This window comes from Ammospiza caudacuta, chromosome 8 (assembly GCF_027887145.1).
Source record: "Ammospiza caudacuta isolate bAmmCau1 chromosome 8, bAmmCau1.pri, whole genome shotgun sequence".
Taxonomy (NCBI): domain Eukaryota; kingdom Metazoa; phylum Chordata; class Aves; order Passeriformes; family Passerellidae; genus Ammospiza; species Ammospiza caudacuta.
The window spans coordinates 18,518,527-18,662,705 of record NC_080600.1 but is presented as its reverse complement, the minus strand read 5'-3'; the positions used below and the strand labels follow the sequence as shown (position 1 = coordinate 18,662,705).

The following is a 144,179-nucleotide window of genomic DNA, read 5'->3' as shown; positions in this document are numbered from 1 at the left end:
AGGTGAAACTTGCTCAATGGAGACAATTGCTGTTTATATGACGACAAAACTTCACTAGTTATAGATTTGAAACACCACCACTAATAGCTTTTAAATATGAAGACCTTAAAAAGAAGGAATATATAGGTCAGCACTTACAATGGCAGATTGTACAATCTCACATGCATTTACAAGTTCTTAAAATTTGAGCTTTTTGTGTTTTATTCTAAATATTTTAATTCTGGGCCTTACATATATATATATGCTTAGCAGTATATTTAATGTATGTTTTGAAAGGGCGTATAATTTTAGTTTGTTGATTATGTCAGGTAAGTATTTACATGTTTATTTTTTCATTAACAGTTTGCCTGTTCAGTTAATACTTGAATTACATTAATTGGCCAATTCATTAATGCTCAAATTTTAAAAGTTCTCTTTATTTATCATGTGCATGTTTCAAAAGTGATAAGAGGATCAGTGTGTTAAATTTTTCTCTGTAGATGAAGGAAAATCCATTAAACCTCATTTGTAGTGTTTTGAAAGGCAGACAAAAAGCCCAGTTTGATTCCAGTACAGTACAATGTTTCTCAATATGCAACTCTGCCATGTGTCTTGACAAATAAGCAGAAGGGTGTTTTGTCTGAAAGCACTCATTGGTATTATCAGGGATATGCCAGAACTAACTAATATGCATGTCTATGCCAGACTAGCCCAGGATATGATGTACACATCACTACAAGTAAATAAATTGTCCTCCCATCTTAAATAAACAGATTTTATCACACTATCAAGAACATTCAGCATTTTTTGCTGTGGATAAAATACAGGATTCACTTTAAGTCAGGCTTCTCTGGAGGTGTTACTAATACAAGGTTTGATGAACAAAACCTACTAACAAGGAAAAACAATCTACCCAGGTTCCTCTAAGTTGCTGGTAGAAGGAATAGAGTGAGAAAAATAATATACAAAATCTAGATTAAGTTGGAGGAAGGAGTGGTAAGTAATCGCAAATCTAGACAGAGTTTGGAGGAAGTAAAGCAAAGATGGCAAAGAAAGCATGAATAGATTTATGCTGTGGTCCTGCTCTGAAAAGAAAGTTATGGTCTTAACTGACACTTGAGGTAAGATTTTGATTCTCTTCTTTCTCATGTTAAAACACTTGGGTTTTTATACAGTTTCACAAGTTCTTTAAATACCTGTTTTTGCTGTTTAGCCGAATTCATAAAAGGGATCTTTATGTGTAATTTTAAAAGATTATGGAAATATTTGTAAGACTTGATTTGTTTTACAGAACCAGTATACCTAGTAGTTATGTGGAGAAAGGAAAAATTCACCAGAGCTTTGCCTTATACTGAATTTCAAAGGATATTGTTGTTCTCCCCCAGTAAAAAAACAAAACAAAACCAAACACCCACAAACCATCAAATAATTTCTTCCTCCAAACACTTGGTATGTAAGTTTTTTACCTAAGGAAATAGTATTGAGCATTTTAGAAAGTAAATCTTCATTCTGCTTAAGGGGGTAATTTGTAGCAAAACTGTTAAAAGTTCCTAACTACATAAAACTCTTGTTCTGTTCTCTTCCCCCAGGGACATTTGCTTAAAAGTAATTTTTGAGAAGTGCTTGTAGGCTGTAAACTGAGCTAGAGACCTAGGAGTTTGTTATAGTTTCTCCATATGAAAATCTATCTAATTTTATATTCAGTCTTTCAGCAAGGTCCAGGTGCCAGGATGCAAAGATGTTTTGCACAAAGATGGAAGAGCCCTGATGTTAGGAAGTTAAAAGATTAATTCTGTTGCATCTGGCATTCCCTTTAGGTCCTATTTCAGAGCTTAGGTCACCAAGAATTCATGCTAGGGCAAAGCAGCATTTCAGATGATAGGCATTGTTTGATCATCTGATGTATTTGATTACTTTGCATTCATATAGTAATAATTCTTTTTAAATGTTTCATTATATGAGATTTCTCTTGCTTACTCAGTCCTCTATGCCTTAACTGTATGTAGTCTCAGTTATATAACCAAGGAAATTACTGTACTGTGACTATAAAATTTGTTCACAGTACTTCTTTTAGCTGATGTCTGCCATGTATTAAAGTAAGCATCCATTTGGGTCTCACAAGATGGTTATAATTTTTGAGTGAAACATAATATTCTCTTCTTCAGTTATATTTACATATTTTAAAAATTGTTTCCATTGAATTTGCCTGGCTGCTACACACTGGCTGCCTTGTGGGTTTCTGTGTTGCATAGGAAAAATAGTTCATATCTGCTAGCTGTGTTGATTCTGGAAGACACAAACCCTTGTGTTTGAGGCAGTCTTAAAGACAGAACTGCCACTTACAGAATATATAAAAAAATCTGTTGTCACAGCAAGGCTGAACAATCCTAACTTGGCTTCTTGCAGGAGTGAGTCAGAAGCTGTGGTGTCTGTGAGAAACAGTAAACATGGAATTCCGTGGCCACATGTGCAGAGTTCCTATCAGGCAGCCATGTTTTGTAGGGAAAAGGGCATTTATACTCAACAATGGTTTTATGCTGTGTCCTATTATTATGTTCCATTTATTATGTTCCATTTCTCTACAAAGCTCAATTTTAAGTAATGATAGTATGATCAGTGAAATCACCTCTATGAAAGTTTAAAGGCTTAGCACTTCAAACAAAGGAAATATCCAGATATCTTTACTTTTTCTGCTGTGCTGTATTTATAAAATTATTGTAATCTATGTTTGGCCATTCTTAATTGATGATTGCGTAAAGAGGGGGCTAAACTAATGCCCAAATTGTTATCTTTAGCTTTGTGGAGCATTTTCCCCTCCATAATTTAAAAAAATTGAATATCTCTGAGATACATAGAACAACTGTAGTTATTTCAGTTTGTTCATTAAAGGTGATGCAGTCTAGGTAATGACTCATAAAAAACCCCCACACTGCTGTTGTTTGAACCATTTTTAGCATATTTACAGTATTTATCTAAACTGGTTTTTCTTCCCTCCCCTTTAGACCAACCTATGATGACATGCCATTCCCCGTCACTCTGGAGCCTCCTAGGATTTCTTGCCTGTCCTCAGAAGAAATGCAGAAAAAGAAGAATAGTGAGAAACAGGAGATTTCCAGCAAAGACCAGGAGTCTGTTCATGATATAGGCTCTTCTGTTCCATGCCTGTCTCATGAGGGCACAAAGAAAACTTCTGTTATGCAAGCAGGTTTTCAAAAACTTCAAAGAGGCCAGGAACGTGTTCCAGGGATATCCCAGCAGCCTGCTGGCATTTGTAGTGATAAGAAATGGGTAAATCTGAAACATGCCCGAATTGCAGGTCATAGCCATGAAGGTCAGTCTACAGCTGTGAGCCCTGTACCTCAGCAGTTTTCTCTCAGTCCTACAAGCCACAGTTCCTCTGTTAATCCTAGAACAGGAAAAAATGTTAGGGATTTGGCAGCATCAAATCTGTTTCTGCGAAGAGGATGTGATGAAAGAGCAGTGGAGGTCTGCAGTAGGGATGTGTTATTGAACCCACGCTTGAATCCTGCTCCAGCACTGGTTCACCCAAAATGCCCTTCAGTTTCTCATCAGAATCCTACACACAGCCACAGCAATTCTTCCTTTATTACCTCAGGTCAATCTCTCTCAAAGCGAGATAGTTTACGAACTCAGGATGAAACTTTGGTGTCTGATCTCCATCTCAGGGATACTGTGGGTATCAGCATCTCCCTAGATCCTGGGACATCCCCACAGCTAGCAAGATGCAAAAACATAAAGACAAACAGACAGGATGAAAGTTCAGTGGATGAAACTATTGAAGATGTAATTGTGAAATACTGCCATGAAACTACATCTGAAGAAATTTGTTTCAAAAAAGAGAATAATCCCAGTGTACCTTTTTCATCACTTCTGGACCATACTAATTTAGAGGGCTCTGAAATGAGTTTTGACTGTGATGCACCAATCCAGGTAGGAACAGATTTACCCAAGGCAGCTATAAAAGATATAGAATTCCTGAAAGAGGTCCAAGTATGTTTGCAAGATAAGGACTATGGAACACAGCTCTCTTCTGTTTTAAAAACTGAGTCATTAGAGAAAATAGAAGCAGTGCAAAAGGACGTTGTAGTTCATACCGAAGAACCAGTTCTTCCAGCCCTGCCTCATGTGCCTCCTTCTTTTGTGGGAAAAACTTGGTCTCAAATAATGTATGAAGATGATATAAAAATTGAAGAACTTGTGCGTGATTTCAGGGAAGGTCGTTTTCGCTGCTACTTTAACAGTGAATCCTCAGCTAATTGTACAGGGAAGAGAATGAAGAAAAAAAAGCAGAAGGATGAAAAAAGGATCAATATTATTGAGGGTAATAGAACAGAAAGTGCACCAGTTAAAGCACTGCCAGAATTTAATGATGCTTTAAGTGGTGGCTCTGATTTTGATAACCCGTCTTTAGCCTCAGATACACTATGCAACCCACAAATTGTAAAAATGCCTAGGAAAAGGACATGGCGCCTGGCTTCAAGGTGTCAGGTGGTTAAAGTCAGCCATGGCACCCAAACAAGTCTGCTGAACTACCCTGTGGCAAAAAGGAAAATGTCTAGAAGGGAATCTGATCCAGCTGATCAGCAAGCAAGCATTGCATGTCTGGAGAATGAAAAAACTCCAAACATGAAAACTAGACTATGTGCCCTTAAACTTCCAGAGTCCTATAGCAAGATCATGAGTCCTGTACAGCCCAAGACAGTGGTGTATGTACTCTCATGCCCAGAGGTAAAACAGTGCAAAGGTAAACCTATAGATATTCCCAAAATGAGGAAAAACCATCACTCCACAGATAGCAAGGACTCTGTAAGATATAAATACAAACAATGTTCTCTCAAATATTATGACCCACTGACAAATAGAATTCTGAAAACACCTCCTAAGAGTACAGTTAGAGAAAAGGCCAAAAAGCCCTCTCATGTTCGACAGCTTTTCAGAAGTCTCAGCTTTGATGCAAACATGAAGAAACTAGCTGATACACAGAGAGAAAGCACACCATCAAAGTCACTCAATCGGTCAGACTTCTGTAGTTCTTCTTCAGCATCTTTCCTGCCAGATCGAGATAAAGGGAATGATGCAGCCTCAAGTCAAAAGGCAGATGGACCATCTGTTGCCACAGAAAAAACAGATTGTCTTGTATCTGAGAACTCTTTTAAACACCTAATCATTTCACCTTTGAACTCTGTGATAGAAGGAGATTGTAGATTAATTCCATTTAATAGAATTACCAAAACTCCTCTGACCTCCATCAGGAGTGAGTGGTCAGAGAGGGAGACTCCAAAAGCAATATGGAAGAGAAAAGAAGGCACTAACAAAGAACCAGTTTTTTCCAGAAAGGCTGCAGGATCTAAGTCTGTCAGATGTACTCTTGAGAGGAGAGGAAACAGAGTAACCACAGGCAAACAAACGTCCAGAACTAAAAAACAGCAGAAAGAGGGTATGAGAAGACAACTTCAGCCTTGTGCCCAGAAATCTGCTTTCTCCATCCAGAGGTACCAGACAAGGAAAACTACAGTGGGAAAGCACCCTAAGAAAGAGAAGCCAGATGCTAAAAAATTAAAGGTGAGGAGGAAACCAAAAAGGGCCTTTCTGAACTCAACAGTTGTAACAGGGATTCCTGAAAAAAGGCAGAAAGTCACATCAGAATCTTTTCCCAAGAAACCAGAGCAAGCTTCCTCCAAAGTCAGGAGCTGGGAAGTCAGTGGAGATCGGGGTCATCCTGGCACTGTGAACCGGCCCTCTAGAAGAACCTCTGCTGTACCATTACTTCGAAACTGTCTTGTTCTACCAGGTGAGAGCTAGCTACCAAAAGAACTTTTTGTTTCTTTTTTTTTTTATAGCCAGCACCTGGAAGAAGGAAGGAGGAAGAAAGAAGGCCATAGACAATGCAGTTGAAGTGCTAGAGATCCAGAAAGTGCAAAGCCAGTCTAATGTGAAATAAATACAACTGTAAACTCAGCTCTTGTTCCTGGAATATGGGGACACAATGTATTGCACTGTTCTACTGTGTAAAGCTGCAGAAGTTGTGGATTTGATTTAAAAGCACTTATAATCATATTTACTAGTCTTCACCTGTACATCAGCAAAATGACCTTGAATGGTATCATATTGTTATTAGGGTATTATCAGTGCGTGACAGTGCACTATAATAAGGTAATTTAGAAGCTGTGTTAATTAATTGTGCCTATTTAAATTTTTTTTCACGTAATTCTAAAGTGCAGAAGATGACTCACTTGCTATGCTAGAAATTTAATGAAGATAACACATCAATCAGGGCTGAATTCTGTGTATGTATTTTGTGTTTGTGTATACGTGCACCTAATTCAACACATAATATATACTTGCCTGTGGAATGGCATTAAAATGAATACAGTATGATACAATTCAGATCAATTGAATGGTTTCTTGAAATGAAATATAATTTTACACATTTTTGTATTGACTTCTTTGTTCCTGAAATCATGTCCAAAGCTTTTTTTTTTTTTGACTGAAAGTCACTGTGGGCTCTCATCAAGCAATAATGGACCATGCTGGTAAGGAAAAATGTCTCCTTAGGGGACTGTTCAGATGGTGGTAGCTGAAGTGAAATCTTGAATTCTAAAAGAAGTACAGGGTTATGTTTGAGGGCTTTTATTTTTGTTTTTAATAACTTGTTGATTAAGTTTGTAGGTGAATTTCACATTCCTTAGCGAGGGGGATGGAAAAGTTATAATGCAAACAAATAGCAGCAAGTTGTTTCAGAATGTCAGCCTTGAGTTTGGGGTACTGTGCTTTTCTGGCTTTATTTGGTGTAGTGTTGGTTAAATTTTTATGGACTAGAGTTCAAACTTTCTAAATTTTCAGTAAAATATTTAAATAAACCTAACACAGCATCCATCTAAATGTATTAGAGTTCAAATATTTGGTTAAAAAACCTGATTGACTAAAAATTGTATTCCACAGAGATTCAAGTTTGGCTCCTGATGTTCCATTTACTATAGTTTTATGGAAAAAAACCCCAAACCCATGGTGTTTTAGCTTATTTTTAATAGTTGTTAGGATGACAGTTTATTTGGTGTGGTTAGGAGACATAAAGCCAGTCTCACAGATGTTTCTGTGCTTTAAAACCTAAGATTAATGGTTCATTTCCAGTAAATTAAGCACGCAGTTAAACATCATCATAATCCAGGATTTGGTTTTCAAATCTTCAGTTTGATATATTATATAATCTATTTTACCTTGAAGGTCTTCATAAATTCTCTAGTGGTACAGTATATTTTTCAGAACACAAGAAAAACATAGAAAAGAGTAGACCCTGCTGTCTTTGGCATTGAACATATCTGTGCATTTTCCCCCAGAAAATAAAACCATTCTTGATTCTTCATTCACTTCTTTCTGAAATGCCAAGGGTCACAGATTTGGGCTGAGATAAAGGTGGACCTGGAAATGGTTTAATATACAGTATCTGAAGGAAATATAAAAGCTGTCATCATGAACCACATGTTCAGAGAATATTTTGAGGATGTTTTTAATGTATATGCATATTTCCTAAGATAAATAAAAGATGTGCATGTGTCAGCTGGAAAGTAAGTTCCTTTACAAGTCAAATATGGTCTGACAGATTTTTTTATTTGTTTTGTTTTAATTTATTTTATTTTTTATATAAGAGTTGATTTCTTTGGACAAATTTTCCTATGGTTGTCAGTAGACACAGAATCTTATGACTGTATTGCAAGTCACTGGAAAATGAAGGGCTGTAATATAAATTTTTAAAGCCCTCAACTAATTGTGCCTGTATAATTTAATATTTTGTCTAATATAAAACTGATGTTTTTAAAGCAAAGTTTTAAAGGAATGGTTTTTATAGAAAGGCTAATTTTTAGATAAAGAAAAAGAAGATTTTTAAATAAAGTTTGTTTTAAAGCAAAGCTTTAACTATAGATAAGTCCCATTCTAACATATTTTTATGATACAAGAATGTTTTCCTATCTAACTTCTTCCATCTTATTTTTCACAGTATTTCACACGTGAAGAGCATGAATTATTCTGTGTGTGAATAAGTTTTAATGCACATTGTACTTTAAGAACACTAGTGTGTATTTGTTTAGAGTCAAAATACTGTTCTCCATACTCATTCAGTGTACATTTGTCTTATTCCAGTGCACAACTTTTCCTTGAAATCTTGAGTAATAAAGATGTGTTGAGGACTATAAAATTACTAATATTTTTAGACTGTAATGTCTTTTGTTTTTGGTAATAGACCCTCTTATCAGGGTGGGATTTTTAGAAGAAAAATGTTATATTTAAATAAGAGTATAAGTACCTATATATTTTCCTTAAAAAAAAAGAAAAATGAAAAAAAAAAGTATGTAAGAATTTATTAGAAGAATAAGACTTGAGGTACAAGTCTGGAAACATTTGTGTGGTTGACATTGTCAAAATAAGGTTTACTGTAGGCTTGGATGTTAATCTGTGCCTCACTTCCAAATATTCAGAAACCTCTTCTGTGCATGCTCGATGACCACTAGGAAAAAGAGGCAAGACTGTGATATGAGAAGCAAAAGCAGAAACTGCTTTGGAATGAGAATTATGAGCATTTTGCAAAACAAAATATTGAAAAGATACTTAATATCATGTGCAAGAAGGAGAAAATTCTGGGGTCTTGAGAAATAGGCAAGCACTTTCCTGTTAGATAAGTAATGGAATTTCTGCCCTTATGGAATAGAACATTGTTTCATTAGCAGCATGACCAATACTTCAAAACATGGTTGTGAAGTCCACAGCAATGGCAAACTTGAGAACTGAAATACTTTCTCTCCAAAATTGGTGGGTGTGTTGGTTGTTTTTGGGTCATATATCTTGTTTCTATTTTTGCTTGTGGGTTTTTTTTTGGCTGGGGGGGGACTGGGTTCTTTTAATGTTAGTAGACAAAGAGGTTTTGTCAGTATGTTTGCATCTCTTAACATAGAGAAGCGAGAAAAGAGCTGGAGTGGAGAGGAATAAGCTCATGCTTTTTGAATTAAATTGGCAGCAGTTAGAACCAGTACCTTCTTTAATAGTTGAGAAAAATATTACCATTTCTTCTTCAGTACATATGCAATTTTGATGTGTAAGTTTGTAGTTTTTATTATACGTTTCATAATTTTTAAAAAGTCTCTCTCCACATAAAGTACTCATTCAACATTTCAAAACAGTCTTATTCTAAGCAGATAGATGTTTATTATTCATTAGGGTTGTGAACCATAAGTGTGACTCTGTCATATTGTGCCAGGGGCTAACCAAACATAAAATAGCAGTCCCCCATAACTTCAGATATCTGACACTTGCACCTTGCAGTTCTTCAGTTAATTTTCTGATTGGATTTTTTGCTCTCTTGTTCTTTCTGACACATTTGTATCCAATGTTCACAGATAATTGTGTTATGAAAGTACCCTTCTCTGGGACTCAGATAAATGAGGTTATTTCTGTTTATAATGAGCCTATAGCTACATCTGAAATTGTGTTTTAAGTTTCATGCTGAATTTGTGCCCAAATGAGAATGTGTTTTGTGGTTTTCATGTTGTTGTTATTGATAATATATTTTGCAATAATTTTGCTTGATGTTGTAATTTTTTATCTGCTTCTTTGTCTCTTTTGTCTGTGGTCATTTGACACAATATGGGTTTGTAAGGATACAGCAATACTACAGACTGGTTCGGTGGTGTTGCTGGATGTTCTTTCTCTGTATCTTCTGCTCATTTTATTTCAGATTTGTTGTTTCCATTGTTTTTCTGAGTCATGTATTTGGATTTCTTTTTTTATGTTGTAAAGAGCTAAATTTCAGGGCAGTACATTCTGTGTAGAAGTCAATCAGTGACAGGTGACAGAAGAGGATGTTGTCCCAGTCTGAAGTGCAGAGGGCAGGTTGGCACAGGTGCTCCTGTGCTTGGGAGTCTGCTTTACCTCACTAAATGGTGTGAAACAGGAGTGGGATGCTGATTCTTGATTCCTTTGTTGGTTTTCCTTTCTTCTTCCTTTGGGGTCATTCTGCCTGAGAACAAAGTAATCTGAACTCATACTGAAATAAGGGGTTTTCAGCTTTTGGTGTTTTGGGGACAGATAGGAAAAGTAAAATGTGTCTCTTTCACTAATGTAACTAAAATCACTGAATTTTTGCCTTTATTATTTTACCTGCTGAATTACACCATTCCTGATAATATTTTTCAGAAAAATTTGTAATAGCATAGTTCTGAGCATGCCCAGAAGCAAAGGTTTTGTTCCTTGTTTTTTTGCAGTTATAAATTCATTCATTCCTTCAGCAGAACAAATCTTGTTTTAATAAAATAAAGACTGAATATGTGCTTTTGGAGTTTATTTATTCTTGGAGTTTACCTTGAAGCTATTTGCTATAATTTGTTGTGGAAAGAACACAAACAGAATGCTATGGAGTAAGCTACTACTATGAAGGCAGACAGTCATAATTGAAACAACTGTTCACAATGGTGTGATATCTTGACTCAGTGAAGGCAAGATTCATCCCATTCTCTGCCAGCTGAAGCAATGACACCCTAGGATGGCATTGAAAAGATGACAGATGCATTTAAAATGTCTAACTTCATTTGGCAGCATGAAACCAAGAAGCCCCAACCACATGGCAAGCCAGATGCCTGCAGCACTTACTCATTAAGAGTTTTTTGAGAATCTGCACTTACTATATGAGGGCAGGGGCTGGAAATACAGTCTTAAGCAGCTTTCTACTTTATGCAAAACAGTTTGGCATCTGTAATCATAGACCAAATAAAGGCAGGCAGAACTCTCTTCAAAACTGTGTGCAATAATGCTTTTAAGAGTATGGTAAGCACATTACTGGAATACCTTGCACAGTATAGTACCTTGTTCTATAAATTTGTTAGTGATTTGCTCTTTGTAGCAGTGCCTGTTTAAACCAGTGTGATTTTTTTACAGGAGCAACACACAGAGATGTGTCAGATCAGTAAATGGCTGAGAAGCAGAGACATGTGGTTTCCTGAGGCCTTAGTAAGTCATAAAATTTCAGGACATGCTTGAAAATATCCATGTATTATGTAGTTGGCTGAAAGAAGTCAATACTGTGCTTTAATAGTGATTAATTAAAGAAACAATTGTTCAGCCATCTAAACATATGGAGTTACAACTATGATACTATAACCAAAGTTTAAGTCAGGTGCTTGCTCTTTCATGGGAAATAAAAGCAATTAACAATATGCTTATAGAGCGTAGAAGGGAGATCCAGTCCAAATTGGTGTGTTTGAGAATTATGATGGAATTAATAGCACAGTTTTAGTTGGATTGGGATTCACTGGAGTAATTAGTGTTATAATTATTGTGTTTTGATGGTTCTGGAAGTCATAATTATTTATTGGAGTGCAGAAGCATTTTTCATGAAACGTACGAACACATCATCATTGCAGTTTGTGATTTAACAGTTTCAGCATTTCTAAACTTAGGTTCTTTTTTTGTCACTGTTCTACCCTTAAGGAAACTGAAAAATAGCTTTTCCCAAATGCTGGGAATCATAAACAGGTTTTTCAGTATCACACATCCTCAAATATAGTTGTACTTTAATGTTTTAAAGCTGGTCAGCTTCTCATATTTGATGTGTCATACTGCATTAATGTTGGCACTGGTGCATCTGAAAATGTTGGTTGTAGCCTACTGCCCTATGATTAATATTGCACAAAAAAGTTGCAGAATCAGAATCCACCCTTGCTAGCTCATGCAGAGAGCTTAAACACTGCTGGCCTGGACGTTGTGCTGTAAGAATGAACAGAGAAGCTGAAGCTGTGGATGCAAGGCATGTGTATGTCTTGCTTTTTATTGCACTGAAATTTTAATATGAAGAGGGAGGTATAAGTGATGCATAAGACTTAAATATGTATTTTAGATTGGAACTAGATCAATGAATATTTAGCTTTGGAGGGGTTGTTTTGTTTTGTTTTTTTAATGTTTATTTTATCTGAACCTTGGCAAACAGTTGTCAAAATCCATCTACTCCTATAGTGGTGCAGCTCAGAATCTGTCACTCACTCTTCTAGTATGTTACTTTTATTTGCTTAACGTATGGATAATATTTCTCTTTACTGCTGCATGTTTCATACTTTCAGTAAGAGGGGAGAAATGTTTATAACAAAGGTTGTGCACGTACATCCTTTTGAAGGCTAAAGAGAAAACTTGTAAGGCAATACATGGCTACAAACAGATTTCTCCACATGCCAAAAGGAGCTTTGTTAAAATTCAGGTCTAATGATGAGTAATAAATCAGTTGCCCAAATGGTGATAGAAACACTTTTAATTTTATTGGCATTAGTTGCGATCTGCATATAATTAAAAGTAAACATACTGACTTTTTGGTGACAGCTATTTTATAGATTTCTAAATGTATCTAGTGCTTTAACTTTTCGATCTGTTCTAGCAAAATGTCATTTCCTGAGTTACTGCCAACACACTCTAGTTCTGACTGAATCTGGAGTCAGGGTAATAATGGAGTCAAAGTCAGCATATTTTTACCTACCACAATTAGTTACTGTTCATGCAGCACTTTCTGTGGATGTAAAGAACTCTTAAGTGTTTAATAGTATCAAGAATTATCTTTTGTAGTATTCTTATTTTAGACATTAGTGTTAAGTTTATTTTTAAAAATGCATAGATACATTTATATTTTTGTGAATAGAAATGTGTTTGTCATTGATAAGCACAATATTTTTTATTTTTAGAGCTCAAAGGAGAGCACTAATGAAACAGTATTTTACGTATTTTTATTTCCAATTATACAGAGACTAATTAACTTTTTCTGTGCTTAGCAAATTTCTGTTTTCCTCCCTCACACTCCACCATTTTAAAATAAGAATTCATCTGCAATGCAGAGTTCTCCATCTTTATTTTCTCATAGTAGGGTGTGATGAGTGTCATTCAGCTGTATCACGAAGATGGTTTTATGTAATTATGTAGTTATTGCATATGCCTTCATAACTACCTTTGCCTTTTCATGGAAGCTGTAAAGGGGAGCCAAGGATCTCTGTCTGGCCCTTGTCCTTTTGTCTTGTTTTATTGCTCACCCCATCCTTCTCGAGCTCCCTATGCAGCCAGTGGGTCAGCTCCACTTTTAACCTTTATTTCATTGAGTTCTACAGTATGTTGGAAAACAACCATTTCTAATTCGCAGGAAAAAAATTAATTTAAACTATTTTCAACCAGTTTTTCCTGTAATACTCACATTCTAGTGCATATATGGGGAAACAACAAAATTCTGACTTCTATTTTGGCAAGCCTTGTGTTCCCACCATCTCCCCATAGCTCCCAGAAGCGCAGGCAGGGCTGAGGTTGGCAGGCACCTCTGGTGACCATCTGCTCCAATCCCTGCTCCCTGCAGGCTCAGCTGGAGCAGGCTGCTCAGGGCCAGCCACATCCCACGGATTCTGAGCATCTCCAAGCAAAGACATTCCACAGCCTTTCTGGGCAACCTGTTCTAGCACCTGGCCACCCACACCCTCGTCGTTAAAAGGTTTTTATCTCTGTGTTTGAACAGATGTGTTTCAGTTTGTGCTCACTAGGTCTTGTCCTTTCCCCACCCAAGCTCTGCATGTTTGTTCCCTGGGTGGCAGCTGGACCAGTGCTCATGCTGTGTGTCCCTCGGGGTGCTGGCACTGTCCACAGGGGCTGTGGGGAACAGCTGGCACCAACACCCTTGCCCAGCTGTTCCAGGGGAGGTTTTCTTCAAGTGGGGAGCCCAGCTGATAAAGGTGCAGGTGCCAGTGAGGGCCCATGTGAGGTTTGGTTTTCCTGGGTTTACCTGGCTTCTGTGGCAAATTGAGTCCTCTAAGCCAACTTTCTAAAGCTTGATCCTTCTTTTTATCGTACAGGAGTTGGGGTGTTTGCGTTTTTGGGGTTTTTTTTCTTTTCCCCCCCACTAGATGTTTCCTTTATTCTCTTGAGTATTTGAAGTTATATGGGTTTGCTGACTGAAAATCTAAAACTTCATACTTATGTGCTACAATTATAATTTTTTTACAAGTCTCTACACTTCTTATGTATTTTCTCTCAATGCCTTTTTTTTCCCTGTTTGCTTTTAGCTCCATTTGCTCTTGGTTGAGACTTCTGTATTGGTTTACACTGAGTCCAAGATTTTTCTCTAACTGGCTTAGTATTAATTTGGTTTTATAAATATTTTACAAACATGGCATTCAGGATTACTTGCTGTGGTTTATTTTGTTACAGCTTTTTTACACTATAAGTTTCTTATTATTTGTTTTGCTTCTTTCTTTTTTCATAGACTTTCTTGTCTGTGTTCATAAAGAGCTTCTGTTTGGTTTCCTACTGCTGATAATTAAGTAGCTTTTAATGAGGAGGGCTGGAGGAAGGGGATTAAAAGAGCCCTCTCTTGCTGTCTTGTGCTGCCATTGCCTTCTCCAAAGCAGGCTAGTGGCATTGTGCAAAAACTCAGGCTTTTATCACTTTGTCACTTTATCTCCTTTATTAAGGATAAGGGATGTCAACTCTGTAAAAATATAGGTATGTATATTAAAAATCTTGTAGAACAGCTAGAATAGTAACATTAGATTAGCACATTTTGCCACTGCGCTCTCTCCTAAATTTGCTGCGAACAAAACCTTGAAAAATTTGTGTCAGATACCACATGATGTTGCAAACATTCCCGATGTGAGAACTTGTGATATTTGTCCCTCCTTTTAGGCTTAGATTTCGCTTTAAGAGGGCATTTTGTTTTCATTTTCTTTTTATGTGAATACTGTGCCATGTCTCTGTCATCAGTCTTAAGTTCTTTTAGTCTATCGTAGATAGAATGACACTGCTGTATCTTTTCTTTGTTAAAATACTTATTTCTCTTTTCAAGAGGAAATAATTAATATTTGTCAAAAAGTGACTTGTAAATCTGAGCTCCCCATGATCAGTTTGTATGAAACTTAGTAAATTCTTTCATTGCATCTGAAGACGTGGGGAAGGCATGAGTCTGCAACCCACTCTTAAATTTTATGTGAAATACTTAAATTGTGTTGGGTTTGAGTTCTTTTTCTCCTTTCTCTTTCTTCAGCACTGTTTTAAGGAGCTACTTTGTGCTTTTAGCAATGTCTTGGCAGTCAAATCTAGTCCTTTAACTAGATTTGAAAGGACTGAATAGTAAAATTCAAGCACAAGTTGATTTGATTTTAACTTTCATTTTCATGTTTTTAATACTTAGAAGTGAAGAGGACTACCATTTGTATCACAGTCTCAGCTTTGTACTTTTGAGGAAGAAAAATTTTCTTTCTAAATGATGAATTACGAAGGTATTTGTATGCTAAGTTGGCTGCTTGGTTGAGGAAAGGTTGTGGTAGTTTTTATTTTTATTTAAAGTAAATCTTAAAACTTAATGGACTTGATGCAAGCAAAGATCATGAAGCATCTCAGATATCATTTTTGTTAGCAGCCTATAGGAGGATACTTGCTCTTTTTCAGCCTCTTGGTATTATGCCACTTAAGGCACATAGAATTTCTCTTGCAATTGCAAAATACATGTCTACAACACTAAAAATTAATGTTGAAAGAAGAATTAATAGGCTGGAAACACTCTTCTTGATTAAAAAAATTGTTGCATGTAGCATGAAAGGCCTTTATGATGGCATTCACTATGTGATGTCAAGGTTTTATGCATTCATATTTGTGCATGTACTGGGCTTATTTGTCAGCCAGGAAGACTCCAATTGAAGGATGGATTTGTAAGTAACTGAGATAAGTAACTGAGATTTTGGAAAGTCTGGATGTGGATCTTAATTTTGCAGTTTGAATATGTGAATTTAATAAGTACAAAAGAAACTTCAGTGTTGCTGTATCTGTTCCAGTTGAGGGAGGGCAATAGGACATTAATCCAGTAAGTCACAGCCCAGATCATCTAGGAGCTCACTTCTGAGTTCAGCAAGCTTCTGTCAGTTCAAGGGGACCTGCTTCTGAGCTGCATCTGAAGTCTGTAACATTTTGTGCTGATTCAGAGCCGGAGCACTGCAGGTATAGCAGAATATTCCTCGTGTGGTGGGGCTGAAATCACCTGGTGTCAACGCAAGGATCTTCAGCGCCAGCCAGGAGCCCGGGTCAGGTCCCAAGCATGATGTGCCATTCCCTGAGGTATCCAGTTCACTATTCCTACTCCAAGAATATTTGTTCAAGTTACTTAAATATATGAATTATTTTGATGCACAGTTATCAGTAGAGGAAAAACTTTACAACTATAGCACGCAGTAATTTCACCATGAGTTTACCTGCCTATCCCAAGAAGTTATGTTAGTTTCTTACCTGCTGCTTCCAATTAAGGATTTATTTAGCTTGCCTTTCTTCAGTGGCTTACATGTTGCGTGGTGTAGAATCAAAGACCACTTCCTATCTCCCTGCCTCGAGCCAAAATGCTAATTCTTCCTGTGTTCTTAACTGGTGCTTTGATAGTATGTATCACAACACAGGGGACTGCACAGCCGGGCTGCCAGTGCATGTTCTCCTCCCAGCTGTGCAGCTGCTCCAGGCAAGCTAACTATAGCTTAGTTTTTGTGAGTGGCATGTCAAAGCCATCTATTTATAAGCCAAATTAGAAAATGCCTTGGAACTGTAATTTTTCTTTCAGGCTTCACTTACAGCTATCCAGAAGCTCAGTATTCCATATACATAGATTTGGCTATAAAATTTGAACTAGTCTAAAAAGTAAAAAATAATATATTGGAAAAGCCAAAACAAAAACCCCTGTTAAATTATTAAATTTTGGAATATAGATATCAGTCAAAAGCCATTAAAAATATTTTTATATTTTTATATTTATATTTACTTTACCTGTAAGATGAATCAGGAAGAATGTGCAGAGGCACTAATAAAATTATTCATATTTATTTTTTCCATTTTCCTTAACTTCCATAACTTGTTTATTTTGAAAGTATTTCTTACTAAGAAACCCGTATTGTACATGTTTATGTAAGGTAAAATGCTTGAGAGAAACATTTTAAATGTGCTCACTAGTTTTGACCTCCTTCAGTTTCAAATCAAAATGCATGCTGACTAATGCTAGAAGTTTGTAATGGTCTAGATGCTGGTCCAAGTATTTGCTTGATTGTTATGAGGATCAGGCTCTAGGGAACCTGAAATGAATATCAATAAAAATGGCATTCAACATAAATGGAGATCCTACATCATATGGGGTTAAGGAACCTTCCCAAATCCACAAAAGAAACACAAACCTTCCAATTCTTTCTGATTTATAGATCAGTATATCAGTATTGGGAGGACTCAGCTTTTCTTACTACTTTGTAGGGGCCTGGTAAAGTTGTGGAATTTAGATCTGGATTACATAGGCTGAACTACACTACGGCCAGTGGATAATATTTCAGTCTGACAGCAGCCAGCCTTTTTCTCTGCAGAGCCATTCTCTGAATGTGAGGGTAGGAGCATGGGGAGCCAGCAGACTGTGGTTACCCACATGGGTAGGTGATGTTAGCAGACTATGCAAATTGTTCTGGGAGGGTTTTCTGCATTAAATAATAGACTTCTCTCGCAGATTAATCTCCTATAACTGAGCATTTTCTTTTAAATATAAACAGCTCTGTGCCACTTTTAGAACACTTGGATTACTTTGTTAAATTATTAACCAGTTTTTATCATCGGTAGGGGAGTTTTTATAGAAATGAGAGCAGGATCTTACTCACTAGTTATTTTTAAAATGTGCCAATGTGAAGGCTTGTACTTGTGACAAGACTCATGAAGCCTAACAGAGCTGTTGTACTGATTTTAAAGGAATTACAAAGATTAGAGATAGAAAGCATTCTTTTCAGGCATAAAACTCCATCCAGGTTTGGTGTTTACAGTGTATTTGATATTCTGCTTCTGAAACCAGTGGATGTTGATGCTGTTTAGTAGCTCTTGGTAAGTTTTTATTATATTTCAGGATATGGCTAGTAGGCTGTGAATACTGAAGCAAGGGGAAAACTGGTATTTAAATCTTCATTTACTGATAAGTATTTTCTGCCCTGACACATGATATGGGTTGGAAGTAGGCTGTATGTAATCTTCTTTCTCTTCTGCTTTTTCTATCCCTTGAAATAGAGGCTGCAGGTAGAGAAGCACTGAGATCTTGTTTTGCTTGAAGGCCTGGCAGGAGAAAAGTCCAGCGGTAGGGCCACAGCTAAGTGGATTACTGTCAACTAAGTATTTGGAAGTCCTTACTCCCAAGTTCTCCATGATTTACCTGGAGGATACCAATGTATCTGTTATCCATAAATTCCAAATTCTGGGCTAGTGGAGTGTGGTCAGGCAAGAAGTCTCTGTAATGATGTCTGCCAGATTCTGAGCAGCTCAGCTTCTGGACAGGAAAGACATAGGCTCTTCCAGAGATGTAGCTCCATCCTCTTTGGTGGGCAACTGAAAACAAAACAGGTCTGTTTTACTCCAAACTGTAATGAAATATAATGCAAGAATATATCAAAATCCACCAGAAAATTGAATTACCTTTCTGCAGAGTGCAACTTGTCTGTAACTGAAAATATTTTGGTGAAGGACGATGTAACGATTTAGAGTTGAGAGAACGTGGGTGTCTCTTCCTCCAAGGCCCTACCACATTACTTTTTCCAGATAAATTTAGAAATCCCTGTTTTACATTTCACATGCCTGTTCCAATTCTCCTATTCAAAAGGTTAATCATGAAAATATGTTGAACAAGTATAGATGTCATGAAGGTGGTTTGTGAAATCTCTGAGAATTTGCATTACATGGCCATTTTTAACTAGTGTCAGTGTGCCCAAAATTAAAATTTAAGATTCAATAACATCACTTTCAGTGTCTCATTACGCTGTGTTGTATTTCCACTTTTCCTCTTTGCACTGTGCAAAAACAGATTTTATTTTCAATGGAAAATTACTAAATTTCAAAATTGTGTATGGATATATGCTTTGTGCTGTTTATATAGCAAAATGCTCTTCTGACATTGGCAAGGCATATTCAGCAGATGGCTGGAGAGAGTCTAATCCTCTCCCTCCTGGCACAAGGAATGCTAATTACTATGTGCCTTGAGCAAAGAGCCTTCTAGATAGTCAGCTGCCTTTCCTATTGGGGCAGGAATGTCTGCTGGAGAATGTAATGGAAAGATCTCCATGAAAATTCCTTGAGGACATCTTTACTGTGAAAATTAAAAAAAAAATAAAATTAAGAAATCTCTACTATCTCCAAATGCCAGTTGGAAAAGAAATAGGCCTTGCTGGCAGCCTAATGCAGATCATACCAAGGATTCATGCTGGGTGGAGCTTGGGTTTGGCAGGATAAGTGGGAAGAGATTACAACTGCTTTCATCAAAACAGAATCAGTTTTCAGGAGAGGCAGCAAAGGATATCTCTGTCTCCTCCTGACACAGCCATCTCAGACCTGTGAAAGATGTGGTGGGAGGGCTACCAGATGAGCATTTGGCACTTCTTGTCTCATTATTTGCAGTTTCATTGAATTGACAGTGAAGCATTGCAGCAAAGGAGCCAGAAAGAGGTCAGAAAAAACTGCTTGCCCAGCATGGGAAAATCACTCAATGAAACCGGAGACGTTACACTATGAAAGTAACCCAGAGAGCTCAGGTCCTTCCAGAGCTGTACAAATAGGGAAGGCACCCCTAGTGCTGATCCAAGGTCCTTGTTTGCAGCTGCCTCATTTCCAGCAGTGACATGACAGGAAGCCAAAGGATGAGAAAGACAAAAGGAACAGCACTTGCCCTAGCACCTGCTGAGACCTGGCTGTCCTTGCCCAGCTCCTGCTTTCACTGAGCCCTTACCTGCTCCTGCCCCAGCACTCAGCATGGCAGTGAGTGTGAAAGGTGACCTGGCCACAACAGCAATTCTGCTGTGGGGCTGCTCCTGCCTGATCTGGCCAAGAGCAGGGAAATTCAGAGAGGTGCTCACTGGCATCTTCACTGGAGGTGAGATATCCTCCAAAGAAGAGCCTGAACATGGCCATGGGCCACAGAAGGAGCTCAGTGCCTGACCCATGTACCCACCTGTGAGTTGTGGTGGGGAGCCCTCTGGGCTGGTGGGAGGGAGCCAATCACCCAAGGTCTCCTTTGTCTTTTTGTATTTCCAGCAAAGGCCTTCAGACCCAAACCATGCAGGTCTTGGGTGTGGTGTTTAGCACTTTTTCCTGTGCATCCTCAGAGTCTGTTACCCGGGAATTTACTCTGCTAAACTGATTCTTACAAAAAAAAGAATGCCCTGCCCAAGGGCATTCTTTTTTGGTAAGAATCAGTTTAGCAGAGTAAGTTCCTGGGTAAAAGTGGCTTACTGCCAAAGCCTGTCCCTAGAAGGTTGATGGCACTTGTCAGTCTGGAGCTCCTCTGTGGCAATAGGCCTGCTGGGAGAATCACCCTGCTCACAGTTTACGTGGCCAATACCGACATGGTCAGGCTGGTATGGTGGCATCAGCCAAAAGAAACCCCAAAGGAAGATTATCATTTATCCAATATACATGCCTTTTAGAAATTTAAGTTGTTACCACCTGCTATTTACCATCTTAATACTCTAACATACCAGCTGCTAAAGCTTCTGTGCCGACTCTTTTCACTTGCCCCTCAAGACCTCATTTCTGCTCACAGCAGTGCCTGGGTAGCTCCTGGGCTTAGGGTCATTGCTCCTGGCCTGTGTCACTGCTGCTGGGAGCCCTGCAGGGCCCAGGGCCAGAACTGCACTGGGAGCAGCTGAGAGGCAAATGGGGCAGGCCAAGCTGTGGTAACAAGCTGGCAAATATGCTAGCTGCACACCCCTGCTATGTGAGCATGTTATTTCCTCAGTGACCTAGTTTTATGAATAAAAAAGTCTTCCCTCTTCATAACCACAGTAACAGAGAGTTTTATTAATGTTTGCCGCTACAAAGAAAAGGTTACTGTGTCTTAATTTTACTAGGTTGCTTTAAAACCAGTAAGATTTTCTGGAAGCTGGGAGATGGCTTGTGATCAGCTGTCAGTTCTATGTGCACGCTTCTTCAAGAAATGAGTCTGTAGGGATGACTCAGGCTTGGCAACAAAAGATGTTCCCTCTGTTAAACGGTTACCTCTGGAAATGTAAGGCTGTTTCTTCATTGCTCTCTTGGAGAAGGGAGGGGATGATAAGATTGCTAGGATTATGATTATGAATATTTTAAATTTGAGCTCTCAGTTCAGCTGCATGACAGCTCATATCAGCCAAATAACATTTTCTACCCTGACTGGATAAGCACATTAGTGCTTCCAGAACAGATTCTAGTTTTGGCTCTACAACTGATTGCCTTAACACATTTGTCTGTGACCAAAAAGGGTTCCAGAAACCTGCATTTAAATGTTGCTGGAAAACTATTTGTATCTCATCTAAGACCAGACTGAGGGCTGTTACCATATGCCCATATCTGTAAGGGCTGTTCTCAAAATAGAAATAACTAAATTCACTTGAAAACCAGAGAGAGGGAGGTTTCAGGCATGGTACTTCCTAGGAGGTAACCTGTGCTCTTTTACACTGGTCTGGCTGCTGGGCTGCAGTGTAGATAGGTAAAGTCAGGTTTAAAATAATTAGGCTGAAGAAAATAAAGTCATTCTTTAGCTGGCATTAAACAGTCTGACATTTTGAATGGAATTATTGAGAAGCCAGACTTCCTGAAGCAGAAAAATAATTGCATGAGTTTCTTGTGACTGTTACTTAGCAAAACAATGCAAAATAAATACATTGGATCACATTGGTTTTGATCTAGGAATTGTTTCATTATTTTATTGCAGTGATACTCCTTGTCTGCATCCATTCATCTACTGTTATTTCCCTCTTAGAGTTTGTAGGTGATATAATGTTGTGATATACTTTTGTGTTGCCAAAACAGAGCCTGAATCAATGGATGGTAAAGGCTGTTTAAAAGCAGTTTTCTCTTGTACAAGAAAAGTCAATTTATCCATAAGCAGAATGAACAAAAAGAGATATTTTGTGTTCAGCGGGATGTCTTTGGTAAATGGAGGTTTCATGGATTATGCAACTATATTGGAGAGCACTATAAATTTTGAGATGGGGCTGAAACAATATTTTTTAAAAACCCAAAAACAGCAGGAAAACACTGTCCAGTGAGAAAGGGTTTGAAATGCCTTTGGCCAGCAGAGGTCAGACTGTCCTTCAGACTGTGTAGTTAATCTGCTTTGTACCTTTGGGCATGTTCCCCTGCTGTTTAATGCTCCAATCCACCAAGCTCTGCCAGCTGAAGCATATTAGTTTATTTCTTTAAGAAATTCTTTTGCAATCCAAGCTCCACATGCAGTATCAGCACATGAGAACTGTAATAAAAATTAAGGATAACTCAAGTTTCTCTGGGTAAATACTTTATTTTGCAGCCCTATGATCCAAGTTTTGTGTATGCATTTGATATGGGAATACTACTTGGTCCGAAATCCAATTTCATCAGAAGTGAGATTTTTTTTTAAAGTTTGGTTTTTGTTTAGGTACTTGATGCTTGCAATGTTTTGATGATCAGCAAACTGATCCTTTTCAGCTACAAGTAGGAACAGCTAATTTTCTGGAGCTGCTTGCAGTAAGCAAACATATTCTGCTGCAAGTTAATGCATTCCTATGGTTTTCGTAGTATTTATGTGAAATTCTTTAGCTGTGATACTGTAGATGGTGCAACTAAACCTGAATTATGGGTATGGACTGCTTTTGGTGATGCCTGTCTCCAAGCAGTAGCTGGCACCTGTGTGCACAGAGAGCTGTGCCATGTCCCTTGTGCTCATCTGCACCAAGAAATTGTTCTGGCATCATTGTACATTGATGCCTTTGGTTTCTCAAGGCAACAACCTTGAGAAAAGAAGCAACCTTCTTCTTTATTTATGGGGCTTCTGGTATCCACAGGTAAAAAATGGGATGAAGAGAAACTGAAAGGCAGTTAATGTTGGAGAATTTCTTAGTCATAAATATGGGTGGAATTTAAGAGAGAAGAGTAAATTAATTAATTCCTCAGAACTGAGAAGCAGTATTATAAGTAGTAATAGAAAAAGTTGGTTTTGAGCTATAGGTTTTGAATAATAAACCTGTTCTTGATAGTGAGTGGTATAGGAAAAGTAGCACTTTTTCAATCATGTATGCTACAAAGATACTCCATGCAGGATAAAATAGTGCTGCTTTAATTTCCAAGGATGTCTTAAAAAACATGCTACATTTCCATAGTAACAACAAATAATAATGTGTGTTTAAACTTGTGGTTAACTAGTGGGATAAGCAATTCCAGAAAACCATGGGGAACATATGCTTATAGAGAAATAATGAGATCTTTGAAGGGTGACTAAGCATGAGTTCATGTGGGTGAAAGGAAAAATGAAAGCAGCGGGGTAAAGGACATAATTTCACATCCCCCAGGTGTGGGTTCTTGACATGACAATCCACATGGGAGGGCTGTGTGTGGTTCCTGTGGGTGTGAAAGAGGAGTATCCTCTTTCATGGTTGTGAGGACTTCAGTTTTTTTTGTGCTCCAAAGATTTGTGGCTGAGATTTTTGTCCAGAAAATTAACATGAAGCCTGAGGGGTTCATACTCCATTGGGGAAAGGTTTTTTGGATCTTATTTGCATTTGTACCAAGAAGACAAAGCAGAAGAAGTAAGTCCCTGAACTATCTGCTGTATTATGGCACCAGCAGCTTGAGTCTGGTAAAGCAGTAAAATATTGTTGGGTCGTGATCTTTTCTGTGCTTTGAGAGATTGAAAATTTACTCGAGCTTCCTTAGGAAGCAAGAAATTAATAGCAGAAATTATGCAAAACATTCACTGGGATCTGTGCATAATTTCAATGCAATGTTACAAAACAACTACACTGATGCTCTCTTTGAGAGATGGGACATGAGAATGACCAAATCTCTGAGATTTGGGAATTCATAGGTCCAGAATGACTGGCAGAGAGAAGCTGAAAGAGAGGATTTTCTTTGGTTGTATATAAAACTTATAAGGAATTTAGAAGATCTTAGGTGTGGAGATCGTAACACACCAATCTGTGATCCATGTCCAATATTGCAAGGTAATTTTGTGATAAAAATATATTTTAGTAACTCATATGTGTTGGGGACACTCTAAGGCTTTAGTACAACAACTTGATAATACTTTGCACTGATTTTTCTTAAAAAATCAGACCATCTCTCTAGAGAAATGATGGTTAAATGTTTTAGGCTCTATAGGGGAATCAATGCCAAAGCCTAGATACAGCATGAAATAGGAATCTTTTAGGGTAGCATGTTTCATGTCTGATTCATCCCTTTGCCTAATTAGGGAAAGAGCAGGGAAAGTGATCCAAATTTGTCTATAAAGAAAAGTCAGGATGCCTAATTGGATATAACAGTTTCTGGGGCTTTTTCTGCCTGTTTCGTAGAGCTGCATTTTTTTGAAACACCAGGATTTTCCTCATGTGATGAACATTGCCACTTCTCAGCACTTTTACCTACCTTTTACAGCACGCTATGACAGCAGTGATGACAGCAGCAGCAGCACAGGTGTCTCTCTTGAACACAAGACTGTGTACCTGAGCAGCACCTCAGCACCTGCCTATTTTGGGGTGAGCATTGGAAAAGCGACTGTAACACCTTTAAATGCTGTGTGTCCACACCCAGTGAACCATCTTCCAAGCAGCAGCAGCTATAGATAGTAAGTTCCTTTTCCCAGTGAGGTTTAGTAGCTCAAGTGTGTGTTGTACTGGCCTGGCCATATTCTTTCTGCTTCTTAGGCTAATGCAGCCTTTACTCTTCAGGGCCTCTCTGTGCTAAAAGGTATTTTCAACTTCAGTCTCATGAAATTTTCACCTACCACTTGGGCTTACATGCTGTAAGCATCGAGAGCCTGGTCCTGTCTACCAGGAGAGGGAATGAGCTATTAGTGTTAGTGTTGCCTCAGGAACAAAAGGGGGACACAAGAAAAAAATGGATTTCTGTTGGGCATGAATGAATTTAGTCTGGGAAGGAAGAGGATTTGCTTAACGACTCTAACCATGAGCTTCTGAAACAGCCTTCCAGAGGCAGTAGAAGGACAAACTCCCCAGTTAATCTTGAAGGCAGTGTATGGATGGAACTGTGCAGTGAATAGCTGGGGGCTGGACTTGATGATTCCAGAAATCTCTTGCAGTCCCCTTCATCCCTGCACAAGTGTCAGGGAATGAGTGATGACATCATCCCTCCCCTTTCCAAAGATGCACTGGAATAGCTGCAATCTAGCATTTTTAGAACCTACCACTTGGAAATGTTTGATCAGCTATGGCAAGAGCTTGGGATGTATACTCTGTGTATTTTTTTTGAAGGATATATAAATCAAAGTACATATCTAAGTAAGATTTCCACCCCATCTTACTTTCTTGACACTATTTTTACATTTTACCACACAAGAGTGAAACAAGCTAGCAAGAAGCAGGCTGCTGTCACAGCCAGAGTTAGAAGTGCTTGCTTATTAGAAGAGCAGCCTTTTTTTTCCCTGCTGGTGGCATATGTTTTACTTGCTAAGTATGTCTGTATGAGAGGAGTTGACAAATGTGTTCTAGGTAGCCTCATTGACCAACATGTTTCTGCTGCTGTTCTCTCTCTCATTAATAATTTGGACAATATGGTGAATAATTGGCATTTTTAGTATGAGAATATCAACTGTCACTGCAGTGTCTTGTGTACAATTTCTTACATGCACTTGCTTAAATGCTGCTGAGGAATCCTACTAAACAGCTTGTAAAATCCTTTGGCTATGAAGGCTTAGTTAATTATACAGGAGGACACAGTGAATTAATTCTGAAATTAGTCTAGCACATTTATTCAAAATAATTTTTCCTGCATCCAGAATTAAACGATTTATTTCAAATTTCACCTGGATGCAATTTGAACTGCAATTAATAAACCCTCTGACCCATTTGCTATTAGCAGCACGGCTGTGTTCCCTTTCCTTCCCTGCTGAACACTGGTAAAATATATTCTTTTATCATTTTACTTTCTTCTTCTTTACTTTCTTGACCTAACATTAATATTTCACAGTGTTAAGGGGAGAGGGCTGGCAAGTATATCCTAATTACTGTGTATATTCTACCCTGGAGTGCTGGAACGTACAGTACTCACAAAAGAGTTCATTTGTGCACTAGCACTGGTGAACAGACTTATTAATGAAGATGTGCACCCAGATCTCAACAAATGAGTGACAGTTCTTAAGGAAAAGTGAAATTTTTTCCTGTATTTTATTCTATAGAATTGCTGTGTTTAAAACAGTTCTGTGCCGAATATTGTACATAGTTCCACTACCGTACATAGATGGGAAAACTGGTCTTAGGGCTCTGTGGAACCAGGAAGTAGCAGGAGAAAGCTCTTCCTCTAAAGTGTATGAGGTTGAAACAAAGATGGAAAAGCGAAGGGTAATGGAAACCCATTTCTGATAGATCTACAGTTTGGAAAGATGTCTGCTTCTGAACAATCTAGAGCCCGTGCTCTGTTTCCTGAATCTGTCTTATGTGTTTCTCACATTACTGTATCACTTAATGCTTCCCTGCCCCCTCAGTAACTGAAAAGTATTTAAAGAGGCTAAAATAAACAGAATAAATGAAAAGTACTGATTTTTCTGACTAAGTGCTGTGTTGTTGCTGCATTGTTAGGTGGCGGGATGTGTAGAAAGAAATGGTCATATCATTACAAAAAATTCTAACAGCAATATTCCCTTTCACTCTACCTACTGAGGAGCTCTTTAAGAATAGCTGAACGTGGAGAATTGGTGAGTATTCAAATATGAATGATTAACACCAGTTATGCTAGTGCAATGCATTGTTCATTGCAATTACCAGGTTTCTTCTCAGTATAAATTACCCATACTTACACTGCATATGATACAAAGTAAAGAAATATGGGTGGCATGAAGCTTCAGTACAGCTTTGTCTTCACTGTTAACCCCCTGTTGAGAAAAAGAGAATGGCTACCACCCTCTTTGCATGCAGATTACAGGCTGTGTGCATTACTTACCTGCCAGCTAATGAGGTTCTATTGTTCAAAGTCCCCCGTGTAATTACCACTTTTTAGACTTGCAGCATGCTTGGTACCCCTCCTAGAGCTGTTAGATTTCTTCTGTTATTTACAGCATTGGCTGGGCTATTTGCTATTGCAAATAAAAAGGAAATTTCTCTTTACAGGGGTCTGTCATTTTGTCCTGTGTGTACAGCACAGAGCACAGCAGGACCCTAGCTGAGCCTGCTAGCGTGGCAGTAATGTGAGTAAATCAGAATCAGACCTGACTTCTGCTCTTCTCTGGGGACAGAGTTCAGCAATAGCTGCTTCTGCCATGCTGTTTGTGCTGCCTGCACTCCATGGCGTTTATACCTTTCATTGCCAGAGTCAGTCTGGAGCTGCCCAGCTGGAATCACCTCTTATTGCCAAAGTGACAGACTATGCTCGTGCTTTACTCCTCTCTAATGATCATCACTGTTGTAAATTTGAGTTGTTCTTATGGCATCTTTGCAAAGACTTTTTGATAAATCAGTTACCCATGTTTTCATCTCTTCAATTTGTCTTCTTCATATTCCATCTGCAACAGAAATATTCTTCTTTCTGTTAAAATGAAAACCAGTTTTTCTCTGTGGGAATACCTAGGAACATCCTACTTTCTTACTTGTTACATGGATCCTCGAAATAAATATTAGATAAGAAATTAATTTTGAAATCTAGAAATTATCTTTATTTTCTAGTAAGATACTGTCTTATTGTGCTCACTCAGAAAGATCAGTATTATTTAGGCTTTGTAAGGAACAAGTTCTTTAAACCCATATTTTACATATTTTCCCAGGACAAGTGATATGGTGGCTTTTTTCAGGTGAGCTCAGAAAAGGCATTTGATTGTGTTGGAAGTTTGTTATCTTTATGGCTGGGTTAACAGAATCTGGACCAACATCTTGCACCTGAGTATCAATATGAACAGCCAAGATTATAATCAGCAGTTTTGCATCTGAAGCCTTTTTTATTTGAATTGTGACACCACGAAATTTCATCCTGTGTGCTCACTGCTCCCCACCCTGAAAAAGGAGGAAGGAATTGGAAAGCTCTGGGCAATCATCTGAAGTTGTGATGTAAAGTCTATTTAACACCCTGATGGAAAGCATGTGTGTACCTTGCATGGTACACATTTGCTCCCCAGCCAGTCTTGAAGCTCCAGCTGTCAGCTGTTTTCTGTGTATTTCTGACTGAGATGTTGCAATTTCTTTCACTGGATACAGATGCTGCAATAATCCATGCTTCTGGTATTTTGTTTTCAGACATCTGCACTGCAATATATCTGGGATTATTTCATAGCATCTTTCAAAGGTGAAAGCAAGTTCAAAAAAAAACCCAACAAACCAAACAAAAAGCAGCTGTCATTTGTAGTAGGACACTTCATCTTGAGCTGATTATGCTCTGTGAACTGCATATGACCATCTGAAGGCTTCTAGCAGGTTTATGAGGCACAGCTGGAGTTAGATGTCCATCAGGGCTTTGGAGAGTAAGCACACATGCTTTAGATGGTTCTTCAGGTGATTGTTTCTGCTGGAGGCTTGTACATGAGTTAAAAGAACTTCAGAAAATCTTTGCCAATCTAGACCATCTTTGTACAAAAAGGAAATAATTTTCTACCCTCAAAATCTGGCTGGCAAATTCAGGACCTAATAGTTTCAGAGAGCAGGTGTTTTCAGTGTTCATTGTCGCTAGACTTCTTGTGTGGGGTGAAATTTTCTGGATCTTTTTTTAATTGCACGGTCATTCTACTCTTTTTCTCTTTGCTAATTAATATTTTCTAAAATTGTATTTATTTTAGATTTGAATGCACTGGCATAACTGATCCTTTGTTCTGTTTATATGTTTATGGGGAGAAACATGAGCTGCTGTTGTTTGAAATATTCTAGTGATATCTAATGATGAGGACCAGCTGGGCTGGGTGGGCTGCATGGAAAATCCCTGGAAATGTGAGATTTAAGGAAGACCATTTTACGTAGAAAATGGGTATAGCTTTCTCATTAGACCTAGATAATGGTGAAATCCTAAGGCACATTTTATATTTTTTTTTACCCCTAGCAATACCATGGATCTGTCTTTTCAAAGTGTTTGTCTGCTGCTACACACCTAGATTTTGAGTTTCCACAAGCAGCATCTATTTAACTGGCATGATAATTCAGATTTAATTGTTTTAAAAACTAATAACACTACTGTTATGAAGTAGTCTGCATGGTAATGATCTGTAAAACTGCTTAAACTTTTAAATTAACAATGATAATGAAGTCAGGCTGGAATGTAGAGAAATTATATGAAACAGAACACTACCTATCTTTCTGGAAATCCATGTGGTATGCAGACTCAGCTTAGAAGGTATAAACTGACAAATAAAAAGCTATATCCAGACCCAAAAAAAAAAAAAAAAAGGAAACGTCCTTATTTCCTCAGCAGCAAGACTTGCACCAAAATAAAGCATATCTGTTCTTGGGTATTAGAAGTCTGCTGGGCAAAATGTTTGCTAAGAAATCCATATCTAAACCTGTCTCTGAACTCAGGTTTTCTGACTCCTGAAGTCACAGTATGAATACAAAACAGATTCATCTTATCTCTTTGAAGTTATTTTTATCTTTGCAACTATTCTTCATCTTGGTGGTTCACCCCAGGCACGCTGGACTGGAACTATGAGAGATGCTATTCACTGCACAGAAATGCACCAGTCCTTGTGCTTGCGGTCCAGACTGCCTGCTGCTGAACGCAGCACCGCAGAGTGGATTTGCACCAGGTCAGAATCTGACCGCGCACCTCCCTGCAGTCCTCCTCTCGGTTTATTGTGCACATATCCATTTTCCTTGTAATATCTGCGCACTTTTTTGGCAGCATTTGGTTCTCACCTCCCCCCCTTCATTGCAGGGGTTAGTTAGCGGCAGTCAGTGAGGATGAGCGGGGCCCAGGGACCGAAGAGAACGCCGGGGGGAGGCAAGGAACAGAGCTGAGAGCCGGAGGCGTTGGGAGGGAGGCGAGGGGGGAGCCCGAAGCTCCGCACAACACGTGGAGCAGGGGCTGCTGGTGCATCCCTCTGCAGTAGCTGGGGACTGCCTGCCCTGAACTGCCTCCGCTTCCAGCGCTGCCCCTGCTCTCAGGAGAACAAAGCTGCCCCTGCTGCCGGTCAGTGCCTCCGGAGACTCCTCCGAACTTTGCTCAGGGCTGATGAGTATTTCAAAGCTATTTCACGCCTGCGTGAAAGTTCTTTAAAACAGTTCCCAAACCCAGCTGTCTGCAGCTGTGCCCACGTCAGGGGAGCGACCCGCTCCCAGCTGCCGCTTCAGCCCGCTCGGCCGCGCCCCGCCGCCCCGGCCCGGAGCGGCTATGCGCGCAGCTGGCGACGCTCACCCCGCCGGCAGGCAGCACCTCACTCTCGGCTGCACAGCGGGCGGCGGCACCCGCGACCGGCGGGGCGCGGGAGTGACGGGGAAGCCGCGGCAGCCGCGTCCGGCCGGTGCCCGCGGGCAGCACATCGGACAGCGGCCGCTGCCCCGCCCGGCCCGGCCCGCCACGAGCGCGCGTGCGCGGGGCCGCGCGGCCGGGGGCGGGCGCGGAAGGTGCGCGCGCGCCGCCGCCCGCCCGCGCTGGCGCTGAGGTGTCGAGGCGGTGCCGGTGTGTCCCTCACGGCAGCGGCAGGAGCCGCACGGGCGGTGCCGCTGCGGGGACCCTCCCGCCCCCGCGCTGAGGTGCCGCTGTGTCCGCGGCGGCGGCGGCAGCGGCAGGAGCCGCACGGGCGGTGCTGCTGCGGGGACCCGCCCGCGCCGCTCCGCCCGCGTCCCCCGGGCACAGCCCGCCGGCCGTGAGGGCTGTGCCGCGCTGCCCCCCCGCCCCGGGGCGCTATGAGCCATGAAGCCGCCCGGCAGCAACTCCCTGCGGCAGCCTGGCTGCGGCGGCCGCCGCCGCCCCGCGCTCCTGCCGCTCCTCGGCCGCCTCGTCTCGCTGCTCCTGCTCCTCCATGGCTCCTGTGTCCCCCGGGCTCGCGCGGCTGCAGCCGCCGGTGGGTATGGCGGGGTGCGGTGCGGGTGCCTGAGGTGTCCCCCGCGATGAACCCCGGCAACATCAATTTCCCTTCAACCATTCCTTCCTCCCTTCCCTCTCCCAGCTTTGTGTACGTGTCTGTGTCGGCGTGTGTAACCCGGGGCTCAGTTAAGGTTTCCTTGCTTGCTTTCACAAAAGAGAGGGACGTGCGGTGCCGGTGCTGCAGTGTGTTGGGTAGGGATGCTGCCCGTGAGGGATGCGACACAAAAAGCTCCGGTGGGCTTTGGATGTGTCACGGTGCGTGTGGACGGCGATCTGCTAATTTGTCTGCTTGGGGTCGGGTTTTCGGGTGTGCTTTGTTGTTTATTTGCGCTTGGTTGCATATAGGTGACATGTGGAATGCTCTGAATGCAGTCTGTTTGTGCATCATGTTATTATTGTTGGTACATTGCCCTTACCTTGTAATATTGTTGTGTTGTTAAATCGCGTTGATTGACTGTGTTGAAATTTTAATGGAGAAAGATACAGGATTTCTTTTCAAAAGCTGCTACTGACGAAGAGGGCTCTTGTCAAAGTTAAAAGAAGTAGAAATCAATTCCCTTTACATAATAGGAAGTTTAGCATTCAGTGCACATGGACTCTGAATTCAGTGTATGTTAGCAACACTGGGAGTATTCTTAGCTTTTTGTAGATTTTTTTTTGTGAAAGAATTTAGCTATGCAAGAGGATGTAGGGGATAACTATATATCCATTAAGTTGAGGATTTTTTCCTCCTGAAGGTTGAGAGGTATTAAAATATTTATAATCTATGCATATGAAAATGTAGATTAATGCAATTAAATAAATAATGTTCTTTCTGAAACCATTTTATATGTAAAAAAATGAATCAAATCTAACTCAGTGAGTAAGCTATCTTTTTGTTTGCTTGAGTAATTAGTAAAATGTTAGAAAACTGCAAGCAAATATGTAGCTTTTTCATGGAAATAAACACATTCTGCCATGGAATTTATGGCTGGCATCTCTTTATTCCCCAGGCCTGCACTGGAATGAAACAGCAAGCGGTATAGAGGAAGTACTGGCAGATGAAGAGAGTACATTTCAACAGAGTAACAGCAGTAACAGTAAAAATAACAGCTACAGCAATGCAATCCAGAAGGAAATCACACTGCCTTCAAGACTAATCTATTACATCAACAGAGACTCTGAGACCCCTTACCATATCCTGGATACCAGGGCAAGGCACCAGCAGAAACATGACAAGGTAGGGTAAAAAGAGGCTCATCTGCAGAATTTTCAAAACAGTGATATGTGATGTGAAACTGTGTTTGTTTTGATCTTTATATATTCAAGACTTAATGGTGGTCCCTACCACATTTTTTAGGAATTAAAGGAGTACATGTAATTAAACAAGAATGTAATTTCCCTTGTGTTAACTTAAAGATAATTATTTTGAATTCCAGAATGGTTCAGAACCTGAACTGTAGATAAAACAAATGAGAATTATGTGAGGTTGACTTGACTAATCAGTATAGATTCTGATGTCTTCACTTTTGGTACACTACCATCAACAAAATGTTTCTTCCAAAATAGCTCTAGACTGCAGAAGTACCTGCATAGGGAGCTTCTTTGGAATCCTGAACTTGCAGCATGAATTACTTAGCTTTGAGTGTGCCATGCACTACCTAATAAATGCAGCGTTCATTTCCTGCCACTGCATGTCCAGTGAAGACCACTGTAAATGTTACCATTTTTTGTCAAACAGTACCTGCATTCCTCATATTTTATGGCAAGATCCAGTATTACATTTTGTATGGATGCACCTAGTAAGTTTTTTGGGGTTTTTTTCCTCCTGAAATTATATAGAGTTGAACGAACTTTGGTTTTGGGAATAACTTTGTAAAGAAATAAACCTGTCTAAACAATATCACTTAGTACCCTATAAATTAATTTCATCCCATTTTTATAAATCTTTATTAAAATTATTTCTTCCTACAGGGTAAAAGGTAAAGTGAAGGTAAAGATGGTTTGAATATAAAGAGGTAGGGAAGAGACAACAAAACAAGTCAGTGTGTATGATATTACTGGAAGACTTAACTATAATGGAGTTCCTACCTATTGAATAGCATTTCTCTTGAAATTTTAGACAGTGAATTTAATACATGTTATATGTCCTTATGCTGATATTGATTATGTGCCATTTCAGATGTGGAGTTAATAAGAAGGCACTGAATAATCTTTGAGAAAAAAAGGTTGAGGTACCTGTATAATTTTTATTTTTTAACAGGAAGAATATGCTTCCTAGCTTATTGAACATGGATACTGGTGTGTGCCTTTGGATGCATCTCAATACATGAATGTGTTATGGTTGGCACAGAAAAGCTTTTTGTTGGAAACTGGAGCTACTTAAGAGAACACTACATTCACAACTAATATTCTTTGAAGTGACTCCACTCTTTTAAATACACTTAAAACACTAAGGTCTTGCTGTTCCCCTCTTGGGAAGAAAGGGATTTAAAAGTGCTTGCAGACTTGCTTTTGGGAATAATGCTTCTTCCACGTTGCTGTATGTTGGTTTGAAATCCATTGGGGACAATGTGCACCAATTCTCTGTGCTTACCCAGCACTGCCCACCAGAACATTGCTGTTCTTCCTCTGCCCTACCTTGTACCTACACATTGGAGTAAATCTCTGCAGAAATCAGTGCTGACAGAACTGGTATTGATTTCCTTGGGCATGCTTGCTGCTGACTGTTGTGTAAAGTGGATCTTCTTTCTACTCACTGTGTCCCTTTTAAGCACAGGGAATGCTAATGCTGCAGTTTTTCCCACAGAAGGGCTCCTCAGTCCTGGGCCTTCATGGAGAGTGCCATTATGTTGACTTCATTCTTCTGGCATGAAATTTCGATTGTTTTATATTTACTGTTTATATTTAATTGAAGAAAAGAGTGGATTATGTTATGGATTATGTCTGGCTGGATTTTTGTATGTCTTGCTTCTGGTCATTGTACCTGATGCCTTCACCCCAACTTGCATCTTGTGCATTTCCTTGGTATTATATTATTTTCTTCTGTTTAAGATTTGCTATGATCTTTTCTGTAGAGCAATAATCAGGGCAGGGGGAAGTCTGGAAGTTGTAAAAAGAAAACCCAAACAACAACCCATAAACAAAACAATGCAATTGATTGTGAAAGATATCCAGGGGTTGGCTTTGACTTGGGGGGGGATTCTTTTCAATACTGGCTTTTATCCTTCCCAAAATTAAAAAATATATATGGTAATAAAGATATATATGAGGTATATAAGATATATATGGTAATATAAACGTATATGTGGTAATATAAAGGTATATAAGATATATATGGTAATAAATCCTACCTGTGGGATTTTGATGTCTCTTATTGGTAATTAAGAGAAGTAGTTAGGTAAACAACTATTAAATAACAAAATATAGTTAGGTAAAGAAAGACATCTGCACATTAGGATTTTTTAATAATGTGAAAAAAGTTAAGACAGCCTTTTATATGTATAGAGTGGAAAATTTTGAGGAAAAAATGTTTTTGTTGTTCTTTTGTTGTTCTTGGGTCTATACATTTTAACCTCTATTTTCTTGTCAACCTTAATATGCCATTTATAGAGATATGATGTGGAAACAGTGCCTAACTATTGATAATATTCAGTAGACTCCTTTCTGTGGAACTTCTGTACAGTGGTCAGAATAATATGGCCTGTGTGTGGGATTAGGCCTGAATGCCTCAGAAATGCTGAGTCACTATAAGGAGAGGGTGAGACTAGAAGAAATGATGTGCATATGGAAAGAAAGAGATTGGAGAAGTTGGGGAAATATAATTATATAAAATTGTTTAAAATATTCTTTAAAAATCATGTCCCAAAAGTAAGGGTCTGCGATGTTCGTTCTTCATGAAATGTTGGTAGAAATTAAACACTGCAAACAGTGTAGCAGAGAACAAAACCCCCATAAATAATAAGTTACTTTCTTAGTACTGATTTTCTGTATCCCCTTTTGGTGAAATGTCATCATATTGAGGAGATGTTTGTCATCAAGACCCTCTTGCATTCCTCCTTCCTGGAAAAAGCTTCTTATCACTGCTGAAAGAAAGAAAGAAATGTTCACCATAGTTTTGACAAAGTGAACTATCTCCAAGGGGGCAGAGTTCTAGTATATACTTTATTTTAGCTTTGTGCTTTTAAAAAAGCAGATTTTAAATAATTGATGCTTGAAAACTCTGAATTCTGTGTACCTGTTTCCTCATAGTCAAATTAAGGCTAGCTGGTTTTGAGTTCTTCTGAAGTTATTTTTAGTGCAAAATGCTCAAAAATGAACATCTATTTATAAAAACACACTGAAGAAGCTCACAGGAATCCATAAAATTGATGAAGAGGTCTGAGTCACCTGTGGTCTTTTTAAGCTTCTGCAGGTGGAGGTAGGATTTTGAAGGAACTGTTAATCTCTTTATTGAACTGGATGACTGCTTTGGTTCATTTTCATAGGCTACATACACAAGATTTTAGGAGCTAGCAGGAAGACTGCACGGGGCACAGCTTGTCACAAAAAGCTAGGAGCAAGTCCTTACAGTGGCCAGCAGAAGGAAAAATCCTGCAATGCAAGGTGTTTGAAGATAATAGGATTGCTGGAGAAACAGAGCCCAGGGCAATCTTAGTAAATTTTCAGTGGAAAATAACTCAAACTGGATTCATATGGAGGCTGACTGTATCTGCTGGAGAGTTTCTGAATCAGAAGTTTTCAGGAGCTGTAAAGAAGCCTTCTCTTCATGCATAATTATAAGCTGTTAATGTGATTTTTGGGAAGGAGAGAGGTGTTAGGAAAGCTGTTTTGCCGATCCTAAAGAGGAAAAAATAAGGAAGGGTACTTTTGGCTATGACGATGTTTCCCCCTTCCCTAAAAACGTTTGATTTGTTTTAAGCTATTTTTCATGGGGTGGAACTCCAGGTGTTTCTGATCAGGTCAGGTGTTTGTCATTTACATAAAGAACATACTCCTGCCAGGTGGATGCAATAATTTTTGCTATGTTGCCTTGCTTTAAAGGTTGAGATACAGTGCTGTCTCAGTCCTCTATGTAATTTCAGCATATGAAACTTGAGCTGGAAAACATCCTTTAGATGAAGGAAAACAACTCTTTTCTATTTAAAAGGAAGCAGTATTGGAAAAAAAGCAGGTTTTTTTTTTTTGTGTGTGTGTTTTTTTGTTGTTGTTGAAGAATCTTTGTGGTATTTCAGCTGGCTTTGTCTTTTCTTTCTTTTTCCCTGATCTTTCTGTGGTGCAGCTTCAGTTTGCACTACTTGTAAATGGAAGATTGTGTGTACTTTTTATTTTTTTCTATTCTATATTGAATTTATATTAATGCAAAAGGCTTATCTTGACTCTGTGTCTTCAGTAGTTACTAACAGGAGGATTGAAATTGGTCTTCCTGCCTTTTGTTTCTCCAAGCAGATTTTCCTTATGCCAACTTCAACTAGATTTAGATCTTTCTGTGTTTCTTAGCTGAAATGCAGGTCATGTTATTTCTACAGCTTCTTAAATCCTTTTTTTTAAATGTATTTCTGGATTCTTTCAGGAGCTTCACACAATAGCCTATGAAAGGTTTAATTTCCTAAGTTTTAGGTGGGACAACACTTGTACTATCTATGCCTTGTTCTGAAATAGAAATAAATGAAGTTTATAGGTTTTCTAGCATTTGTGGGAGGCTGAGTACTGCAGGAAGGTGGCCCAAGAGAGGGATGCACTACTTTGTAGGGCCTTACAAAAAAATCCTCAGGGGGAAGATATGGCTTTGGAGGCCAATGTTACTACAGAAGGGTGTCTAAGTATTGCCATGGTGGCAGAGAAGGGTGAGTTGTGGCCCCTGGGGTTTAGATACACAACAGCAGGATTGCTTCCAGAGGTCTTTTTTCACATTCCCATAACCTTTCTTTCAAAGAACAGTCTTTAAGGCTTGGGGTTCAAGTGCATCAAAGTAACTCCTCTGTTGTTAAAGTCCAGAGAGGAATCATCAACAAAAGAGGTTTTCTTTTGATGATTTTTCTTCTGTATGTTTAAAACATACAGAAATGGTGTATGTTTTAAACATCAGTTTTTACATGCTGCTGGCACATTTATATATTCTGTTTCAATATGAAATGCTTTATTTCCAGGGAGTAGGGGAAGATTGTTTTGGTGGATGTGCCACACAGTGGAATGTAACCAAATGCTAGAAGAGGGAATGGTTTCTCTGTGGGGTCTGAGGATAGGGTAACAAGCTGAAAGCAGGATTATAAACTAATATGTACTAAGTCATGTTGACTTGTGACAAAACGAAGGCTATTATTAGAATGGAGGTCTAGAGCAAAAAACTGTTTTGATGGTGTAAAATCCATCTAAATCTGACTTACATTTCTATTTCCATCCATAACGAGAATGATGAAACCTCTTGCTCAGCTTCTAAACTTGGAGAGGTAGCTTTTGGCCATTATTTTAGTCAGCAGAATTGTATGAAAAAATAGATTTCTAAAAGCAATGAGCTTGTCCTTTGGAGATTGTATCTGCATGAATATAGCAAAAAATTCATAGCTACCATTAGTCAGTTAAATAAGGCTGCTAATTTTGTTTAAAGACTTGTGATGGAACTTAGTATTTTTGAAGGGATAACACATTATTGCATTGGGCATCATTTTACTGTGAAGAAAGTAAAACTAATGTAGTAGTTTATTTTTGGTGATGATGATTGTAAATTTCCAGAAAGTCTGAAAAAAGCGAATTATCGAGAAAGGATGCCCACATATGATAACGAAAACAATGAAAGGATTCAAATTGTGATGTAGATCAGTAGAACTGAGATTCCTGTTACAGCCATTTTTATATTGAAACATACTGTAACCTAATGACTGGTTTGAAAGAAACTGGAATTCTTTATACATACAGATTTTTAGCTTGGAAAAAACCCTGAGAGCTACTACTTTGCAACAGCAGCTATACCACTCTTAGAATGTCCCTAGTATGAAGAATCTCTTATTACAATGACTTTACCAGTAATTTGAGCTCCCAGAGCAGGGGGAAAAAAAGGCTTTTTTTTTTTCCCCCCGTAAAATTTGGGTATGAGGACAGGAAGAATTTGAGAGACTTAGACCTTTCTTCATCCCACATTGCTGTACATCAGCAGTAAGTCTTTGCTGAAGAAAAATTTTGTATAATTTTGGAGCTTTGCCATTGGAATAGGCTATAGCTGTCAAAGCAGGAACCTCTGCAGAGGTTTTTAGATGATAAGCAAACACAGACAAAGGAACTTGGTCTCCTCCTTATGTAAATAAAGAATACTTTTGCAGGTGTGAGCATTTGCATGTGCACAAGCTGTACAAGAGGATGATGTTTAATATTCTTCCTGTGAAAAGATATATATTCTTCAAAATACGTGCTGATCAACATTATATTCTTGTTTGAATTTATATTTCTTTGGCAATGAGAAGAACACTGTATTTCAGATTATACTTCAGGTATTTGTATTACACAGTAGTTGATGAGAGAATACAGTGAAATTATAAGGTGGATAACAGAATTGCAGATACTTTTCTGAAATCTTTCCTCCTATCATTATGGCACATGATGGTTGTAATGCTTAAAACACCTGATTATAATTTGCTTTCTATGCCAACTTATTGCAGGAAAATAATGCTTCAGGATTAGATACTTATTCTCATTACCTTCAGCTGCTTTAGGGCTTTTGGGAGTGGTTATCTATTGTTAAACTGAATTAAGAGAATCTGTATTTGTTGTAGCAGCAGTGTATTGCATTCACCTGAATTCAAAACAGTGCTTTTGCTAAACTGCAGGGATTTAAAATATTTTTGTAACCCATGGTTTCAGCTGAGTTTGGTGAACATGCCCTGCTGCAGGTCATCAAATTAGTGTCAGCTGCTTTGCAGCAATTGCTTTTGTGTACAGGCTGCATCTGCTAGTGAGTCACACTAATAGATAGCAAGTAGTGTTTTTATACACAGAAATGTTTTCAGAAATAGCAATGCTGCTACATGTAATTCTACAAGAGGAAGGGGCTTTATGATATTGCAGACCAAAGAATAAAAATTACTTTTAATAATTTGAAATTGCAGAAAGGTAAAGAATACATGGTTCATGGCTTAGAAGCTTGAAGGGTGATACACAGATATCATTGAACAGTCTTGGTTGGACAACAGGAAAGCTGTAGCAGGTCAGACTAGTCATCCCTCTAGCTGTCACTGAAATCAGCAGCTGATGCCTAGGGAGAGATTTCTCCTGTTCCAGAATTATCTTAATGGAATAGTTCATGCTGTTGTAAATTTTGCAGATATTTAACGTTGAAATGTTGTTTGTGGCATATATATGAGAACACATCTTTTTAGGTAAATGTTACATATGGAGGAGATTCAAAGCAGTAGCTTGTGTATCTCTGAAGTGGAATCCTTATGGCACAAAACTAATTGCAGCCCTTTTCTTGTAACAAATTTTCATGCTTTAAAAAAAAATACATGTGTGTTTTGAAAACATAATAAAGTTTTTGTCATGAACAGGGGCTTGGAAAGCTCCTTGTGATACATTTTCCTTTATGTCATCTGTAAAAAAAAGTGGATTTGGGGTTGAAAGCCTTTCCTACTAGGCATGTATTTAACCTGACATTCCCTTTTTTTTTTTAATGTATATGCCAGCAGAGTCTTTCTGAGCACGCCACCTGTTTGTGCTTATACTTAAACTGTTTTGCTCTGCTGATTCAGAGCAGCTGTAAACTCAGATCTGCCAGGCCAGTGTTAGCAAATTGCTGAACTGGTGAGACAACAATTAAATTTACCAAACAATAGAACAGAGAGAAAGCTTAGTAGTGGTTTGCTTCTATGTGATTTTAGATATCAGCTGGGAATATTATTTTTTAAATTCTTGTTTAGAGTAATTGTATTTTTTAATGAACAAAACCAGGCTTTAGCTAAGATTGTTTAATGGCATTAAAAGGTACTTAAAATATTTGTACATGACTTTTGTTTTTAAAAAAGAAGCTTGACAACAAAGCTCTGTGACCCTATTGAAAGGGAAATTATAATTCTGGCAGCAAAGAATGATAAAGTATTACAGGAAATGTCACAGCTGATTTTAGTCACAATAGCAATTTAAAAAAGTTATATTGAAGAATTTTCTGAAAGATGATTAATAACTTTGCTGAGAAGGAAGATTAAAATCGGTGCTGCTTTGTGTAGTGCAAGAATGGAAGAGAAACATAAAGACCTTCTCCTTTGTGGAGAAATTTCCAAAAGAGAACAGAACTAACCATAAAAGCTAACCTTCATGCTATTTAAGTTGTGCTGTAAACTAGCTAGAACTTGATATATTTTCTGTGACATACCTGAGGGTTAATTGTGGTGTTTAATAAAAAATAGGGGGTTTTTTGTCTTTTAACTAACGGGCTTAGTCATAATATTCCAGCTTTGTGTAATTATTTATACTGTTTCAAATTAGTGTATAAGTGAGCATGATTTTATTAGAATGTTATCAGGAAAGATACTGTGAAATTCAGATGTAATCTCTTCAACCCTGCTAGAACAGCTCTTCACAAAAAGGAATTCTTGGATCATCTCTTATAATTTCCCCATTTTTCTAGAAACAGATAAGCATGTTTTAAATGTCTTTGGCTACAGTTATTACAGTATAGAGAAAAATAAAGAATACAATTTACCTGACAAGAACTAAATATCCTGAAGTTAAACTTAACTCCCTGTGCAAGACAAGCTAATGTTGATCTGTTGTGTGCTGACCAGCATCAGTATTCTTTATACTGATTTAGCTACAGTGCCAAGTACAAAGCCATTAATTGGGAAGGGATTACTTTGAAGGAGTTTTTCATAATATGTAATAGGAACCTTGCCGTGATTTTCATATTTCAAAGTGTGTGTATTACAAATGCTTTAGTTATTTCAGCCTTTTAAAGGGAATGATTGCAATAACTAAATTAAAAGAACAGTATACTACATTGCTTATGTTACACAGCCATCTGGTTATGGCAAAATATAGACATTTGTGTGAAACTTTTTTTTTTCCTTTCCATTTTGTGAGGGATGAGTGTGTATTTCAGAGTACGCTTTTCAGGTACCATTTGCTTCCTTCTAAAAAGGAAATCCTTTTGAATGAGAATTTGATACAAGGGCAAAAGTTTTCATATGCCCATGAGATTCATCAAAATAAGCATGTTTTCCATAACTTTGTTTTTCACAGTCACGTTTGTTTTGTATCTAAAACTCAGTGAATATTTTGAGAACTGTGTGTTTCTGTTTACAGGCTGTACATCTGGCCCAGGCGAGTTTCCAGATTGAGGCCTTTGGCTCTAAATTCATCCTTGACCTCACACTGAATAAGTAAGTGCATGATTTGAGGTTGCTTTCACTCCTGCTCTTATCATCTTGTGGTACAAGGTCAGGGCATGCAACATTCCAAGATCTGTTGAAAAAAGATGCTGTTATCCAAGTTTATTAATACAAAACAGCATTTAACATTTTTATGTAAAACATCAGTAACACTTGCTGACACCCATAAAGTAGATACCCTTAACATTTTATTGTTCATGGTAAAATAAATTGTGATAGATGGAGAAATGCCAGTTCTCGTAGTGTTTGTAAAATGTGGATTTTCTTGTGCTTTTTTTAAAACTAATTGATGAATTATCATGAGATGTTTTAGTTGCTCAAGTCAGTGTGCAGAAATACTGTAAATACTTGTATGAATAGCTGATCTTTAGTGATGTGGAAATCATGTATTGTCACTACAGTCATGAAGTTCCTAATGAGATGGGACTCTTAATGGTGTGGCTGTGCTGAAAGGTGCAGCTCAAGTCTGTTTGCTGTAAGACAGACAATTCTACATAATTCTTTGGTCTAGAAGAGCTGACTTATAATACAGGGCAGTGGTGGTTTAGTTGTGTATATCCCACATGCTTTTATATCACCCCTGAAGGTGTGGAACTATGGTTTTCTAAAAATTGTAATGACCTTTTTATATGGATGTTGAAAGTTTAAGAATAAAGTAGAAGTATAAAATTCATACTAAAAATTGGACAGGTAAAATGTAATGCTCAAAAGTGCATTTGCCCCTTCTATGTCCCTTGAGACTGAGCATGCTTAAAAAAGGAGAAACAAATTTACAGAAACAATTGCATATTGATTTTAAAAAGCATTCTTATGTTCTTGAGGTTCATATGAGGTCTTTTTTTGGTCTTAAACTGTCATATAAGGGAAGTTTTGTTAGGGATAAAGACACAAACTTAGTAAATCTAATAGCTTTTAAAAGCAGCAAGTTACTGCTTTAGAAAATTTGCAGAACTTATATTTGTGTATTTGGCTTCTTGGCTTCTTGGCTGCTAATTATCAGATATTTTGCTGTAAAGGTGAGCTGGAAACATTTTCCTTCATCCATGTATAATTTTGGAGTTAGGTTGCTCTTGCATTTTTTTCTTTCAAAATGTTATGTGAGGTCTTGAGTGTCTGGCAAAAGATGAATTATGGAAATGTCACACAATTGAAGGACAAAAAAAGCTTGAAGATAACTGGATGTTCTCTAGGCTCTGGAAAAATTATAGTGTAATTGCAAGACTGTTGTTTTATGAGGGTTGGACCGGTGCATAGTAATTCCAATGGATAATCATGACATACTAGTGCAGGGAACCAATATTTAGTGCCCTCTAAGCTACAGGGAATTCCTCCTCTTGGTGTGCTTTCACTGCTCCTGTCTGCGCATCAAGCCAGCAGAGAGTGTGAGCACTCATTCCCAAGATGGCAGTGTGTGTGGGGTATGGCTGGGAACACAGACAGTGACAAAGAAAAACCATTGCCTTTACTGGCACCATGTAAACATGCTGACAGCACTTAGGAGAAGAAAACAGGCTCATAAGGTTCTTCCACAGCTGATGAGAATTGAAAGTTTGCTGGTGAAAGGTACTCTAGCCCTCTTCTGATTCAGGGGCAGGGCAGCATTCACTGACACAAACGTTAACACAGGCTTTAGGTTCATTCAGTATTGGTGCCGAGGCTTGAGGTCTCTTACGTGGTCACTGTCTTAGGCCTTAGGCTTTCCAGATACAGATCTCCCTATAGCTGTTGACTGACTCTCCAGTTTCCTTGCAGATCACACCTATGCAGAATAGAGAGCAAGGTCACAAAGGGGGTGTTACAAGTAGGACTTATCATAGGACAGACAGCAGTGATCAGGTGCAGGGCTGTGCCAAGCAAGCTGTCTTGCAGCTTACACTAGTGACTCCTTTTTAGGCCACCTCCTCTCTGTTTTCCATAGGCTATGTCCTGATTCACCTTTCCTACCCTTGGCACATTCCCTGAATGTTCCATAAAAATGATTGCACATATCCACAAGTCTGGGCAGACATCCTGAGTTAAGTTTGTTCCTTCCCAGGAGACAAATTATGTTGTTTACCACTTCTTATCTGTTCTAAATTTCTGGCTGAACCTCTTCAAGACCGTGCTTGAGTGGCTTCTTCCATGGCCTGGTGGTCAGTGGCCTAACAGGGACAATAATGAAGACCAGAACTCTTATCTCCTGTTCATTAGGATTTGGGTTTTGTTGTATTTCCTGTCTGAGTCTCCTGGTGGATGGCTATTATCCAAGTAAAATCACAAGCCCATTGACATTCCCCATATCCTGGCAATGTTACCCCTTCTCCAGTCCTGCTGTTTGTCCTTGCTTATTTTTAACAACAAATGGTGCATAAGTAAGCTACAGATTTTTTCTAATTGTGGCTGCTTTCTCAGCAATCAAAAAATGAAGTGCCTATCACTTCAAAAAGAGAGAGGGAATGAATTTGCTGTGCACCTTAGCTGAAGAAGTTCTGCTCTTGTGATATCAGGAATGTTCTTACTGCCTGTATATAAGGCACAGGGTGTTCGGATGCCTTACTGATATCCCTACTGCTTACCTCTTTATGCATTAGTTTTTCTCCTAGCTTCTTTAGTGGTTTTTGTCTCATAAACATTTGACTCTTTAGCTGGTTCTGCTCCAGAAAATGACTTCAAAAACCTGTGCTAGCTTCTGACTGGACCTAATACTTTAAAACTGTAAGTCCTAAAACTTGTAACACAAATTGTAAATACCCATAGACAATGATTTGAAAAAGACCCATTCCTGTGTTTCAGTTATTTTTATGTGTTCAGCAAAAAGCAGCATTTTGCTGCTGTCTTGGGTTGTAGTTGGCACAGTGCTAGTGTCTAGTCAGAAGCAAAGGCAGAACAATTGGGAATACACTTGTATATTATGAATATGTATTTGCATCAGTTGTCTAAGGTGAGTTAGTGCCACCTACACTGTATGTGTTCTGTGCATTTTAGTTTTGTTCCTGTGTGGTTTTTTTGAATGTTCTACAAGTAATTAAAGCTAAAATTGAGGATGGTTGTTGCATGCAAACAGTTTCTCGTTTTTGGTTTTCTATACCACTGTTGAAAACTTTGTGATTTCCTACCTTCTATGTTGCAGATGCTCTTTTTTCACAGCAAATACTATAACTTGGCAATTAAGTGAAGAAAATTGGATATTCAATTTCATTAATTTGTAATGGGTTAATAATGTTTTTAGTTAATACTCTTAGTATGAAAATGGAAGATTGTAAGGTATTTGTAGTGTGGTGATTGTAATGTGGTGGTGGGGTAACAATCCCACTGGAAAAGTTAGACTTACAATTCCACTAAGATTGTCTGCCCAAACTCAATAAACCTCCTATGCAATGAGTAGCATGTAGCATTGTCATAAAACAGAATTTATATAAAGAACCTTTGTTCACTTATTTCAGTAAGTTCACTTTTGTCCTCAAATGGCAATGTTGGAACATTGTATTTGGGTAATCAATGATCAATGATCTGACCAGTTTCTTATTTTATATTGCTGCATTATTTACCTTGCAAACAAATGTTTGCAAGGTGCTAGAAAATTAGTTTTTAATGATCTCATTTCCAGCAACATGTAAAAAGGCTTTTAACTTGCTGTTTTTCTGCTCAAAGAGTTGAGTTTGTGCAGATAACTTATAAAGCCCTATTTTATGGTAGCAGGCTTTATGTTCTGGTGTAGTACTAAAACACATTAAAGAGTAGCACTACCAAAAGCAGTGAATTAGAAATGTCTACTTGCTGCTTTTTTAGTGAGGAGGGAAGTTGGCTGTATTTTCTGTCAGTTTAGAGCCATGGTCTAGTTCCAGCACAGGGGGCTGAGGCTGTACTGGAACCTTCACCCAGTGGGACTGTGGGGGCTGAGACACACCCAAGAATAGGAAATTAGTTAATTGATATGGACAGAAGCAGAAGGGAAACCCAAAGACAAAAATTTCTCTCCCTTCCTATGGATGACTTGCCTCAAAATTTAGGATTCTTGGGGAAGGGGAGGAAAAAGAAATCACCAAAATCAGTCTGTATTTTTTAGCTTTTCCTTCTTTTCTCTATAGAGGTCCATCTTTCCAGGAGACCGTTTCCGGGAAAATGGATTTCTTTTCCGTGAAGTTATCATAGAAAAAATATTTGGCATCTTTGACATGAACTGAAAAAACACATCCCCACTGCATTTGACCACATGACTTAACAATTTGAGATATTAAAATATGACTGTGGTGGAAAGTTAGTTTCTTTTGTGAAGTGCAGCCAGTGTAAGAGAAAAGTTTATCTAATTGTTTAAACCTTATAATTGGTGTTTATTCTTTGTGGTGTATGTTTCTGTAGGACTGAATTAATTGGAGAATGGTCCCAGAGGAGGTTACAATGTTAGCATAATTTAAAAAACAGGAGGGCAATAACTGAATTATTTGAGAAACTACTTGATTCTTGGGGTTTTTTTATAATTCTTTTTTAAAATAAAATTTAATTCTTTTTAAAATGAAAATGGGAAAGCTAGTCACAGTTTTTCAGAAGGAAACTTTGAGTATTTATGACATTCCTTAAATAAACAATGGAAATTTAATAAATTCACCTAAAAACTGTAAGTTCAACAAAGTTTGTGAATATAATTGAAACTGTTAATATAAACAAGGCTGTAGATGGGCATTGCATTAGATGATCATGCCTTGATTGTTTTAAAACAATACTGCAGCAAGGTCTCTTTGTTTTTTTTTTGTTTTTCCCATCTTTATGTGCTACTAAACTCTATCTGTCAAATGGACAAAAACATCTGATGGGTGTTCTGCTAAATAATTCAACTAAACTAGGTTGCTCAGACACTGGTACTGAACTTGAAACATTTCAGAATAGTTAATAAAGTATTGCCTGGTAGTAGGTTAGTATAAAGGTAATTTAAGAAGTATGCAAGAACGGTAATTCTTGCTGAACTCTGATTTTCTGCAGGCTGTCTGCTAGGTTGCTGGAAGGGAATTTGCTCACTTGTATATGATACCTTTTGGTAATTTCATAGCCTTTTCCAACCCAAATCAATTCTCTTCATCAGGATAGTTAGATGCCAGCTGAGGTAAGCCACTTTTACTCTGCAGCTCTCCTGCTAATGAAAACATCAGCAGTGAAATACATGCCAGGGAAGTGGATGTGAGTTCTTCAGAAAGCATCTGCTGCTTGCTTTAACAGCTGGTCTGTGCCTTCAAATGCAGCAGCTACAGGGAATGGCAGATCCCTTTGCTGCTTATCTTGCATTTCTCAGTGTAGCTCAGATAGAAGAGTCAGGGAGCAAGACAGCTCAATAAGAACAATTATCTGAGATAAACAAGGGCAGGAAGGAACTGTAGAAAAGGACACAGCAGACAAGTTATTTTGTCATGAGTTCATTCAGTATGTTGCAACTTTGTGTGTTCATTGCACAGGATCATACTAATGTGTCACTACCTAAACAGACTTTGTCTGATGTGATCATGACTGACACTCATTTCAGTTAAAGCTTGCACTGTTTCTGGTGCTTGTCATACTGGAAGTAAAATTTGCTGTGCTGGATGCATTTCTGCCCTAAGCAAGATGTGAATGGCTCAAAATGGATCAAAGGTGGCAAAACACAGTCCAGTGTAGATGAGATGCAAATGTATTTCATAAAACTCAGATTTGTCTTTCAGAGGTAAATTTAGGCATTCTGTAAGTGACAATGAAGGAAGAAGAGTTATTTTGTGCTGTGGACACCCCTACTTTATGCATGAGTTTTGTGCCTCATTCCTCAGGCAATTGTTCTTCTACATGAGCTCTTAATCAATGTATTCTAGGCCTTTCTTTTTGATGCCACTTACATAAAGGGCCCCATCACACCTCCTGGTGAAATTACAGTGATCTTCTGTGTATGTCTTTTGTGTAGGAAAAAATGTTTGAAAGTTATTTTGGTTAAGCATTCTATTTTTTTTCCCTTTAATACTTTGTCTTTTGTCAGATTTGTCAGCGTTAATAACAGGTAAAAGTTTCGTAGGGGAAATTTAAAGTAGCAGTTCTATGTATATTTTTACATCTGTTGTTATTCCCAGAGTTTTAGCAAAATGTAGAACAAATTTCCTTACCCTTCCTGTGTTTCTCAATGTTTGCAAGCAAGATGTTCTTTTGGATGTTTTGCTAGTGTAGGCAGATAGTTGAAATGAGACAAAGTGATACAAGGTACCTGACAAAAATCTGGTGCTTGCCAAGGGAGAGGTATACAGTTTAAGGATCAGCTGACTGTTATTTTATAATGCAATGTTCAAAATTCTTGCTGTCCTGAGGGAAATGTTAAGAGAAAAAAGCCCTTGCATGACCTTGGTGGTTGTGTGGCAAGTTTAAAAACATAATAATGACCAGAAACTAGAGATAAACACTCCAGTCCAGCCTTGCATGAGAAACAATTTTGTGAAATCAAAAGTCTTATAAAAGATTTTCCGCTCCACCTTCTAGGTGATGGATACTGTGTTACATTTGCCAAAAGGGTGCTTCACAAATTAAAGTCGAGTTTTGTTCATAGAATGGCATTTGGGAAGTATTTCATAAACAGTGGCCTTAATTTTCTGTGGAGGGCATTTGTTCAGCATGGAGAATTTCACTGATGTGCCTTGTGTCCTGCAGATGCCAAAGGTCCATCTTGGAGCTGGCTGGCACCAGCTCTGTTGGACATGGGGGAAGCTCCCAGCAGCTTCTCAGAGAGCCACTCCCACAGCTCCCCCACTACCAAAACCTTGCCACACAGACCCCATACATGTGGGAAAGGCAGAGATGAGAAAAGTGTGGAAACTGTCTACTGGGAAACTGTCTGCATCCCTGCTTTGTTCTTGTAGTATTTGTGTATATACATACAGGAGTTTTCCATCATAAGTACTCCATGTTAGATATCCTATCATGTGGGACATGGTATTAGGGCAAAACCCAACGGGGAATTCTTTGGCAGTTGGAACTAATGAGAGGCTAAAGAATGGAAAAGGTTGGCAGATGAGGAACCAACTAAGTTACAAAAGAAGCTCAACCAAAATCCAAGAAAAGAATACTAAACTCTGGAAAGGTGCTGCAAAGGGTAGACTAAAGTTTTGAGCAGCTCTTATGTCACACAAAATAAGATAAATCTGAGAGAAATGCTGTAATTAAACTGTAGTTAGTTGGGAGTCAGTACCCAAAGGGGATACCACTTACTGCAAGTCCTACGAGATGCAAAAAGCACTAGCTAGCATAGAAAGAAGTTCTGAGATCAGTCATATAAGAGTCATACTAAAAGAGAGCAAAAAAAGAAGGTGTGAAACTGTGAGCTTGATTTGGCAACAGGTAGATAAGTGCTGATCCAGGAATTTGAAGAAACCAAATGGTCTTCATGAATTAAAGCAGAAATGTCTGTAAAAATTGGAATCTGGTCAGGGCCCTATCATGTTAACACAGTTCCTGTGTTTAATAATTCTCAGTAATTTTTTTAATACTTGTATTCTAATTACAGTTTTCAATTTTCTTGCTTATGTCAGTTACCTGTAGCCTTGTCTGTACCATCCCCTACTGGGAACAGTAGTCTTCATGCTTCATAACAAGTAAGAAAAATACAAAAAGTAAAAGGACATTATCAACACTCTAATTGCTTTATATATGTATGCCTTTTTACAAGTTTCAATCTTGCCATGTTGAAGAAATAAATATTTGCATTGTAGTCAAGTACTTAAACTATTTATACAGTATTTGTATTTTCTGCAGAAAGCTTATAGCTTACTGTGACACAAAGTTAAAATTATTTCATGCAACTGAATTTATTTTTAAATATGCACTTTAAAAAAAATAATTTTAATAATGCCTTCACAGTGATGTTTAAGGGAAATCATTAGACTTCAGTAATTATTCACGGCTGTTAGCCTCGGTTTTGCAGGCCCAGAGTGTGCTGTGTCAGTTTCATGAGGAAGGGCTTCTGAGAGAACCATGGTAACTGACTTCTGCAGGATGCTCTCTAATGAGTGTAATGCCTGATAAATATGGCATGAAGAATTGATTTGAGGAGCCAGGAGTCCCAGAGTTAAAGTGTTATCAGGATTGCTAATAGCCTAATCTGAGTTTGAGATACCCATTATCATAGGTTGTTTTTAGTCATGAATTCCCATCAGAGCTATTTTGCCACACCAGACTTCCATAATGGTGTTTTTTATTTGTAGCAATGATATTTTTGTTTTGATATATGTACCAGTATCAGACCTTTTAATGATTTTTTAAATTCTTTTTTTTAGTTGCAAGTGTACATTAGAGACTTCAAAAATGCTAAGTATTCTGGATCACATTAAGTAAAATGCTTATCTTGCATATTTGGTGGGACAGTCAATGTCTTTAATTGCTTTGCTCTCCCTGGGCATTATGCTGCAACCCTGATTGTAGCAGGGTGAGATGTGAATGGGGCACTGAGGTTATTACAGGACATGTGCAGGCTGGCTAAGCTGAGTTTAAATAAAGCAACAAAACTGTAAATTACACATTATGGAAAATTAGTATGCTTCTGAAATTTTCTTGCCAGAGTTAGAAAGGAAATAAGGATGAGAAAGGTGTCTGAAAATTAAAAGTGAAAGTAAGAAAAAGGGTATTATGGAGTGTGTTTTGGGTTCTGCATTGTGTGTTTTCTTTTAAGGAACATTATTGCTTTTGGAAAAAAACTGAGTATTTGCAGCTTGTGAAAGTGATTATACACTCCTGTCTTCATAAGAATGGTGTATTTACTTGTTCAGCCTTACATACATTCTATTTACTCTTTAAGATAGAATGGAAAAGCTATTTGAAAATTGTCATGAACTGAAATACATATACTGTCAGCAAGGAAAGTTCCAAAGCCAAGGGGTATTTTTTGCATATTTAGAAGGTTGGTAATCTAATTGTAAAGCTAAAATACAGGGGATTAGATTGCAGAAGGAAATTCCCCCTTCTATACCACACTCTCACTTCCAGTGTACCTTCAAACCATTTACCAAATATAAACTGCTTAAATTATTTTTTTTTTAACTAATGTACAAACAAAATAAAAATGCTTTGAAAATGGTAACAAAACCCCTCAAACCTACCCATAGCAATAGAAAGAGTACTCAGATTTTTCTCATCTCATCTTTATTTATCCTTTCTTTGACAGTGATTTGTTATCTTCCAATTATGTGGAGATCCACTATGAAGATGGAAAACCAAAATTTTCAAAGGTATTGTGTTCCTAAATTGTCATTCCGAGGGAACAATGCCAATAAAATGTTAAAAAAAAGAGGGAGAAAAAATGTTTTGCAAGACTTATAAACTTCAGAAGTGTTTTTCCACACATAGAAGGTAACGTGATCTCATAGTGTACGGATATCTCAGTGATCCAAGAGGAATTGTACAAAAAAGAAAAGCTGTGTTTTGGGATGAGGAGTAGGCATTTGTAGGTGTAGTAGTGAAGATGATCCATTACTGCCAGGACAATTACATAATGTAAAATACAGCAGGTGGAGGGGTTGAAGTCACCACCAGATTAGTCTTCATTAACTATTTATGTGTCCTTAGCACAAAGTGCAAGGAGAAAAAATAATGGTAATGTAAGACATTTAAACAAACCTTAAAGTGTTCTGGTGACTTTTGTTTGCAAGGATTGTACAGTCATGAAACAGAAAATGAAAGATTTAACTGAAACCTTAACCTCTGGAGTTATTACAAAATCAGCATATTGCTAGACATCTAATTAATTTTGTTTGTCAGACTGGCTCCCAAATTGAATTCAGTGCCATAGGCTATTGATCCAAAGCCAGATTGAAGTTCTGCAAGGTAGTTCAGCCCTTAGGGAACCAGACCAGTCTTTTTGTTTGTTTGTAGTAACAAAATGAGGACTGGAAGGTTCCTAGGAAGGTTATAAACTACATTTGCAGGCAATTACTTTCTTTGTATTTGGTAGAAATGCCAAAACATTTTTGCAAGCTTATTATGTATGAATGATATCTGTATTTAGAGTAGAGGGAAGCAAGCATTCTGGTTGTGTTCAGTCTTCAGAAAGTCCAGACTGTGTTGTCCAAGTATTAGGTGTCTGGTTTATTATTTTGCCCTTTCTGTAGAGAATCTCAAAATTATAAATGGCTGATTAGGGCAGAATTAAACAACTCCATTGCAGTGTAATTACTGAGATATGCTTTTGTGTTCTTCCATGAAGAGGAAAAGCAGTTTCATGTTACATACAAAGGAAGATGTTCCATTAAGACTCAGTATTGTGCAGAATAGGCCAAAATGCTAAATGATGCAAGAAAACAATTCCCTCTGGCATTTAGACTAGCTCAGGCAATTGTCAGCTGCAGCACTAGCATTGAGCACTGCGGTTGCTGAATCATGAATCTCACTGGAAAATTATATTAGAACTTCAGACTCAGCAAATGGGCTACCTTTGCATGCTGCAGTAACTTGATCCAAACTTCATAGGGGATGTTTTCTGAATTGCTGCATTTGGAAGTGATAATAGACCTCCTGAGGTCATGTTAATGTGTAAAAGGCTTCATTAGAGATAATAAAAAGATCCCAGAACCCCACACAGTTTGTGTAGGAGGTCAAATAAGGACTGTGTTCTGGTCCTTTGCAGTATCTTGTAATACTTTTTATGCCCAGGTAAAAGGTTGTTTTGTTTCCTGATGTGGATCTAGAGAAGTGAGATCTCAATGAAAGGTACTGTATTTTCATGAAAGAGGTAGTTAATGACAAAGATGACTGAAGAACAAACAACAATTTCTTTACTCAGGTGATCATCTTTAAAGAAAAGAAATCAAATTTAGAGGTTAAAAAGCATGTTTTATGTATTCTCAATGATGGAAGAGTAAACACAGAATGATTACTTTCTGTAAAGTACTTTGATTTAATTATATCCAATAACCTGTAAGGAATTTAAATCAGAATCTGAATAACTCATTAATTAAGATGCACAATGGAAGTAATGCTGTCATAGACCAAGAGCATTTACATGTTTTGTACTGTCTTGCATTATAATCATTACATAAAGAATGGTTTTAATATGCATGTTGGAGTTCAGATGATATGACACAAGAATTAAAAGTATTTTTATGATGAATAGTAGGTTTTTCAAGCAATGGCTGAGAGACAACTACACTTCAGGGTTTTTAATAAAAAGTTTTGAGAATACTTTTTAATTTATTGAGCTTACTGCTGATAGATGGTAAAGACAAGTAAATAAACGAGGTTAATGTGTGTTGTTACTGTGAGATTTTTTTGGCATTGGTTTTATGCAACACACATTAAATCAGGATAATTTTGTATGTGTGTTTGTTTGTTTTTAAAAATTATTAGGGGGGAGAGCATTGTTACTACCATGGAAATATCAGAGGTGTGAAGGATTCCAAAGTTGCTCTTTCAACTTGTAATGGACTTCAGTAAGTGCATGTTCTCATTTTTTAAACAAGGCTATAACTAATTATTCTTTAATATTGTCTCTTAATATAGAAGGAACTGAAGCACTACAGGCTCAAAGATTTTTTTAATGTTTTTAAATTTTTCTTATTACCATTGGAATTCGTGTTTTGATGCTGTCTCATGAAACCTTTGAATACAATAAGTGCAGGTAAATATTTCCCCCGATGACTCATTATGGTAAAGGATAAAAAATAATTATATTTCAGCAGTTTGCATGCTCAGTATTCATATATGATTCTATCATAGAAAAATCGATCTTTTTGTTAGATTGTACAAGGAAAAAATGCAAGATATTAGCATTAGTTCCTGCTAAGTTCAGCTCAGCTGTTGATAATATTTTGCATGCTCAGGGTGTGTCGTAGGACTTCCTTTTTCCAAGGTCAAGTCTTTACCCCTTTTGGTATTTTATCATTGCATTGCCACTACATTTACTGTTAGTCCATTAAAAAGTGCCCAATATCTTAATAATCCTCCAGTCTTGGCTTTAGCTACAGGTGGTAGTAATGAACATATATTTAATATTGATCAGTTTTTCAGCCCTATGTTTGATTTTGCCTAATCAAAATTCATATAATGGAGTCAAACTGATTGCCTTGTAATCCTAAATATCACTTCTTTTTCTCCATGTTCTAGTGGCATGTTTGAAGACAGTACTTATTTATACTTGATAGAACCAATGGATCTGACCCACACTGCAGTAAGTTTATTTTTGTCTAATTTATTTGGTTCGGGAGAGTGCTCAAGGAATACCAAATAAAAGTGTTAAAATAAATCAATAAGTTATATGTTTCATGCATTCATATGGAAATTAAAAATATTTTAACACACTTGATTTGAATTTGTTTAAGGTGGCAATTATGTAATTATTATTTACCTACAATTTTTTCTGCTTTTCTTTAATCCTTTGTTTCCTACTTGCTGTTGATCATTTAGATGCTGTGAACAGACAAGTAAAACTGTTTCCCATAGCACATGATTATGGACTGTCAAAAAGTGTTTATCAATTTGCTCTAGTACTTGAAGTAAAGTGTTTATAAATTCATTAAAAGGATCTCTAAAACTCATTTGTACATTCCTCTCTAAATAGCTGCATCGGATTGCTCTTGGCCTGCCATGAGTCCACAAAAAGCATACTTAAATAGATAATTGCATCTGGGTATCTTAAACTTTGTATGTCTTAAGTCAGTGATCATTGTGTAGCTTAAATGATTGTGATCCAGCATATTCAAATATAAGATTATGCTGGATCAGCATATAGGATTGCATTTATGCAAGTATTTTGCTTTTTTTTTTGTATTTTATGTTTTATGTGTACAACCATTTCTAAAACTTCAGCTGTTAATACAGCTGCCAAAGTCTCACAGACAGTAGTAAAACTAGGTATATTTCTGAGTGATTTTTAGTGAAATGATTTTGCAACATTGGGACAGAGAATTCTCAAGGTTTGTATCCTGCTTGGTCTGTGGGATATATTGCAGATGCTGTGCCACGGTTCTCAAGCTTGTCTCGCTCTAGTTTGTTTTTGACAGTATATGTATGGTATGTGACAAATAACTAATGCTGCTGAGCCAACACGTTGTAGTGACTGGAAAATTATAGATACTAAAGAAGTGCCACATTTTTCACTTGATGGTATTAATTAGAAGAAAATTTCATATATTTTTCTTTTTAGGAAAGTAAAAGTAGGCCACATATCATCCAAAGAACTTATGGAACACAAACCTCCAAGCAGTTGCGGGACCTTGGTACATTTTTGCTTATGAGTTTTTAAATATTGGAAATAATTGTATATATAACTTGGAAAAATTGAGTATTAGGCTAGGAGTGTTTATAAAATTGCTGATTATTTAGAAAATCTTGAAAAATAGATATTTACCTGTCTTGTTTCAAAATTATTGCCACGGGTTATAGATTTTTCAAAAGGCAGCTGTAAGACTTTCATCCCCAGACCTGTATTTAGCTTTTCTCTGAAAATCACTGAATTTAATCAGTGATATTAATGTTACTGAGGCAATGAGATAGAAGAAAATGTATATATATTCTAAGCCCAGATTATCATTTCTTCACCTCTCCTTGCATGCTTTAAAATTTCTGAATTACTTGAGTTTTGATATCTTATATCTTTTTAAAAATGAGCTTTTGAATAGCAGGAGTGTTTCTAATTTTTGTGATGTTAATCTGCTTTTGGTTTGGACAGTGTACATAAATACTTCTTAAATTGTAATTTTTACAGAGACTGACTCTAGTTCTGAATGGCCTTTTCTGTCTGAGCTGCAGTGGCTGAGGAGAAGGAGAAGAAAGAGAGCAGTAAGTAGAAGTGTGATCCTGACATAAGACCATTTTATAATATCAAACTCACTAATTTCTATATTTTTTAATGTCAAGAGAATATAGGATTTAGGAAATAAGTATTTTCAGAAGCTTAATATTATCCCATAATACTATTATCAAATGAGAAAACAAGACTTTTCTTCATAAATAGAAAATCTGGAAGAAAAATGATAAACTTTCTAAAGTCACAACATTGTTATGCATCAATTAAATCGAAATTTAGTAGTGGAAATTACTTTAGAATTTTAATTTTTTGTCTACTTGAGAATAAAGAATAATTTTGAATGAACTTTTGCTACTTTATAGATATCTGACTTTATTGCCACTTGGCTCATTAAGTAGCATGATTAAATTAAAAATCCAAATGAGGACACCCAGAACTGGGTTACTGGGAGAACCTAAGTGGGCAGTCCTCATGATCTTCACATGCATATGTATCAGTTAGGGGAATAATTGAATTAAAGGAGATTATTCTGAATTTATTCACTGAGTTGCACAATCCACACCATATTTTTGAGGGTGCTTATCTTTTTAGTAACTTCCTTCCTGATTAAATCTGTGGTGAATAGTACATAATGTAAGGAGGAGGAAAGCAGTGGTGGTGTCTGCACTGGAGCCAAAAGAGTGCACCCTGAACTTCCTGGTGATGTGGCTCAGATTCTCAGCCAGTGTTTAAGTTACTGGAACTATGATCCTTTACCCTACTTGCATTTCTCACCCAGTTGTTTATGATTTACATACCCTAAACAATAGATATTTTATTTGTATATATAATAAAAATCAGCTGCAGTTATTTTTGAAAAGAACTACATCTTCATGATTGCTCAAAGAATTTCTTTAATTCATCAGTTGTCTCGTGGTGTCTTTGAAGAAATGAAATATCTGGAACTCATGATAGTAAATGACCATAAAATGGTAAGTATATCAATTCAGTGGTAATCTTCCTTTTGGTGACAGTTTGTAGGCTGATGAACAGCCTATAAATTGTTACCATTTTTGGGCCCAGGATTTTATTTATCAACAGCTATTAACATTTGTACTGTAAGACACACTGTAGGCCATAATACCTAATGAAACTTAATGTTACCTAAGAATTTCTGGGGCAATTATATATTCAAAATGAATATGGAACACTTTGGTATCATATGGATAAATCAATATGCCCATCACTAAAAAAGTAAAACAACAAAACATTTTTGTCCAGAAGAAACACACTAAATGTTCTAAAATTACATCCTATCTTTGAAGTTATATAGAAAGAAGTCAGAATTTGTTACTTTGAGTTTAGTTTTACTAATTTAAATTTTAATGCAGCAAAACATGTAGACAAAACTGTGATTGTTCTTTGTGGCTACTCCATACTTATAAACAGGAGTGATAATGGACTGCAAGGTAAGTTGTTTGTTTGATTCAGAAAGTGTCATTAAAAAACCTAACATGCATGGGGGAAGGAAAGACCAATTTTTTTCCCTTTTTGTCTTGAGAGATGACTGGAAAAAGTTAGACTAAGTGATATTTGTTGTAAGCACAACTTCTTGTTTTTTTTTTTTTAATCAAATTTTGCTGATACAATAGTTTTCACTTATTTTATTTGCAAGTAAAGAGCTTTTCATGTCTCTCACCCTGCTGCAAGTTTCCGAGTGCCTTATGGAGTTGTGGGCTCTGTTGTCAGCGCTAAAGGATGATATTTAAGAGCAAGAAATTGAAGATATCAGAACAGGATGCAGTAATTCATAGTTGTTCCAATGCTGAATAGACAGATAATGTACCCTCCCCTCACCTGTCTAATAAATCATAGAAGTAGTCTGGGCAAACATAGCCTATATTTTTATCTGTGTTAATTTAGCACTGTGGAGGGAATTTGAATGGGTGGAAAAAGCAGGACAGAAATTTCTTAAGCTGTTTTCATTTGTAAAGCCACCTGGTAGAAAACTGCTCTTAGGAGTATTCAGGTGTTGGTTATTTAGCAGTTGGACACAGTAACTGAAATTATGGCCATTTTGTCTATGCTTGGTGTTCCTTATGAAGAGAAAATATTCCTATGTCTGTCTCTTTCCCCTGGCCTCTTGTACTGCAGATGTGCTTGAAGGTGCTCACTACACTTACTACAGACACTGTTGTCTCCTCTAAAGCTTTATTTGCTAGAACTTACAGCACAAGATTTTTTGCTTCATACTCATCAGTGACTTAGAAACAGAGAGTAATTATTTTCAAAGAATAAAATGGACATACTTAGGAGAGTGTTCACAGTTAGGAGTCACAGCTTGCCGGTCCAGGAACTCGCTAAATAGACTTTCAAGGTTTTCTGCTTACCAGGAGAGGGCATGTTTCCCCTGCAGCAAAGGTCTTTGTTGGAAGAAGTATCTTAAACCTCCTTGATCATTGTATTAAATGGTTAATACTGTGTATTTTCACAGCATTTCCTTTCCTCTAGCAATAAAGATATCTCAACACATTAAATTAGGTTGTTGTGTTTTTTACTGGTTTAGGTTAATTTCGTTTAGAATCTGTGTTTAACCACATTACGTGGTATATTACTGTTGATTTTAGCATTTTAATTCTTTCATGAAAACCAAGAACATTTTTCAAAGCATATTACTTTACCTTTCCACTTCTGGGAAGGTTTGGGATTGGCTCAAAACAAAAAGCCAAAGGCATCCTTTCCCCTTTCCCCACTGTTATCATTGTTCTCTGGGGAGCAGTCCATGGTATAGTGCTCCTCTCAGTGTGCATCCTGGGCACCTACTAGCACCATACCTGAGAGCAGCTACTCAATTGCTCACAGAAGAGTTTCTTCTTCCAAGGCCTCTTTTGAAGTACTGTGTTTCATAGAAAGAATAACTGACAGTTTCATGGAACACTGTGAGGCAATGAGACCTTATTGCTTTTAGCCAGTAGCTGAAATTAGCAAGTTTTTTGATAAAGCCTTTTCTCCCCTGTTCTAAGCAATTTCACGTTCATTTTCTGTGAAATTTTGAAGACCTATTTTTCCTATCTGCAAATCATACTGTGTAATATAATCTTGGTTTATAGTTTTACAGTTTCTTGAAAGTCATATGGATTCATGTTCAGATACCATAGCTGCATCTTTAAAAAATTTGACTGGGAACAGAAGGGGCTTTTGAGGCAGGATGAGGAAAGACGTGAAACCATTGTAATGACATGCACAGACATTGTGAAGCAGAACTTGTAATACATCTAGGTCTATTAAAAAAAAAGTGAAGTTAGGATTTAAGATATTCAGCTTAACTGTTTTAATGTTCAAACAAACAACGTATTTACTTTTACCATGTGCTCCCCCTTCCATTTTGCCTTTTCCTATAACTACTGCTCCATGTCACAAAAGTATTGTGCTGTTGTAGAAAAGAAGGCCTTTGCAAAGAGCAGTGCACAGGATAAGTGGTAAATGCTTCATCTTCATGTCTTGTAATTAAAGTGATGGAATGTGGCTGCTACAGTCTGATACGTAACTCATCAGATTAAATAATTTTAATGGGTAAAGCATCCTCTCAATTTTGAGCTCATGTTTCTGTTCATGTTTACCTGTAATTTTGTCTCAAACATTTGAACTCTGATTCTAAACATAGTATTTCTTATGGTTAAATGCTCCTTTTACAGTTGGGAAAGGCTGCATAACATAGCTCCCTTTATCTTCCAGGGATTGTTGAATATGAGGTATAGGCTGTGATCTGAAAGGTTTTTTGAGTTTTCCCATTACTCTTTCTTAAATTATTAATTTTACTTTCGTGCTGTAAAAATAAAGAATTAGTAATAAATATTTAAATTCTCACTGTGTTCTACTTTCTCTTCTTTTAGTTCAAAAGGCACCGTTCTTCAACTGCATACACAAACAATTTTGCAAAGTCTGTGGTAAACCTTGTAGATGCTGTAAGTATCAATATTTCTTCTGAAAACTGATTCACTGGGTTCTACTTTAGCATTGTGTTAAAAATGTTATCATTTTCAGATACCAAATTTCCATTACACTTTAAAGTGCACTTCTAGTTCCTCTTCAGAAGAATAGCCTGGGGTGAATGTATAAGAAACTATCAGATTATCTGTGGCATTTTTCTTAAAGCTTGCAGCTCTCAGAGTTTGTCTTTGGCAGGGGTGATTTCATTATCTGTCACCAATTAAGAATGAGATTTAATCAAATTTATATTTGTATCTAACTACAAGTGATTGAAACTGCAAGTATAGCTCACAAGGGATACATATATCTATTGGAAGAAAAAGCCAGTGTGAATAAAATAATCTGCTTTATAAATCTCTATTTATATCTTAAACACAAACAATGCCACTGTACTACATTATAAATGTGTGGAACTGTCACAAATACCATACTTGTATCTCTGCTAAATTTAATACAATTTTGCATACAGCATATAAACTAAAAGTAGTATTTGTGGTAAAATTAATTTGGGAGGGTTTTATTCCTCTTTTTGCTACATATATAATGATCACACATGTTTAAGAGCTCTATATGTAGTGAAAGCAGGTAGATTTTCTAGTAGGGAGGAATACAGAGGGTGCCAAATGCTGACTCTGAGTCCCTTTTCCATGTGACATTATTGATACCAGTGGAACTGTGTGATATGATTCAGTCCAAAACATTGTCAGCAGTTTGACTTGGAGGAAATAGTGCAGTATTTGTTCTTACATATCAAGTGTACTGGATGTATATTAAAAATTTAGGTGAATATATTTATAATACATGAAATACCAGAAGTGTTTTGGAATATTTTTCTGTAATGATCTGAAAAATTATTAGAGCATATAAAATGTAAATAATTGTAGTATTTCTGCAATATATATTGGACATACCCAAAGAAAAGGTGACATCTTTATTTTTTCCTCATCTGATAATTATTTCTTTCTGTTTTTTCTTCATTTTAACAAAAGTTATTTAATCCACCTTTTCTTTCTCTATTATGTCTGGTTTTTCCATTTTTATCTGTGTGTATGCAGAAACACAGGCTTCATTCTTGTGTAGAATTCAGTCCCTTCATAGAGATCTTACAAAATGACATCTTATTGGGTGTTTTCTTTAAATAAAGCATGAAAAAGAGCAGGATTTTCTGCCTTGTTAGTCCCTTGTGTCCATAGGGTGTGGGCTGTATTTCTTACTGATTTATTGCTGGCAATAGGATAACAGCTTTCAGAGGTTTTCAGGTTCTCTGCCCCCTCTTCCATTTTTTTGTTGCTGTTTCCTTCAGGAAATAGAGTTTTCCTCCAGGCAAACAGAAATAAAGTCTTTATTGATTCACCCCTATGTCATTCCAGGCAGTTTAATTTCATTGGGTTTGCTCATGTTGTAAACCATTTTCTGTGTATGTTCTCAGCCTGAAACATCTCTCCCTGAGATTCAAGCACGCTAATACTCTTTTCCTTCCAAGGTCTTGGACAAAACTGGGCTTAGCTGGTTCCTATCTCTTGGTTTTATATTTCTTTTTTTTTTTTTCCTAAGCTGAATATTATACATTGACTTTTTCATAAGGATAACTCTGCCCTGATACAAAACTGGGTTTCTGGTCAGGGCAGATAAGGAATACATATCTTTTGTATTATGTATTATTTTGTATTATTATATTATACCTACAAGTTCTGCATAACCTTAGTTATTAAAATTTGGCATTTTTTGAACTGAACCCAAAGACAGCAGTAGTTTTGTGTCAGAATCAAGTATCAAGCATAATGTTAAAATACATATTTTAAAACTCTTTTGTTATTATTAATGCCTGATTGTTGTTTCCTTGTCTATTGCTACAGTAACATTAACATTTATAGAAAAATAAATATTTTTCCTTAATTCCATTCATGCAATGTGAGAATTAAGTGATCATACTATATAAATGGAAATCAAGCATTAATTAAAATTTGGATTTATTGGAAAACTGAGACATTATTTAATTGCAACTTTAAAAGTTGCAGTTAAAACTTTTAATTGTTTTTGGCTACTCTTGGAGATAGTTTTCTTCTTGGAGATCACCCTGTGTACCTTTACATTTCTTCCTTGCTGATTTTTTGCAGTTTTTCTGCAAAACTCAGGGGCAAAATTATTTACCATGAGAATTTTAAAGACAATGGAGTTGCTCAAAAAAAAAAAAAAGAGCAACAAGGGTTGGTTTCTTTTTCCTTCTAAAATATAAAATTTAAGTGGATCAGCATATCAGCTTTTAGGAAATGCAAGGCATTGCCAGCTAACTGTTTCCCCATGTTTTCCTCCTGCTTTATCCCTCTTGTCCTTCCGCTTTACTCTTACTGGCTAAGTGTGCATGTTTGACCCAGTGTTCTACTCCTGTGCCTGTCCTGTCTCTGCCCTCAGATATACAAGGAGCAGCTGAACACCAGGGTGGTGCTGGTGGCCGTGGAGACGTGGACAGACAGGGACCGCATTAACATTCAGCCCGACCCCCTGCAGATGCTGCACGACTTCTCCAAGTACCGGCAGCACTACGTCAAGCAGCACGCCGATGCTGTGCACCTGCTCTCGTATGTACCCTGGCAGTGGCTTACAGTGCTAGCTCCTGTCTGCTGCTTTTCTCCACTTGGCTCTTCTTTCTTACTTTTTTTGGTTGGTACTCTCTGTATCAATCAACATCTGCCTTTCTTAGGAAGCTTAATTGATATTTAACACCTGTTTTTAATAGGTGTAGTATATACCATGGTCATGTGGATAGATATCTATAATGATATTTGAATGTCTTTGCAACCTGGAGACAGTGTCACATGTGAAGTGTCTTTAGATGAGCCCTTAAGGGCACTTAGCTTTGCTGATCAGGTGTGTAATGTGCTGCTTTTCCAGTTACGATCAGGAGAGGGCAGAGCTGACAGGATTATGTGTTGCCACAAGAGTGTTCCAGTTAGTAAATTTATTCACACATGTGGATGCTGTGATGATTTATTAATGGAAGGTCTTCTTCTTTAGAGCTGTAATGAATTGTTCTGAGACACAAAGCATTTTGAGAGGAAATTCCATGTGCATCACTAGGCACGACTTCAGCCTTGAGCAAGGATTATTTTACTTCATGGCATTGTAAGCAAAGAGGAGGAAATGTGTGCTCCCCTGTGCAGCATAGGGAAAGATCTTAAGCTGTATTCCAGCAGCATGACATACTGTGAGGATGGAGTAACTAATGTCTCCCATGGTGAATATATTTTCTTCTGTAGTTCATCTTCTGCAGAAGGAGATAAAAATAGGGGATGAAGAATTTCCTCCAGATTTCCTTAATACAGGCATCACAATACAACACTGATTTTGTTCTTTATAATACAGGCACGGTGCTGCTGACATGCACTCTTAGTGACTTCCATGCATGTTTTGTGTCACCTGCTGAAGAGTTTGCCAGCAAACAGGCTCTTCTCATGGTGAAAAGTATCAAATCTGACCTGAAATACAAGAAGTTCCATTTAAACACAGGGCAAAAAACCCCTTTCATTGTGAAGTTGGTCAGATGCTGGAACAGGCTGCACAGAGAGACTATGGAGTGCCCATGCTTGGAGATGTTCCAAAGCTAGTGGAACATGGCATGCTCCAGCTCAGCCTCCTTGGAGCTGGGGAGAGGTGAAATAGAACATTTCGAAAAGTGCCTGCAATCCTGTCTGTTGTAAAGCCCCTGGCTGTAAGTGTTTAGTTAAGCTGCAGTCTGAAAGTTCTGATGGCTGTTAGAATGTTCTGAAAAATAAAGATGTACCTGTATGGGGTAATCTGTCATTTAAAAAAAAACCATCAATTTTCAAAGGTTAGGTTATTCATACACCATACAGGATCACTGTAGGTTGTTTGTAGGCTATGTAGATTTATTGTTATGATAATGAAGTTAAAATAGGTGTAATTCGTAGTAATTTATAGGCATTTTATTGAATAATTTAGATCTTCCAGATTACATCACTTAACTAAATTATTTGGAGCTTACTAACAATAAATGAAAGGAGGCAAGGTTAAAGAGCAGTATTAAATTACTTTCCCTTTAGGTGTACTTCTCAGTCTTTTCATTGGGATTTAAAACTTAAATTACTTTGGATTGAGATAATAATTTTTAAAGTTCTCAGTACTGTTACATTTCAGAACAGAATTCCTTCATGACAAATCATAAATTGGAATATATTGTGAACTTTTTAAAGAAATGTTATTACTTTATTGTCTTAGGAGTCTGGCACTCAAGCTTTCTGTGCTTGGTTTGTTTGTGGCTTAAGGCTGATTCTGACTCTAGAAGAGAAAAATAGTATTTGTGTCAAAGTTTACATGAAACCACCTCTTTCAGTGTTGGTATTCTGTAAACTTGCAGTTGCTTGTTATGCTAGAAATAGATGAATGTACATGCAATCTATCATAGTATGTGTGAGAGTATGCTCTTTCAATAAGCTCTTGGTGCCCAATGTCAACGTGTTATAGTTTCTTCATTTTTATTTGTTTGTAAGGAATGTGACATTTCATTACAAAAGGAGCAGCTTAAGTTACTTTGGAGGTGTTTGCTCTGTGGCCAGAGGAGTAGGAGTGAATGAGGTAATTTTTTTTTTTTTCATGACTAAAGTGAAATAAAGTAGAATCTCTACATTAAAATCTTACAAGTTCATATGTTTCAGTACCCAGGGTTTTAAAGATAATTTACATATTAAAAAGTTAGTATTCTCACAGCCAGCATTCTTGATCATCATTAAACTACTGCTCAGCATGCCTTTCTTTTCAGAAAGTATTTCTCCTGTCTGCATTATTCTCTTAAAAAGAACTTAAATTGCCTTTTGTTATATTTAACAGAAATTTAGACCCAAAAATCTTAGAAGGAGTATTTGAAACACAGTACTGAATACTCTTTGTCTTACCACTGTAAGACACTTGATCTTCAGAGGTACCAATGTCATCTGATTCTTCCAGAAATTTTTTAACATTGAAATTAGAAAACAAATTGTCCCTGTGTATTGATTTTTTGACTATTTTTGTTATTTTTTCCCCTCAGTGCAGAGTTAAGTTGATAATGAAATTCTCCTGTTTTTATGTGGGTTAAATCCTACTATTACAAAACTGTACTGCATATATATCAAATAAACTTCTTTCTTTAGATTAACCAGTGGGGAGAGATTGCCTGAGATTAGGAGAGGAATATTTTATCTGTTACGTATTTTATGGAGTTTATTTTCTTTATATGCACACAGAATTGTGATTGACTGCACTGAATTATTGAAATAGTAGTTATGTAGTAAGGTAGAATGAGCCAGTGCAGTGTTCATTACAATAATTAATGGGTTTTTGTTTCTTTATAATTGTGCTTCTCTTGGAATGCAGTATGGCCTCCCTTTGCCCATGGCACAGGAACTAGCCCAGAGTCTTGCTCAGAATCTTGGAATACAATGGGAGCCAGCTGCCAGGAAACCGAGTATGTACATGGAGTCTTTTGTCTTCCTTAGCTAAATACAAACACTTCCTTTATTGTGTTGGAAAGAAATGCCAAAATTGCTGTTACTGTAGAACAAGAATTGCTGCTTTTGGAAATATATGTAGTGAAATTTCAGCCTCACCAATGTAAGAGCTGCCAGTTTAGTGACATTTTGTATGACGTCAGTGATGTCCTGTGTCGAGGTTAGATTCATAACCAATATTCAAAGGTATATTGGTAAAAACACCATTAATTTAATTTAGAACTCGTTGTCTATCATCATGAAATCTGTAAATCCAATAGAACAATTGCTGACTTCTTGAAATGCAAAAATACCTGATTTACAATTGAAGAAATGGTAAGGAGTTATAACCTAGTCCAGTGTGACATTTGCTCAACTTATCTTGCCTGCTTCACAGTCAGACCACATTTGTGTTACCTTAACATGTGTAAAGTGTTGGTACAAAAACTGCTGGAAACCCCTTTTCAGGGCTAAAGAAAATTGTTTGGTTTTTCACTTGCATCTTGTAAGGAGTTTGGCTACCTGCTCTCTGTTTCCTCTTTAAAAATGTGAATGATAATGTTGGCTTTATTGTGGATCACTTCAAAAATCTGCGAGTTTGGAAACCATGCTTAGGAATATTGTTTTGTAAAGCATTGCTTTTGAATTATGTAAACTAGCAAATTGCTAAACTATTTTCTATATAATTGTTTTACAGATAAAACAGTTGATACAATTTGGAAATCAGAATATTTTTAAACTGAAAAATAGAGGGTTTTGATATGATAGCTTAGTGTCCTTATTTGGATGCCCTTTATAGAGAAAGATTAGTGAAAGGCCTGGGTAGAGTAGAAATAACCACATAAATGATTTCTAAATATTTTCCACGGAGAAACTCTGGATTTCCAGTAGTAACTACAGTACATCTATCTTTGGTAGATCGTTTTTATGGGCAGTTTGCAGCTTCTGTTTTACCAACCATAAGGTGCTGATCTTTTGTTATTATGTTATGAAATTGGTCACTGTTGACTTACATGCTATAGCTGTAAGTAAACTGTAAATCCATTTTCATTCAACTACTTTTTTGAATGAATGTTTGATTGGCTGATTGGCATATTACTGTTAATAAATTTATGCTAAAGGGAAAAAGCCTGTCCTGTCCAGTAACAATCCTCTTTCAGGGTATTCTGTATTTTTAGGGAGGAGAAAATCTGAACATTTAAAATCATCAATATTATGTGTAGTGCAAACAGCTTTGTGCTGCCTGTTTTGAGAGCATGGAGGGAAGGATGTTGCTAACTATTTTTAGCTTTGTGTAGCGCCTAAAATTTTGTGTTGAGTCTTAAGAACCTGCAGATATTGTAATCTGAAAGTATTGTATTTATTTAAGGTGTTAGTATGTCTTCAAGTGGGCTGGTTTCCTTTTTGGGACTAGAGTTTGTACAGCCAAGCAACCATCAAATCTTTGTATAATTAGTCAAGCTCCATTTTTATAGTACTTTATATTTATTGTAAGCATATTTATAACTTCTCTCCTTTTCTGTTATATTTTGGTCTTGTCTGAGAAGAGTGTGACTGCACTGAATCCTGGGGTGGTTGCATCATGGAGGAAACAGGGTATGTCATAAATATCAGTAATTGAGGGCTCTGGAATGAGTTCATAGTTTACATTATGGCAGAAATATTTATGCATTGAGTTTATCCATGTGTTTTAGTGCTAATAAATGAAAAACCAGAAACAGTTGGAACTCAATCCTTAGGTAAATAAATGGTCAGTGAAGTCTGAAGGGGAAGCACATCTGTATGGGAAGAATTTCATTGCCCTCCACCCTCACACACTGCCAATGATTCTTTTCTCTATACTGTAAACAATTGAGTAACTTCTGAAATACAGGGGTTTGAGTCTTAGAAATCACTTCCTGTCAGTATCTTGCTCACTGTGGAAGCTTGATTGCAAAAATCATGGAGAAAATTAGTTACAAATGAGACAGAAGGAACTTAGTTTCTTTGTACGGTATTTGGAAATTGGTTCTTCAGTAGAGTTACTTTGTGGCTTCCCTGTAGAGTTGTAATTGTCAGCCACTGTAGGAGTGCAGCAGAAAGTCATTCCATAAATTTGCTCCTGGAATCCAAGGTAAAGCATTGATCAGAGTAGATACTGGCTTCCTTCATGTGGTGAACTCATCAAAGTATTGTTCTTGGATGGAAATATCAGAAGAAGAGGCTGTGGAATAAGACTCCTCTGTAAAAAAGGCTAACAGTAAACAAAAGCCAGGAGCAGAGAATGGTCATGTAGAAACTGATAAAGGACTAACTAATGAAATGAGGGAATAATTAGCTGCCCTTTAAAGCCTTTTCACTTAACTCCATCAGTATGTATGGAATAGTTCAGTGGGGAAATAGCTCAGTGGCAGTGAGTTATTAGGAGAGGAATGGCAAACCTCCTTATGGCATGGTTACCCCAATCTTTCATAGTGTGAATAGATCTCATTCCCAGATCTCAAAACATGACTAGTAAATATATCAGACAATTTCTGAGTGAGAAATTACTAATAAACTACATTTTCAATAGTCTGGGAAAAAGATTGAGTTGAGGAAGTCTGAGAGAAGTCTATAACGTTATGCAAAAATAATTACACTTTCTTCTAGTATAAGAAGTGAGACATGAAATGAGATTAGCAAATATGACAGAAGAAAATGGGATGAAATTGTTCTTCTCCCAGTTTGTATTAAGCTGTGAAACTTCTTGCTGTAGCATCTTGTAGGTGTTAAAAAAAACCTGAGAGGATACTGGATTATGCATGCAATAGAAAGGGTGAATAGCAGCTACTATGATAATGTGGGTTTACCTTATGAAGAAGTTTAAAACCTACGGTTTTATATACTGTACATGAAGTAGAAATATAAAAAAGGCAAAATGTTTTAAAATTTTTCTTTTGTTCTGATTTTATTATTTGAGAATAAGACTGAGCTGTTATATTGTTACACACAGTGGTTGTAAGAAACTGGGATTTACAGTATTTAAAAAAGGTTGTGACCCCTTTGCCCCTTTCCAGTAGCTGGTGATGTTTCAAGGCGTTTGCTCACCTAATTCTTTACCATTTTAGGGTATACCATTCCAGGAAATTCTCCAAATGCAGCATTGCAGAATACAAAGAATTTTTACTTCGTGGGGGCGGTGCCTGTCTTTTTAACAGGCCAACAAAGGTAATAAATAAATTGGTACTCAGGACATCTGCTGCACATTGTAATGAAAATGTAGTCATTTCACGGACATCATCTCTTCTCAAATTTATTCAGATGTCTATGTGGGTATTTTCTTGAGGTTGTAATTAGCTGTTCAACCCCTTTAGCATTTTAAAATAATATTGAGAGGAATGCAACTGATTTCTACAATTCTTCATACTCAAATAATGATAAATTCAGTATAAATGCAACACTTAATAAGCTGGAAGTAGTGCAAAATAAATCCAGAAGTGTATGCTCCACCTATACTCAATTCTTGGACTTTGTGTCTGAGGTTGTTCAAAAGAATGCCAGTTACCACATTAGGAAATAGAAATCCATAGCTGATTTCATGTAGACAGTAGCAACTTTTGGTTGTTCTCAACATTTGCTTCATTTCATTTCAAATATACATCTAGCAAACTATCATTCATAGCTGTTTCCTTCTACCATTGCTTTTTTGCCTAAAAACTTACCAAGGTCATATTTTTTCTAAGATAATGTTAGCCTGACATCCCTGTAAAGCTGAGCAGTATAAAAATATTCCATGACTCTTTTTGCCAAGTAAGAGCAATCCAAAGCACTAATATTCTATTTAATCACAGTGTCAAACTGCTGTCCTTGTAGAATTTAATACCACATGAGGCTATTAAGCTGTTCTGTTTACTATGCTACACCCTTTGGTGGACCATCACCTTGCACAATTAACTAAAAAAAATTTTGCTTGTTCAAGTGGTTTTGAATCTTTTCCCAGGGTAGCAATCTTTGCTTATAGAGTAAGAATGCAAGAATTCTTACACAAAGGAATAACTAGGGAAATGGAAAAACACAGCTTCAGTTTTTAGTGAGAGTTGTTAGGCAAAGTAATGTGAAGAAGTTGTCAATTTGACTCAATTTGACAGAATAAAAATCTGATTTATTTTGAGGAAAAGGCTTATGGGGAAGTAGTTGAATTATCTTTATATATTATCTGTGCCAGTGCTTGACAGCTTTAAGTACTTTGGGAGGGCAAAATAATCATACAGTGTTTAGAATGCTTTTATTTGCAGGTCAGGAGGTAAGGTAGAAAATTGTGTGTATCATCCTTTGGTAAGTAAAACAGAATTGTTAAGCAGTCACCATGATGCTATTTAAAAAATTATATCCTGAGTTATGCTCTGACATGTATATGAACATTAAATGGTTCCTGATTGCCATAGGAAATTTCTGTGTGCCTGCTTGTGTTCTGTAATTTTCTTGTTTGATAGAGAAATGAATTTCAGTTTCAGAGTAAGAGATCTTGCTGTTTGCACCAAAGTGTAGTAGAGACAGGAGCTTACAGAGGGGAGGAAAAAATTAAATGCTTTTTATAATCCTGTCAACATTACTGGTGAAGAAGAGTGCATATGGATATTTTTTCACTATTGATTTGCTTCTGGCACCCAAAATTGTAGGTGCTATTGATTACCTATATGGTTTATACAACAAAAGTGAAATGTTATATTTCATTTTTACTTGGCGTTATGATTCCCCCCCGCCCCAACCAAAACTACCAAAGAAGAATTCCATACAAGTTCATATACAATTTGTATTGTATTTTATGTTGTGTTTCATATCTTGCTAGTTCTCCACAGCTTTATTTCCACTAAGCCCATGCAGAAAGGTTTACTCACATCTTTCACCCTTAGATTAATCTGTTCACATTTTAGCTTGTTAACTTCTAACTTCAGTTTTAGTGGATGTGTTTCTGCTGCTAATATTCTAATTAAATTGGTGATTCCTGATATTTTTATATGATTTTAAAGCAGAATTATATTGGAAACAGACAAGCCTCTTGCAGAATTATTTCTGTGACAAGACTGAAAAGTACCTTTAGTCAAAATTCGGATGTGTGAAACCACTGTAGAATCTGCATCATCCTGAGCTGCAGAATTTATCTGCATTGTCTGTATCTGGTTCTAGGATTAGCTGTTTAGTAGTCTTTGTATGTGCTTGTGTATAACTTACTAATAAGGCACATAGGACTTCCTATTGGCAATATTTATTTCCACTTATTATTCTCATGCACAAACATTGCAGAGGAACAGACAGTAGCTCATTGCATAAGCAAGTGTGGGTGCCTGAGCAAATCCCAAGAATGATATTGTGGACTGGTTTCTTAAAGAAATTGTCACAAAACTGGGAGTCTATGGAACAGGAATGAAATCCAAATGTCCGCCCCTAAAATATTACTGTAGTGTCTCTCTATCATGCTTTTCTGAGATCAGTATCTCCTAAAGAGGACCAGCATTCCTGTGATTTGGCTGTATGCCTTTCATGTGTGAAAAATTCTGATGAGCAGCATTTGAAAACCACGCTGCCTTTTCTCACTGAGGCATGGCACCTGCATTGTCTGGGACAGCACATTTGTGTAGCATTGCAGAAATGTGACACAGAAGTCACTTGACACTAGTTTTATTCTTACTTTGGGGTGGGGGCTTTTTTATTTTAGCTCTTTGAAGCCACTGAGTGTGGAAATGGATTTGTAGAAGCAGGAGAAGAATGTGATTGCGGTTTCCGAATGGTAAGTAGAGTTATAGATTGCTCCACAAGTCTTATAAAATTTATTAAGGTAAATTAATTGATTGGTAAGAGAGGGGGGAAAGGTTATGGAAATGAATTTGTTTTGCCTGTTGTTTGGGAACAATTTTGTTAAAAGCCTGTGTTAAATAATATGACAATGAGTGCAAAGACAATGTCCTCTGAACAGCTCCTGTTACACCAATGACACAGTACAACTGTTTCCCAACAGTTTTTGAGTTGCACTGGAGAAGTGCTTACCTCTTGGCTTTCCTGGATAGCATATCTGGAGTGGGAAACTCCTTACTGATACTTTGGAGACTGGTGCCTGTTTTCAGACAGAACAAGTAAACTGTTGTTTTCTTCTCTATTGCAGAAATACTCCGATGTTTTTGCAAAAATCTGCCCTCTAGATTTGAGTTCTTGTTCTAGTATTTAAATATAATTGCACTTGTAATTAGGTTGGAGGTTTTTTCTGCATTGAATGCTATTGAACTAAGCAGCATAAATTTGGCACAGGCCTCAGAAGGTGTGAATCCCTGTGTTGCAATAGCATTGTGTATCACTGTTTTCCCCTTAGTATTTGAGTATTGCAACGGCTTCTTCCAGCTGATAATTTTAAATCATCAGTGCTAAACTGAATCTTTTGTCTGCTAGTATGTAATAATTTGATGTTGGAAAGAAAAAAAATTGTTTAAAATGGGAAACTAAACTTTTTGCTTATTTTCTTCTTCAGGAATGCTATGCAGACTGTTGTAAGAAGTGTTCTCTTTCTAATGGAGCTCATTGTAGTGATGGACCCTGCTGTAATACATCGTGTCTTGTGAGTGTTGCTGCCATGTATCAGTTGTTCTTTTCAGTTGTCCATGGCAGTCGTGTGCAGCCTGTTACAGTTCAGAGTGTGTTTCAGGTGGAAGGAAAAGGTGCAGCATATGTAGATGTATTCTTAGTGCTGAACTATGTTTTTAATTTTCTAGTTTTTCCCACGAGGTTATGACTGTCGATACGCAGTGAATGAGTGCGACATTGCAGAGTTCTGCACTGGGGATTCTGGACAGGTATGTGCACAGAAATGTTCTCTGCTTGCACTGCTGATGTCTGTTTGCAATCTTTTTTTGGTATACATTTAACAGGAAAATTGTATTAACAAACTGCACAGTCATGTGCCCAAAATGATGATATAATGGAGTGTGAACTATTGTAAACTCATGAAAACAATAATCTAAGTGGACTCAAAAGATGGCTTCTCTATGTTTATTTGGTTTTCATAAATCTTGGGGTTTTGTGTATAATATTGTGTCAGGCATCCTTCTTTATTCTTTGCCTAGTCTATAACTTAAATAATAAGAACACACTGCAAATGTGAATGTATTCAAAGGTAACAACACTAAGATTTTATGAAATAAAATGGCTTAAAATAAAATTGTAGAAAATTACAACTAAAGGAGTATAGAAACATAGAATCGTTTAGATTGGAAAAAACCTTTTAGGTTGAGTACCACCATGAACCCAGCACTGCCAACTCCAGCACTAAACCACATCCCTAAATGCCACATCTGCATGTCTTTTACATGCCTCTAGGGATGGTGATTTTCCTGTGATTTTCTGGGCAGCCTGTTCCAATGGTTGACAAGCCTTTTAGTGAAGGAGCTTTTCCTAATACCCAGCCTAAACCTCCTCAGCACAACTGAAGGCTGTTTCCTCTCATCCTGTCATTTGTTACCTGAGCAGAAGAGGCTGACTTCTATATCTGTACAATCTACTTTTAGGGAATTAGAGGGTAGTGGGTGAGAAGGTCCCCTCTGAACCTCCTCTTGTGCAGGCTAAACAACCCCAGATCCCTCAAACTGCTCCTCGTAAGACTTATATGAAGTGTGTTATGTTTTCTAAGAGTGTGCACATATATGAGAATTTTAAAAGTTGCAGATCTTACACACTCGTCCTGAAAACATTTGGCTAATGTAAAATACAGGAATAAACAGCAACCAGAATATTGTTTCAATTTTATTTCTTTTAAATAGTCAACATCCTGTACATTTTCCATTTTCACAGCAACTTTGATGTTTTAGGGGACATACACTCCTTTTCAGTATTGAATGTTTAAATATTTATTCTATTTATATAAGAACTTCATAACTCATGAAGTCATCTACTGCATCAAGTTCTTAACCTTGAAGAAATGAGATTCAGGACAAATCACAATCTCTTTGGACATTGGCTGTAGTTATAAATGCCAATAAATTAACAATAACTTCCTTTTATTTTATCATCTGAGACGTCAACACATAGACAAGTAGCTATTACCAATATTTTATCGTAAATCTTTTGCTCTGTAGATGGAGCATTCTTTCTCAAGCTGCCCTCAGAGTGTTGGCTAACACAGTGCAGTGCAGCAGCATTCTCTTTCCAAATTTTGACAGGTCCCTTTTAGCTGAGGAAAAACCTTAAGAATGGTTTAAAGTGAGTCCTTACTTTAATAGTCTGAGGTTTCTGGACCTAGTGATTTGTTTGTACGAAAGAATTTCCAATGCCAAGAGAACATAACAATTAAGATCATTAAGCCCCCTGAAGCTCTGTAAGCAATAGACTGGTAGGCTGTGACCAGGCGCTCCCTCATGGTTGTAGTGGAACTGAAACGCATGGGGTGGCAGTGTTGCAAACATGGCCCCAGTATTAGCTACCAAATACCCTCTTACTGAACACATTGGCTTTCATTTTGCCTCACCTCCTTAATTGCTTCTTGGAATATGCAGGAAGTTAAACTTGAACATTGTATTTCATGGCTCAAGATGTTAATTTTTTCGTTTCTGTTTGTAGCTATGAAGATTATTGCACTAATTATGTTTTCAACTCCCTTTATATATGTTGTCCGATTTTCTTAAAAACAGGAAAATTCCATATGTGATACTCTGATGTCTTATTACAGTACTCATGACAAAAAAGATTCTTAATTTTTTTCAGTGTCCACCAAATCTTCATAAACAAGATGGGTATGCCTGTGATTCTAATCAGGTATGCAGTGTTTTAAAATCCCTGTGCATCAGCAAATAGAAGTCAACACATTCTTGTTTTGTTTTGGCATTGATTTTTTTAAAATCTCGTGTTCCATATTTCTTCATAAATTTTATCCTTTAAACATCAATGTTGCTTGTGTTTTATGCACTCTATGAATTGTAATAATTTCTACTTGGAGTGAAATCCACTTGGTAGCTCTACATTTTATACATAGATATTTTATTACACTCCATGTTAATAAGTTGTTTCCAGCTATGTAAATGTATAAATCAACTGCTTAAATGTCAGTGTGTATTGGACACAAACTGGCTTTGGGAATCTGGGCCAAAATGTGTACTTCATCTACCCAAATTAATGGAATCCACATCCCAACATGCATGTGAAGGGTGGCAATGAGACATTTGTTGTGAGAGGGGAAGGAGATGAAGTTGTTCTTATTTCTCATTCCTAACATGTTGTATTTTGTTTAGGGTCGTTGCTATAATGGTGAATGCAAGACGAGAGATAATCAGTGCAAATATATCTGGGGATCTAGTAGGTTGATTTTAACTACCTTAAATGTATTTTATTTCTAGTTCATTCCTGCCTTTGCTTTGGATTTTTCATCTTTTTATTTTTTGTTCTTGTTGCTACAAGTTAATGTTTTCTGATCAGTAGAGTGAGTAGACTGCAGTGGGAAAATGGCTTGATTGCCAAGTGGAATTCTGCATCTGGGAGTGGTGTCAGTGGGAGTGATGATATGGCTGCAGATCTGGGTAGGGCAGCAAATGCTACTGCGGGGGGAGGGGGTTGAGGACTTTTTGGGTATAGTTCAAAACCTTTTGTTTTGGGCTTTTCTTTAAAGACAGTCACCAGTTCCATTATCCCATCAGTGGTTCATGCCAAAGCTGCTCCACCTTGCCTCTCCTTCCTATACTATCCTGCAGGTCAGGAAAATGAGTACATTGGTGTGAACTTAAATATGCATAGTGTGATTTAAGTCCAGAGGTGTTGAGTTAAACAGAATTGCAATTGCAATGGGCTTTGCTTGTAGCAGAGGGGCTGAATGTTCTGTGTAAGGACTTGGTGACAACTCAGCAGAGTAGAACTACAAGGACGTCCTGTGCTCTGGCATTTAGTGTGCTCTTGTGCATTTTGTCTAATCATAACTGCCACTGAGACCACTCTGTCTTATTATTTTGTCTTCCTCTATATAATTGTTGTGCTTTTCTATTTTCTTTTTTTTAGATTCATTTTTAGAAAAAAACAAATAAGCTCATCAGTAAATAATTATGGGTTTAAAACCTATTAGTTCAGAATTTTACTCCTAAAAATAAGTAAAAATTACATTCTGTTCAAGTTTGGTTTCCTGTGAACATCTGAAAAATAGAATAAAATCAACATTGAGTTAATGTCAGAACATATGCTTATCATAAATGTCCTATATAAAATCTTCTGAAATGCAGATCAGGAAATATTGCAGTGAAAAACAACTAGATTAAATCTATGTGCAACTGTTATGAAGTGAACAAAATTAGACCACAGGTAAATTTCATATGCAGAATACAATGCAGACACCATGGAGGCTACTGTTAGAAGTTCAGAGCAAATTTTGAACATATCTGTAGGTATTTCAGTTTAGCCTGCTCTCCCTTTTAGTCACTGGAAAATACCATCTGTGCACATACATGTGTATTTAAATTGATGGTTTGTATTAAAAAATTACAGAGAACGCCTGCAATAAATTATGCAAGTTTCAAAGCTGTCATGTTGCTAGTGAAAAGCATGTTTCTTTTTTCTTCATCAACAGAGTCTTCAGGATCTGACAAATTTTGTTATGAAAAGCTAAATACAGAAGGCACAACAAAAGGAAACTGTGGAAAGGATGGAGACCGATGGATTCAGTGCAGCAAACAGTAAGTTCAGTTTGGTAGAGATTATTTGTAATTTAAATAGATTGTTAATGGTTTAATATTATCTACTTTTTCATGCATGTTTCAGCAGCTTGTTTTGCCTTATTTTGAATCTCTTTTCCCTCATGAGGTTTGCATCTTGAAAAAATTGCACTCTGACAATTCTATAAGTGACTCAGCAATAGATTTGTAAATCATTCTAGATTTTCAGAAGAACGTACTGTGACTTCAGTTATTTCAGAGTAGCTGAGGGACAAGACAGCAAAAAGTCACAAGTTCATAACATAAAAACACCTCAGCCTTGGCAGGGATAAATTAGGCTGCAAATACACACACTCTGTACTTGCTCTGGGACTGACACCAGATTATGCTGGGTCAACTTTGTTCCAACATTTATTTTGACCAGAGAGGACTATTAGACATTTGGATGCTATAGAGAAAGGCCCGATTAATTTCCATGTGATCATTGCTGGATGAATATTTGATTAAATGTATTTTTCAAGTAAATGATCATTAGTAGATAGACTTAAATTTCTCCTGATTTACTTTTGTTTTGTAATTTTTAGTTATGTACATACAAATTTCAGTTTTGGAATAACATTTTCCTTCTTTTACTATTTGATGCTTGTATAGTGGATTTTTTAATATTATTAGTTTTCAGATAGGATCAATAAGAAAGGCATTGTTTAATTTAGATGGCGATAGTGTGTTCTAATGTCTATGTTAAACCCCTCATTTCTATAAAAGCCCTCATTTCTTTGTTGGTAGAGAAATGCAGGACAATGATCTGACTGATGGGATATTAATGTTTTTTTCAGTTTTAACAAAGTCAGTTTCCAGCATTCATTCAGCTGCTTCTGTGACTTAGACAATCAGTATTAGTTAATATCCTTCTATTGAAGATATAAAAGATATTTAAATATATGCAGATATAAAATAACATTAAAAAAGCAGATTCTTTACAAAAACTTGGGCACACACAACTTCACACTAGAAATTGTTATGGTTCTGTTGTCCTGCAAAGGAAATAAAATGCAATGAAGATTTCAAACTTGACATTAATGTGTGGTGTGTAAGCTGCCAGAGAGAGAGAAGCATTTCAGCCTAACTTGACAAAGCTTTGTACAGTTTGGCTCCTCTTACTTGTACTGGATTGTTCTTACAGCACAGATACATTCTGTGCTCATGTGAGCATTCCCTGGTGCATTGGAGTGAGCCATGACTTGTTTCTGCTTTCTGTCATTTAAATAAAATAATATTTTATTTCAAGGCTTGCACTCTGAAAGTCTGTCATGTGGCTTATGGTAATAAATTAGTGTGATCAGCAGCACCATTGCCAGACTTTCTTTTTTGTAAGTTTACCTCATATTAATCCAGTAATATTTTGATTTTTGTTTTCATTTTCCAGTGATGTTTTCTGTGGCTTTTTGCTCTGTACTAATCTTACTAGAGTTCCACGAGTTGGTCAAGTTCAAGGAGAAATTATCCCAAATTCTTTTTATCATCAAGGACGCATAGTGGACTGCAGGTAAAAGATAATGCGGTGTTCCAACATGATTTATCTCTGTCAAACCTAATTAAATTAAGAGACACACAAATATGAGAGTCTGAATTTTAGGTAATTGCAGCAAAATCATTATTCTGAGTGATATTTCTCTTGATTAAAAAACATCCCCAAACCATAAAAAGTCCAATATTCCACATCTAAAGAGAGTAAAATGTGCATTATACTCCTGAATCTCTCCCTTGATCCCAATAGCAGAACTTCAGTCAGAACTGAATACTCAGCATTATGTTTTTCTGGGGGTGGAGAAAGTCTGTGATTGCCAAAGACTCATATTTTAAATAGAATGATTTTGAGTGTTAAATACTCAAAGAAACAGCTGTAGTGAAGTGAAGGCTGAGAGGGAGGAAACTGCAGAGTTGTGGCAGGGTAAGATCTTCAGTTAAAGAGCAGATAAATGAGTTTCAGTCTCCTGCACTACTGGGTCTGTGCACAATACTGGATTTGTATTTTGAAGTCATTTGCAACATTGCAGTTATTGTCACCCTAAGAGTACTGTCTTAGATGGTTGGGTCCTGAGTGAACAGTGGTTCTTAATTCTTCCATTGTTCCATTATTCCACTAGTGTTTTTATTTAAATCACATGGGAAGTTAGTTTTTTAGAGTTTTTTCTAGCAATAATATTTCACAGCACTTGGAGAAAAAGAAAAAATAAGGAAGTGGTCTGTTAGAGTCTTGAAAAATCCCCAAAGCCTAAGGTGCGCTTCTTGAGTATTTAGGTTCTAATCTGGACTTATTTTTATTTTGACAACTGGAACAGTGTCATTGCTGTGGACAGACGGAAAAACTATAGAGTTTGTTCAGTCTGTCTGAATAAAAGAAAGGTGTGGGGCTTTCAGCATCTACACCAACATGCTTTTAATATTTTCAAAAGATTCCAGTCATAATACTAATACTGTCTTAAAACTTTTCTCCCAGTGGTGCTCATGTTCTTTTAGATGATGATACGGATTTAGGTTATGTGGAGGATGGAGCTCCATGTGGACCTCAGATGATGTGTCTGGACAAAAAGTGCCTGCCAATCCAGTCCTTGAACATAAGCAGCTGCCCCATTGGTTCCAATGGAAAAGTCTGTTCTGGTCATGGGGTGAGTCTGTACTGGGAGTGAGCAGCTCAGCTTCCCCAGCTCTCTCTGCTCTGCCTGATCCTAACACTTGAAAGTCTTCCTAAGACCTTTTAATCTGAAACTACAAATGTTGGATTCAGGGGAAGACTGCCATTTCGTGATGCATAAAAAAAAATTTTGGAAAGGAAAGTTCTCAAATCGGTTCTGCAGTTATATCCAAAGAATCAGGTTTGTAAGTAGCCAGAAAGACCTTTGACATTAGTTATTGGAAGGACTTATGTAATGTACTACCCTTATTTCAAGCTACTTGCCATCTTGAATTAAACTTTTTCCTGCACACTAACACCTTTATGAAGTTGGTCTTGTGTTCACAGATTTATAGCCCATGGCTTAAATAATTAAAATTCCAAACCGTGGGTCCTTAGGAGAGAGGGAGTTCTTGAACAGTTCCAAACAGTTCTCGAACAGTTCCAAAGTGTATCATTTTACATTCAGGCACATTATGTTCTGTTATTCTACTCACAAAATTCATTTTTCTAAGGTGCTTGGTCTGTTTTGACGAACAGATCACTGTTTTAAATACCAATAAAACCTTTCACTATGGGATTCAGGGAGACAAATACTTGCCTAAAGGGCTAGACTTTGTACAGAAGGGATAATTTCTTCTTGTTGTCTCTACTTGTCTCTCTGTTTCAAAATAGAGGGTTAGGTTCAAAATCAACAATAAGAATTTTAAAATTTGAAAGTAAATTACCTAGGAGATTACAAATCATCGTAGAACTTCTTGAGTGACATGAAGGGTGAGTGAACCATCTTAACCTGTTTGTTGTGGAATATTACAATTCCTAATTTTAAAAGAGTATTTCAGTTGATCAAACCTGCCATAAAATGTGCTTATCTTCAAGTTCTTAGGTAAGATTCTCCAGTGAGTGCTTCTTAAAAGCAGAGCATGATAAAAGTTGAATTTAAAAATCACATGTGTTACTTAGAATCATTTGTGGGTAGGTTGTTTCCTGGGTTTTTTTCAGATTATATTCCAGTGTCCAAAAGCCATCAGCTGTTTGTCTAAGGATTGACCTAATTTCTAGTCCTATAATCAAAACTTCATGCATTATGTCTCTTTCTTGGGTCATGCTCTTTTCCACAGCAACCTCTTCTAGCAGCACCATTCCATGTTCTTTTTCATATGGGAAGCTTACAGCTATTAGCTCTTACTATCGATTTGATGGTTTAGGTTTTGTCCACTGGATAGATTTTTCTGGATCTAATACTGCCCATTTTAGAGTGCCAAGTTCTTTTTTAGAGGTCATTCAGATAAATGTAAACTGAGGAAGAACTATTCTCTCTCTTTTAGGGAGATAATACAAGCATTCCTCATTGCTGCTGAGGAAAAATGCTGACAAAACGAATGAAAATATATTGACTTTGTTCTACATGGGAGCAGGCTGTAAACGGGAGGTGGGAAAGTGTAACCATGTCCTGAACCTTTCAAAGGCAAATGTTTGTATCCCTTCTGGGCTTCCAGGCTCCAAGTCCAGACAGTTGGCTGCTGAAGGTCTAACTAGTCTAGCTACATGGCTGTCATTTCTCACAGCCTGTGCAGGTGTGTGCCAGTGATGATAGAACCAGTTCTGCTTCTCCTAGCATGTCAGAGTATTAGGAGGGTTGAGGCAAACTTCCAGGTGTGTTATGACATTCCAAACACTCAGTGCAATATATACAGTATATAAATAGGTACGTTTTGTACCTTGATTTAAATGTCTAATTACATGTTAAATAAATACAATGTGACATGTTAATAAAATGTAGTTAGAAATTAAGTGCTGTCACTTTTTTTTTTCCCCCTAGGTTTGTAGTAATGAAGCCACTTGCATTTGTAATTTCTCCTGGGCTGGGACAGACTGCAGCATTGATGATCCTGTCAGGGATACTGGTGGCAAGAAGGATGAAGGACCCAAGGGTTTGTGTTTTGTTTCAGATTTTATGTTTTTTTCATGTTTTTCTGTTGATACATGGTAGCAGCATTAGCATATAAAAAGCAAATACTATTGTACAGCTGTGTTTAGACCCAGACAGTAAAATTCTGCTTCATGTAGAGGAAGTAGATTTTTCTACTTTGAGAATTGATAAAACTTTTACTTTTCTAACTTAAATTTGGGGAAGATTTCAACAGGTAATGTTTTTTTTCCTTTGTCCCTTATTCTCTATTTTTTAATGATCATTTTCATTGTGATTGGAATCTGACTTAGTGTAGCTCTTATTTTTTTATATGATAATTGAATATTTATAAGAGATTTTCAGTTTTCTTAGTCAACTAATTAAGAGAGTTGTGGCATGAAAATGGAAAAGTGGAATGTCCCTGGTAAAATCAGATTCCTTGAAATCATATTGCAATGAAAGAAAAAAGAAATTAAGATTTTTGATAAGTTAAATTATTCTTACAATCATTGTTGCTTGTTCTTATGTACTCGGTACATATTTCAACTACATATGAAGTACAAATACAAAGGGGAGGTATTGAGGAAATAATCCAAAAAGTTTTTTCAAAGAGGAAGGAAAGTATTTGAGTTTCTCTCTGACTCCACTGCCAAAGAATATCTTTGGAGTTGTGCTGTCCAGTTTTTTTAAATGTCTTTCCTGTAATCAGGGCACTGTTCAACATCAGACTATATTCATCCAGTCTTATGCATTTACAAAGTCCCCAGTTCCAGGTTCTTCTGCTCCCTTTGCAAGGTAGATGGAGAAAAGATAAGAGTTGTTCAAAAGGGTAGTCCTGAGGACTCAGACTCTAATTAATTACTCTGAAAGTACCAAGGTTTCAAAGAAGGACAGGATTTTGGTATGTCCCTCTGGAATGGCTCTACATCTGTCCTGTGTGCCTTTTTGTGTTACCCCTTGGCAGAATGATTCCAGTAGACCTTTGCCAAGAACTGCTTGAAGAGATCATCTTGAAACAAGTTACTGGTGTGAAGGAGGTCTGTAGACCAGTCCAGATGTGTATAAGGAATTTTTACAGGTGCTTCCTGGACTCCCAACATTGCTCAGTGTAGAGCTGCCTGGTTTGTACTCTGCCTTACAAGCCACTTTTCATTCCATTTCCTCTAAAAACCTTCCTGACAGTGGAATGCTGCTCAGAGAGTCTAAAAAAAAATTATGTAGACCAACACTGCAGAGCTGTTCAGTTCTCTGTGTGTGTGGATGAGGAGAGCAGGATTTACAGCTGTGACACTGAGAGCATATAAATTTTGCTTTGTTCATTTCCTAATCTGGTAGATAAGAAATTATTCCCTCCTCTGCGGAAAGGTCTGTAGGAAGGGTAACACAGAAGGTACACTTATCTTTGATAAATTACTGTAAGTCAGATTGCCTCATCTAGGGCAGAATGGAGATACCTTAGTGAAAATTATTACATCAACATTGAAATATTCTGGGAAAAAGCCTTAAGTGGATAGTATGTGCATGGATTTCTGCCAGCAGGTACAGACAAAGTTTAGACTGCATTTTTCAGTGGAGTCCTCTGCAAAATGGCAGACTGTGCTTTTGTTCAAGGTGGCTCAATGATCTCAAAAGATGGATTATTTTCCTTACAGTGTTACAGTAATTTACTGATGTTGAATCACCTAGAAATGAATTTAAGAGACTGAACACTGTGATCTCTCTGTGTGCTTATAGAGGAATTCCTTTGTGAGAAGATTTCAGAAGAGTAGAGCAGTAGTTTCCTTTGTTGTAATGACCCAATATATACAAAAGTAGCCTCCATTAATTTTTATCCCTTATTACTCCCTATGCCATATGCCAGTTTACGAGTCTAAGTCAAGGAAACCAAAATAGTTCCTTTTCCTTAACCATAAGATTGAATGAAGTGAAACACTCATGATGTGAAAATTCATCTAATAGGTTTGATCTTTTTCACACCAAAACTCCAAGCATTTTTCTTGCTGCAATTAGAACATGTAGGTAGGGAGTGTTGCTATTTATTTATGTATTGTTGTGATAATTGACAATTGACTGCTATTCTGCTGCACTTTTCAGACTTGTCCATCATCCATCAATTGCTTTTTGGCTCCATTCTCTATTTCAGGATAAAAAAATTGTGGTCCTTTATTATGTTGCTATTAATTAATGACTCTTGAATTACTCTATACTCAGCAACCTACTGTATCCTGTACTAGCAGAGGTGCACAGCATTTAGCAGTTTGGGGAAGACAAAGAGTTCTTGCTGTTTCACTTTTCGTTACTGCAGAGACTTTGAGTTACTTTTAGAGTGTTAGCAGTTTTGAAATCAGTGGGACTCCATATACACATGAGATTCTTCTTTGCAATTTAATTTGCAGAATTAGGCCTTTGTTTGACTAGTGGAGTACTGTTTGTTTAATACAGAACTTATGTCTCAAGTGTGTGTGTGTGTGTTTGTGTGTGTGTATTTATGAAACAGGATAAAAAATCCCCACATAGTTCAAAACACACTTCACTCAGCATGGAGTCTATAAAATCTTTGTCCCTAAGTTCCCATTTGACAGGGAATTAATCTCCTTGCTTGTGGTCTGTTGTGACTCCATGAATCTATCAAACTTTTAATCTCTAACCTAGGAGATGAACAGAAATTTTTCCTGAAAAGTGTTCCCTTAAGGAACTTATAAGGATTAAAGGTAAGGCCTCAATGTCTTGAGGGACTATCTGAACATATCAAATTTCTAGGGTGTTACCTGAAGCATGTTTCTAGGGTAGGCTTTTGGTTTAAAAAGGTGTTACCTGTTTTAGGTCATATAGATAAACAGAGAGTCCTATTGATAAATGCAGTAACAAAGAAAAATATTACTAATTACTAAAGTAATTACTTTAAAAGTTGAGGGGTTTTATTTTTTCCTGACGTGGAATTGTTTCCAGTTTTCATATTCTTAATTATATAATGGATACAGTAAGTTTCTGGTAATCAAAAAGAAAGTTAAAAAAGTTTTTTATTGCTAATTTATTTACATTTTGGCTGGTTTAAATAAGCAGTAGCTTGAGGATGTTCCTTTTTAGAGTCAATAATAGAATCACAAGCTGAAAGGAATTTACAGGAAAACTTCTCATTGAAATATTTGCAAGCATTCAAAGAAAACCAAATAGAGCTCATTTCAGAACTTTTAAAGCTACACTATTTGATAAACAAAGATTTGTGAGAAGACTTGAATTGTTTGTCCAACAGTGGAATATATTCTAAAGTATTCCTTTGAGGAATTATTTCATGTTTTCATTTCAGACATATACATGATGATTTCCTGAAAAATTGTTCCCTTTTCCCTCCACACAGTGAGCATGGCCGCTAACAGGCTAATAGGTGCAGTGGCAGGGACCATTCTGGCCTTGGGGGTGATTTTTGGAGGCACAGGGTGGGGAATAGAGTAAGCACTTTTCTCAGTTTGAGTTCTCTGTCTGGTGCCTTGGTGTGTGAGGTAACCCTGTGCACCTGAGCCCTCTGTGTTCCCCTAGCTTTGTCCTGTGGTGACGTGTTTGTTGTGTGTTTGACTGTGTCTGTGTCATGTGGTTTGCTCATGCAGTGTTGAACCTTCTCCTGTCTGGGATAATGTGGGGCATAAAACAATAAGTTTGTGAATTTTTACATTGTCACCATAAAATTAAATGTTTAAATGTTTCCATTACACCAAATTACCAAAAAAAGTAAAAAAGGAAAAGGAGAAGAAAAAAGGGATGTCTTGATTATTTTGCAAAATAGACTGAGTAATGTGAACTGTTTTATTACATGCAGGGCTTTTAGTCTAATGATCAAGCTAGGCAGATGAAAGCTGGTGATAGTCATACAGACAGGTAGTTTTACTGTAAAGCTTCTGAAGGTTCTGTTGCTAAGATTCTGTTACCTCAGGATAGCACAGTGCTGGAGTGTAGTATCCATGTATAAAGAATATGTATGAGCAATTTTTATTGTCTTTTCATAGTTCTAGAAAATGGTAATCCTAAGTGTTATCCCACTACCTCAATTTTAACAATGGCTATGATTTATATAAATTGTGTTCATGTATATATACACATAAAAAGGCCCATGTAAAAGCTATTTTCATTCTGCATTCACTGTGCAAACTACAGATGACATGACTGCTATTTTGCTGCTCTGAGATTTCCAACTTCTCCATGTTTCTAGTTCTATATATGACATCTGGCATGTGACAGTGGCACCTCTCTGAAGGGGACTCGTTAGCAGGACAGTCTGTGATTTCCAGTCAGGCTGAGTGCAAAGGCATTCACACACAGTTCTAGTCCAGTGAGGCAGCACTTTGTGTGTCTGACTCTGCAGCCCTAGGAACCTGTCCAGGCATGAAACTGATCCGAGATTCTCAGAAGAGTAGAGACCTTTGCATTCTCAGGGGACAATTATTAGAAAACAAATGGAAGAAGGTGAGAGGTCATTTCCTTGAGAAAGATCAGATCTGTGTTTCAGCTTTTACAACTGTTTGCTAAAAACTGAAGACTGTGAAAGATGTAGAGATTTGGGGGACAGAATCTGGAGCAGGAAATTTACCTGCAAGTTGAGGACCACTTGCCTTTTGCTTACATTCTGCCTTGTTCTCTTCTGTTTGTCTCTTCCCTCACCTGCTGTCTCAAGCCACTCAGCTCTGACCAGTGTCCCTGACCATTTGTTCTTGCTCCTGTATCCTTCTATACCAATGCCAGCTTTTCTTCATCTCTCCTCTGCTTTTATCACTCACTACCTGACTCATTCTTTTTGTTTCTATTCATTCTTTTTGCCTGCATCTCATCAATGTTTCTCTGTCCTCTGATTTCTTCAGATACAAATGTGCATTCAAGGCAAGCCACTGCTATGTTTTGTTGGTTTATAGAAAGCACACAGGGAATGCAAATTCCCTCTGTGTTCCTAATGCCCTGCTGGCCGTGGCTGCAGGGGAGGGTGTGAACATCACAGCCTCGTGCCAGGACCTGTCCTTCTTCCTCCTTCCTCACCACTTCACTTGCAAATTGTAAATGCTTGTTCAAAGTGCTGAAATAACTTCAATTACTTAATGATTTATGACCTTATTTCAGGAATCATGGGGGACAAAATGGTGTGGTAGTTTCTTTTCCAGATTTCATACCATAAAATGGATTTTCATACCATAAAATGGATACTTAGCTTTGATAACTGAAACCAGAGGATTTGGCTGGCAAAACAACAGGCAAGAAAGGACATCAGATCACCAGAGTTGTTGCTACCTGCAGGACAGTCTGCAGTAAGCTTGCCTTTTCTAATACTGGCAGAGTTTCAAAGGGTGTGTATTCATTGTAGAATCTATTGGATGATGCTGAAGATTTTGGGGATAGTCTGAAGTCTGCTGAAGTTTCAGGTGTGTTCTGCTTTAACACCTTGAGTAGGATTTGTATTAGAGTCCTGAAAGTTGGCCAGGGATGGTAGGATAGCCATGCTGGGGCAGTGTCCTTGCAGGAAAAGGAGGTGTGCCAGGCAGGAATCTGCAGGAGATTCCTCCTGACAAATCTGTGTCTGCAGGTTATGGCAGTGCTGTGGTGGAAAGAACAATGTACCAAAGTGTTGCCTCTTGTGATAGTCTGGATGGAAAATGATCCCACAGTGTGGTGGTTATTAAGACCTGTCTCTTACTTCTGGTTTGTCAAGCATCTGAGTTCAGTGACAGAGAGGTTTATTGAGCTGAACCATGTGGATTTTAATTTTTCTTCATTTACTGGTAGCAAAATTCTGGTTTATTAATAATACAATTTATTTGGTAATGCTTAATAAAACATAAGAAGGCATAGATCCTTACAGTAAGGTATAACACATAAAAGTAATCTCATTTTAAGTACTTTTATGTGCACAGTCTGTCTTAAAATGACCATCAGTGATCCTCTTAGATCTCTGTATTTTGAAACCGGAATTCAACAGTTAAGAGTACTCCAGACTCATAAATAAGTGGTTGCTCTTTAGTCGTATTACCTATTCTACATGCTTGATTTTTTAAATATTTATACTTTTCTATTACCTGAGCCTAATTTTTAGTACATTATCATCTTCTGTTTAAATTGATTGAATTATTTAATATTTATAGTAAATAAAACCAATACTGATTTTCTTTATTTAAAGAATAAACTGATGTTTGGTGATTAGATGTGCTCTTTGAAATGGATACACATCCCTGGGCATTAACAGCCAGGGAACATAGTGAGAAGAGATATGTAAAAGTGTTGATTTGGCACATCTTTATCTAATTTATGACTATATTATTATAAATTAATCATTGTACCTCTTTTGTGAGAAGATGGCATTCTATGGCTTGGAAGAAATTTGCTTTAGAATTTTTCAAGGCTTATTTATTGTAGATTTTCAAGGCAAATTTATTACAGATAAATCACTTGCTGTGTTTTCAGTCCTTTGTTCTGTGAGATCATTTGATGAAATCCAGAGCAAACAATAGATCTCAGTCAGATATGGTGGCTCATTAGGCTGCTGTTACAAGCCTTAATTGGAACAACAATGCCTGCAGGATGGCACTTACATTCCACCATGCTCAGGCCTGTTAATTTGAGCCAGGTGTGACTTAAGTCCAAATAAGATACATTCTTCCAAATTGTGCAGAATTACCTTTTGATTTTTGTTGTCAAATTTGCCCACTGTTTGTCTCTAAAGCTCATTAAATTGTTCTTCAGTCCAACCATTTTATTAATGTTCCTGAATACTCTATGTGTAGCAACTGCAGGAAGCAATTTTTAAAACTTGGTTTTCTTTTAGCTAATCAGAATGTCTAGAAGCCCTGAGGTGAGAAAGTTGTAGTGGAAGCAGTAAAGTTAGGTGGCTGCAGTAAATTTTAAAACTTTAGGGCAAGTGCTTATTGCAGTGTGTGGGGTTGGGCAGGAGGTTTTGTAATATCGACCTAACAGCTTAAAACTTTCAGTTGTTGCAGCTGCCCTTGCTCTTTCTTTGCTGCTCTCTGGCTGCTCCTCTTTCTTCCTTATTTTAGCTGTGTGACAGTTTTCCAAACTCAGCTCAGAACAATTAATTAGGAAAATTTCAATTGCTGTGTAGACATGTTGGTTTGGGAAGAGTGGGACAGGGTAAGAGCTATTTTTGAAGGCTATTCCTGAATATGTAAGTGGTTGAACAAAAAGTGCGTGATATGCTGCAGAAGAACTGTTGAGTTGTTTTCATTTTGTAATGTTTTACATCAAAGACTGCAATGGGAAGTTTTTGTATAGAGCAAATGTTACTCAAACCTCTGTCCTGTGTAAACAGAGCACTTATGGGTCAATTATTAATATCTTATTTAGGTGTTCTCTTGCCCTCTTCAGAAAATTGCACGAACGTATTTTGTGCTGCTTCTTTTTGTTGCTCTTTTTTCTGCTCCACCCTTCTCCACTTTGTTGTTCAGTAGCTTCTTGAGGATGATGAAGAGATGCTTTGATGTTTGGAAAGCTTAGTGGAAATAAACTTTTATTTCAACTTTCATTCCCTATTATATAATCCTTTGCTCTTGTCAAACAATTGTATATTTAGCATTGACGTAACTGTAGGGTGTCTGGATTCTGATGAGTAAGTGGTGCCTGGATGCTCTCAGCTCAAATTAAAATATCTGCACCTTTCAGGAGCTCCATGAAAAAAGAGAGGGCTTTTTGATTTTTTCTTTCTTTCTCACTTTCTGTAGTCTTAAAACATACAGCACTCATCCTTTTTGCTGTAAGTTAAGGAATTATTCACAACTATCTTAGTGTCCTCAGCTGACTGTTCATGAAGCAGATAATGGAGTAAGTTACAATGGAATTCACTGTCTAATACTAGGATTTTATCTATGGTAGAAGTCAGCATAGCACAATACAGAGACCAACAGCTTGCTTTGTTCCTATTGTTAAAGAGAAGTAAGTTAAGTTGGCCTTGTTGAGACTGTGTAGAGGCATCACCCTGTGTGCTGTCCATATTCCCTGAATTGTTTGACTGCCCTTCAGATGCTTCACAAAATGTGAATGAAGTCATTGGTTCTTATGTTGTCTTACCCTAATCCTTTATCACAGGTCCTAGTGCCACCAATCTTATAATAGGCTCCATCGCTGGTGCCATCCTGGTAGCAGCAATTGTCCTTGGGGGGACAGGATGGGGCTTTAAGTAAGCAATGCCGCATGTCTTCTCCTCGGTGACTCTGGCGTTTCTATTTCTTGCTTACATCACTCAGTTTTGAGTTCCTGCTACAAGAGTTCCAAGTTAACCCCCAAACTCTAACAGACTGCTTTGAACAAGAAATTATACATGCAGTAAACAAGCAAAGGAAATGGATTTGAAAATAGCAAATGTTATCAGGGTGCAAAGTTGAATAACAACAAAAGAATTAGGTGAATTCATGAAAATTAAATTAGCACTTAAGGAACAAGGTCTTTTTTCACCTCCTGTCCGTAGCATTGAAGCTGAGCTGATTGTATTGGTTAAAAAGCCCCCAAATGATACATGTCATATTTTGAATGTAGTAGTACTTTCAAACTGCTCAGCTCTTTGACAAGAGATGCCATGTAAATGGTCAGTGGTGGAAGGAGCAGAGTTGTTTTCAGGAGTGTTGATGTAGTTGACTCTGGAATAGCTGACCTAACTTGTTTGTGGTTACTTTTTTTTTTTTTAAGGTTTTTGGGTTTTTTTTTATTGATACACAATTTAAAAAACAAATTCAGGTTTAGATAGACCATTTTGAAACTTTCAGCTATTTCCTGAAAGATGAAAGCATTTCTCTCCCAATTCTAGTTTGATGTGTTTTGTAACTCCAAGGACTAACAGATTAGTCATTCCACTTGACTACTCTGTTAAAGCAAACAGAGAGTCTTGTACAAAGGTACTTAATTCCTACCCTTTCTGTAGTGTTCAGTCTGCCCAGATGCATGGCCTGTATTTGGTAGAAAAGTTCTCCCTTTAGAAAGGTTATAAACACTGTGACAGAGTTCTCCCAACAGATCATGGAAGAAATTCAGTACAAATGATTTCTCATGGCATTTAAAGTTGCTGCTTCTTTTCAGTAATATGAATCAAGGTTAAGCCATGATACAACAATAAGCCATAATTCTTCAAGAAGAGTAAGTAATAGTAATAATAATAATAATTCAAAGAAAATTTTCTATGGCTTCTATTCATATTTCATGTCAAAGTTGAGAAGAAAAAATTACTCTGTAATTGATTAAGGCAGTTATCAAAGTAGAATCTAGTGATAACATCTTACCTTGTAATTCACTTTCAAAGGTCACCTGAAAATGTTCTGGTTTATACTCTTATATTTTTGAAGTTTCAGCTGGCCTTAATTAACTATGCATATAGAAGGAAAATATTTCAAAATCTCTTTCAGGCCTACTGGAAGCAGCAAATCAGGCTTTGCCCTTTCTCCTGGACAAGGCAATTTGTCCCTATTAACTTGCCTGTCACTGTTGGTGTTCTCAGACTCAGCCACATTCATTTTTCTCTCAGTGCTTGTTTGGAGGGTGCCCATGGGAATTAACCAAGCAAGATTCTGTTGGGGGAAAAAAAGTCTGCTTACCCTTTTGGATGGGTTTTCTACAGTAAGAGACATTTGCCCATTACTTAGCCATTCACAGATTTTGCAGAAACAGGATACATCCCTAGATGATGGCTTTGTATTGCATAAGGTAGTTTGCTGAAAACAAAATACATGTCATGAAAATATAAAATAATTAGTCAGTTCTTCCTCTGAGTCTTTTCAAGCTGTCTTGTGCCCTGGCCATCTTTGCCCTTTGCCATCAGCACTGCAGCCCCTGCCTCCAACAGACACAGAGCTTGAGAACTTGCACTAATGAGAGGAGTAGGACAATCCCTCCCTGTCTAAAACATACAGGATGTAATTGATTATTTATTTTTCATGTTTCACACTTCTCAAACTGCTCCCACAAGTGATCAGCTTTGCACCCTGGTGTCATTTGTTTGCCCAAAGGAAGAAGCTTGTTCTGCCTATAGAGGATGTGCACTGGAAATGCCTCCTGGAGCTCCTGCTGTCACAGGAGCAAGATACAGCTGTTTGTTCTGTAGCAGAACCTCAAAGACACTGGCCTGGCCTAGCTCACAGCTTGAAGTGCATGTTTCTTCTGGGGGCCAGAGGGGAACAGAAGAGGCTTTTCAGCTTGTACACAAAGAGGGCTAGCACATGTAGACCCCCGATATTTGGATTCAGATAGATCTGGAGGGACAGGTGAGGATAATAAAGGGATTTTAACTTTTCCTTTATTTAAGCAAGTGATATATTTAGTCTCTGCAACTATGAGAGAAGGTAGCTAATGCTTTACAAACTGGGAGATGTGATTTCTGTTTCACAGGTTATCAGATGTTCATATGAACATACGGTACTGTGGTGTCAAGTCCATATCAAACGTAAGCTGCAACTAAGCAAACTTTGTTCATGAACTGAGGTGGGGGGTGGGGGTTGGAGGGGAAGTGTTAAAGAAACATTGATGCAAGTTCAGAGAGAAAAAAGTAAAAACAGCTCAACAAACAAATTCTGGTTTCAAGAATGAATCCAAGGTTAATTTTAAATCAAGTTAATGTGTGGACAAAATAGGAAAGAAAATATTAACTGACAATTTTACAGAATATAGAATCTCATGAGACATTTCATGTGGCTTAAAGGCTGTGGGTAGAAACCTTATTAGGAAGTAGATTTTACTCAGTTGAGCCTTGCATCATACTTTTACATCTAAGTACAGCAGTAAGAACTTGATTTTGGTGCAGCGAGTCTGTGCAAGCTTTTAACATGCAGTGTTTAACATAGGAAGGACATTTTTACCATTAGAGTAAGCTCAGGGGCCTACAGTTTTTTCCTAGCATATATTCACTCACTTCTGCTAAGCTACTGGCAGTAATAGAAGTCAATTAATGCTTTTGTTACTGACTTTAACAGCAGTTTTGGTAAGAAAACACTGCTAAGAGGTAATACTAATAAGAGAGATGTGGAAATGTACATGAAGAGCTGCTGCTTGTTATAGCAGAATACAAAAGTTACAGATAGAGAATTGATTGTAGGCACAATTCTATTTCCAGAAATTGTTCTTAGCTAAAGAGCTGCAATGTTTTCTATTTCTTTAATAGAAAATTCAGGGAGATACCAAAGACTTACCCAGCTGTAACAGATGCTGAGGTTGAACTGGTCTGGGCTGTTGCATTTAGACCCCAAAGGTTTCCACAAGTTAAAGCAGTGGAATGCTGGTGGCAATTTTGTGAGGAAGAGGTTTTGGTCCCTTACCAGCATTTCCATCATACATGAATTGTGGACCAAAATCCAGTCTTCACTGCACAAACAGCAGCTAGAATAAAATGTGAGGTATTTTCTAATTTTTTCCCCAAACAACTGGAAGAAATGGGAGGTCAGTCAGATCAACTTATTTTAAGTTGCTTTTTTTAGTCCCTCATTTTGATAATGGGAGGAGTTTTTCTTGATAATGAGGGAGTGTTTCTTTTTTTTTTTTTTGTAAATGTGAGCATGTTAGGCAGTGATGTGCTGTGGCATGGAGTACTTTTTTGACTAAAAATAACCTATACTTTTCTTTCTTTTCTTTTTGTTTGAGACCCTTTGGATTAGAGACAGAAATGACCCTCATTATTTAAAGAGGCATTAAAACTTTAAATGCAAAGTGTTTGGTGTTCTAAGATCTTCCACATAAACCAATAAAGGACTAGGAAGCAGCATCATTCTTGGGTGTGTCCTTCCCTAGAGGACACTTCTGCCCCCTTACCATTTAACTGAAGCATAGCAGAAGGAATCTTGTACTGCTGTAACTCCAAGCTAGAACTGGTGGAAATATCCAGAACCTGGATTAGTGTTTGGTAATTCAGGCTGAAGTTGTTAAAGCAGGTCAGGTACTCAGAACAGACTTTCAGTTCCTGCAGGGTAACACCTCCCTGCTCACCTCTGAAGTGTTACAATGGCAGCTCTTGTTGAAGCTTTGCATGTGTGTACTGTTTCCTTACTGACACTGTACCTCATGTTCCCTATTTCAGGCTCTTTAGTTCTTCACATGTTTCTCTCCCTCATACAACATTGTTAGCAGAATATCCTAAGTGAAGAAAGGCAGTGGTTTGGTCAGTATCTTGTTCCTCAAAGGCTGTATTTCTGCTGAATAAAACTAGGAAATAAGTAAATATATGGTTTGGACAGAATGCATGATGAGGTTTGTACTAGAACATTACACCAGTGAAGAACAGGTTAGAAGAGAGCAGATAAGATAAAAGCCAAAAGTTTTGTTAGATTGTTCTGGGAGGCTAGCATAGCATCTGTCCTCTTACCTCTAAGACTTTATAAAGTCCATTTCTTTAATTATAATAAGCTCGGGTAACAATGTAATTCAGTGTCTGTTTTAAGGACTTGTCCTCTTCAAGCAAACAGTAATATGGTACTGCCCATATAGTGGAAGGACAAGTTATGTCACCTAGATTTTTCATCTGCATTGTTGATTTAAAACTACTGAGTAATTAGTTGTTTATCAGTAGTACTTGAATTCAAGGATGCTAGACAGTATTTAAAAGGAGATGGGGGAAAAGAAGCAGACGTGTCCTTTTCCCATTGAAACTGGCAGGACAAGCAGATACACAGCAGCCTTTAACTCACATTTAACCAAGTTCTGTAATATTCATGCTTCCTATCTGGCAGTCTTGCAAGTTGGCCTGAAAATTATTTTCCTCATCTCAAATTTACCTGTAGTTTAGAGGACAAGGAATTGAGATACTGACATAATATCAGCCTCATTCCAAAGGAGCATTATTACAGTAATCCTGGAGGGGAAAAGACTGAAAGATGAATACAGTAATCTTCTTTCAGAAACTAGCAGTTCTTAAGCACTCATCTTGCACAAATCCAATCACAGGTATCCAAGGAAAAAACCAAAATCAAGGATTCCCAAGAATTACTAGCCTCTGGAAGTCCTCTCAAAAAGAAGTTGCCTTTGCATTAGTCTCAAACCACCAGTTAAACCTTATGTATAGAATAAATATTGTAGCGGTGTTAGAAGTTAGCAGGGCTGCAGAAGATTAAAAATCCAGGGGTTGGTCTGTAGCTTTAGGGAATATATGAATTCCTATTCTGTATTTTTTGCATGTTGGTTTGGTGGTGGTAGTGGTGTGTATGCCCAATGGTAAAACTAAATGCATGAGCCCCTTGCTTGATGCCCCACATAAAGCCAGATACTGGGGAGGTTGCACCCAACTTTTGTTGTTGCTTCCTAATGTCTTGCTGTGTGACATAGGACATCTACATCGCAGGAGATTGGATGTCCCCAGCTTGCTGCCACTTAACATTCAGTTCCAATCACACAACTGACAGAGCTGTCCAGTCTCCTTCGAATGCAATGTCTCAGCTGTCTTTTGCTCCTTACTAAGATTCACAGCACTTATGGTCAGTAATGTGGTAAGAGCTCACAAAGGCATACACACTGTTGTCACACTGGATTATATAAACTAAATTCTGGTGTAGCCAGAGCTGGGCACTTGCTCTGAGAACTCAAGCCTCTGCTGGCTGAAGTGTTGCCATTCCTGGCACTTGTGACTCATTCTCTTTAGGTAAAAGTGTGCATTCTTGGCCTAGTGCACACCATGTGTTACTGGGAGCTGAAAAGTTGTACAAATTTAGAGCACCACTTGAAATACTACAGAAATACTTGATTTCTGTGTGCCAGCATGATCTTTAAACTGCACAAGGAAACCTGTACTTGGTGTCGTGCTGTAGGAAGCATGCAACCAAATTCCTTAAATAGTTACCCCTTGAAAAAGTTCCTGGTTCAACTGTCAGTGTGAGCTTTTTACTTTACTATGACCTTAGCAATGGCTGTGTTCCTGTTATACCTAACTAATGTCTTGCATTTTTCTCTTTCCGTCTCCTTTTGATGCAACCTGGAAGAAATGTCAAAAAACGAAGGTTCGATCCAACCCAGCAAGGCCCTATCTGAAGAAATGCCATTCAAAAAGCTGCTTCTTGCACCACTGGATTTTGGGTATGATGTCCTTGCTGTAGCTACACAAGAACTAAATCAGTACAGAAGAACATGAGAACAGTAACTATAAACACAAAGTTGGGATGTTGAGATAAGTTGGAAATACTTCCTCTATTCACCTTTCTCTTGTTAACATTAACTGACAAGTGGTACAAGCAAACTGCTTCAAAAAATCAGGTGTTTTTTTTCCTTTTCTCAAATTAAGAAGGAGACACACAGACCAAGTGCAATAAGAGAACTGTTCCAAAATAATGGAGTTGCAAAAGATTCTTTCCCAGCCTGCTGGCACTCTAACTTCACTTGAGTTCGCATGACTTCCTTTTTCTTATCAAACTCCAGTGGCATGAGGAGCTGATTTTGAAAGGGTAACCTGCATGGCTCACATACAAACAACCAAGTTAGCAAGCTGACCCCAAGCAGAATCTGCAGCCCAATAAATACAAAGCACTGGGAAGCCAGTGCCAGGCTTCAACAGCTTTTCCAGCCACGCAGTGCATTCTGCAGCTGGACTTGAGGGTTCCCTGCTCCATGAGCTCACTGTTCCCCTTGGACAGGAGCCTCTTGGGTATGGAAGCTAGAGAATGATGGATGGAATTCTTCCAAGAAGGAAAAAGTGTAAATATGGAAATAAGATTTTGATGTATCATTTTCACAGATTATATATAAATATATATATACAAGAGAAAAGAATTTCCATATAAAAAGGTTCTATTCTTTATGTAAATCTATTTTTGATGTTGGGTTTGGTTTTGGGTTTTTTTTCTTCCCCTTTTTTTCTGTAGCATGTTGTACAGCAGATGTTCTGGGCTTGCTCAAAAAAGGCAGATAACAGCATGCAGATGCAGGGAGTTCTGACACCAAACAGATGTGATCTAAAGTTTGTATGCTTGAAACCAAAAACAATTAAAATGTATAAATGCATATCTATGTATTGACTATAAGTCTGAATTACTTCTTTTGGCTGTTATACAGACTTTTCCATTATATAAGTAACACACACTCAAACTAATCACAAAAGTGCCAAACTCTTTTTTTTCTTTTAAGAAAAGCTACTTTTTTTCCTGCCTAGATCCTGTAAAATGAAAATTTAAATAAGCCTTAAAATAGTCAAAAGATGTTAAAGCTTGGAATGAGCTATTATTCTCTTGCCTTCTGCCCATCCACTGGAAGCAGCTTGCAAAGGTGACTGACCTTTTTAACTCACTCCCTGTATCTCTTTGATGCATGTCACTATTCAACGTTTAATGCAAGATTAATACTTTGACCCTTGGCTACTGATAGCCAGTTACCACCACAATATGTGCAAGATCCCAGGTAATTTCAGGTGTGCTGTCATTACTTTTAGAGACACCTTCTGCACCAACACAGATTTTTACAGAGTAGTCCTGGGCAGCAGTCCTGTGTCCCTAGGAACCACCTGGCTGCAGCTGCCTTGAGAGAGGGCTGTGAAGAGGTCTAGTTTAGGGCTTCCTTAAAGTACAGAGCTGGACAGTCTGCCTCATCCTTTTAATCTTGACTTAAATCATTTGGTAAGTGAAGTAACTGAAAATTTAATTGCTGTGTCTGATAATCAGAATTAGATCCAAAATATTTTAAAAGTTGTAACTTTTGGATGTTTAGTAACAACAGAAGCCCAGTTACACTACTTCCTGCATCTTTGTTCAGAGGAAATCCATTTCCCAAGTTAGCTTTAAGAGCCAAAACATAAAAAAAATGCTGCAGACATTCTCCTGTGAGTTAGAAAACCTCATTTCAGTTATTTTTCTTATTATGATAATGTTCAATTCAACAGTCTCAATATATTGGTTTTGATTCACAGTTGTTACTAAATATTTTCAATCAGCTTTAACATAATCACATTTACACTTACTACATTATAAGTTAAAGGTGCTGCACACACAGGTAGTTGACATTAATAGAAATTGTAAACCTTATTCTGAAAATTTCCTGCTTGGCTTTAAGCAGAATTAAATTAGTGATATTTCTCTGATGACAAACCAAAAATACTTGCAACTGTATTATGTTTCTCTAAAAATACTGCAATTGGGAACACAACATCTAAATTTTTTCAGATTCTGCTTCCAAAGCAAGCATAACCCACAACAGAAACACCAGTGCTATCAAAAATTACAATAAGTAAAGTCAACTGGATATACATAAACTACCTGTGTAATAAACCTTGGAGCGGCATTTCACAAACAACATTGTTAGTGTGTGATGTGATGTTTTAAATCAGACCACAGTGGTCCCCAACTACTATGTATATATGTTCAGTGCTGGAGTAACTTTTTTATTTACACCAGCAGTTTCATAGCAATTAGGATTTCTTGACTGAATTTATGCTCCAGTCCTCAGCCATTGTGTGCATGGGAAGAACACACTTTCTGCCTTGTGTGCACACAACACAAGTGACAATACAGCTCAGAGTAGGTACAGGCTAAAGTGCTTCCTGTGCTGGTAGACAGTTAAAAAGCTGGATTTGATAGGTGTTGATTTTGTACATGCCCTGGCTGTGCTTTGGGACGTGCATATCCATTTAGCAGTAACTCGTTCATCGCAAAGCAGCACCAAAAGAAGACCAGGTTGACTCTGCCTCCATTTCATCCACTCTACATTTGCTCCATTATTTACCTATTCAGCTGGACAAGAAGCTGTGGTAGCTGTATAGCTCATTCCAGTCTGCTGCACGATCTCACTGATTTGATCTGATACTCCTAAAAGAGAAGTCTGCCAGGCAAATTAACAGCTGTATAGGTGCATGGTCAAGAAACACATTACTCAAGGCTGGAGTCTAACCAATTTTTCTTTACTATGCAAAGATGGATATTGCACAAACAGATGAGACAAATGTCTGAGGAAATGCCATAGAATACTTGAAGTTATGTTTTAAGCCTAATCAGTCATGTTTTATATTCATTACTGCTTCCACTGTTACTCTTCCTTTTAAAAATGTTTTGTAATTATTTTTTTAAGTGCACAACTCGATGTTGTTATAAATCAAGTTTTTGTTTGAAGTTAATACTCATTCATATCCTGTTGGCTGCTAATGAATGGAAATTCAATAGTCCTTGTTCTGCATCTTAGCAAGATGAGTATTAAAAATGTCATGAACATGGATTGGAGTAGTTTTTAATTTTCAATATTTTTTTTTCTTATTTATTCTCTCAGTTTAATTTCTGTGTTCAAAGAATGATCACCTTTGTAGTAGTGGAAATTGATTGGAGTTTTCTTTTATGAAGGATCTCAAAGTGTGTCAAATCTCACAGTGAGGCTGTGTCTGTGGGAGGAGGTTGCACGCAGCCTCTCTGCCATGCATGGAACCAGGGCCCCTGCACCCAGGATGGGCCCAGCCTGCTTCAGTCCCAGCTGCTGGCTACACTGAGTTCAGTGACACCTGGAGGCTTTTGTTAGGGGAGGGAAGCCTTTTCCAGCTCAAAAATCTGAATTATATAATTACAGGAAGTCCAAAATAAGGCCCTTGAAGTATTCTTTAAATAATTACATCGTAACAACCAGATATTGTGGCCATCATTTTAATGGAATACTGTATGAAACTCCATCTCCCTTTTCTTTTTTTGCCAGATTAACTCTAGTGAAGCCAGCCTGGGAAAATTAAATGCATGCATGTCACAGTTACCAGATAACTACTGATATTTTTTTGCTTTCTCCAGCTCCAGACAGGGAAACAAAATACACTCTGTATGAAAACATCTTTCTCATTTAGAATGATAGAGTGAGGGAACACTCTCACTAATGGATCCACTATTATACACATCTATTTCCTGTCATTTAAATATAGGATTTATCCATAAACTCAATATAAACATGCATTTTGGCTATAATTAGAATAGACAGTCATTCCTTAAAATAGGAGTTAAGTCTTTTGCAGCATATGAATAGAAAAGCATATAAAGACAGATGCATACCTGCTTTTGATTTCACAAGAAAAAATTCTTAGAATTGTTTTTGAAAATTTTCTCAGTTCCAGCACAAACACTGAAGATTGATCTTGCTGGGGCACTTACTATCATGGACAAAACCAACACAACACCAAGCCACATTGTACAAACCCAAAAAAGCCTCTTTTGTTCCAAATGTACTTCCTATAGATTCCTACCTACAAGAGCTGAAAAGTTAATGTAAATCATCCATCAGTAATATCACAGAGACTAGGTGTCCATGGAAAGCTTAAATTAAAAAGTGCTTAAGAATTTTAATAGCAGAGATGCTCAAACCAGTACAACTGAAAGCAAAAGGTCACAAAAACATTATCTTAAAGCTGCACACACTGTAATTCAGTTCAATTATTTATTCTTCACAACTCAGAAAGCACATTCTTGTAGGTTTGGGGAATAAGTTCCTTAGTGGGAATAGCTAACGTAATAGGGGACACAACTCCTAGATAAGTACAAGAACTCTACATCAGACCAGCATCACCAGCCACTAAACATGTTATTTCTGAGAAACCTCAGACTGCTGAGGGCAGTGTAATTATGAGTGCTCTAATTTGTAGAAAACCCATAATCAAGTGTCAGCTGATTTTTTCTTATTAAAATGTTCTTATAAAATACCTTGGTTTTGTAATAAGTCATGGGATAGCCCTCATCTTTACCACTAGTACTGTAACAGGCCATGCTTTAGTGTGGCAGTTTGTGAGCCAGTATAAGAATTCCCCCCATCAAAGCTGGTAGCTCAAAGCACGGAGGAACTTAAATGTATTTTACATGTCCAGTTGTCAGACTTCATGAGCACAACACTGCACCATTGTATATCATACATTCACAGATTTCTTCAGCCATCAGTCCAGCTGCTGGAGGCTTTGAGTTTCCTTTGGAGACTGTGAAGCAATGTTTGCATCTGCACTACACAGAGCAGCTGAGAGAAGGGCTGATTCTTGCAGCTGTATTTAACTGGTGACAAAGGCACGAGCACAATACCCCCCTTACATTACACACCAGTAACATGCTGTGGGTTATAACATTGCTTTGCCTCTTGTGCAGAAAGAAAATGTCCCCACACATAACGTGCTGCTTCCCTGCACTCTAGCCTGGACACTGTCCAGCCAAAAAAACATCACAGGCAAACTGCTTTTGACTGGTTTCCTATCTCCAGCTGAGATGGTGATCAGTTTATTCTCATGAATGAAAATTGTCTAAATATCTCAAATCTACCTGAGGGTTACAGAAGAAAATGGCACCAGCAGCAGCAGCTGATATTCCTGGGAGCCTGCAGCTTTGACAATGCTTGATGGGAGCTGTGCTGAACAACACCTTGTGCTGTGAAGCTGAGCTGCCCAGACCCTACCAGCACAGCACAGCCCTGTTTTCCAGTGCTCCCAGCTGTGTGGCAGCAGCACTGGGGACACCTAAAGCTCCACCTTCTATAGCAATGCCTGACTTTCAGCCTCAGTGCAATCACACAAAGATGCTTCCACTCCTCTCTTCAGCTTATGTAAACAGAGATGTTTATCTCCCTAACAAGGACCTCTTCCCAAAACATGATTTCTAGCCCTCTGGTTTGCTCCAAAGCACACTAATAACTGTATAATTACAGAATAAATGAACAGAACTTGCAGTAACAGTGCTCATGGCTTTGTTAAGCAGTCTCAATCTGTTCTTTCAAAGAGAAGGCTCACGTTACTTCTAAAAGTAAGTACAAGGACCACAGTCTAAACCTCCATACTGCATTAATATATTTTTGTTGGGATTTTATGTATTCTGACCATCCATTTCCTCCCCATACCTTTTCCCTTGTCAACATGCCCCACTCAGAGTGGCACAACAATGAAATCAGATGGAGGCAAGGTACACAAGCAAGCCAGTCTCCTTTGGAGTCAGTCACTTCTCCCCTATTTCCTTTCATGTACATGTGAACTCTGTAGTGCTATTTCAAGACCTGATCCATTATGAAGTTACTCTTACAGATATCGTTAACAATAACATAGTTTACAGACAATGAATGCTTGACCAGGATTTCTGTGCCATGAGAAAGCAGTTCCAAGAAACAGAACTATTCTAGTGCCCTCCAGCATTCACTGAAAAGCTTCAGGAAATTAAAGATTTTAACTCCTGCTTTGTGTAATGAGGAGGTCCCGAACACAAGACTGAAAATTGCCTCATTTGCAGAAGGAAAGAAACAATTGCCTTACATTATAGAACATCCTCTGTTGGATCAGGGGGCTGGGCAGGTAGGTAAAAGATTCAGACTCATTACATTTTTGCTTCACTTTTCCTTCCTGATTTGGCTGGGCACTTCCACTTCAAACACAAGATCTCTAGGGCAGGAACTGTTGTACACAAAGGTGACCTTTACACCCAGGCCACGGAGCACTGCTTCTAGGCAGAGCTGGTTAGCTGATAAGTTTGAGACAAACCCCCCTCCCCAGGTATTCAAAAAAATTAAAGTCTTCATGAAATATGCAACTTTTTAGCTGTGCCTAATCAGTAATAGGATAGGAAATAAAGGACCTTTTTAAATTAAACTATAATCTTTTCAGAAGTTCCAAATTAAACTCACTACATGGAAATTCACTCTTGTATCACCTTTATAGCATCTCCTTTGAGAATAGGTTTCAAAGGGTACATTTGTGAAATAAAAATGGGAGTTTCAAAGGCTGAGTGGCCTCACCTGTTAAAAAAATAAATAAACCATATACTTAATTTCAAAAAACCCAATGTTCAATCTGCCTCTATCACATGGTTCCTTACTGATAATGTATGGGTTTTACTCATCTAAATGACAGAGCTTGTAGTACTTCATTCAGGAAAATAATTCAAGAAGGCACATTTGTCTGCCAATAAATTATACATGGCAGATCTTGCACGTTAAAACCCCCCAACTTTCTTCTCTGACAACAGCAGTAGTGTACTTATAAGACTTCACACCTGTGGTTTGAAGAGTGGCAAGTACTTTATAAGTGCCAAAGAACCCTAGTAGGAGCTACCAGCAAAACACGCAGCAAAGTGGATAGTCCAGCAAAGAGACTGAGAATGAGCAGGCAACCAAGGAGAACTGAAGATCCCCAAGTGCCCTTTCACATGAGACAGAATATCCTCATTACTCTCCAGAATCTCCTGTGACCTATTTCTTGGCCCTAAATAATTTGCTATCCCCTCCTCCAATTTCTTCTTGAAGACTATTTTCCCCAGACAGCTTTGAGTGGGAATGTGCAGGCTCCCTGCGTGGGGTTGTGGCTGCCAGGGGAGTGTCTGTGCTGTGGGATGAGTGTGACAGTGGCAGGGCTGGAGCCCTCCTTGGTGGCCCACTGGCATAGCCCAAGAGTTGCCCTGAGGCAAGCGTGCTCCAACGACCTTTTCTCCCAAGAGCTGCAGGAAAGAAACACTCTCAGAGAAAGAAAAGGTAGGATTCCACATTGCAGTCCTGCTCAGCCTCAGGAAAGAATGCACTGTGAAAGTGCTTTTCTTCCTGGGAGAAACTGATCCTGTAACAGCCGTGCTTTCTTGGATGTTAGTGGCAGTTTTATGAAAACATGTTTCACTGAACTGCTCTTCTAGCTGTGACATACCCAGGGTGACTCTCCTCTGCCTAGAGGGCTGAAGGTGAGAAGCGTTTCCCCATTGTCTGTGGGAACATGAGGAAGCAGGAGGGCTGAGTCAGGAAGAACCAGTGGCTTTATTCTGGAACATGTAGATATCAGTCCAGCACCCAAATGGCAATGAATCCCTTAATTCAAAAACTAATAGTTGTCTGGCTATAAATAGTCAGAATGCCATTAAAATTAATCAAAAGCTCTCTAACTAACTGAATGGTTAATGTGAGACAACTTGCCCAAAAGACACGGATTAATATTTAAAGTACTATGCTATCAGTTTGGAGTTCTTTCTTATTTTCTTGGAGTGCTTAAGTCTAGAGAAAAATGTGGTCACATCCTTTATAAAGGTCATTTGCATTTATAGTGTCACATATCACCAGATTATATTTTCAAAAATATATATTAATTTTTTGACCAACACTGCTTAGCTTGCACTTGTAAAAATACCTGCTCCACACATATTTTCAAAGCTTGTGTTAAATACATTTGCCAGGAGAAATGTTACCTCTTCCACAAATTAATTTAAATAAGTGGCTTCAACAATGAAGCCAGCTCACACTTCTGACATGTCACCTAAATTTACTCTTGGGGAAACACTATTAATATGGCAGTGGAGACAGAGCCTCTCACACCAACAGTTGGTAGGCATAGAGAGAGACACATTATTACAGTAAGACAAATGTAGTCTAATGGGGAGCTGCAGTTCCTCAAACCTTCTAGCAGAAGGCCACTTCTCAGCATAGGCCAGAGACATGCCAGGGTGTCCACAGGGCTGCAGCTCCTGGCACAGAAGTACCCTGGTCTCCTGCCTGTCCCATGTCTTGTCTGTCAGCTCCATGGAAATGTTTCAGGTCATCAGCAATAGTGTACAGCACTGAAGAACTGTATGTTTAGGTAACTATTATCTTTCTACTGGTTAGAACTGCTCAAGGGTTGCATCACACCCAGTGACTTTCCTGCTGGCCATTTCAACAGACAATAGACCTAGAAGGTTTTTTAGAGCAGTGTGGGGTCATCAAACACTTTGGGAATAGAGATTCAATCCACCAAAAGAAAGAAAAAGAAGACAACTTGACATCAAAAGTCAAAAAAAAAAAAAACCCAAAAACAACAGGTTTAGATACTCAAAGCTCTCTACATATAATTTTAAAAATTAGTAAAATATAGCTGCAGACTTTAGATCAATGATTTGATTTAATTTCATTTCCAAGAAGCTCTTGCAAGTCAGGGAGCCAATTTTAAGGACAGTTTAATCTTCTGCTTCAAAGAGGAGAACTGGAAAAGTTAAAAATGGAAGTAGGTTTCCACACTCTTCCTTTGTGAATTTTGAAGAAAAATAAAACCTCTACCAGGTACTATGAATTTAAAGCTAACAGACCTTTGGGTATCCCCCACTCTGAAAATCACAAGTTTTGCCTTTGCCATCACTTAGCCAAGTTTCACACAAAGCTGGAATAATTTGGAACCCAACTCAGCAAAACCCAAACTTTCAGCTAAGCATATGTCTGTAAAGCATTTTTAGTAAGCCTAAAACAGGTGTCTTTCATCATGTGGGACAGTTTAAAAAGCTTAATACTGCTTTCAGGTGTGGCTGCTTATGGAAGTAACAGGCAAGCTGTGCATCCCATCACATGTTACTGTCTCTCAGCCTCAGTGCTGAATCTCTTTTTTTATATGTAAATGCTTACCTAGCTCAAGCAACCATAAGCCACTGCCTATTAACTTAAATGTTAATTTTAAACCACCAGAAATTTTGCTGGGAGCAAATGCAAGAAGAAAGCAACTCTGTAGTTATTTATACCTTTGCTCTATTCAAAATGCAAATACCAGTTAAATGGCCTCCTACTTTTCTTACTTATCCCTTATTCCTTTATCCTGATCATTTAACCTTTTGTTTTATTTTAATATTTTTTTCTGGTAGAAATAGCATCCTTTCTGTAGTGTTACATCATCTGAAAGCTCTGTCTCATCTATGAGTAAATAATCTGTCTCATCTGTGAGTAAATAATCAACCTTTCTTGATAAAAAATATCCTTCTGCAAATGACTCTGGATATGATCTACAGCTCATGTGAATTATAAGATATGGAGATCCACAGAAGATATGAACACTGGCTGCCAGGGGAATATATCACGTGCTGCAATGAAAGAAAGATTACTGATAGCTTAAGAAGGGCACAGAAAGCTTGACTGAGGGAGTGTGTGAAACTGAATGAGATGGCCAATCCTGGTACATTTCTTCCCCACTAGGAGGCTGAGGTGATCAATCTAATTATCAAAAACCTCTTTCCCAGAAATAGAATGTAAGTGCTCTGGTTCAGAGGGAGCAGAATGTAGTAGGCTCAGGAAGTATTTGTGGAGCCAACTATTTTATCTGTAGCTATATTTCCCTTGAGCAGCAACTCTCATTTCTGTGAGAGCCCCTGGTTCAATACCCTTGGGTCTGCCAGCATTCTGAATGGAATGAAACCAATGTTGTTCTTGATCCAAACCCAGATAAAGTGCACCCCAGAAGGGGACTCAACTCACTTCTTAACAATGATTCCACAAAGGCTGCAGGTTGACAGAAACGTATCAACTCACAAGAAACATTTTATCATTTCCTTTCTATTTGGCTCTACCCTTAACAACATGGGGGACAGTCCTTAGAGTGATGTACCACAGATACACAAACAGCAGCAAAAACCACTTCTGTGGCATTTTAATCTTGCTCAGCTCTGGCCCCTGCAGCTAGGCCTATCATGAGCACAAGCAGCCCCAGAGCTTTTTCTACTCAGATCTTACCTGCACACTTTCCTTCTCTCCTTTGCCTTGCTCAACCCCCGAATACAGAGGCAAGGAGAAGTACATTGGCTACCCACTTGCCAAGGGGGCTCCAGATTGCACATGGGTCCAGAGTCAGGTACAGAGCAGATTTTAAAAAGAAACAAACAAAACCAAAAGCTGGTTCTTAAGAATCATTTCAGCTCTAGAACACAGGAGAAAGTCTACTGGAATAGCCTGTATTCCAAAGAACAGAGAAGAAATATTGGAGATCCTACATATGAGAGGTTTCCTCCACCATGTTGCAAAGGCCCCTTGCAAGGTATTACACTCTTTATTTCATCCTGAAGTCTGTTTCAGCAGCTGGTGATCACTACTCCCACCATTCCCAAACTCACACTTCTAGCCAAATAAATGGAACATTTGCAAGTTGGCCAAAGTCCTACAGTACAGCAGTTTACAAGGGTTCTAGCCAGTATTTTCTCATCCGCAAAAAGTTCCTTGCACTTTTGTTAAACTGTAGCATCACTTACACAAAATACACTTTGACAGGGTTTGCTTATTGAGGAGATAGAGCACCAGAAGGAAAGCAGTGTTTATTGTCATAGGCATGTCACAAGACCAAGGGTTTGGAAAGGAAGTTGCTTCTCCGTTTACAGGGACTGGATGCACAGAAAGAGTGCAAACCATAAAGGTATTGATGAACATCAGAGAAATCAAAGTCTCAAGCCAACTTTCCAGCTGATGTGATCCAGTGCAGCCCCACAGTCTTCAATGAAGATAAGCCTTATGCTACTGAAACACAGTTGCTTTCTGGGGAAGGAATTATGATTCCACATGCAGAGATAAAAGGGAGCTGCCAGTGAAAGCCTTGGAAAAACAAACAGTTTGCTGCCCAGCTGTATGCACTGGTGCAGCTGCACTGGCTTCAGACATGTAGCAAGGGGCTGCATGATTTGGCCTAGAAACTACAGAACAAAGAAAAAAAAAAATGTTCTCACCTGCCTATTGCTTCAAATAGCTGGTGTTAAGCAAGTTCTGCCCAGCACTGGCTATCAGCACGGTCACAGAGCCCCAGCTCTTTGAGTGGTATGTTTTCTGTGTGCAAGGGTATCACAGCAGGCACAGTGAGCACAGGCAGAGTTGTCAGTTGCAGAGTTGTGCTCAGGCTTTTTTCTCCATGCTGCACATAACAGGAGACAGCCTTTTCACCAGTGCTTTCCTTTCATTTCCCTACTAGCTTAACCCATTTCTCCAACACAAAGGTTTTCCAGCTGCTACACTGAAGTCATAATCCAGCTGAAAACCTCATAGAGAGAAAATGCAACAACACTACACCACATTATTGTTCTTTGGGGGGAAAATGGAACCAGACCATCCCCTTCTGCTGGAGAACGTACAGCCCTCCAAGTTAGCGCTTCTTAAGGTAAAGTTGTGTAAATTGAGCTGCAGTGGGCAGCACAGCCCAACTACTTCAACTAATGCATTTATGTGGAGTCCTTCTGTGGCTCTTCTCTGGGTCTCTGCTTCAACTTCTATGAGCTGCAGCATGTGAGCTGAGCCCTAGCCAGCAAATAGCTCTAGTCATGCCACACAGATTCCTGCTTTGGGGTGGAGGGATCTGCAACAGCCAACCACATAAAGCAAGATACCTGAGGTCTGAGCCAGCTCGGGACAATATGAGCTCCAAAGGCAGACTTAATTTCTACTCTTCCCCTCCTGCCCCCCGCCGGTGCAGCAAGGGGAGGGGGGCAGCTTTGCCAGGTCTGTTACTCTTCCACCCCGCTGGGCGCCCCTTGCCCTCGGCCAGAGGCAGCACGGCCACCAGGCTGCCCCGGGAGAACCGGAGTCCGCAAGCAGAGGAGGAGAGGCGGGACGGAGAGCGGAGCGGACTCGCAGCAAGGACAGCTCCGCACAGAGAAAGCGGGAGCTCCGGGTGCCCGGGAGCAGCGGCCGGGCCCGGGGGGTGGGGGCTGCTCTCGAGCCCTGACGTAAAAACTAAGCGGGGCTGCCCGCTCCGGCTTCTTAAGGAGCGCGGCGGCGGCAGCGGGCTCGGAGAGCCCTGCCCTGGCCGGAGCCTGCCCGAGGTAAGCGCTGAGAGCCGCGGGCGGCGCGGGGCGGGCGGGAGCGGAGGGGGACCGCCCGGGGATGCTGCACCGGAGCGGGCACCCGGGCCGGGACCGGCTGCGGCAGCTGCGCGCCCGAGGGACTGCCGTAACGAGAGCTCCAAGTTAGATGATAGTAACACATTAATTGATTAACTTTTAAATTATTATTGTCAGGCATTATCCATGCCGAGGAGTGGAGCAGGAGACTACACTGCAAGGCGAAGCAGAGATAGGGGGAAGGGTGGGAAAAGTCAGAACCAGGAAGTGTAAATAGCACTCACACACACACAAACTTCAATGAATGGACAAAAATAACAAGAGATTGGAGGGTGTAAGGAGGAATTGCATGGAAGCATTCACCACATGCACAGGTAAGAGATTAATGAAATCTCCAATTTCCTGGGCATCCCCTCCAGCTCTCAATTATCTAAAAAACCACAATCTTGAAGTTGTGGAAGACTAACAGCACAGTGAGTTGCCCGAGTTTGACCAGACCACAAGGACTAGTGGCCTTTGCCACTGGCCCTTACCAATGCCATGCACATCACACTTTCAAGGGCATTGATTCTCATATTAATGCCCTACCAACTCCTTGCCAAGACTGTCCCCTTGTTTTGACAAATCCAGAACCCTTGTCTTAGCCAGTTTTGTAACGTATAAAGTTTATAATAGGTGCTGGGGAGCAGAAAATACAAAGCAACCAGTTCAGTTTTTAACTTGTACAAATGAGATGGGCTCTGTCAAAGTCACAGAACCATCATTTAAAGGATTTTAGTATTATTATTTAGTATTGTTAGCTTCTTTTAGTATTATTCCTTTGCTTGAACAATTTGTTGGGGCTGTCCCACTGTCCTTTGTCTGTCACCTCACCATCATGGTCATATTTGAGACTGCTAAATTGCTCTGAAAACCAGAAACTTGATAAAGTTAACTATGTCCCTTGAAAAAGTCTCAGTAAGCAGACATATGTGCATACTGCATGGCACACAGGTGTCTGTGTCCAGTGGAAGGGCTCTGATGCACAAACAAGAATGAAGTAGTGACTCACAGGATGTTTTTGGCTTGCTTCTGAGAAAGCAATCAAAGCCTGCCTTGTGGAGTAGGGTACAGAAGAACAATGTTTCTTGGGGATCTTGGAAGCAGCAGGAGGACAGCCCTATTACTACCACCACTGTCATAAGTGACATCCACTAGGCAGGGCAGTGTGGGAAGAGCAAGCTGTCCCTCTTTTGTTCCCTAAATGCAATGTTCAGGGCCAGGGCTGTCAAACCAGCTCTTCTCACAAAACCCAAACTTGGATTGAAAAGTGACTGTAGACAGCTGGGGAATAAAGAAGGAATACCTCAAAAATGTTCCCAGAACCTGATCAGGTAGCCAGACAGGGGGCTAGGTAAGAATAACATTTCTAGGACTGAAATCTCTGAAGAGTCCTTTAGCTCTATAAAGAAATATACTTCACAAAGCAAACTACTCTTCCCTAGTCTCACACACAGGCTACTTTTCATGCACAATTCCTCTTCACATCAATGTCCTGCCTTTGGCATTTTTCTTCACAGAGCAAAGGAACATTTCTTCAGGATCACTCATAGAAGAGACTTTCTACACAAAAAGTCAGTTGCTTATCTAGCTCATTAAGAGAAGTAGCTTCCCATTCCCAACAACCAAACTGAAAACATACAAGCATGAATACTCAGCAGATCAGCACATGCATTAAAGAGAATTTTGTCCTAAATGCTGATCTCAGAGGTAGCTGATTTCCACAAATGGGAAGTTCTCCATATGCCATGAGCTACACTAAAAACAATCTCTCAAACTTGTTCAGTATCAGAAATGCTAGAATCTTGTTAGAAAATATATCAGAGAAGTATGTACTAGAAATTAAATCTGATGGAGACAACTGGGCCTTTCTGTCCACAAAACAATCATTCTCAGAATTTGTACCTATCCATTATTGATACTACTTAGCAAGTTTCAGAGTTTTAACAGTTAATTCTCAGGGATCGGCAGTACACATTTATACTTTTAAACATACACAAAGACATCGCCGCACAGGAAAGAGTCAACATGGACCTGTTAGAGCAAGTCCAGAGAAGAGCCACAACAATGATGAGGAGGGTGAAGCAGCTCTCCTGAAAAGACAGCCTGAGAAAGCTGGGGCTGGAGAAGAGCAGGCTGCAGGGACACCTTGCTGCAGCCTCCCAGTACTTACAGAGGGCCTATAAGAAAAATGGGGACAGGCTTTTTAGCAGGGCTTGCTGCAAGAGAACAAAGAGTGAAGGCTTCAAACTGAAGGAAGACCAATTTAGATTAGATATAAAGAAAAAAATCTTTTACAGTGAGGGTGGTGAGACACTGGAACAGGCTGTTCAGAGAAGTGGAAGATGCCCTATTCCTGAAAACAGTTCCAAGTCATGTCGGATAGGATTCTGGGCAATCTGAAGTGGTTGCAGATGTTCCTGCCAATGGCAGAAGGGTTGGACTAGAGACCTTTAAAGGTCCCTTGCAACCTGAACTGTTTTATGATTCCATATGCATGGGTACATGTTGTACAATACAGCTGCTATGTGATGGCTTTGCTATACCCTCTTGTCAGAACTGTTCTGCCCTTTAGCACCTAAACCACTCCTGGTCAGTGGATGAATCTGAAACCTGCAGTAATTAAAACCATTAAAGCACATTTTCAACAACATTTTTCCACCTGCTGTTCACTGATCCTTGTGATTCTGAAGACTACTTTAAAGGACTCAAAATGTTGAGAAAAGCAAGATTGCCTAAAAGCTTAAATTATGTAAAAAGGAATGGATTTTTACTGAAAAATATTTTGGATCTGTAAAGCAAAAATGGCAAAAAAACTTTCAGTATTAAGTACTTCCAGATAAGACAGTTCATCATTCAGATATGAGGATGAATAAAAATTTTTACACATGCTTCTGCTGCACAGAGCATTGTCACTCCTCTAGTATTTGTGTACATACAAAAAGCATACACAAATCTTTAAGGAGCAGAGAAACAGTATTTAAGTGCCTTGCATATCATGTAAAGTTAAGAGGATTTTCTTCCTGCATCTAAGAGTGAGATGTTTTCAGCTTCTCTTGGTTTTCTTCTATTTCAGTGACATAATGGATCTTGGAAGCAGAAGAAGAATCCCCTGCACCATGAGACTCACCTGCTCTCTCCTGCTCATGGCAGTGTTTTGTGTGACACCTCTGCTCTGCCACAGCCAAGTTGATCCACTGGCTCTTGGGCGGGCAGACCCCCAGTGCTGGGAATCCTCCTCAGCTGTTTTACTGGAGATGAGGAAGCCTCGCATTTCTGACTCTGTCAGTGGCTTTTGGGACTTCATGATCTTTCTGAAATCCTCAGAGAACTTGAAACATGGGGCTTTGTTCTGGGACCTGGCTCAGCTCTTCTGGGATATCTATGTGGACTGCGTGCTCTCCAGAACCCATGGGCTGGGGAGAAGGCAGCTGTCAGAAGCTGTCAGAAGCCCCAAGATGGCTACTCTACATTCTCAGTTCACAGGGAGAAACCAAGGTCACTACTCCTTTAATATGCATCTCATGGGCAATAATTAGAGTCTAGTGGAAAGAAAAGAGATTGAGGCCTATTGTGCTATGTGGTAACAACACAGAAACGGAGGCCAGTGCTATGCAAAAATCCCCTACTCCTCCCAGTGAGGTGCAGAGCTGTGTTTATGTTCAATGTGATCTCAGTAAGAATTTTACCTCCAAACAAACTGAACACTAACAACAGCTTTTAAGTTCCAGTTTGATAGGGTAGAAAAAGCAGCAGAAAGTGTGATACAGGAGGATTCAAACAAAGAAGGCATCTCAGCAACTGAATATACCAATATATTCTTCCACACCAGCATTTTTACCACAGTTGTGCTATGAACAGGCTAGCTCTGAATCCCCATTCTGAGAGGAACGCATTGTACTGTACTGTTGGGGAGAGTGGCAGCCTTTTGCAGAAGGGTCAAGGTGCGTCTACTTGCCATCTAGCAGTCAGTCACTATTTTTCATTTCCATACTGGTAACTTCACCCAACAAACAATGGAAACAGATCTCAGATTTAGATTCATGCAGGCTTTCAGACACAACTACAGCTCCAGGAAGAACATCACTACCTGTGACACTAAATGCTGCAATCCCTAGTCTCCAGGTCCCCAGCCCCCTCTCCATGTCTGTCAATTACCATCCTCATTCCCAAAAGGGAGACACAGTATAACTTTTCCTAAATCTCAGTCTCTTCCAAGGCTTCAGTTCTGATCCTGCTACCAACAGATATAGCTTTGCCTGGAGAATATCCACTTTCAGATAGAGGTAGGTGCTATAATTTGATGGTGAGGTAGAAGTGCTGCTTCCATCACCAACAGTGTAGTACATGAGCCCGCAGTGAGAGGCAGAAAACTTCCATGGATTGAGACCCTTATCTCTACTTCCTAAAGCAGTGTCTTAGTTATTAAGATGCTTGGGGGGAATGTTCATGGAATAATGAAGAGCCTCTCTGAGCAAGTATCCACTAGAGTGTCTCTAAAAATTGGATTTGAACTTGGGGATCTTGCACCTCAGGGACAATACACCACTGGACCATCCCACTCTTGCCCACAAACCTAAAACATTTTTGAATATTGAAAGCTAAAATCTGGGATAGGAAGGACTGAAAGGTCCTTACCCTATTACCTACAGGCAGTATCCTGAACTTTGAGATAGGAGTTGAACTTGAATCAATCCCCTCAGACTGAAAAACTCATACCCACAGGGCAATTTCTAACCTATGAGTCAAACAACCACTACCTGCAACTTAAAAGCAGGGACTGGATCCTATCCTGCTCTGCAAAGAATCTGAGCTCTGACTGGATCTTTACTGTCCTGGCATGCCAGCACAGAACCTACTTCTGGTTTCCAAGTGATCTTGGACATCACACAGGCAAAAAGTTGCTCAATCCTTACCAGACTGACACGCTTCTGGGTGCAAAGAGAACCCAGCTTTAGACGTACATAGCAGTAGTATTGTCAAAAACTGAGATAATCCACTAAGTTAAAGCACTAGATTATTGTTTATTTGGGATTGCAGCTTTGAATATCACTGTCTAAACTCCCACTTAGCCTTTTGCTTACATCTGGCTCTATATATCCATATCACACTGTGATTTTCCGATACAAAGAGCTTTTGTTCTAGTCAAGATTAAAGAGTAACAGTCTGATGTATTTTGAAGAATCAAATTAAGGGGTTTATGATAAATTCTGACTATTCTTATCTCTTATACAAAGGGATTTTAAGTACTACTAAGTATTCACACCCTCTTTGTTTTGTGAATTGTAATCAGTTAAGCTGGTTTCTCTGTACAGCTGATTAACATCAGTTTGTTGCAGGTAGCTTATAGCAGTGACAGCCCATTATTTTTTTAGAGGAGCTATCTAACTTCTCATCCAAGTCTCACAGTTTCTTAACAAAGCCAGCTGTTTTAATCTTTGTAGCCTGTGGTCCAACTGCCTTATTTCACCAGTGCAAGTAGAAATCAATTGGTAATAATTGCAGCTGGAAATGGCATAGCAAATGATGAGGAATAGAATTTGCACTTATGCATAGAAGTACAAGCCTGCTTCCTCAGCCCCAGAAGCAGCACTAACAGCACTTAAATTACCTTGTGTACTTCACATCTACATGAGCAGGTATAAATAGCTTTCAGTAGGCTTGTTCCAGAATTCCAAAAATAAAGCAAAATTTTCTTGTTTTATTCTGTTACTTTTGCAACAATTGGTAACTTTATTGCTTCATACTCAAGTTTTTTATCTTACTCCTGTTAAATAGTTAAAATTTCAATATGTTTGGGGTTTGTTTTGTTGTTTTAATTGCAAACAGGATCAAAGAGGAGCAACCTGCATTCTCTGTTTTTCCTTAAACATATCACTGAATTGGAAAAGCAAGACAGATATCTGAACTTGGCACAGAAATACTGATGTTATGATGCTATTATGAGCATTACATTTCAGAACTAATGGATAAATCCCTACTTGTGAAGATTGAGAATCAGGAACTTTTCTAAGGAGAAAAAAACCCTACTTTGTCACATCTTAGAGGCACTTTCACAGTTACCCATACTTGGTCCTCCTGGGAAACGATTCTCTTCAAGTGTGCACCAAGAAGTGGGAGAAGTAGCCCAGTTCCAGACTTACAGATTCAAACACTGTTTTCTGGACCAGTCTAGTCCCTCCAGGCTTTTCACAGTCTGAAGATACTCTTAAACTCTAAACAACCCATGGAAAAGACTGCAAAACAAGAACAGCTGAATATGAGTAAGCTGACAAACTGTCTCAATCAACCTAAAATCATACTTAACCCAACAGCATTTCAACTTTCCTATATATTCTGCAGAGAATTCTTAATCAGCTGTTAGTAGACACAAGTAGGGAGAGTTTTTCAGATACCTGGCCAGGTTATCTTTAGTAACTCATTCCTCTTCCCTAAAAATACCATGAAAAAGCAGGTTTCATAGATGCATTTCCAAACTATGACAACACTCTAGTTACATTACAGTTATAACAACCCTAACCAAAATAAAACTTTAAACCTCCAAGAAAACATAGCTTTTGTACTCACGGCAATCTTCCTGAAGAGTAGCTATACAAGAAGATCCTCCTCAAGAAGCCACATCGCACATCCTCCCTAGAAACATCTGAAGACTACAGATACAAACCCTCTGCTTCTTTTCTCCTTTCTTGCTTTCCTTTTTTTCTCCTTTCTCTTTTCACCCAGCAGTCCCACTGGCCCTTACCACTCAGTGGACTCAGCTGTACCCAGCTCCCTCACAGGTGCAGGTGGTTAGGCTCAGATCACCCTTTGCACCTGGCCCAAGAGAGACAATTCCCTGTCCCAACTCTGCAGTTTGTTGTGGGGGGTAGTGGGACAAAGGCTATTGAACAGTTGATGTCTGGTAAATAAGCAGGTATTGTGTTAATCAGTTACTTTTTCAGAAGACAAATACGTTTAAAAGAAAGAAAAGCAACCAGCTGCCTTTTAGAGATCATTGCAAAGAAAACACCCCATAGTTCCTCAAGGAAATAACAAATGTGCTACTAGGCAGTGTGAGGGATCTCACCCACTGTGCAGAGAGGCTGATAACAGGCCAGTGTGGTAGTAGGATTCTGAGCATACTTAAGCACTTTGATTCTGCTAATTACAAGTAGAAGAGTTTTATAGGAAGACTACAGGAAAAGGTCCACATTGGGGAAAGATCAAAGTGACATGACACTGAAAGGCAGCATACAAGTGGAGGGATAGGGCTATCAGGGCAAGAGGCTTGGGGGCAATGCTGATAAAATACGACCAGCAGCATCTAAAGGCAGAGGAAATGTAAGATGTGGGAAACCGAGTATTCAGCTGCTCTTTGCTGTTTGGAAATTATTTACTTATATGCATTTTTATATCACTTTTCAGGGATGTTTTCTCATATTCAGAGGTCACCAGTTCTGAAGAAGAAAGACTCATTTGAAGATTTAATAAGTATCCATATACATAAGAGTAGATCTATATTACTCGGAAGAGTCATTGGAAAGCTAGGAAAAAAGAGGAAATTACACATTTAGTCTAAGATTTTGATTTGTGGATAATTTTAAACTACTTCTATTTATTTTTTGTATTTTAATCCCCATTGATGTCAATTCATGTGGTGGAAGAAGGCATGTGACCTCAAGCACGACATCTCTGATTAACTTGGACTTATGGGTTTTCTTAATCACCAATGAATTAAGTCTCCTTACTAAACTGCATGATTTATAAGCAGTTGCCTACTTTAATCTGTGTGTATATCAGGCTTCTTGTAATACATGTGATCTGTTCAAACTATTGTCTTTTGGGTGCCAAAACAAGAAATAACTGATTCTTCAATAAAATATAGACAAGCAGAGAAGGAATTTGTCAAAAAACCTCCACTGGCAACAAGACAGGATTAGAGAGGCGATGGTAATGTTTGGTTGTATGCAGAGCTGTACACTTGTACAGAGCAACCCCTGCTCAGAGACTACAAGAGACTTCATCTTACTGATGAAAAATGGTACATATTTCTACATGAAAAATACCTTCCAAGAATGTTTTCAGTTTTGCAGTAAAAGGGTTAACAGATTTTATCAGCTCCTTGCTTTCACACTTAAAATGTTTAATCACAAAAATTCTCATCCTTAACTTTTGCTTTTGCTTCTTTTTTAGTTTACGAGTTCTTTGTAGAAAAAACAACCTCTTCTGACTCTTATTGATAACCCTAGCAAGCAATTTGATATTAAACTAATGCAAAACAACTTATGGCAGATAACATTTGATTGCTTTTATGGTATAAATTATTTCCATTGCCAGACTGGCTGGATGAAACCATGAATTTCATCTTTCCAGGGCTATTACATTTAGTTGTTCATTCAATGTTTCTTTTCTTGAGCATGTAGCAATATTTGGTGGTTTGTTTGTTTTTTCTTTTTTTTTTTTTTCCAAAATGCCCACAGAAAAATGGGCTTCCTCGTTCATCAACTTGCAGAAATAAGTTTGAGTCACAAAACATGTAAAGAAATCTTGAAATGGTTACTGGCATGAACAAAATAAGGCTTAATCACAGTTCCATTGAGGGAAATCCTGACTTAAGGAAGAAAATAAAAAACTGTATGAGGGCTAGCAGCTTCAATGGCACTGAATTTGTGCTTCAAGTTAAGCATGCAGCAAACCATTTCAATGTTTAAGAGAGAACACTAAAGCAGGATAAACACAGGAACACACAGTTTATTGCACTCAACAACAGACCCCCAGTTGCAGCCACAGCCTATGAGAATGCTTTGCTGCCACGTGGGAGGGCAGCAGGAGCATTGTTACAACAGATCTGCTCTCTCCTCTACTGATGGTGTTCATTAATTATATTATTGTCTCTAAAAGCTTTATTGTTGCAAATTCGTATCAATATAAAAGAGTCTTCACTCAGTCCTTACAGTCACCAAGACCAGCACCTGACAAAGAGTGTGAAGGGCTGGATGCTCAGCCCAGGAGGATTGGTATTGGAGTAGAGCAGATGTTACCTGTTGCCATACACTCCCAAGCTCTAGCAAATGTGAAAGCAGACAGATTATCTGAACAGGTCCTGTTTAACTGAGATGCATTTCCACAGGGCCCTTTGGGCAGCTCTTAGTGATTCCACTTTAGATAGGTCCCACCTGCAACAACAGGATATCTTAGGAAATGGCTCATGTCAGCTTCCTTCCTCTCTTCAGACAGAAATACCACTATGGGCCAAGAAATGTTTAGCTTAAATGAATTCACAATACTTCTCTGCTTCAGTAAGCTTCTTAATGAATAGGCTGTAGCAAAATTCAGCCTTTGAGGCAATGAGCAGGAAAGGATGTGGAGGCAAGACTGACAAAACCGATCAGTCTCTAGGATAGATCACACTATGGAGAACTTTTGGAAATTGTTGATGTAAAGAGGAAATCTGTGTTATTAATTGTGCTGAAATAAAAAAGGGGATGCAACTAACTACATGTAAACCTGCAAGTGATAGAGTGCAAGCGATAAAAGAGTGTCTATATTAAAAAAAAAACAAAAACAAGAGCTCTCAGTTTGAGATGAAAGTAGATCTGCTATACAGGAACATTTAAAAATGTCACTGTGCTTAAAGACAGGATATTGCCTCCTACCACTGTTCCTTATCAAAATCATGGCAGATCTTTGTGTGAACTAGGATTGTTTTTACAGATATTGTTCCTGGCTTACTGTTTTTCAGTGAGAGTGTGTCAGAAGAAGGATGGGATGAACATGTCTGACTTAAATTCTTTCACTGTCATCTGAACTGAATAACAGCAAAATAAAGACCTTGTGATTTTGTCCCCCTCATCTTACAGGGATCTGTGAGCTAAACAACTGCTTCTTAGCATGGAAAACAATTCTTTAAGTGTTTACATAATGATATGAAAAAACAATTCATGGTAGTTCAGGAATATCTATTTGTAAGAATTTGTGCTCCAGGTCTGTTCAATGTTTCTTCACACCAAACCAGCATTTGTCAGTTGCTATTGTTTCCAACCAAGTTGAATTCAGATGCACACACTAGAAGGAGATTTAAAGCCTCATCAGAAGCTGACCATAATCAACAAGTAGGTCCCTTGGATTGCTGTGTGTGTCTCTGGGCACTGGCGTACTGCAAAAGCTACGAGCTTCTATCTCATAGTATATTTATTTATGTTATGTTATGGGTATATCCACTTTCTAACTACCTCATCACTATTTGTTCAATGGGGTCCTCCCTCCTCCCTCAATAAGTTTCTTTTTTTTTAATTTTCACCCTCTTTACACTACCTTTGCTACAGACAAACCACTTGTTAGCTTCCAGTAGCATACCATTATTTCTTGCTGTAAATTCTCGAGTGTTTGCAGTACACGTAATTCAGGCCTCGTTTGACTAAAACTAGCATAAAGAATGAGGAATGTTCATTAATCTCACTACCACAGTGTAAGGTCTTTCAAGAAAATGGCTGAGGTGCTACCAAGAGAAAATAAGATTTCTAGCCTCTTTAATGAGTCAGGCAGCCCCTTTATCTTGATGATTATAACTCATTCTGAAAAATACAACATAAGGAAAATCTATGTGGAAAATCTGTGTAGAGTTCTGCTAAGCAGCTTTTCTAAAGCCCTATGCTTTTCATTAGCCTTTTCAATCACGTCAGCCTAAACACTGTTTGATTATATATGAAACAAAGCTTCAGAAAATTTACCTAATTTTTCTCCCAGAGCTTCCAAAAATATTTTGTTCTTACCTGAATGAAATTTCTTTGTCATCACAGAAAAAATCCTGTAAAAACTTGGGCTATTTTCTTTCTTGGCAAGCTGGTATCATTTCAGTGAAATAATTAAAATCCTTAAAGGTATGCAAATTTTCTTGAACCATAACTGGTTTTGAGCATATACAAACATAGTTATTTACTATTTTTATGCACCTCTTGCCAAAGATTCATAGTAAATAACTGACTGTACATTTTTTTCTCTCTGAAGTGGTACTGAATAATTTCAATTTCTCAGGTCTTTAAAATCCTTCTGTAAATTACAGGAAAAAGTGTTTTCCTTGTTGCTGGCATCAACAAGAAATAGAGCACCATTCCAAGGAGGTAACTCGACCATGGGATATCAACAGCTACAGAGAGAGAAATGGGCAATCGTTTGCACTGCTGAGGAAGTCACAGCACGGCAGCTGGAAATCACCTACAGAAAAGGAATATAGCTCTCCAGAATCCTCCAGGTGAAGGCTCTAAATGCAGAAACCTGTCATGCTGTGTTATTACAGGCAACATCTGAGACACTTTAAAGAGTCTCTTTTACGAGACACAGTATCAATTACCTTTATGTAGTTCAGTGAAGTTGCAAGGTGAATGGTAGCTTCCATCACTTACAAGCTGGTGAAATGACCTGGTGGATGAGGTCAGAAAAGGACCTGCAAACATGCTCAGCTGTAGAGAAGAACTCCTGGTGCAAAGCAGTTTGTTGGGCTGAAAAGCAGAATAAATTTTAAGTCTTTCTAAGCTTTTGGATACTGCCAGAGCACTAGAAAACTCTTAAAGAATCTCTAAGATAACTCTGTACAAGCACCAGCTTTTTCTGTCATACTCCATATCACATCCTCATTATCAAAAGTGAGGCATCCTGAATGTTGAACAAAGCTCTGCTGTGTAAGACCTTTGATTACAAAGCGATTTTGTACTGCTGGAAGTCTCCTAGGACTAGAGTTATAGTTACAGAGTCACAGAAGTGGCAAGAGCAAAAACCTCTCATGCTCTCACCAGTTTAAGTTTGCTCCTTAATTGACTGCTTATCTCTTAGGATAGACTCAAGACTCATTATCTCTTAGGATCTTTGATTCATCCAGTTCCAAATCAGTCTGAAATTAGGGGCTATATTTGGAATATGCTCTACCTTACTATATAGAATAATACTACAAAGGCTAAAGCAAGATTCTGAGTTTCCTCTGAGGGTTACATGACTATGAACAATATTATGGAATAAATGGGATGAAGGTAAGAAAACAGTGAAAGATGACTGGAGAACTTATACCTGGTTGAGTCTGGAGAGACAATGTGTCCTTCAGTTTCATCATTAGCACTTCCAATTCCTTTCTCACTTCCTTCTCATCAGGTGGTATCTGCATTGCAGTGGGAATAAGAACTGTATTCCCCATTCCACCAAGAGAGTTTTCTGTCAGTTTAGGCAGATATGTTTGTTTCTCTTTTGCTTGTTTATGCTGTCCCATAAAGGGTTTGTCATTTTGCAGGGACACTGACTCCAGTGGGTCATCTGAGAATCTGAAGTCCACTGCAGTGGGAACCTGGGGTGTCTGTAAAAGCTGCATTCTATTCACAGAGTTTGGGGGATTCAAAGATTTCCATTCTGCACATGTTCTGAAAATAGGCCTTATTTGGGCAGGATTTAATTCACTCTGCATTCTCCTTTCCAACACAACATGTGGATTTCTTGGCATTGTATTATGACACTGTGCAAAAGGATGCTCTGATGACTGCAACATGGTCTACAATAGACAAAACACAGAAAATAAATTGTAAAAATAATTGGTATTTCCGTTTGCCAGTAGTACTAAAACAGTATTGCAGAAAATGCTACAAAAAAGCTGTAGGAGGAAAATATGTAAACATTTTCTGTGAAACAAGAGCCTTTTAAGAATCCCAGAAATAATTGTAATGATAAGAATCACTATAATTGAAAACAAATAAAATATTTTCTATAAGATGTCTGTATCACATCCCAGTAAAAGACAGCAATTAGGAATGACATATTTATTCAATACCAGCACTTTGACTCTTCTCTGAAGAACAGACTGCAATGAAGTATCTAACACTTCTGTTGGAAACTCTTACTGGAATATTTATTATTTTCACTGCAGTAGTATTTAAATGCGCTAATATGAATATGTGTGCTAGATGCCAGATATGCACAGAATGACAAGAAAATACATACTGCCAATACCTTATCTGCTTTCTCTGAAGAGAAGCGCCTAAGATGACCGAAAATACAATTGGAAGGTGTATGAAATAGTATTAAGAGTACTGGTCTACAGGAAAAGCAGTTAGTGTTCAGTAATGGCTCATAGCTGTGACAATTCTGGATATATATATATATATATATATATATATATATATATATCACTATACCTTCATGTGCTGCAGCATCATTTGCAGGTTTTTATGGCTTACTCTCAGGCTTTGCAGTTTCGCCTCTATTTTGCAGCTTTTTTCTTCCTGGCAGTTATGAAGAAATTGCATTTTGTCCTTCCATTTGTTGAACTGCTTTTTCATGTACCTACCAGAGATACAGGAGGGTGGGATTTTTGCTAGACCAGACATACACAAATATATGCATTCATGGAAATGAGCAAACACTTTAGCAAAAACTTTATCCCTTTACTAGTTCAGGAAAATTTTGTCAGCTTTGGGATTAGAGGCCAATATTTCAGAAGCTGGACTGTATCCATGGAATTAGCAAGAACATGAGTATTCCAGATGAGGAAATATGGAAGCTGAGTAGAACTGTGGCCACATCTGAACCTTGCATCTTGGGGTTTTACCTTTCCCACAAAGATGGCTGCAACACGAGAAACAATAGCAGTTCCTCTGCATAGAAGCAAACTACTTATAGCAACTCCCTGACCTGCAAAAGATTCCCATTACATGCATGGGCAACAATGAAGTAAAAGCAGGTTCTGCCCCTTTGATAGAATTTCTTCTTGCTGGTGGTATTCTCTGCAGTTTCTTCAATGATACCAATAGCTTTCAAGCACAGGCCGTTTTGAAAAAACACTCTGATTTTTGCAATCAGAAGTGCTATCCTCCTATGTACAACAGAGATTTAGAAGTTACCTATTCAGAGCACAGTATGACAGAAATACCACCCATAATTCTCTTCTAGTTGTGATTTCTCTAAGAAGTCAGCATAGAAATAGTTTTGCTTTCCTCACAGCTCTCACAGCTGAGGTACAGACAGTAAAGTTTGTTAACACTACAGTAATAAACCAACTGCTTCATATGACAGATCTGAAATAGTTATCTGCCATATTTAGTTACATTCAGAAATTCACCTGATTCACTTTCTCTGGTAATGCTTTGGCTTAGAGACAGCAGCCTTATCACTTGAACTATGCAAGATTTGTCTGAATGGGACAGCAAGTCAGACCATTTAAAATTAAAATTAATACTACAGTCGTCCCTTATAACAACATTTAAGGGCTCCTCACTGTAAAATGCTGTCCTCCTTCGACTAACTCAGAGTCCAGTTCTGAGAACAGACAGGTGAATGCTGGAAGTCAGTCCACAGACAAGTGGACTGACTATGACTATGAGTAATGTGATTCATTTACCCAGTTCTATGATAAGCTCTGGGTCAGAGCAGCATTATAGGAGCAGGCATCCCAAATATCCTCTCAATGATTGCTAATCTAAAGGAAAGCTGAAGATCTTTGCCATATCTCTTTATTTTCCCAAGTGAGAACAGACCCACAATGAAATTGAAATAGTTTAGCTCTAATCTCGGAGTGCCCTTTTGTGAACTTGGAGCTGCAATTTTACTTGGAAGGAAACAGAACAGGAACAGAGGGAACTGAACATACTGAAGAAAATAAAGAGAACAGATTCAGGATCGAATTCTACACTTTACTGTAATTCCATCATTTTCAGTGGTTATAGGCATGGTTATATAGAGCACATTTATATACAACTACAAAGATGAACATGGGGAAGGCAAAAATGCAAGTCAAAGGTAGGCTTCATAGCTCACACACCAACTTCCCCCCTGCCATGTCACCCAAGCAAACAAGTCTCCCAAGAGATTATTAATTTAGGAATTAATATTTTACAGTGTCAAAGATTTGACTATCAGAAGGAACTTCCATACCTATAGTATTGTATTCATCCTATTAATCTCTATTTGTTGTACAGCATATTTTTTAGAAATGAATTCTACTTTGATTTAAAAGCTTCATGCAAATTATGAAATTTGTTTTGATTAAGCCTTATTCAGAGAAAAAATTGAAAAAGTATGTTATTCTGACATTTTTATCTGGATGAACATCTTTTTGTCTAAAAATTCCCTTTAGAAATATTAACTAGCAACTGCAGAAACGCTGATGAAAGCAAACCAAAAACTGTTTTGTTTTGCCATTGTTTTTCCAGTGATCTTCATCTAAAATTTTTGTTGCTGAGTTTTCATTATTCATCCTCATTTGATAGGATTTTTTAAGTCTAAAAATCTCCAAAGTATGGAAAAGTTATCTGTCTTCTAGCCCTCCAGCTGGACCAGCAATGCACACCAGTCTTCAGTGAATTTACTACAGCATTTACCTACCTGCTGTCACTGCGAATGCTTTTAATGGATTCATGCATTTTTAACACATCTGCTTCAAAAGAGGCTATTGCCTAAAAACAAAAAGAAGTATCTGTTCATAACTTTATCAGCAATAGCATTTCATTTTTATATGCAAGTTTTATTATAGGAGTCCATGGCAAATTTTGGATCTGACAGATCTACAGATTTACTAGTTAACCTTTTTAATTTAATGTATTATAATCAACTGATGCATTAAAGTATTTCAAATGGCTGGAAAATTTATTCTACAGAACAAATTCTTTGTTCTATGACAAATTTAGGTGTATGAGATTTTGTTTGAAAATAGAACAAAATCCATATTCCTGATTTCTGCAAAATCAAATACTCTGATTTGGGAACAATCTCTCTCAAGTGCCACAGCTGCTTTGAGACAAGAAGGTGTTGAAAGAGACGGTATATAGAAAAGAGAAACTCCTGGTCTTTAAATGGAAGTAGCATTCTCTGGACCATGCAGAGAACAGTAGCCCAGAAGTCAAGGAGACAAACACCTTCCAGCTAGATTACTTTTGAGCCATGATATAAGTTTGGCAGGAATCAGGGCTGCCAGGAAATTATGAGACTAAGAGCTGGATCAACCAGGACCTCCATACTCATAGATTCTATTAAAAGCGATCATTGTACTTACTGTCCACATCTTTTCAATCAAAGTGGAAATCATCTGCACTGTAAGATCTTAGAAATCATTATAAGACTGCTCAAAAGGAATTCTCAGCCCAGGAGAAAATAAACAAGAGAGCAAAGCACCTGACAGAATCCCAGCACAGGGATGCAAGTCCTGTCCTGCTGTTTTCTAAAATGACAAATGCCAACCGTCAAAATTCTATGTTTAAGCAACATCTGCCCACAACATCTCGTGCAGATATCTGCTGGCTGGCACTGTACCTTGAGCTGGGCAGCAGAGTTCTAAAAGACAGGTCTTCCAAAGGGCAGCACAGGATTAGCAGCCAAAGGAGTGACCTGATACACACAGGCTAGTATTGTGTTACTGCACCCCTTGGCCCCTGGGAAGAAGATGAGTGGATGACACAAACTGGTTTGAACACAACCCAGTGTTCCCTGTATTCTGAGTAAGTGCTGAGCCAATAACCTCTCAAAAATATAGAAACAAAAAATTGTTATGTACTTTTTTTTAGCTACACTGCCCTACCCAGTCTTTTAATATTGTTTCTTTGGAGAAAAGCTAGGAATGGATTAATAGAGACCTTTTGTGCATTAGCTATTTTAGTTGGAGTGGACACTGCTCTGAGTTTATCCTAAGAGGGCCCATTCTGTCCTCTTGCTATTTCCATGGTAACAAAAATGGCCTGAGTCTGATAAGAATTCAGGTATTCTTCTTTGACATTTGCTTGCAGTAGGAAGACATGATGGCCTTTTTTACTGTCAGAATAGTGAGAGGACTCCAGACTCATCTGGACTTTAGCATGCTACTCTACGACATCTCAAAAAACCCCAAGGCAAATATTCTTACAGGTGCTTCTGAAGGTCATGAAAGTCAAGGAGTTAGTCACTAATCTTGGGAAGACAACAAATTCAAACTTCACTAAGTTTTCCAGTTCCATATTTTTCAATGTAAGTGAGGAATTTACAGAAAGGTGAAGCTGCCCATTACATTTTCACTGAAATTAGAAGACAATTAGATAATTAACTTGCTAGGTCTCCTTCACAGGTTTAGCACTATTACTGCTTTGTGTTTTGCTCACCTGAGCTATTGTCTTGCCTTGCTCTGGTGTCATCTTGTTACTCTCACTCTTCTGCATTACAGCCCTGTTTTCAGGTATGAACCTGGGTGACTCTGGGACACAGTTGTCCACTGGGAAAGACACATTTTCAGGACCAAGTAGTGGTGAAGCACTGAATTCCACAGGAGGACTGTATACCAACAGAGAAGTAATGAGTAGGGAAAGGATCAGGACTCATTCTACCCACGAAGACCCAAATGCAGAAAACTAATGCAGTGTAAATAGACAGACAGATGTGCTATTGACTAAGCAAGAAGTAAAATTTAGCCATGCCTGCTGGCATATTTTGGTTAAAAGAATGAAATTCCTGAAAACAAATTCCACTCTCCCAACAGAATCTCAGCAACAGGCTGTTCTTTCCACCCATTTATTCTCAGTGCAATTTGCTGCTTCGTTTTTTTTTGCTCCATTTAGCCAACATAACCTTCAATGCTCATTATTAACCACTGTGATGAGTGGAAATATAGTAATGACTTTAAATATTAACCAAAGCACAAAAAACAACTGGTCTGAAAGAAGGGGAATGGTGAGATCATCTACTTGCTATTGTGAGTGATTCCACAGGTCTGCAATTTAGTGGGACTTTACTAGAATGCCTGCCAGTGAATGCACTGTGGGTCACACGTGGAAAGTATTCACAGGTAATTTCCAATGGATTTGTCACAGAGGAGGTGTTTAAGAACCCATGCAGTTGTAAAGGTAGTAAATATTTGCAATGCTTGGCCCTAGACTGAGTATAAGAAATGGAACAGAGTGAAAAATACAACATAAGGAAGGAGGGAAGCACAATACAAGCCTGTTATATTTTATAAGACAACTAATCATTAGGTTGTCAGCATGGTAACCATGGTTAAGCTACAGAACAATGTGCAGCAACTTCTCAGTTATTCTTTCCCTTTTTAATAGAAAAATCATGACATGATATCTGTCATAACAAGGTCCCTTACTCAAAGGACATAATCAAGCAATATCCCACAGCCTGACATGCAGAGATTATAAATTCATCTGACACCAAAACTCACAAAGTGTTTTTGTGAGCAGGGAAGTGCCTCTCCACTGACTCCAGAGCCCTCCTTCTCTGAGCCTCTTTTCTTCTGCAGCACTCTTGGAACAGGTTGTTCCTGATGGTGTGGACAAAGTGCTTTGTGTTCGCCTTTGCTGACATCTATTGGAATGAGGGATAATAAAGAAAAAAGTGACTTTTCAAACAGGTGCTGCCCAGAAACAGACATATTCCAAAGCAAAGGTCCATCTGTTCATCATCTGACAAGGCTCATGGCTGCTATCTGAGCCCTAGAAGGGGGAACTGAGGTGGGTAGTACTTGCAGGGCCACAGGCAAGAGCAGCTCCAATTCTTTTAGGCAAAATACTGAATGGATCAAAGTCAGACAGCCTGGAAATGCCTAAACACAATGATCAAGCTCACAGTCACAACAATAATTCTGCTGACTAGTATCTAAGGAAGAAATACTTTTATACTTCTATAAAGCATTTGTAGATATAGTCTTCCACGGCTCACATCCTCCTCTCACAGAATACAGTAAAATATACATCCATTTATCACAGAAGTGTCAGGCTCATGTACAACAACTAAGGTTAGTAGCTGTATTATTGGAGGACACCAACCAATTCTGCCCCAGGTGACTGCAGCAGAACATGGGGTGAGCCCTGACAGACTGAACACGAAAACAAAGAAAACACACCACATGCCTCCTAGTGCTTCTCAACGAGGTAGTAACGTTACCACAAGGTGTCAGCACGGCAAGGAAAAACTGCTGATATTGCAAACCTCCACTCAGCAGCTCAATCCCTGATAAAGACAGTGTGAAAAGAAAAGGACAGCATGTGCTAAGAGTGGAAGGAATGGGGATAGCAACTTACTGCTGATTATTTTATGTCCCACACAATAGATATAAAAATGGTATCTAGTGAGTAGCTTATCTTTTAAATTTTGGTATAGATTTTGGCCTGTATTGTAATATTTGGCCTATAAAGTAATATTTACAGAGTTTTTGTTAGAGTAGGGCTTCATAATGGAAATCTAAATTCAGTGATTCAATTGCAATTCTGCAGCAACAAGGTGGCTGCAATCTAGGCTGCAAAATCTCTTGCCTTGGTTTATCTCCTGTCCTTCCTTCTGGTGCCTCTACAAACACACATTCCCATTCACTCTCAATTCACACTAATTTTAAGGTCTCTACTTAGAAATATCTTAATGAGGAGTTAACTTTTGATTTTCCTACTTTCTCACAGATGGAGTATGAGGAAGAATATTTGAAGGACTGAACTGTTATTTTTAATGCAGATATTGAGTATCCAGTTGTAATTTCTCACAATGTAAGCAATAGGGTTTTGTTTTCAGAAAGAGAGCAGTGAAGTAGCAAGAGTTTAATGCTACCTCAGACAAAGGGTGCCTACAGGAGCAGTCTAACAGTTTCTAGTTTTAATGCAAATATTGGCTACCCAGGTATCTTTCACATTACCTGCAGAGGATTGGGAAGGAGAACAGGAAGTATAGGTTTCTAGGGAAACTTCCCTAAGTTTCAGCTCATTTACTGGAACAGAAAGATACAGTTATACAGATCCACAAAAAGCCCATCTGCTGCTGTGAGCAAGATCTGGAATCTCCTGCTCAAAGGAGAAGCCGGTCTTCCAAACAAAAATTCCCAGTGTTGTACTTTGTCACTAGTGTGATGATAGCACAAGTTGCCCCTGTAACAGAGTCCAGTTATGTGATCTTAGTTGGACACGTGTTACCTCCTTGTGCTGTATCCCTGACAGAGACAAATGAGTCAGAAAGGTTTACAGTAAAGTGGAAAAACTGAAGACATTCAGAAAAGAGAGAAAAAGAAAGACATTTCATGCAGGAGTTTTTATAACTTTAGAATTAGTGAATTTCTGGACGAGTGTGCATTGGGATTGCGGTGAAGGAACATTGGAACATTGAGGAGAATTTTCATAAATTTAAGGATTATCTGCTAACAGAAAATTTGCCATAAAGCTTCTTAAGATGAAGACTTGTACTGAGATATTCATAGCTCTATTCAGTTACTTCAGAACAGAATACTCATTCTAAAGTTAGAAGCCTGCTTTTGTCCTTTCCCTGTCTCCCTGTTCCCAGACTAATAATGCTAATATGTCATGGCCATTATAGCTAATACACACATAACTTTGAAATGCTTGTAGTTCAAGAATCCACTGCCTACTTGCCTCCATGAAGAACCACAACAGGGAATGAATCAGTACAATAGGGCTTTACCTGCACACAGTGTTCCACAACAGGATGTGATCTCTTATGTGGTTTGCAGAGACGGCCAGTGAAAAAGCAAGCTTGGCAAAGGTCAAAATTGAGGCACTTTAAACAGCGATACCTGTGAAGGAAAACAAAAGGATTTCTTTACCTCCTCACAAGTAAGAACTTGATGTAAGTAAGCTTGATTACTGTAAACTCAGATCCCTGGGCTCTGAAATTCAAAGAAACATCTTCGTTAGAAAAATGGCTTTCCTCAGCATTTTCTGAATTCAAGCTATTTTTCCCAAATGATTGAGGATTTTTCTCTGAACCCATCAGTGGTTTTGATCTTATTTATTTGCTGCACTGAAATACAGTCCATGGAAGAAACTGTTGTTCTAGCACCATTTCCCATTTTTCATAATGCAGTTACAACTTCATATGCTTCTTACACACCAGCTTACCTCTATTTGCTGCTTCCATGGAACTGTAATATTGACATAGGGTGCATAAACAAAAAACTAAAAATGCAAGAAACTAAATCTGCAAGCTTACAATTAGCAAGAATGTAGTAACAGTAAAATGCTTTTCTGAGCATTCTGGTTAGATGGTAATGGATAGTGTTCTTTTTATACCACTATGCCATTATATAACATTACTTAGATGACAAAGGTGCTAAGATGGAAAACTTAATGAGCCAGTTAATACAATTGGTTACAGGAAAAGTAATTAAGAAATGAGATACACAGGTTTAATTGACTTTACCCTTGGACTGCCGGTTTACCTGTGGCCAGTTTTCATGTTTGTGCTAGTGAGCTAAAGAGAAGTAGGATGAAGACTTGAGCATTAGACTGCAGTGGTTCTCTCTATCCCTCTTTTCCTGGTTAAATTAGATTACATCCAAAGCTTGTTACTTAGTACATCAGTTACAGCCTGTAAGGTATGCAAACAGTGGTAAGAACTAATTGTGTGGATGCTAAAGACCACTGACACACCTGATGCCTGTAATGGGGAAAACTTTGCAGACTCTGCATCTAGCTTGGTGAGAAACCATTTCCGTGGCTGATAATCTGTAACATGTAGGGAGCCACAGGAGGACAGCAGGCTCTGATCTCAGCCAAGACAGGAATTTTTCTTCAACAATGGCTGCATTCAGAACCTAGAAAAAATACATGTCTCAAGCTCATACATTCACTTGAAAAGAAATGGTGGTTCATCTACAATCTCTAATAAAGGCTCCGATATTGGATTTTGCTGGCATAAATTTTCCATTCATGTAAAATGTTACTGGGTTCCAAAGGTTTTGGAATAAATGCTAGAATCTTCAGTAGTATCTTACTGAGCATCTTTTCTATAGATACAAATCCTCCCATACTGTGAGACTGATGATCAGCCCTGCTTCTTAAAAGTAGATACTTGGGGATGTTATGTGGTGATACGCTTGAAGTTTTAATCAATCAGCAACATTCAGAATAATTTCCCAGGACATCAGAATTTCACTCACCCCATAGAAACAGTCATGAATCGCAATTTCCACACAAGACAGAGTGCAGCCTTCTCCCACAATGGCTGGGACCTACATCAAGAAGAAAGGCTCAGAAACACCTCAATAAAAAACAGATGTTCTCATCATGCTCTGCTGCGATGGTGACAGCACACAGATGGTGAAGTATCTATAGCAATGCCATTTTACACACTATTTTGAAGAAAGCCCGTTCATATTCATGCCATCAGTATGCAGTTTCACAGTTCAGGGTGTGTCAGAATGATTTGTTTCCAACCCACTTACTGTAATGGATAAACATACTATATTTCCACACTATACTCCTGAAGGACACTAAGTTTAAATCCCAGAGGTCATTTTCAGATCCCATTTTCAGCACCAGTTCAGCTGGAAATACCTGTATGCTAAGGCAACTTGCTGCAACTGCAAGCTATTCTAGTGAGTACAGACATTTGAAGTTCGGAGTTGCTTTAGGAACAGTTGTATCCAGCTGTTTCCAGGATCTGTAAGCTCAGGCAACAGAGCATTCACTAATAAAAGTGGCTATTTTGAAAAAAAGGACAGAATTTGATTCTTTTACCTATTTTGCATGACAGCTTCCTATACCCACAGTGTCTTATTAACTTCAGTCCCATAAGGTAATCAAACATAAAAGGTATCAACCATGAGGGGTTTTCTTCTGGTAGGTTAGGACTCTCCTACAAAATCTGTTGAGTAACAGCACTGCACTGACATTACCTGATTTAAGTCTGTTAGAAGGCTTCTCAGGGCACTTTGGGTAATCAAGGTCTCCTTCCCATCAGGGATAGCATAAAACTGGAAGAAAGCTGAAAACAAGGAAAAAAAACCCTGGAATCCTGGCAGAGTCTGAACTGTCTTCAAGCTATCTTCAAACTGCTATGGTAACTGCGGTCTAACAAAGAAACCCTTCCAGAAAGTTTCACTATATTTTGTACCTAACAGGCTCTCAGTGACTGCTGTGACCATAGTTCTCCCTACTGTGAGGGAAAGAGAAGGAAAGCAAGGAAAAAAAGCAATGAACTCATTCTTACAACATTAGGAAAAATATTTAAATATGTTTATACAAGAAGTGCTCTATTTAAATTGTGAATTGCTAATTTAAAACCATGGGGTTTCTGTTATTTTCTGCTAGGCAAATAGAAGTTTTACTTAAATGTCACTATAACCTCTTCTGAGGCTCTCTATTGCAAAGATGGCTACAGATATTGATTGGAAAGCATTATTCTGCATCAGCCTTTCTCTACAACTAAGCAGTCAACATAATTTACTTTTTTCATGGCAGAGCTTTTATTTTAAAATAAAAAAAAAGATGGTGGAAATTTTCCTCAATGTTCAGTATTTCAGACAGTGTATAAAATCATACATTTCCCACCTCTGTATTTAGCCAGTAGAGTATCTCCTGAAAGGGAAATTAGAGCAGCTGCAGCAGATCTAGTTCTGACATACCCCGTTCCAGATCTAGGAAAATGAAATAAGTTACACTATTCTCATTCACAGAGAATATAAAGACTGAAACATCTAAAGAATGGAATACTGCTATGCAGGAAGAAAACTTCAAAACATGTATCCTTTTATATGTATAAATGTAACCAAAGTAACATTTCAGTAATATTTTATGTCTAGAACCTTTTGTCACTGAAAATAACTGCAGAATTAACTGTTCCAAGATACCATGCAATCATAAAACAAAAAGAAAACATCTCCTTCAGAGTCTTCACATTCCAAGTAAAATGTAATTTTACACTTACAATGTATGTCCTAAAAAATATCTGCTCTTTTTATTGTGGGAAGCCTTCCCAAATACAGTACTGAATAAAGGATACAATCTAAGTTTTGCGTATATCATCAGGCAGCTCTACTGTGGCCCCAGATCTGCACTAAGCTTCTCTTGGGCTGATTACATTTAATTTCACTGAAACTCAATTTAATCAAAAGGATCTATGCAGGAGCAGGACATTTAGTTTTGACCATTAGATAATAATAACGTAGATTAATTTAGAACCAAATTTTGTCACATAGACACCTAATGAAAAACACTAATTTTTTTGTGAAGACTATGCAGATATTAATCAGAAACCACAAATCAGGAAATCCCAGAAATCTATATTTAAGATATTACTTTTGCAAAGATTCAAAATATGTCTTCAAGAGTCTTTAGATAAACCCACACTGCGTAAAGCTGCAATACTGACTCTCAAGTATGAAATGCATGGGAAATTGTTGTTTTTCCAGAAATTTCAAAGAAAAAACTCCAAGACTAAAGCTGAAGTACACAATCAAGCACCCTTAAGATGTTTATGTAAACTTATTAAGTAAATACCACAAAAACATGGAAAATTCCTATGTGCTCTTTCTATTAAATACTTTCCAATGTTAATAGTGGACAATAGCACTCTATAGAGAAAACATGATTAGAAAATTATAAGAAGCTCTTCCTATCTTATATACACGTCGAGAACTTATTAAATTATTTTTAAAAAAAGAAATAGCAGCAAAAAGAAAATGGCACCCCTAAGACATCCCTTAGAAAACAGACTAAAAGACTAAGATAGTACTATTAAGAAGATTCTTCTACATTATTTCCCTACAGCACACAAAAATTACAAAATACTCTTGATGTTTCTAGCTTTATTTCTTATAACAGCACTTATTCTTATCCTTAATGGAATTTTTACAAAAAATTTTGATAAAGTGGGACCTTTAGCAGTAATGATCATATGAGTAATGAATAAAGATTCAAGAAAAAGTTCTGCAGACCACTTACATCTCATTTACTTTCAGTAAAAACTTTACTATCATGTAGAAGGGAAAAATTTCACCTGTGGTAAATAACTTGTACAATGAACTTAGTCTGTCTTTTAAATCTGATACAATCACAAATCAATCCTGCCTTTGGTGAAATAACTCATTATTTACAAACAATACATAAGAAAAATACCCTCTGTGAGGCGTTTCCTTATTATTTTCAGAAACTGTGCTATTCACTGAGCTGCTCACCTTAGTTATGACACATCAATTTTGTTTCATAATTGGTAGATTAACTTTTTAAGCTAGAGGAAAATGAATAACAAAAAGTGACTGGCAAATTCCTGATTTGTGCATGAGTACTGTTCTCCTGAGGGAAATATGGATTCATTTTAGGAGTGTACCAAAATATCTTGGAAGTCAGATGAAAAGCTACTCTGTAAAGCTGTTCAGAGAAAAAGTCAGCAAGGACTGGCAAAGATAGTTTTGGGAGCATTTGAGCACTGTGTTTCTGATGCAGTTTTGTGCCTTATATTCCTACTGCTGAACTACTCCTAGTTTTTATACAAAGCATAACCAATCAAAATGGGAGAGTTTCACACAGAAATGGTGTGAGAGTGGTAGAAACAAACTTAGTCTAGCTCTACTTCAGATGGGAGCAATATGTCCTGTCCAAAAACACATTCTTTAACTCTACAGTACTTCACAATGGATCTACATTTATTCTTCTTCTTCTCACCTGTCATACATGGCAATCAGCAGGCCCAATGTGAATTCAGCAGCTCTTGGATCTACTTGGCCTGGTTTTTCTGACCTTGCCCTTTGGAAGAGCTTCATCAGCATTCTAGAGATTTGCTGCCTGTTCAGAGATATCCGCTCTTCCCTCTGGCTTTGTTCACTTGATAGGATGTGCTGAATCAGAGAAACGTCAATCAAATCCACTGTGGTAAAATTAAGGAAGAAATGAATGAGGGTCCCTGCCTTTTTATGAATGGAAGCATGACTATTTTTCACCTAGCTAAGACAGGCCTGTAAAATGAAGCCTTAAACAGTACACCACATACAAAGAAAACCAGTACCTGTGGCACTTCTACATTGACACAGAGCATCAGGCAGATGCTCATATGATTTATGCTTAGACCATATCAGGACTGAGACCAAACTAAATGTATTCATAGAAAAGCATCCCCAAATGAAAGAAAGGCCAACAAACTAGTCACCTTCTCTGTGTTACCCTGAAGACCTCATTTGCAATGTTGTGCATTTTCAGCACAAATAAAAAATTCAAGATTTCCATGAAATTTAGTTCAATATGGAATTTACATCCAGTAATTTCAAAGTGAGCTAGGTGACCAGGACTTTGTTGCACAACTCTTTGATTGCACTGAATTCTCCCTCCTTTCAAAGACAGGGAGAATGAATACTAACCAGTAGTTTTCTGGTCTATCATGTTCTATTTTGTTCTCATTAATTCTTATAGTCCAGTCAATGCATTTTCAATAAGCCATGATTATTTCCAATAAATCAGCTCCTAAGAAACACATTAGAATTTGACTTTTCAAGACCATAATAATAGATTAATAATTATCAGTGATGTCTACATAGTATTGCTGCAGATGGTAGATATAATTTGATTCTCTCATAATTTTAGAATTTCACTAATGTATTTCCATTGACATTCAAAAAGAAAAAAAATCAATTTGTATATGAAGATCTTAAGTGTTCATAATCCATTCTGAAACTCCAAGGTGGAAAATGAGAGAGCAAAGTAGCATAATAACTCATGGTGACAGCAATGCAAATTTGATACAGATTCTCCTCCCTGTAAAAGCATAGGGTTCTCTTTGGCTACTAACACTGGCAAAGACTTTGTACTGAGCGTAGTTTTAGGGCTGTTCTGTATACGGAGCTCTCAACATCACTGAAGGCCTCTGTGAAAGAAAACAAACACACATTACAATGGAGTGCTTCATTCAAAACTAACTAAAAATCAAAACAACCAAATTTGGAGTTTCAAGTTGATCAACACTCTGAAGGAAAATTTGGGGGGAAAAAACCCAAACAAATAGAACACATTTTCTGTTTTAAAAAATAACTTTGTGGGGTGAACAATCTTCTTGTAAACAGTAACACCATCTTTTGTAAAATCAGAATTTAACACAGAGAGAACATCTGTTTCTTTGGGAATCAAGTTTATTCATATATCAGAACAAGGCCTGTGGGGGTTATGCACTGTGCAAACCTTTAGCCAAGATCATAATGAAATAATATTTCTTCACACAAATAGGTTTTTTGATCAGAGATGCTCCTCTTCAAGGAACAGTTTGTCAGTTTGCACAGCAGGGTTATTGTTTTGGATGCATATTGTTTCAAGCACCAAACAAATCTTCTGTCAAGATCAACATGAGGGAGTCTTGCAGAAGAAGACAAGCCCTTTACCACAGCAAATTACTTTTGACATCTCTGTTTAGCAAACCCATTCAATCTGCTTGACTAAATCCCATATCCTTATACGATTTCAGCTTATTTCTTTCACATCAAGAAAGGATGTTTTTCAGAGTGGAAAGTAAGAGCTGCTGACTGTGACCTATACTCAATACTTTACATATACCCAGAACTTCAAGAACAAAAAACAAGGCTTGTTTACTAAACTTTAGAAACTAAAAAGGGATTTATCAGTTATCCTTCTGTCCTCAGAGACTCTTTTCTCCCTGTACTTCAGAGAGAGTTACACACAGTTGATTAAGGCTAAAGATAAGCAATAAATATGTATAAATGAGTAGAAATAACTCACAAAATACTTCACCTGTTCAGTCTGGAAAGGTGCCAATCTGTGTGCAATGGTTTCCAAGAAATACACCAGATTAATATTAATAGTCAGCAGATTATGGGCTCTTCTGGTTCCCAGATGCTGCCTAAGCTATAGAAAGATGCCAATAACTGCTATACCATCTGCTTAGTCCTGCTCTTGTCATACTATGTTTTGTTATATTATTTGGAGATGCAATGTAGCATGTCATAGAATGTGAAAAATGAGTTTTGACTTCCACGCATCATCAGTTCTCTTTCCTCAATAAACTGATCCAAAGCCCTTTTGAAAGAAACAGAACAACTCCCACAGTTTTCATTAGGCTATGGATTAAGTTCCAAATGCTTATTCTCAAATAAAAATGCTAGAAATAGACATATGATTCAACTCAAACACCTTCCATGCACAAGATGATTTTCAAATTGAAGAGAATCTGTTTTAGTAGCCATCTGCTACTTAATTCTAGTCCACCCTTACAAAGAAAATGTGGCCTCAAAGTAGGGCACTCTGTGCCTGTCAAACACAGTTCCAGAATTAACTTGTGAGGACACATAAGTAAAATAGCAAATTATTTTAGAATTATTACTGATGAGAGGCTATTTAGGGACATTAAAATATTTCATTTCTCATAGGAAAGGGGCTTCCCCTCTGGACAGAAAACCAGCATGTAATCATTCTGCTGTGGGTCAAATTTCACCTCAAGAAATATAAATGCCCTTTGTAGAGAAGCTGACAAAGGAGCTCCTGCACACATAGAAGTGTGCTGATTCCTGACATCATCAGCTGGTTACCTGCTATTCTGCATTTTGAGGTGCTCTGTGGCAGATGAGGTGTCCGCTGAGATTTTGCTCTCAAAAAGGGAGTGTATGGCCATCTTCATGCCTATCCCAAAGTATGAAAAGCACCTTAGCACTTATTATAAATTAGAGATCATGGCCCTGTGTGCCTGACTATTCCATAAGCCAATGTGATAGTGGCAAGGAAGGTGCCTGGACACATCCAACAATAAAGGTAAGACATCACAGCTCTGTAATTTATCATTTATGTGCTACAGCACAGAGATTCTCAAGGTGGCATGATTTCATTAAAATTCAGTAGTTTCTGTTCAAAAAGACACAGAAATGCCTTTTGAGAAAAGTTGGGGAAAAATAAGAAAAATCCTTACCCTGCAAGTCTGGATCCATTTGAAATTAACAGATGGCATTAGGCATTCTATAACAAAACAAACCAAAGTGTAAAACCACATATTCTACACAGAGACATATTGAACCATTCAAATTAAACCTTTTAATCTGAACAATTCACTGGATGCGTTTCAGAAATTAAATTAAACAGAATTACATTAAACAAAATAGTTTTGGTGCCACGTGCAGAGAAATGCCAGCAAATGGCAAGCTCTCTGCTCAGCATAAAATAGGAGTAATTCAAGTAACTGCAAAACTGTAGCACAGCAAAACCAATCCTCAAAACAGTTTTAAGTACAGGAAATGAGATCTTTCACTATTAAGAGCTCGGTGTTTACCTGCAGGATTACTACATGGTCCAATGTACAATTTCAGGTCATAGAGGGCATATCTACACCAGACTCTTCCTCAGATTCACTGATTGCAATTATTCAAAAGTATTTTCTACAATTTTCAAGCAAAACTAAAGTTTTAGGCTGAGCTAACATTATTTCTTATTGAGCTGTTATGGAAGGGGAAAACAAAGCTTAACCATGTACCTACTTACATTAACAACTGTGAAAGCAAAAGTAGTTATGTCTCTGCAGGAGTGGAAACTGAATGTCTCCCCTCAGGATTTATTTCACTAATGCTCTAAACTACATTATATTTCCAATCACAGAAATGTAAGTATGAATTAACTAGTAGTAACTATCTTTCAGCTAACACTGCAATTGCAAAACACTAGGAATAATGGATCTAGGTCACACAAGATTCCAAAGGCAATCTGTATCGTTTATTGTGCAGAACAAAGGGAAAGTTTGCTACAATAAATAAAAATTAAAGAGTTGGAAATTATCTAAAACTTAAATAATAAATTTGATGTTAAATCTGAACTTAAACAAATGTTCACTTCTTACATTTTTTCAGTTAGAATCATTGATCATTTGTCATAAACATGACAGAATACTGGCCATTTATGAAGCATAAATATTCAATGATCTAAAATTATTGAGTCTACCATAAATATGCTCCTCACCATTTTAATTGGTGAAAGCTGCAATTTGTGTTTCAGTCTCTAAATTTCAGCCATAACCTAAATTTAGATGCTTAAAATATTGAGATACAGATTTGTTTTAATAGTCTTTTTCATTCAAGACTACAATGGCACAGTTTTTACGGTAGTCCTTCTTTGAAAAAAATACCACTATGTTTCTTTTCCACTATTCTATTTTCTTTCTTACTAAGGGTTCTGCAAAACAACAGCTCTGCCCAGCATTTACACAGGCACATAAGTTTGCCTATAGATAGATATTCATATGCAATATATATGAAAATATGATACAACTGTTCCTAAAATAGCTGCAGTAGTAGAAGTCTCTGCATAACTTGACAGAAAAGTTCATGTACAGAAATCAGTGAAATCAGAAGACACAGAGCAATGAATTAAACAAAAGTGTTTGGTGAAAACTACATGTAGCAATCTAGAAGGTAGACTTACAAATGCACAGCTTACCTCCTTTATTTTCTCTGTACCAGAGGTACATAAAATAAAGAAAGTGGACAGGAAGAATATAAAAATATTCAGGTTAAACTCACTTAAATTAGAACTCATTAGAATTTGCTCACTCAAATAAGAACAGATCCACTGACTTACTGAGTTATACAGCATGCATAATATATGAGTGCTTGATACTTACTGTAAGATGACCAGATCTCTGTCCAGTACAACACAATGTCTAACATTTAAATCACCCATATGGAAAAACACACTATAGTCTTGTACTAGGGTATTCATAGTCTCAAAGTCAACAATGTATTTCTGTGTTTTACCAAATTACATCATATCTATGAACCCTCTTTCCAAAAAGTTACAGAAGAGATTATTAATGTATGTACAGTCTACACTTTCATATACAAAACTCTGTGGACAGTCCAGATCTTGACTGCAGTGGGAGTGCCTGGGTGAAACAAAGAGAATCTACTTCAGTGTTAGCACATGAACACAACGTGAAAGCAGAAGCAGTATCTGCCACCCATGAAATCTGAAGTAACTTTGCCCATTGATACACTCTTTCAGCCTGTGTTATATATCAGTTACTTGTGTGCTTTAATAGTGAAAAACACTTAAGAAAACAAACAAAAAATTAAAATTATGTACAAATACTCAGGAAGTAAATTGTTACAGTTAACAGTCCTGGTCCCATTAACATGAATACTCTTATGTGCAAAACAAGGATAGCCTTTTTCTTGACTCTTAGTGGAATGTGAAAGAAAAGTAACACTTGATTACTTACATGTACTTTGTTTGACATACAGGTTCTCAGAATATGTGCTTTAGCAAATAAAATGTGTTTTGAAGCATGTTACATAATTAAATTAAAGTACAGAGAAAGACGAGCCACATGAAGTAAGGCAGAAACCTCCCAGCAGATCAATCAACTCGATCACAGAGACTTTTCTTTTGAAATCAGACAACATATGATGAACATCTTAAATATACATAAAAGAACCTACAGTTACTTATGTTTCCTGTGAAGGGTGAAGATATTTTATGTTTTATTCAAAGGCCAAAATTATTGTCTCCTCTTAAATAAAGTAGCTGCGCTTACCTTCCTCTCATTACTTACTGAAGGTCCAGAAGTCAGATGACACTGCCAGAGAAGTCCAGTAGTTTTACAGCACTTAAAAGTTGACTTCAAGACACAGTTCTAAAGGTTTTGCTTTTAAATTAAAGCTGCTCACAACAAATGCCTAGCAAAGGCCCAGATCAAAGTATCAGGTAATTGTCTAAGCAGTCAAAACAGAGAACACTAATTAATTAGTAATAAATATCCTGAATTATTAAAGATAAAACTTCTTTGATCTTAGTTTCAAAGCTTTTTTTTTTTTTTATGGTTGGAGTGCAATATTTCTAAATTGAGAGGCCTTTACTAAGCATCTCCCAGTTGCTGAGAAACTGTTGCTATAGAGACTGAAAAAGAGGTAGAAGCTGACAGAGTAATGCAGAAAGCACAGTGTGCTGTAACAAAGAGTTGGGGCAGCTACACAAAGAAGAAAAATAGGAAGCCCTAGTGGTAATGTGCTAGAGCTAGAATTGTTCAGACCAACCACAAAGCTCTTCAGCATACCCAAATGCTAGGGTTTAAGAGGAATCTATATATAACATTTGTAAAACACATACAACTTAAAGACCTTCTCATAAATTTTTCAACGGTTACCATAACAGCCAGGTAGAAAGAGTCATCGATACCATGAATATCCTGCATACATAACAGGACTTAGGGACTTGGGAAAAAATGTGTCCCAGAAATTGGTTATTACTTATAGAAAACCCGAACTTACTGATGACTAAGTCAATTGCTGTTTTATAGCTGTAACCAACGTTGAATATGTTACCATATTTTAGCTTTCCTATTATTTTTTTCTTTCTTTTTCTCCTAAAAAAAAGCTAGGAAAAAAAGCTTTTGCATTCACTTATGCTTCATGAGAAAAGACCTGAATTCCCCTGCACACCACTAGACAAATCCAGTTAGAATAATTTAGGATAGGTGAGACATCCCAAGCAGCTTTTTTCTTTCTACTCCCCGTCTCTGAGAAGAGAGCTTTTCAGCTGGTGACTCAGAAGTCAGATAGGTCTACTTATATATAGCAGGAAAAGGTATTTTCCCTCTCATTAACAGCTGTGCACTGCTGGTGCTTGACCTGCAGGTTGTTTGAACTATCTCCACTGGCAGAATAAAGGAATTCAAAGAGTAAGATTGCTAAAGCCTATTCATATAGAAAAAGCCCAAATGTAAATACATATTAGAGAAGCTAACTTTTCTATCTTGGAAAATGAATTATAGAAAAACCAGGTAGTTTTTAGAGACTACTGGACTGGTAGCATCCCTCCCTGCTATTTTCTCCTGAGACATCTGCCTCCAGATGCTCCTCAGAAACTCAGCCAATCTTCTGTGCATACACTACTGGAAACTAATTCCCTGGGGACTACTTCCCATGAAATGAATGGTTCCTAACCCTTCTCTTCAAGTCTTTTTACAACACCTACCTCTACAATTTCCATGTGAACTATTCCATGAAGATACTTATAATAATATCTCAGTTCCTCTAAATGTTGCTTCTCCCATATACACTTTGCATAGAATCCCAGATTCTTCCAGACCACTTGTGATACTCTAGCTCTCTGAGCTCCTCTTTCTAAGACCAGCAAGAACACCCCTCCCAGTCCTGTCCTAATGAGACAGTAAATTATCTTAGTTTCCTCATATAAGAATTCTGCCCCCATTCAGAGCTTGAACCTCCATTTGAACAGAAATAATGAATTTATTGCAACTATATGTAACTGATTCAAAGAACAGGAAGCTTTCTATTTTGTTTTAAACATATCTGATAAAAAATTAGCAAGTACAGGAACATCATTAACACAATCTTCATCATTTAAGACACCAAAGATGCAAGTAAAAGTGGTTCCTCAACAATTCCGTTTAAACAAGAATTTAATTATGTTTGACTTAAAACACACGAGTATTCTCTTGAAACTCATTAAATAAATAAGAAAAACATGGAAACAAAGATGAACTTGTCACTAAGGAGATATATAAAAATATTTTTTGTTTAAAAATCAATTTTTCCTAAGAAGATATTTTATTACAAAAACACTGTGTTTCAGTACCTCTGAAAAAAATATTTGGAATTACAAAACTTCTACTCACTATATGTGACAGTCCTCAAATTTTTCATATGAACATTTTAGGCATTAAACTATGTTTTTGCAATAGTTTATTGGTCTGAAAACACCCACATGGTTAGATGCAAATGAAATCTTAGACTCATTAAAATCAGTAGAAATTTTACTTTGGTCTACAGGTTAAAAATGTTACATTCGTGCTGGTTTTGAAATTTTTTTCCACCTAGAGATTTCCCAGATTTTTTTAATGAGGAAAATACTGCAAAAGCTACAGCAATGTTTAGACTTTCTTTCTAGTTTGCTCTTTTGGGCAATGGAAACCTTATTTAATATGAGAATTTCCAGCATTTTTTTCTCCAGAAAACTCTAGCTAAAGTGACCCAGTAGGTAAGGTTTCCATTTCTGTTTAAAAAAAAAAGGCAAAACATGAGCTATTTTTGCTGGCCTCCTAAAATACTTCCACATGCAAGGAGATAAAGCAGGGCACTTTGGGAATACTTGAACACCTGATACTGATGTCACAGGAGAAGGCCACAACTAAGCACATTGCTGCTAGCAGTGTTAAGGCCTCTGCTTAGCATTGCATGCTGACACAAGAGGAACAGGACAGCTCTACAGAACAGCAGTGCCATACAGGTAGAGAGCAGACAGGGAAGGACACTCTTATCTCATTGGGAATTCCCTGTCTGGGTTAAACAAGGTCATGGTTAGCCAAATAATTAAATCCTGCATTCATGAAGAATGTCTTACTGTGTCTTTAGTCCTTTCCCAAAAACCAACCATGGAAAACCAAAAGGTTTTGTGCTCAGTAGAGGCTCTGGGTATCTAACTCGGAAAAGTTTCCCCATTCTTCAGCCCATCCTTAATGGCGAAGAACAGCTCATAATAAAGAATAGGCTGATACAAAAGCACTGAAAAGAATCTGAAGGAAGGGAGAAAGAAAACAAAGTAGGGAAAAGGTCTGTAGAAATGAAAATTAGAAAGAAATTCTGAGAACATTGGAAAAGAGCAGGAATTTCACAGCCTGAAAATAGAGGAAAAAGTGAAAAAACAAAACTGAAACATGATTTAGTGTTTATCTGTTCTTCTTTTGATGAATGAGGACAAAACTTGAAAAGCAAAATGATAGGAAAAGCAGTAGAGAAACACGTGGGAGAAGATGTGGAGTTTTTATTCTGCTTCATATGGATGCATTTCATTTATTTCCTTTAGTGCAACGAGCTTTTCCTAAATGAAAGAAAAAGCATATTTTAATACCACCCGTTCTTTTAATCTGCACTAATTTCTAGCGCAAACTTAAAATATGTTAAAACAAAGTAATCCTTACAAATTACTAGTATGACTGAAGATCACAGAACCTGATTAAAGCTGGAATGTAGAGTTTGGGACCAGTCTTTTTAAAAATTTCAATAGTACAAATAAATTCTTTTTGTCTCACTAAGTGACAAGAGGTTCATTATGAAAATAGTACTCAATGATTTTGTATTTTCTGAAAAATCCCTAATTCTAGTAAGGTCTGGCCTTCATTCATGCAAAGTCACAGCCATAAATATGCCAAAAGATATGTATACTAGCATAGACATACTCTGAATACAATATAAGCAAAATCAACATAGAATGTAGAAACATTAAATGAAATATTTCTGTTTTGCACAAAGCCTGCAGAACTTTGGGGTGCCAATTCAACATGTACATAGGTAAACTTATTTTATCATCTCCTTTTGGGCAGAACAGTTGTCTGTTAATTTCAATACACAAACCTTACCTTACACTTATAAATACCCAGTCTTTACCATGCCTAAGTGCATGTGTGCAGTTTGTACACCTAACACTTAAAGGTCTGTGCTCAAAGTTGTATCACAACGTGCCCATAGGTGGCAGAATGGGCATACACGAGACTCAAGTAACCCTCACCTGAACTAGCTCGTGGGCTAAGCACCATAGAACTTTTTGGGTCGTTTCATTAATTTCTAGTTCTGTCATGGCTTCCCAGTTACCATTCTGGAGCCTCACTGGCATAGAGAAGATAATTCCTTCAGGAATGCAAAACTGACCTGAAGAAGAGGGGGGAAAAAGGATAAAACATGTTATTTCTGATTACATCCTCACCAGTGTCAACACTAAGTCCTACAGACTTGCAAAAGTCTACAACTGTAAGATCTCATTATAAATGGAGACTGCCTTTTTCAATCTACAGATCAAAAAAGAATGTCCCTTTTACTGTAACTTTGTACTTCAGTTAGATGTGCATGAATTATAGCATCAGATGCGTTTGGGCTGCAAGAGACCTTTAAAGGTCTCTAGTTCAACCCTCCTGCCATGGGCAGGGACATCTTCAAATGTAACTGAGCCCCATCCAAGTTGACCTTGAATGTTTCCAGGGTTGAGACGTCTCCCACCTCTCTGGGCAGCTTGTTCCACTGTCTTATCACATTCATTGTAAAAAAACTTAATTATATCTAATCTAAATTGACCCTCCTTTACTTTAAATCCATTGCCCATTCTCCTATTGCAACAGGTCCTGCTAAAACATTTGTCCCCATCTTCCTTAGAAGAACTTTTAAGCACTGGAAGGTGCTATAAGCTCTCTCCAGAACCTTTTCTTCTCCAGAGCCTTTTCTTTTCCAGGCTGAACAACCTCAGCTCTCTCAGCCTGTTTTCATAAGAGAGGCATCCCTGTGATCATTTTATGCGGCCCTCCTTTGGACCATCTCCAACAGGTGTCTTTCCTGTGTTGTAATAACACAATTGTGTATCAGTTGTGCATCTTAAAAAAGGGGAAAAATTATTGATTTCATAAGGGTTAAATGGCTGCTGTGAAATATTCCTCTTATTGGTTTACATAACGACACAAGAGGAACACACTTTCATAGGCTAGGCTCTAAGAATTATAAAGAGTTCTTGCACAAAACACATACATCAGAAAAGCATTTAAACGAAAAGACTAAGAGATCATTTGCAAAAAGACAACATTAACCTAAGAGATGCCTCTGAAAAGTGAGCATTATCACAAGCTCTGTTAGATTTGGAAGTTCTTATGATGAAACAAACTCTTAGCCTCACACGATTTGTTTTACAAGATTTTATTAAATGAAAAATATTGATTAAAAATAACATTATAGATGGGGAAAGCTATTATATGCAGGGCAAAGCTACAAGAGAACATGTGAAGCAAAACCAGCTTTACCTTCACTAAGTATTCCCACAGAAATGATCTCCTCAGAAGGAGAGCCATGGTACCAGTACCGCAGCACCGTGGCTATGGCATGAGCAGGTAACATTCCCTTGCAACGAGACACCCGGGAACCCAGCGTGCTCTGCGCCGACACCAGCTCTGAGTGGATCCATTCGCTGCCAACAAAACATGGAGAGAAAAAGCATGACAAACTAAGATGACTGAGGAAGAGTAGTTTTCTAAAGAAAAAAGAACCAAACCTGAGGAAAGAAAATAGTCAAAACTTACTCAAACATCGCTGCTGAAAGCAAGACATTTTTACAGACAGAGAAAAAAGTCAAACAAAGTTAGGCCATTTACTTAAGTCTTAACCTCTATTATTACTGTAATTTATATTTTATATGTAATTTCATATTTTATATGTAATTGATATATTACTGTCTTCTGTAAGAGCCTAGCCACAAACCAGTCTGCCTGTGAGAGGTTCAGTACAAGCCTAGAACATAGAAATGTCTGCTCTCCAGTAAATGCTAAGTCTAGACCAGAGTGGGAGCTCCAGATAGCCAGGCCAGGATGTATGTAACATCTGCTGCCCCCTCACTGCACCCACCCTTTCTCTGCTACTGTTCCTTCCACAGGAAGCTATCTACTTGCTAGGTATCCTTTTCACATATATTACCAAATCATCTGTCTTGGGAAACTGACAACATTAGTATGCTCAAACCTATTCCATGTAATTCAGGTTCAGAAATCTGTTTAATACTATTTCAAAGTTCCTTCATGCAAACTAGACATCTAAATCACTATCTGGACTTCTATCACTTCTTATAAACTGCTCATGATATAAGAGAAATCCATTTAAAATGTAGGAAAAATATAGTTATAAACAGAGTTGGCAGGAGAGTGCAGTAGCACAGCACTAGGATCTACCCAACTTCTTTTGCAGATGGAGTACCTCAACTTGTGTTTTCCTTTATGTACAGTGCCAATCAGTAAGGACAAATCTTGAAAACAAAAACATTTCTTGATGTTTTATTAGACAATTCAGATAAGCATGGATTAAAAGCAATTATTTAATTTTACTTGAAAGAAATAAATCTGTACTGTACCTATCATAAATCATATTCAACAAAGGACGTTGAAAATTAGGAGGGCCCCGAATAGCACATTCATATCCATAAAGTTTTGCATGTGACAAATCAATGTAGTTAGACCCAGTAATATTGCCCCAAACAATCACATCTTTAACTCCTGCAACAAAGGAAAGTGAAAAGACAAATAATTTCAGAAAAATGGGCTTTATAAATCCTTTTCAAAATGAATTATTCAAATCTGTGCCCTGCCTTGGTAGCAGAAATTATTTGACCTGAAAAATGCAACCAAGTTCTCCCTAACATATGAAACCTCATCACAAGCTGAAAAAGAAGCTTTAATTTATATCATGTTACTGTAAATAATAGACAAAATCTAGTAAATCTTTAACTCTTAAAACAGTCAAATCATATT

General features: G+C 37.8%; 5 protein-coding genes across 9 annotated transcripts in view; 3 read left to right on the top strand and 2 right to left on the bottom strand.

Moving 5' to 3' along the window:
- Positions 1-5,943, top strand: part of ZDBF2 (zinc finger DBF-type containing 2) — a 9,059-nt gene extending 3,116 nt beyond the window's left edge. The window contains exons 6-7 of the mRNA XM_058809837.1: positions 2,982-5,562; positions 5,841-5,943. Of these exons, the coding sequence (XP_058665820.1) occupies positions 2,982-5,562; positions 5,841-5,882 (2,623 nt within the window). The 3' untranslated portion in view covers positions 5,883-5,943. The remainder of the gene's footprint in view (positions 1-2,981; positions 5,563-5,840) is intronic.
- A 24,820-nt stretch (positions 5,944-30,763) lies between these two features.
- ADAM23 (ADAM metallopeptidase domain 23) lies at positions 30,764-96,832 on the top strand. 5 transcript variants are annotated; one of them, XM_058809202.1, is made up of 26 exons: positions 30,764-30,982; positions 31,998-32,224; positions 41,272-41,348; positions 50,494-50,557; positions 52,671-52,753; positions 53,427-53,490; positions 54,466-54,538; positions 55,027-55,100; positions 55,974-56,039; positions 58,941-59,012; positions 61,450-61,616; positions 63,546-63,630; positions 64,408-64,498; positions 66,068-66,116; positions 67,607-67,706; positions 70,195-70,266; positions 70,999-71,085; positions 71,240-71,320; positions 73,224-73,274; positions 73,748-73,811; positions 75,067-75,172; positions 76,578-76,697; positions 77,652-77,820; positions 79,648-79,759; positions 90,097-90,151; positions 93,666-96,832. In XM_058809202.1, the coding sequence occupies exons 1-25, from the start codon at positions 30,832-30,834 to the stop codon at positions 90,114-90,116; spliced, it is 2,325 nt and encodes a 774-aa protein (XP_058665185.1). In that variant the 5' UTR covers positions 30,764-30,831; the 3' UTR covers positions 90,117-90,151; positions 93,666-96,832. The 5 variants fall into 5 exon arrangements, with proteins under 5 accessions (XP_058665185.1, XP_058665183.1, XP_058665186.1 ...); XM_058809200.1 differs by lacking the exon at positions 90,097-90,151 and adding an exon at positions 87,811-87,901; XM_058809203.1 differs by lacking the exon at positions 90,097-90,151 and adding an exon at positions 83,096-83,186.
- Positions 96,833-109,300: 12,468 nt separating this feature from the next.
- FAM237A (family with sequence similarity 237 member A) lies at positions 109,301-113,770 on the top strand. The gene is made up of 2 exons (XM_058809914.1): positions 109,301-109,715; positions 113,622-113,770. Exons 1-2 carry the CDS (start codon positions 109,301-109,303, stop codon positions 113,768-113,770), a joined length of 564 nt encoding a protein of 187 aa, XP_058665897.1.
- A 3,820-nt stretch (positions 113,771-117,590) lies between these two features.
- DYTN (dystrotelin) lies at positions 117,591-134,856 on the bottom strand. The gene is made up of 14 exons (XM_058809905.1): positions 134,811-134,856; positions 132,693-132,767; positions 131,576-131,777; positions 129,464-129,549; positions 128,809-128,897; positions 128,071-128,142; positions 127,562-127,725; positions 126,594-126,705; positions 124,357-124,499; positions 123,296-123,464; positions 121,554-121,624; positions 119,369-119,516; positions 118,257-118,728; positions 117,591-117,694 (listed from the first exon to the last, which is right to left on the bottom strand). The coding sequence occupies exons 1-14, from the start codon at positions 134,827-134,829 to the stop codon at positions 117,591-117,593; spliced, it is 1,926 nt and encodes a 641-aa protein (XP_058665888.1). The 5' UTR covers positions 134,830-134,856.
- A 5,812-nt stretch (positions 134,857-140,668) lies between these two features.
- MDH1B (malate dehydrogenase 1B) overlaps positions 140,669-144,179 on the bottom strand; it is a 7,532-nt gene continuing 4,021 nt past the window's right edge. Inside the window, exons 6-9 of the mRNA XM_058809836.1 lie at positions 143,783-143,924; positions 142,686-142,849; positions 141,413-141,552; positions 140,669-140,725 (exon numbers count right to left, since the gene is read on the bottom strand). Coding sequence (XP_058665819.1) covers positions 140,669-140,725; positions 141,413-141,552; positions 142,686-142,849; positions 143,783-143,924 — 503 coding nt within the window. The remainder of the gene's footprint in view (positions 140,726-141,412; positions 141,553-142,685; positions 142,850-143,782; positions 143,925-144,179) is intronic.

Coding starts and splice junctions, on each gene's coding strand:
- ADAM23 (XM_058809199.1), top strand. CDS start 30,832: ATGAAGCCGCCCGGCAGCAACTCCCTGCGGCAGCCTGGCTGCGGCGGC. Junction 50,558..52,670: donor GAAAACCAAAATTTTCAAAG/GTATTGTGTTCC, acceptor AAAAATTATTAG/GGGGGAGAGCATTGTTACTA. Junction 55,101..55,973: donor GAAGGAGAAGAAAGAGAGCA/GTAAGTAGAAGT, acceptor TTAATTCATCAG/TTGTCTCGTGGTGTCTTTGA.
- FAM237A (XM_058809914.1), top strand. CDS start 109,301: ATGGATCTTGGAAGCAGAAGAAGAATCCCCTGCACCATGAGACTCACC. Junction 109,716..113,621: donor GTTCACAGGGAGAAACCAAG/GTCACTACTCCT, acceptor ATCACTTTTCAG/GGATGTTTTCTCATATTCAG.
- DYTN (XM_058809905.1), bottom strand. Junction 128,898..129,463: donor TCTACTGGCTAAATACAGAG/GTGGGAAATGTA, acceptor CCTTGTTTTCAG/CTTTCTTCCAGTTTTATGCT. Junction 128,143..128,808: donor TTCTAACAGACTTAAATCAG/GTAATGTCAGTG, acceptor TTCTTGATGTAG/GTCCCAGCCATTGTGGGAGA.